The 144,179-nt window shown below is 35.9% G+C and overlaps 2 protein-coding genes across 3 annotated transcripts; one reads left to right on the top strand and one right to left on the bottom strand.

Annotated features, from left to right (window-relative positions):
• Window positions 1-48,295: 48,295 nt before the first annotated feature.
• On the bottom strand, window positions 48,296-116,940 carry LIPI (lipase I). Its single transcript, XM_061192970.1, is given in 10 exon segments — window positions 48,296-48,383; window positions 70,865-71,041; window positions 81,140-81,251; window positions 87,211-87,315; window positions 89,026-89,193; window positions 90,159-90,248; window positions 100,400-100,501; window positions 102,357-102,465; window positions 104,991-105,376; window positions 116,835-116,940. Coding segments are annotated over 10 exon segments (1,443 nt in total).
• A 6,805-nt stretch (window positions 116,941-123,745) lies between these two features.
• Window positions 123,746-135,667, top strand: RBM11 (RNA binding motif protein 11). Of its 2 annotated transcripts, none has more exons than XM_061192969.1 (5): window positions 123,746-123,881; window positions 127,356-127,528; window positions 128,817-128,889; window positions 132,920-133,016; window positions 135,383-135,667. In XM_061192969.1, exons 1-5 carry the CDS (start codon window positions 123,796-123,798, stop codon window positions 135,665-135,667), a joined length of 714 nt encoding a protein of 237 aa, XP_061048952.1. In that variant the 5' UTR covers window positions 123,746-123,795. The 2 variants fall into 2 exon arrangements, with proteins under 2 accessions (XP_061048952.1, XP_061048951.1); XM_061192968.1 differs by having other exon boundaries at window positions 135,356-135,667.
• Window positions 135,668-144,179: the final 8,512 nt, after the last annotated feature.

Genomic DNA, 144,179 nt, shown 5'->3' with positions numbered 1-144,179 from the left:
TAGCTATAAAGAAACACAGCTATGCCAGAATGAGGTTAGGGAGGAAGAGCAGGGGGATAAATATCCCAGGCTGCCTCCTGTCCAGTCCTCTGTTCTCCTGCTCTGGCCTCCTATTTGCTGAACTTAAGAGAAAGCCAGAAGGCAAAGGAGCCAGGTGACTAAATCACAAAGTGCAGCCTACAGAGCAGGGAAGGGAGAAAAATGTAATGTACTGGGGAAAGGAGTGGGGGAGCGCATTCAGCACAGGAGTGTGAAGAAGAATCAGAGGCTACTGTGGCTGCAGCTCAGGGAGCGAGGGGAGTCCTCTTGGGAAGGAGCCAAAGTAGAGCCTTACCATCTTGATGGGAAATCACTGGAATGTTTCATTTTAAAAGATAACTTTGCCATGGTGTCAAGAAAGAACTGCAGAAGGACAAGGTTCTGAAAGCAGACAGACCAGTTAGGAGTCTATGGCAGACTACAGGGAGCAGGGGAGGTGGTTAAGAGGTGGGTTGGGGCTTCCCTGGTGGCGCAGTGGTTGAGAATCTGCCCGCCAATGCAGGGGACATGGGTTCGAGCCCTGGTCTGGGAAGATCCCACATGCCGCGGAGCAACTAGGCCCGTGAGCCACAGCTACTGAGCCTGCGCGTCTGGAGCCTGTGCTCCGCAACAAGAGAGGCCCGCGCACCGCGATGAAGAGTGACCCCCCGCTTGCCGCAACTAGAGAAAGCCCTCTCACAGAAACGAAGACCCAACACAGCTAAAAATAAATTAAAAATTTATTAAAAAAAAGAGGTGGGTTGGACTTTACTTTGACATCATCCAACCCTCAGTAAGATCAGATACAGAATTCTATTTTGTATAATACCTTAAAATCGGCTTAAAAATCTTTTAATGAGTATCTATTCTGTTCCAGGCAACAGGATACAATGAGGACCTCCGAGCAGAATAAAACAGAAACACTGTTCCTTTCTTAAAAAGGAGCTCACAGCCCAGTGGAAGAGAGAGATAAAATGTAACAAATACAATAAAGTATACATGCTTCAATATTGAAAAATAGAAGTCAAGGGCATTCTATAGCCTCATGTGGAGGTGTGTTAATGACACTGACTTTTCACTGTTTTAAATACAGCTGAAAAGCAGATTACTGAAGAAGAGGGAGAAGAAGTGGGAAGATAACTGAGAAGAAAGGGTGTGTTGGCCAAGAATCAAGTGTGAAAAGTCACAGGGGCCTGAGTAAGTGGAGGAGGAGCATTCAGGCCCCTATGTAAAGGGCGGGGCGGGGGGGTGGGGGGGGGAGCGGTGAGAAAGGTGAAAAAGGACCGAATCAGAGGTGCTCCACTCTTTCTGCCCATTTGGATCTCTCGGGTGTTTTAGAAATACTGGTGCACAGACCCTACCCCAAATCAATTAAGTCAGAATCTCAGGAAGAGTGGCCTGGGAGCCTGTGTGACTAAAAAATTTCTCAAGTGTTTTGGATGCAAAGCCAAGGCTGCTAGCTGACAGCTCCAAAGCCTAAAAAGCCTGCATTTCCGAATAAGAGCCTTGGTTTTATTACCACGATTTGAGACACGTTGTAGAAAAAGGCAGATTGTAGAGGAGTAAAAATGGAAAAAGGAATCAGATCAGTTAAAAGAGTATATGACACGATCCAGGTGAGAGGCAATGAGGGATATGCCAATAGCAGGGGAAAAGAGGACAGACGGGGTGAAAGATCTCAGAGGTAAAATCAAGAGTATTTGGTGGCTCACTGAATGCAAATGAGGCAGGGCTTGAGATGAACGAGAGGAGGTGATCTTGAAGCTGGAGTGTCTCGTGTTGATGACCAGGTGTGTGGTCTCAATAACCAGCACGTGGAAAGGAGGAAGGGAAGTGGGCTGGAACAGAGGTGTGGCAGTGGGACAGAGGCAGAGATGAGGAGTTCAGTATTGGCATGTTGAGTTTGACAGCAGCCTGGGACTTCCCACTGGAGAGATCCAGAAGCGAGTCACACCTGGGTATCTACCTGAGAAGAGATGTTGAAAACACAGGTACAGATTCTAGAGTCTTAAAATTGCAGGTGTTTCTGAAGCATGATTGTAAATAAAATCTCAAAGGGAGTACATATGATAAAAGTAGAGAATGGAGGGCCAACTCTGGGTGGTGCGTGGGTAGGAGGGCGGGGGGAGGGAGGTTCAGGGCATCACAATTTAAGAGTAGATGAGGGAAGAGAAGACTAGAAAGAAGAATGATGTGTGGCTTTAGAGGCATACAGAAGCCAAGCCAAGGTGGCATCACAGAAGCTTAAAAGTGAATTTAAATGAGCGGCCAACATCCATTTATTTACTTACAAAACAGAAATTTGAGTTTGTAAACAAATGAAGCCAGGGATCAGGTTTGGCTAACATTTCAGGCTGGCATTAGGCATCCTGGGAGGGACAATATTCATATCAGTTGAAACTGTCTTCTGATTTACCAGGAATTCAGCTACGGGGCACATAAGATCAACTTCAAGCAAACTAAGGTCAATGATTTTTGAATTACTCTGTTTTCCTTCCTATCCCCTCAATATATACCAGAACACCTGACGTACGGTGAGTGATTAATACATCTCTATAACTTCTATTTTTCAGTGGCAGAGTGAAATGGCCAAAGGAATAGATCCAAAGTGTTAGCCCTGTGAGCAGTTATTTCTCATTCTTCCGTCCTGAGAAACATTTTTGGAAATTTCAGCTAGGGAATCATGTATTCCTGATCTTAGGAATCTGAAGTTATAGTAAATAAGAAGACTGACTTGCCTAGAAAGTGAAGTGCCTGTGCATGTTTCATGTGGCAGAGGGAATAAGGAGAATTTTCTAATTAGAATTTGAATAAGCATAATGCTCATATTTTTATACAGAAGAAACTGCTCTAAGACTTCTTGGTAAGAATTTAACTCTGATTTCTTGAGCCCACTATAGTGAATGAGGAGGACAATTCTTTCATACCAGTCATAGGAATGACCCTTGTAGAAGGAGTTCTCTTGAAATCCTACCATCCAGTATGCTTTCAGAGAAATTTAGCATTCATTAAAATGCCATGCTAAGTCTTCTATTTGTTAACAATGATAAATGTATTTGTCACATATTTCAGCTTTTTAGCAGCCCCCTGCCCCCGAAATGTTTGTTTCAATCCGTTCTGGTCCTCAAGATATTAAGAATTTTAAGGCATGTTTATGGGTTTCTTTTTGACCAATTAACCATATTTTTTTAGTTTTTTAAACTTATTTGTCCATGTATAGTTACTATTTGTATTTTTAAACTGGAAAAAAAAAGAATTGTGAATTATACATGTAAAGACTCATTAATCCATATAAATTGATGAGTTCAGAATATCAAAATCAAAATATGGATTAATATTTAGAATATTAATCCATATAAATTGATGAGTTTAGAATAGTTTAGAGTTTATAACTCAAAGTTATAAATGTAAGAAATAAAGTGATAATTTATCTGCTGAATCTCTTTTCCAAAAACAGAGCAATAAATTCTATACTATTGTGAAATAAATGAGCTGGAAAATGCTTCATGTGCCTTGAATAAAATGCTGCTTAAAATTCAAGGTATAGTCTATAACAAAATACTTTTTCCAGATTCAGTTTTATGGCAGGATGCATTCTCACTCATTTATATATTCTCTGCATTTTCTGACTCGAGATATTTCACAATTCTAAAGGAGAACCAAAATAGAATAATTACAAAATAAAACAAAAAGAAATTGAGGACAATAATTGAGCAACTTACTCTCAGCAACTAGATTTTTAAGAAGCAAAAATGCACTGAAAATGCTGTCTACTTATTTAAAGTAGGCTAAGATCTGAGTGTATGCCATGTGTGTGTCATAGAGAAAAAGAAAATTACCTTTGGGGGAAGAGAGTGGTTAAATTTCTAAGATTTACTGTTTAACCTCAGGAAGACTTTCAGTAACTTTGTATAAAACGTATATGTTTAATGGAAGGCATGCTATGCTTCTTATAAGAATTTGTTCCAAGTCTTTGTGTATAATTAAAGGCTTGCCTACATATTTTTTCAATAAAACTATCCATGCAGAATTTTAAGTAGGTATTTTCAATACGAGAATGAATGTGTCTTTGTGAGGATACCATTTATCTACCATAACATCCAAAGCATAATGAGGAAACTTTGATACACTACCGATTTAGAAATGACTTGGAAATAATTTCAAGATACTGTCCTGTCAGCAAAAAGTAAATAAATTCATCACAGTAAGTTGAGATCTAAATTCTCAAACTTAGCAGCAATGAAATTAAAGTGATTTTTTTTATAAGTTTCTTGACTCCAGATTATATGGTTAATGAGAATTTACTTTCTAATCAATTAACTGATGCATGTAAAACTTGAAATGGAGAGTTTTGCCTTTTAATTAGATACACTTTAAGCAAAGAATCATTAAAAAAAAAAAAAAAAAGAATCATTGAAGCAGCATTTGAGAATTACCTTATTCTTTTTTGGCTATTCTTTACATGGAAGACATCTAGAATTTATTTTTATAACAGTAGAGCAGAAAATTTCAAATCTTCAGTTAATTTAACTTATAATTTTGTACTTTGACAAAATTGTCAAAATATGAAAAGAAAAATCTGCTTTTTCAATACACCAGCAAGCAAAAGTTGCTCTTTTATTCACATTATCTGATAGAAATAATAGAGTCAAAAAGAGTCCCAAAATTGGAAGTACAAAAATCATACATAATCTGTGAAAGAAAACTAATATTTTACATGGTGAGCTTCAGGAAGAAGAGGAATATACTATTTGGAGATGAAGCCCCCTTTCTTTCGACAGTTCCTTAGTTCCTCTGAGAAAGTACAGTTGTTAATGCTGCAGTTAAATATCCGGCTCCCAAAATATGAAAGCCAAACTGCTGAGATTAAATAGTAAATTATCATTTGTAAGTCATAATGCTTAAAACCTTTAAATTACAAGGACACACAGAAAGGGGACTCTTATACAGGGATTCATCAGTAGAACGGCAAAGTTTTGTCAAAATCTGTTTACAAGCATTTTTTATTGTTTGAGGGTCCCAGACTCAATATATGTTCAAAGATATCCATGCCCTAGTAAAAGTTAATAACTGTTTTCTGCTTTGTGCTAGCGCTGGCTTGTGCTGGCCTGTACTCACTTGTGTCAGCTGATAATTAAATTTTCAGGAATTTTGTGAGCTGGTTGTTAAACTACCAGTAGCTTGAAATTGGGCGTGGTGATAGTATCCACAGCATAGAAATGGACTAGCTCTGTGAACGAGGGCTTCCCTCCTCTCCTAGCCAGTTTGCCAGCACACCACTGATTGCTCTTCATTTTCAGAAGAGAAAAAAAGTCTAATATGAATAAAGTTAAAATATATACTTTTTTGTTTCATGCTTTTCCACATCCACTTAAGTTTAATGGCATTTTAATAATATCTAACTGAATACATTCACATTTAGATGCAACTAATAACAACACATCTTTGCTAGTTATTTCCCGAGTGGGAGAATAAAAATATTGCACCAATGGCTGCACTGAATAATAAAAGAATGTCAGACAACTCCCCAGAGATTTAATTTTTTTTTTTTTTTTAGGAATTTGTACACAGGGTTTTAACCTATAAGCAAATATCTCACAAAAAGTAAAGGTTTTTTGAAATTATAAATAAACTATTCCACTCACCAAGCTGCTGAGACATTTTACATTCTGGTATTTTAAAATGAAAACAAAACACAAGAACATGTCAATGAAGCAAGTGAAAATCAAAAGGGTACAGACTTTTGCAAGTTTCATGAGCTAAAAATAAAATGAAAAAGTTTGAAGTCTTAAAAACAAATCTGTAAGGGAACTAAAAGCCTAGGCAGATACAACCACAGTAATTATGAAAAGCTAGGGAAAAAAAGGAAGTGACAAACAATAAAGTGAAAATCGCTGATAAAGCCAAAAAAATTTGGATGACAGTCAAAAAAATGGAAGGAAAAAAATAAACCTTATAACAAGGCAGAACTATGGAAATGCATCCTCTGGAGAAATATAATAGAGTTGTGAATTAGTGGAGGTGGATGGGCAATGCTGGGTGACTCAAGGCTGTTAACATAATTAAAAGAATGGGGGAATTCTGCAGCTGAAGATGAAAAGCCTGAAATATATTATGATATTGTAAAATGAATGTCATTTCAAGTATATGCATCTATTTTAAAGGTTGAAAACACAAAGTAAAAAGTTAGTGCATAATGTTAAAATTTTCCATTTGTCAACCAATTTATTTTTATAAGTATTTTATAGTAATTAAAGAGCCACCAAAACAGAGCAGACATTCAGAGTGTCCAATTTGCATTACTGTACATAAATCTAGATAGTTTTTCAGGGTATAACCAAAGTCAGAGCCTATGTAATATTTTAAGAAACTAGAGAAGATTTATTTTTAAAGATTAGACTACGTATATATTGATCTCTGAGATACTTATTCTGAAATTCAGTTCAGAAGTTGGGTTTTAACTAGATTTATCATTATATGACAAAATGAAATAAAACCAAAACCGCCAGCCACCAGTGGCACTGTTGTCATGGAGCATGTACATTTGCATAAAGTTATTTATATGTAGAGTTATCTGACAATATTTGACAGTTTTTGCATTTTAAGGATGTGTTTTAAAGATTTTGATAGATAAATTTCTCAGAAACAAAACTTTAAGCTGTTTAAAAAGAGCATATACATTAAATTATTGTTGAACACATTGACAGATATGAATGACAAAGTTATCTTCACACAATCAGTTGTTCTTGCATGGAATCAACATTTTCTCAAAAAGATAACACTTTTCAGGTTTATTTTCTATGTCCTCAAGCTTCCCTTTCTGAGCCCTTTTCTTCCATGGATATAAAATTTTCCCTAACTTCAGGCATCTGGGAAAGTTCTGGGTTCCCTCCCCACCCTTCCCACTGTTATAGATTGGAAATGATCAGGTAGCAGACAGTTATTAAAACTGCATTTGACCAAAGAAGTATGTCTTATTTTTTTTCTGTAATGTTAACTCAGTCTCTTTTTATATAAAAATATGTGTTATGTTCCCATCATAACATAGACAATTACATCTGTGCTTTAAAAAAAAGTTGGTCACTCAAGGCTATTAGGATATTTTTTAAGGATTTTAGATTACCAGAATGTACAGATATAACTCCATGTAAACTGTAGCCAAAGGGATTTAAATGTCCTTAAGATAATGTGCCTGTTAAGCGTTTTATCTCTACTTTCTGAGTGAGGGTATTTGTTCATTGAGCTTAGAAATCTCAAACCCTTGTCAGCTCTCTGGAGTGACTGAATTTGGTCCAGATGAGAATGCCGAAGGTCTATTTCAAGGGGCTCATAGAAATAAGTGTTTTCTCAGTCAGCAGATTCATCCAGCATTTTTCCAGCACTGGTTTTCTAATAGGTCCTCCCCTTCCAAATGCACTGATTTTGAGCCCCAGAAAGAGACTCCATGGGTTTGAATCTAAGCTATGTTATGAGAAAATAACTTTAACTCTATTCTCATTACCTTCATCTGTAAAATAAGGATCATAAGAGAAGTACAGATAGGGGCCAGGTAGTTCATGTGTAACAATGGAGAGAAGGCAATCTATATGGGTACAGATATAGTAAAGTTGGTATAAGTGGTTTTAGGAGTCTATGAAAGTTCTCTTCTGCTTGATTCAATGTTCTCAGGGAAGTAGGAACCAAAAAGAATGGTTTCTGGGGAGGTGTTGAAAATGTAAGAGACAGGAAAAGATGCAAAACTATTACCTAGGTGAATTAGACAGTGAATGGATTGGGGCATATCTAGATGATTGACTGATAGGCAGCTCTGAGGTTCTCAGTTATAAATTTACATGGAAGATGACAGCATGCTTTACTGCATACATCCATTTTCTCAGGAATAAAGGAAAGTTAGATGGAAATTTGGATCTAACTAGGACTGATAATTTTCCAAGCTGGTTCAAAAAAGTGAAAGAGAAACAAGGAAGTTGAAGGTATATGCAAGGGAATGATTGACTATGGAATTCAGGCAGGAGAAGAAGAGAGGACATCAAAGGAGTAAGGGTCATGTTGATGTGTTAAGAGAGTAATTTGGAGGTCCCAGAGAGACTGAAAGATTGTAAAGTAAGTACTACAAGAAATGATTAAAGGAAGAGCTCTGAGACTGGGTTACACATAACTGTGAGCACGGGGAGTTACTGTTGAGGCAACGTCTCAGCCAGTCATTCTGAAAAGCGTGGCCTCTGACATGCAGCATCAGCATCACCTGGGGACTTGTTAGAACTGCATATTCTCAGGCTCCCCCCGAGATCTACTGACCCAGAGACTCCAAGGACAGGGTCCAGGAGTCTCTATTTTAACACAACTTCAGGGACACACACACACAGTAATTAGAACCACAGATCTAGGGTAGGTCCTGTAAGAGAGAGTGAACAAGATAGGGTGGTGTGATATTGTGATACAGTAAGAAATATAAGTTGGTTTCTGTCCCTAGATCCTAGCACAGAGATCCTAAAACCTTGTAGTTTTCTGAGTGATAGGGGTAAGAAGAGTATTTCAACTGTAGGTGAGGTTATTCTAAGTTTACAGCTAATGAGATGACTAGTATAGATGGGAGGCCTCTAGACAGCTTCAGGATGAGTGCTGGTCACCAGAAAGACCAAGGCACAATTAGAGAGTGTTGGAATTTTCATCCCTGCCCCCTGAACTCTGGAGAGGTCATCATTACCTTGGCCACTGATTTAATCAACCATACCTATGTAATGAAAACTATAAAAAACCCCTAAACAATGGGGTTTGGAGAGCTTCTGGGTTAGTGAACACATCAAGGTGCTGGTAGGGTAATACACCAAGACTAGGCATTATCAAACCTGTGGAGGGAGTTGTAGGAACCCCTGATTTATAGCTGGTGTGTCGGAAGTACAGAAGCTCTAAACTTGCCATTGGTGTCTGAAATGGAGGGCAGTCTTGTGGGACTGTCCTTAACTTGTGGGGCTGACACTAACTGCAAGTAAATAGTTTAAAAGTTGTATTGAATTGTAGGACACCCAGTTGATCTCTGGAGAGTGGAGAATTGGCTGTTGTGAGGGAAAAAACCCATACAGCTGGTATCAGAAGTGTTGTGAGTAGTAGAAACATTGTCATTGGAGTAGAGGAATTCAAGGAACTAAGACAGAGATTCAGTACATGCAAAGGGTCATCCCTGACAATACCATATTGACATAAACTAGAATTAAGACAGGAGTGTGTGGGACAGAGTTACATTGAGCCAGGATTAAAAACTGTTAATATATGAGGGAGAGATGATTGGATTTATCAATTAGGATTTAGTGATTTTAGGATTTGGATTTTTTTTTAATTTCTTAAAAATTACTTCCATTTTGACTTTAAATTTTATATTGAAAAATTGCTATTTTATCTAAATCATCCTCATTCTAGATCTCTCCAGAAGTGGAAACTGGAAGAGAATGGCAAAAAGCTTTGACAGAAAATCTGCCATTTTAATTCCCAAGAGGAAGTATGGCCAACTACATTGCGCACACAGTTAAAAGACATTTTGTAATTTTTTCAGTTGTCATATTTTATAACATTGAGCAAGATGAATTATTAACCAGATTGCCTGGAGAATAGAGTTCTCTGTTTAATATATTTTTCTTATTATTTAGACAAGATCTTTGTTGTTGACAATCTTAACCTTCCTTTGATAATTCAGTTTTCAGAGCCTGATAATTAATGATTCATGTAACTCTCATTAAATGCAGCTGTACATACGATTTGGGAACCATGAGGGAGATTTTTGGCTAGGTATGCACAGCAACCTTACATTGCTGTGTCACTAGACATATGTCCTAGATACTCATGTCACTACTTTTAAATTTAGTCATGAGTTGAGACTTTGCTACCTATTTTATCTTCAAAGTTTAAAGATAATTCATTTTTCTGATTGAAAATTTTGGTTCTCTGCTTGCACAAAATTTTGGTTCTCTGTTCAGTACAAAGATATGAAAGCATGTGACTTGTTGAGCCTGACAAACCTGAGTTCCACAAACCTGACTTCCACTGTGGTTTCTTCCTCTTGTGAGCTATGAAATCTACAGCCAGTTAGTGAACCTTTCAAAGCATGGAAACAATAACACTAATTGGAAAAATGAGTATGATAATTAAAAGAAATAGTATCAATACAATTTTTGGAACATATGTCAGTCCTTATAAAGGAAAAAAGCTAACATTCATGTTTCAACATCTAAGGATTCTGCACCCAATCCCAAAGTGTGAGTTTTTCCCCACACCAAGCAATTCTGACACCAGCCAGGCGTCCTACAATTCAACTCAAATCTGATACTACTTACCCAGAGATAGCATCAGAGCCCACCAGCTAAGGCCTCAGTCTCACAAAACTGCCCCCTAACTTCAGATGCCAATTGCAAGTCCACATTGTCACCCATGTTTCTGACCAACTGGCTATAAATCAAAGGTTCTCATGACCCCCTCCCTTGGTTTCGACTAATTTGCCAGAAAAGCTCACATAACTCAGGAAACCAATTTACTCACTAGGCTGTGAGTTTATTACAAAGAATATCAAAGGATAGGAATCAACAGCCAGATGAAGAGATGCAGAGAGTAAGGTATGGAAAAAAGCTTCCATGCTCTCCAAGTGCACTACTCTCCCCAAATCCCCACGTGTTCACCAACCCAGAAGCTCTCTGAACCCCATCCTTTATTGATTTTTTTATTTAGGCTTCATTACATACTCATTCTAATAGCCATTAGTGACTGAATCAACCTCCCAGAAATCGGGATATGGGACTGAAAGTTCCAATCCTCTGTTCCTGGTAAGTCCCCCCGGCAACCACGGTCATCTTTAAGGGGATTCCCAGAAGTCACTTCATTAACCTAAACTCAGGTGTGCTTGAAAGGTTCTTGTTTTGAATAACATGACACCCATTTCACCTTTATCGCTCTGAAGCAATTTCAGGAACTGAGGACAAGAGACCAAATATAAAAGATGCTCTTACTGGTCAGGAAATTCCTAAGGTTTGGGTAGCTGTAAGCCAGGAACCATGGACAAAGACCAAAATATATATTTATTATAAATCACAATATCACAACATCTAAATAGAAGCCAGCTGGCAATTGCAAGACAGTATGAAGATAAAAGTTTGTTGACTGACTTTCAACCACTGAGACCTTACTTTACAGGAAGCACAATTAACAAACATTTTCTCCTCACAGCCACACAAACTCTAAGGAGACAGAGAGGCAGTGTTCCCACCAGAATGGAGACAGTATTCTTCTGTGTACTCATAAGGAGAAGATTATGAGAGAAGAATGGTTTTATTATCAGGTACTCTCCTTTTACTGGCAATAACAACTGAAGAACTTAAGGGCATATGAAATAGACCTTAAATGGACTTAAGTGTTGGGAAATTTTCATAAGGGTGTTTTATTTCTTCTGTGGTAAATCTGAGAACCAATAAAATTGCTTGGATAATTCATTCAGTATGTTCTTCGTCCAAGTGAAACTATTTACATTCTAAATTTTATGCTATGTTTTTACATTAATAATTATAATGTACCTCATTCGTGAATACATGAAAACTAGCTATATAACAAGGGAAATGTAATTTAGAGACAACTTCAAGGAGGACTGCATAATGTAACAAATAGTTATGAATTCCTGTCGCTACTGTAAAAGTATATACATATCCTGAATATGACTGAAGTAAATGATCCCCTTAAGGAACCTGTGAAATATGTTTTTATTTCCATACAAACTGTAGTTGTGTTGTACTATGATTAAAAAGAAGTCACTTAAAAGTGAGAATAAAGATGTAGCTTATTAACACCTTGTTTTGTGGATTGGACGTGCAAAATTAAAGCTTTCTTCCAGGGACAAATTGAAGTTGGTTGTGTATATGGGGTGTAAATGAATAGTGTCCATCTAATTAATTATTTAAAGAGAAATATGTAATTTTCTTTTCAAAATCCCATTCCAAATTAGCTGTGTCCTAAGCGGTTATTCAGAAGCATTAACATTATCATTAATTATCAAATAGGCCCTTGGCTCATTATAATGAGATATTCCTATGATCCAAAGTTGAAACATAAAGACAGATCTAGGATCTTCAATCTTTGGAAAATCAGCAGTTCTAAATAATTAGAGCAATACTTGCAGAATACTATTTCTACTCAAGCATATTTTCATTTACAATGCACTTTTAAATGTTAACCACACACGTGTCTGACTAGTAGGAACAGCCGTTACAGTTATGTACAATTATTCAAAAATAAACAATGTAGATTGAAAAAACTTTCAAGGGTCACAAGAATAAAATTCATATCAAGCATTTCTTGATCTAGTGATATATTTGAGTATCATTTTTCTGAAAATTAAAAAAAACATGAATAGCTTGATAGCTAGTTATGTTATCAAAGGAAAAGATATTCAAAAGCATGACTATTTTAATAAATGAGGCATATGTGTGAATCAAGAGCGGGAAACCTGTACATTTAAAGTTCACTTAAAAAAAAAAGGAATCAGGGCTTCCCTGGTGGCGCAGTGGTTGAGAATCTGCCCGCCAATGCAGGGGACACGGGTTCGAGCCCTGGTGTGGGAAGATCCCACATGCCGCGGAGCAGCTGGGCCCGTGAGCCACAATTACTGAGCCTGCGCGTCTGGAGCCTGTGCTCTGCAACAAGAGAGGCCACGATAGTGAGAGGCCCGCGCACCGCGAAGAAGAGTGGCCCCCGCTTGCCGCAACTGGAGAAAGCCCCCGCACAGAAACGAAGACCCAACACAGCCGTAAATAAATAAATAAATAAATAAATAAATAAAATTTAAAGAAGAAAAAAAAAAAAAAAAAGAATCAAAATAGACAAGTGTGCAAGTTATGGGTACTATTATAAGACTACCCCGATCATCTAATAACAAAAGGATCTTTCATACTAAAAAGTCTAATTAGCCACTTGCCCCATGACGGCCATCATTGCTGCCATCATGTTTTATTCACACAGGCAGGTAGCAGAGATAGAGACTGATGTGGAATACCATGTGTATTTAAACCAGAGATTTACCAATTAGCCCTTAAAGCCAACTTAGAAGACACCATCTAGAGATTGAAAGATTTGTCCTTCTTCTGGAGAAGCTTCCTTTGAGACAGGCAGTTCTAAGGCCACCCTGGAGACTCAATTTACTATTTTGGGTTTTAAGGTAGTTCACTCTTAAATCTCTTGGAAATGATACACATTCTTGAGAGAGCAGAAATTATCCAACTATCCTTGAACTATTCTAGGTTTTATAGTAATACATTCAAATGCCAAGTAGTTTATCATTATAGATGCACACGTACCAAATTAGCTCTTGTTCCAACCTAAAATCTGGGATAACTCCTGGCAGGTGAAGAAACGTTCCATGGTTAGGGATATGAATTCAAGGTTGATGATTGGCACTTTCTAGTAAACTATAGATGATGGCATATGCCCTCTCACTGCCTAAATTCACTTTATAAAACACTGTTAAATAAAAGTCAGAGCTGAGTGACTTTAATGACAAACTATTACACTGAAAAAGTAATGTATCCATTATGAACACCTGAAAAAAATATACCACCTCTCACTATATGATTCTGGTTTTAAACACAATTTTTAAATTATTACTTCTCTTTTATTTTCAAAAAGCCACAGGAGGACTCTGAGAAAGCATCTAGATAATTTGATAAATAGGAAAATAAATTTAGGCATGCTGAATTAAGTTAGTAATCCAACTAGTAGATGGTAACTTACAAGTTTTAAAGTCATATAAACTGAAATGAAAGGAATATTTTCCTGAAAATGTTAAAATGCATGAAAATTACCTGGACTATCCTAAAACCTACACAGCCTGGTATATTCTATAGCTGTAATTTAAAAAGATAGCTTTATATACCATCTGGAATTTATCCTTACACTGAATTTAAGTAAGAAATGTACCACTTGTTATTGGAGGATAATAAACTCTTACCAGAACTTACATGAATGCCTATTAAAATATCACTGATGTAGAAATTAAATAATTTTTCAGCTCCAGATGTGTGAAAGAGACAATTTTCAAAGGAGTTTGGCTACTAACTTCCTTCTCCCAAAGGTCTTTGAGTCAAGACAACTTTAGCCATTACTTATCCTCAAGTCTCATGTTCCAAACTACATGCTATTGCAGCTTTAAGTTAACCAGACATTTAAAAATGAACAAATATTTAGGTAGATAGTAATGGTGAGGGAGGTCCATCTCCAAGTGGGCTGGCCATGCCAGGGGGAGGGAGTGAGCCAAATGACAGCAGGTTACACGAACAAGGGGAGAGATCAGCAGGGGAGTCCCAGTTATAATTAGAGCCCAGGTATATGACATGGGATCCCTATTTCTCTCAGCAGCTAGCATTTTATTACCCTATGAGGCAGAGAGTGTGCCCTTCATTTTTTAAAAATTTAATTCCCTGCATGGTTTAGGACTCTGAACTTAATATCTATTTGTTGAATAAATGAATAATTAATGATGACTAAAATCTGTCCACAGGTCATGTGTAGTTCTGAGGAGGGACTTCAGCTATTAAAGGATCTATTAGAAGTCTTACTTTCTAAAAAGCCTCTAATTAATTATTGATATATATTGCTGACCATTTCACTCTCACATGGTAGAGAAAGCAGTGAGGTTCTCTTGGCCCTCTTCCTCTGCCTTCCACAGCCCTCTCCCCTGGTCCACAAGGGGACAGTTTTATGGCTCTCAGTACATTTGCACTTCTGCTAGAACCTCCTTCCATTCTCCAGTGTAGCCACCTTCTCTTGTACCCAACATTCACTCGGGGAGGGGGGTGCGGGGAGCAAGAAGAAATCACCGTCTAGATGTCAAAGGCAAGAGAAGCATCATTTGGGCCACCATGACTGTCTCCTAAGCTCCAAGAAATATTTCTACTGGATCTCAATGCTGTTTTCCATTGAGCCCAATCCCAAATTGGCCCCGAGTTACACAGAGGAATAAAGACTGGTTAACTATTTACCCAAACTTCCCTAACCTAACTACCAAGATGAAAAAAGTAAATGCTCAACTCACCGTCCTTTTTTCTCCATCTCATGGCGGTGCCTCCTGGTGTCGGAAACCTGACTGATAACAACCCATAGCTCAAAAGCGTTGGTAATTTTGCCGAAGCTTCTCACCTTGTCCAGTTACACCTCCAGGCAACCCCTCAGCCGGTCAGTTTAAAGCCCAGATGAACAATCATGCATCTTGGCTGAACTCTCATCACAGCCAACTTTAATTATGACCAATCAAGACTGTTCCAGAAGCTGGAATTCCTGACTACCTGATTTGCTGCCATCAGGAGGGCTAAAAATAAGAATTTGACATCTAGAAAAAGCTGATATGTAGGCAATGCCCAATGGGGACCTTTTTTTTTTTAAGTTTCAAATGTATAATATCATCAGGTCCACACACCTGGGATAAAACCAGCTTACATTTAAAGAGGCTAAAATTTTTTGACGGCAACAATGGTAACTAATTTTACACAGGAACTTTTTTTTTAACACGTTGGTCTCCTTGTGAAACCGTGGGTTAAATCCGTTTCACCTGCCTTCACTAATCAAGGTCATTGTAAGACTTGCACGCACTCCGAGCTGCAGGTAGCTTAAACAATAAGATGTTTGCCCGAGTTACTTTTCAGGAACTTGGAGTCAGCTGCGTCTGGTTCCAGTGGAGCTGGTTAAAACCAGATAGGACCACCAACCCTTCTAGTGGGCATGCGCGGGTGTCCGCTCATTAACCTTTTGACGTCAGAGGGCCGAAAACTTGATGCTTAGAACGTGCGGAGGCCTGTAGCCTCGTTACGCATGCGTAGAGAGCGGTTACCGCACCTTTTTCCAATCACGTTTTCCGCGCTTCCCAAGGGTCGGGGTGCCCTGCTTCATTAGCGTTATCCCCTGAATACTCGGAACCCCTTGCCTTCAGGGAGGCAGATTTGAAATTTGTTTTCCTGGTTCCTCGCTTGGCTACTTTGCGAATAATCACTATCTTTGCTGCAATCTTCGGCTGCTCAACATCTTGTCTTCCTGTGAGTCAGGCAGAAGGAACCTGGTTCAGGTAGGTAACACTTGTGTCTTAAATTTTGTGAGTTGCTAATATGATGCTATCTTTTTTAATGAAGTGTCCTTTTTTAAATAAAAAGGGAGTGGAAAATATACTATAATGTTTACATTATCAAAGCTGTAGGAAGGCTATGTATATATTCCATAAGTCCCCATCATCCACCTGGTGGCCATTTACACAAGTCGAAATTCAAATACCAAAAAAGGTAAATAAAATTTGTGTTTTCCTGGCCTTACTGGCTTCTGAGCCCAAATCTATAAAATGAGGAGAAACTTCCTAATTACTCACACTTTGCTCTGTGGAATCAAAACAGATGGATTATAAAGATGATTCCATGGTAAACAACTAAATGTCACTACCTTCTGTGCTTTCTTGGTTCATGTTTTTATTGTTTTGGTTTTTTTTTTTTTCCTTTATAAGCAGATAATACTTTTCCATAGCAATGTAAAATTTGCAGCTGCATTAGAAATGTCAATTTATTTTTTTCTTTAGGTGTCTTTTTCAAAAGGTATACAAAACAAACGGGAAAGTCTGGTGTTGGAAAGGATAAAGAAGAACAAAGCTTGAAAAGGAAGGAAAATTAGTTATTTGAAACAAAAGTTCTTGAGATAAGGGAGCTAGTTACTTAGATTAAGGTTCTGTTCTAGTTTTTACTGTTTGTTCCTCTCTTAGAAGACAATATTGATTGCAGATAAGAAAGAAGGGTTTAAAAAGAAAATACCAAGGTGTATTGAGATTGACAATTTCATGAAGATGTTACAGAAGGTGTCCCTTTTCCAGCATTAGCCAACATGGTGTTATATATGTGTGCAATGTGGAGAAGAGTTCACACACATTGTTGGGTGGGTGATCAAATCGTGATTCCCAGAATAGAATCAGACACTGATTCATTTTCCTCTTGAGATTCCATAATCTTAGTATCAAAAGCTGAAGATTCAGAGGAGGTTGAATATATATATAATCTTTGTAAAATTAAAAATCAGTAGGAGCCTATTACAGATAAATGTGCTTTGCTTCACAATCAATACTTAAGAACATTATAGATTTAAACAATATATACATGGTTAAAATAATATAGTCTAATATTGGATGTGTATTGTAACATTGTTCAAAATGCTTTTTAAACATGCAAATTGATCGTTAAAGCGATTATCATGGTAATTTTGGAGGTAAATGGCATTGTGGGTTATGGCAAAATGTCTCTGTTCAAATTACATGATTCTTTGTTTTTTTGGCCAGACCATGCGGTATGTGGGATCCCCAATCAGGGATCGAACCCTCGCCCCCTGCAGTGGAAACGCAGAGTCTTAACCACTGGACCCCCAGGAAAGTCTGAATTACATGATTCTTAACAAAATAATTATCTCAAAGAAATATCTGTATCCCATGAGTACAAAAAAAAGAGCATTCTCAAATTAAGATAACTTAAATCTTTATTTAAAAAGAGGCTACTTACAAAAGTGTGGGGAGATAGGAGTAGAGGCACCACAGTAAGTAGTAGAGTAACTCTGGCTTAGTAGCGGCAGAGAATCCTGGGGAAGAAGCCACCTTGAGACAGGAAAGGAACATGACCTTCTTAAGAGGCAGATTGGCCAAGGAGACCTAGTAGGAAGGGGCCTTGTGGAATAACCCCTGACCCCTCTCTTCCTCCTCACTAATCTCTTGAACACAGACGGAAGCCAAAGAGTAAGGGAGCCCACTGTTATATTCAATACAGGTCATTCTACTTGGATAGAAGTGGGGTAAAGTGTGGAGTACAACTCGGAATAAGGAGCAAACAGAACATTTCACATGTGCCAGTCTAGATCAATCATGTCAACAATGGGGATTTTCAGTATTTGAGTTCTCCAATGGAACTCACATGCATCACTGTATTGTTTTGCATTTGCAGTGATTCCAGATATGGGTGCAGACATGAAACTTTTATTACCTTCATTGTGCTTAAATATGCAAAGGCTTTGGCACGACAACACACAATTTATCATATAAAATGTTTTGTTATAAATTGATTTCAAATTATTTCTTTATATTAATTGGGACATCACATTTTTTAATGACTTGAATACATATGTTATGTCTTCACTAACATTTTAGAGTAGTGAAGAGGCCATTTAAGAACTTGTTATGAAGTGGAGATATTGGATCAGATAGAGCTGAGAACCATTGACTTAGATTTATCACTATTCATTCTAGGGCCAAGGAGGGCCCACTGAAGTTCATGGTGTCCAATTCCTACATAAAATAAGAGTTCTATTAACCAGAGGAATAAAGAATGTTTCTTATGAAAGTAAAAAGTATATCCTCTATGGCTTATAACCTATGCACTGTCTAATAATCAAATAATTAAAAGTTAAAGCCTCATAATTTGAAAGACATTTGATAAGTACTTTGAAACAAAAAATATGGTCCCTGTTTTCAACTAGTTGGCAGTCTGATTGCTGAAGCAAAATAACAGGTCTTTTGAAGAACATTAAATGGAAGAGAATGTAAGAACATCTTCTCTGTGTGTCTGCAGCGTGAGCTTTTTTTTGCTTCCTGTTAAGGGCACATTCATATGATTTAATAACTGAGCATAGAGCAGCCTAAAGGATAGTTTATTATTTTATTTATTTGCCAACCAACCAATTTCTAGATCAAAAATCAGCCATCCTTTCCTTAGGAATCAGCCCTAGGAGAAGCTGTGGGCAAAGGCAAAGGGCAATTGTAGCCCCGCAGTAACTTTACTCTGGAAATATCCAGGCTGTCAATGTCTAAAGCCTACTTGTTTCTATCAGTCAGGTAACGATGTAATTGAGGTAAGCTTGGCATGACTCGCTCTCAGTGAATCTCTGCTGCCAGCGTTTTATCCTAAGTGCTCTCAAAACACCTATTTAATGGACCTTCCTGAAATTGTGCTCACAGTCAATATGAAGCTCATTGATATAGTATTTTTGGAATTCACCATTTGCTTCTTTATTAAACCTGGAATACTTACCTATCTTCAGGATTCTAATATCCCAAACCCTCTCCTCGAGTTTCTCAAAATCACCAACATTTTTTTCCACTAGGATTCCTAGAAGACTTCTTGACAGTGTATTTTTCTGACACTTAAATTATTTTATAGCAAGGAGAATATAACATTATCTTTCCTGAACCTAAACTCAACAATTACACGTCTTGAATCATCATTGAGGACCTTATCCTTAATACCAGAGATCTCTTCTTTTATAAATTTTAGTCTTGGAAATAATTTCTAACTTCTCTATGAATTTAACCAACATTCTTGTATTCTGCTATTAAGAGAATTACATAATATATTGAAGACTAAAACCTGCCCAATTTTCTGATGGGAATGGGAAGGGTTTTTTTTTTCTCCTAACTAGGCAAAGATCCTGATGTTTCATGCCAAAATATAGGCAAACTCAAGCATTCAGGCTCTGAGATTCTAAGAAACTTGACACAAGTTGGCTTTGGGTAGTTCTAGTTTCTAAATTATAACATGGGCATGTAAACATAAAGGGGAAAATCAACTATTACTATGTAAACTAAATGATATTCAAAGGAAACTATGTATCCATGTGTTTGGGCTTACAGAGCAAGAAGTTTAGCTTGCTTGGATGTCACTAATGAAGACTTTTATTACTATTCATAGAATTCTAATACATTTAAGCCATCTCCAGAGTAGCACCTGTGGGGAAAAGAACATATGGCAAACTAATTGTTTTTTGATTTGGCATTCCTCTGGATTAAATTTAGCACTTTCTTTTTAAACTCTCTCCCTTTGCAGGTCATATGTAATAAACTTTCTAGCTGTACAAGAGCTACTTGCGTAGGAAAGGATGGAGAGCACTACACCCAACAGGGATTCTTTGCTTGATACAGCCAAGCTAGAGCAGCTTCTAAATGTGTGTCTAAACAATGTTCTTCTGGATTCATATTATTCACCCAAGTATGCCCTGAAAATCCTATCTGTTTATGCCATTTATAAAGCTAAACTAAGAGGTCACAAGTGTAGCATTCACAGACTTCAGATTCTGACAAAAATTAATAATTCTGTGCAGTTCAAAGGATTTTTTTCTTATTTGTTTTATCCTTCTGCACACAGTCATAATGCTATTTTGCTGACTGCCCTATGGGAGCAAAGTCATACCAACCACAAATACATACCTTAAAGAGAGATGTTTATTACTCTGCTATGGATTCCATCTCCTATTATGCTTTAAGGATGCTACAAACTTGAACCATTACTATGTAGATGACATTTCCAGCAAGCCTCCAAGTAACATTTTATGAGATTTCAAATGCTAAGATTATGAAGCAGTAAAAGATTTAAGGAAATAAAGGAAAGAACAATATATGTATAGATGGTATTAAAACACAAATTTGCAATTATGAAAGCATATAATAAGTAGCAAGCTTTATTTTAAACACCAGTTAAGTCAGAACCACCACACAGGGAATAAAAGTGAATATTAAACGATTGTACCAACAATAACAAAAGTTTCTCTTGCATGATAGAATTTAGTATTTACTAAGGAAAGTATAAAATAAGATGCCGTTAAGAATTCATCTACCAGACACAGTGTGGAGAAAAGGGAACCCTCTTGCACTGTTGGTGGGAATGTAAATTGATACAGCCACTATGGAGAACAGTATGGAGGTTCCTTAAAAAACTAAAAATAGAACTACCATACGACCCAGCAATCCCACTACTGGGCATATACCCTGAGAAAATCATTCAAAATTCAAAAAAGAGTCATGCACCACAATGTTCATTGCAGCTCTATTTACAATAGCCAGGACATGACAGCAACCTAAGTGTCCATTGACAGATGAATGGATAAAGAAGATGTGGCACATATATACAATGGAATATTACTCAGCCATAGAAAGAAACGAAATTGAGTTATTTGTAGTGAGGTGGATGGACCTAGAGTCTGTCATACAGAGTGAAGTCAGTCAGAAAGAGAAAAACAAATACCGTGTGCTAACACATATATATGGAATCTAAAAAAAAAAAAGAAATGGTTCTGAAGAACCTAGGGGCAGGACAGGAATAAAGACGCAGACGTGGAGAATGGACTTGAGGACACGGGGAGGGGGAAGGGTAAGCTGGGATGAAGTGAGAGAGTGGCATGGACATATATACACTACCAAATGTAAAATAGATAGCTAGTGGGAAGCAGCCGCATAGCACGGGGAGATCAGCTCTGTACTTCGTGACCACCTAGAGGGGTGGGATAGGGAGGGTGGGAGGGAGATGCAAGAGGGAGGGGATATGGGGATATATGTATATGTATAGCTGATTCACTCTGTTATAGAGCAGAAACTAACACACCATTGTAAAGCAATTATACTCCAATAAAGATGTGGGGAAAAAAAAATTTGTCTACCAAACTTAAGAAGTGCATTAACATTTCATTCTTTGAGCCAAAACATACTTAACATCCACCACACACAGCACTGATATACTATTGAGGAAATAAAAACTTACCATCTTCCAGTTCCTTCTAAAGCCTTTATTTGTTATTTCATGCAATAATTACAATAAATCTATGAGGTATACACTGACTTTATCATTTTACAGAGAAGGGAATTGAGTTATACAGAGTAAGTTTTAATGACATCCATATAATCAGTGGCATAGTTGAGACCTGAAGTCATCAACTAGTAGAGTTTAATTTATGAAAGAAGTACAAATGATGGTTAAAAGCATGGGCTCTGGATTCAAATTCTAGCTCATACCCCTTAGCAGCCGTGTGATTTGGGGGAAAGTTCCCTTACCTCTCTATGTCTTGTTAGTTTTACCTATGCATCAATTTGTGCCTCTTTTGTGAGCTGGTGAGTATTATACTAGTTGATGCTTATAGAACGCTTAGTGCCTGGCTCTTGATAAAGATTAGCCATCTTGTACCATTTTCTTTACCTTGAATAGTTCATGACCTCATAGAAATCAATGTCAATATGGATAAATGCTTATAAAGGCAACAGGAAGAAATATAAAACCATATAAACAACTCCATTTTACTGGAAAGCATATTTGAAATCTATGTTAAATTGAGAAGGGGAAGGGAAAGAAAGCCTCTAAGGATGAGCTCATAATGGGGGATCAGTGACTGGAAACTGATGAGGCTTGTCTAGAACATTCTCTTGGAGACCCTGAGACTTAAAAGTTTTGACAAAGGAGAAAAGATGATTGAATAGTGTTGGGAAAAGACATTTCTGAAGCCAGCAGATATGATAATTCAATAACAAGAAAGACAAATGCAGTAAAGGGAAACAATATAACGTTATTTAATAAGTAATAACGTTATCAGGTATCAGTAATGTCTGTCCACAGCTGATCGGACCCTTACAGCTTGGATGAAATTGATTGTCTTTAAATGCAACTTTTAAGATTTAAAAATCTATTGTCAGTGAGTAAAGTGGGGATTACCGTCAACACCTTTACCTCTAGTGGGTTCTCAGATCACATTACAATGTAACTCTCTTTTATCACATTCCAGACATTCCTTCTTCCTCCTGAAAACATCTTCTTTGAAGATTGTGGCATCTCTACACCTTTTATGTCTGTCATCCATAGACCATCAGCCTCTTGCTTAGTCTTCCATTTAATCCTGAATTCTGTTTATCCTATGTCACATGCCCTCTCCCCCAATGCAGGTTCTTGACTGTATTCTTAGCACTGACTGTGGTTACTTGGCTCTGTTACCCACTCCATTCCCCGAGCTACATCTTCAAGTATTTCTCTCTGAACTTCACCTCTAAGCACCTAGGATCAATTTCTTGCTTTCCAACTATACTTTCCCAGTGCTCCAAGTATCCCCTATGACCTCTTCTACTCTTGCTTTTCATTACACAGATGCCAAATTCATTGATCCCTCCAATTTATCACATTTTTTTGCTTATTCCAAGCCTTTATGTGTCCCTGCAATCTGTATATTTCCTCAGGAATTATGGCCCCACGGTGTATTTATGACAGTAGACCCTATGTTAGGCACTGTAAAAATAAGAAGAAATCCTGGCCCCTGCCTGTAAGAAGCTAGTTTCCAGCCTAAAATACTAACAAGAAAGTAAAATGCAGAATGGTAAGTCTCCAGAAGCTGATGAGCACATACCCAATTCAGATTGGGAATGTCAAGGAAAACTTCTTGAAAGTGCTGATAATGTGCTGTGACCAGAAGAACAAACAAAAAAATTAGAAATAAATAGAAATAGAGGATTATATGGATATGAGTGTAGAGAAAGGACGTCCCTGTAGGCCAAGGAAGCTTGGAGATGAGAGAAGGCATGAGAACATATAGGAAAGTTCATTAGCTCAATATGGTTGGAGAAAACGGTATGAAAGGAAAAGCAGGAGAGAAAGCTATAAAGAGAATTATATTTTATCACAATAGGGTTTATATAAAATGCTAAGCTATTTGGACTTCCTTATGGCTACAGGAAGACCTAGAAGAACTTGATGTAAAAGAATGGCACGCTTAGATGTGTGTCTTAGAGCACTCACACAGCAGTGTGGAAGACTTAGAGAGGAGACAAAACTTCCAACGACATGAGATTCTGAAATCAGGTACCATCAGCGGAGATAGAAGGAAAGGGTTATAGAGGTTAAAGAGTCGAAGAGATGGGCTATGGAGGACAAGTGTGCATTGGAGTAGAGGAAAAGATGCTGAGTATGACCCATGGCTAGAGGTGGATGACCCAGTGGCTGGTGGTAGCTTTCACAAAAGATTGAGAAGTAATAACCAGAGAAGTAAGGAGAAAATTATTGGAGTGTTATATTTCCTTCTTAGTAGAAACCTAAGTAAAACTTATAATCAAATACTTGATCTTTCAACTGATCTCTACTTATATTGCTCCTGAATTAACATACATTTCAGTCTGAAAAACTGCTCAACACTTTTGGCTGGCAGGTTTGCTATTATACCCAGGTATTTTTGCTAACACCAGCTGAGGTATAGGTTTACCAAGGGTGCCTAACCTGTTCTCTACCACATATACCATATTTTATCATTGTACATACAAGATTATTTAAATATTATGAGCATCAATAACATGAGTATGAATTTAGTTATAAATACTGTGAAGATTAAATTGATGCTTTTTCAATGATGCTTAGATGCTGAGTTTGCAGTATGTGTTTCTAATAAACAGAATAATTAAAGTATCTGATTCATGATTGTCTATAGGGGGGAGACTTTAATATTGCCCTGAAACTTAGAAAGCAAAGGACCATCAGAGGAGTGAATGGTGATCCAGAGTCTGTACAACTTTAGCATAAAACACAGTTCACCTGAGTCAAACATTATTGCTTTAGGGAATTACACTTTTTAGTCAATATCCAAAATTTATAATTTCAAAAATAAGGCATTGGCCTGGGAAAATTACCATTGCATATATGAAAAAATGGAGAAATCTTCCCAAGTGTAGAAATTCTAATGATTTCCTTCATCAACTGTTTCCAAATGCAAGCCCATGGAAAGCATACGTTAGGGTTATTTGGAAGAACATGCAAAAGTAATATATATCCTCAGCTCCCCAACCCAAAAATCTAGGAGAAAGGCTAAAATCCTGCCCAATCATAGATAGATATCTCTATGTTATAGTGTTGTCAGTAAAGGCTTCTAACAATGCCTCATGGTTACACCAGATTTGATAATTAAAATGACTGGAAGACTCTCATAAATAGTTCTTATTATTCACATGACATATTAAAATAATATTTCCCAAACTAAATATTGTCTTTCATGAAAAATAGCCAGAAAATCATGACCCAAGCTTAGTCCATAATAACTGCAGAAGCATTCAAGGCATACCAATGCCTCCTGTGTTGAGAGATTAACAAGAAATTACATGTTGTTATAATGTAAAATTTTATCTCATTTGATAACAGGTGATCTTCATTATACAGCAATAGAGAATTCTAGGATTTATGAGATTCCAGTTTCTCAGGAAGCTGACATTTCAAGAAGAAGCCATAAGGGAAGGAAGAACATCAACCCTCATTTCAGGTAATCAGAATTTAGCAAATATCCTTCCTTTGTTGAAGTCGTAACGGGCACTTCAATGCTATCATTAATTCTTTCGTTATTAGATAATACTATGGGAACTTCATGGGAAATAGGCACTATAGCTCCATCACAAATAGAAACAAGGTCTTTTTTATGATAAGAATCCCCATAAAAGCACAGTTGCAAGATCACAACTCCTAGATAATTTACTTATTACCTCTACAGATCATGAATTGTCTGATCAGCTTTCCTGTATCTTCACTTGTTCACATTTGATTCCATCATTCTATCAGTTGTTACAGAAGCATCTTACATTAACTTCCCAACTACTGTTTCGTATAATGTTGCCTTGCCATCTTGAGCAACAAAATATAGGGCTCACCCAATGAGGTGATGTAGACTCTGGCCTGTGCAGTCTTGCTTATATATGGCACCATTTTCTACCAACACCAAGGGCAGCCATACCTACAACCATCTAGAGAACACTGAAATGGGAGAGTCCATAGATCAAAAGGCAATAATAAAGGGTTAGTGTAGGATAAAAAGGCTACCTAGACTCCTGCTTAATCCAAATCTGAATAGATTCAAAGTGCTTGTGCTATTCATGCCTCTTCAACAGTTGCAAATCTATTGATTTTTCTGGGCTACACCTTCCACTGCTAAAGTTACTAAATGTATAGAAAATACTACTGAATGTTGATAACCTTGTTTTGTGCCTTTAAGTGCCCTTATCTATAGTTGTGTGTTTCAGTGATCTAACTTGGGTTTAGACCCTAAACTTTACTTGCCTTGATAAGGTAAAGTTGTTAAGATTCTGCTTATTTCTTGATTCTTATTATATCAACACTTGATTTACTGAATTCAACAGTGAGAATAACAAATAAATACATCCTGTAACCTGGACACATCTTAACCAGGCATGTTCCTTGGTCGTGCTACGTACAAAAGTGTGTGGAGATAGATGACCTGCAATGCTGCATTTGTTGCCTGTGAAACCAATGGGAAATGCAGGCTACTGAGGTTTACTTATGCAAGGCATATTTCCCACCAGCAGTTTTGGGAAGCTTTACCCACAGCCCATATATCTTTTGATATGTGGGTTACCTCTAAGGGAGAAAAACTGAACACAAGCATCAACTTTACATAGAGCTGGACCTGTCCCAGAGCTTTTGCATAAATTTGCTTATTAAGCAACTGTTGTACATTGGCACATTCACACTATCAAACTTCAAAACAAGAGACCAAATTGTATATTTGGTGTTCTGTAAAATTTGATTAAAATATTTTTAAGCTTATACCCTTACAAATGCTGTTATTAGATTTTTATGGCATATTAGGATATGCCAATTAGGAGATTACTTTCAATTTAATTCAACCAGCCCCCTGCAGGTGGGCTAATTAGTTATACATCACAATTATATTGGTGGCCATGGGTCTCACAAGAAGGTCCCAAGACTGTTATTTCACCTACAAGGGCATGAATGAAGAGACTTAATGAAAATCAATCATTACAAAGGAAGAACTGTGGTAGCCTAGCTTTTCACTTGTAAAATCCAATTAATTTTACCATTTAATATTTTAACCTGGCAGGCATTCCTCTTATAAACATGTAAGAACAGTAAAACTTGAAACTTGCTAAAAATCCAACTATAAATGTCCTATACACTTTGACGGAGGTAGCTGTTTGGAGTTGAGCTTTTGCCAACTAGACACCCTTAGAAAATCTGGGGGGGGGGAATTTTCAGGAAGTCATCACACCCCCTAAACATCAAGGTTATTGCTTTTAACATAAATATAAATAATTTATCCACTATCAATCACTTTCAAGAGTCCAGTAAGTAGTCTGTATTGCTCATTGCACTGGCATGATATACATAAACAGATGATCCATATTCTGTGGTACATTCAGAAAGTTCTACCTGGTAAAGTCAAGTTTTGAAGTTAGCTTCCATCTGATATTTTTCTTCTAAAAATTTGTCCACTTAAAGGCCTTATTTTTTTCTCATTTTCACCTCCACCCCATCGTTTGTCTCCTGCCTGTACCTCATGATCAGTGCCCTGTAGCATTAAATATTTCTGGAAATGCTTCAACATAAAGTTATTAGATATAGAAAAAAAGCACTTTACCAAACTTTGTTTTATTCATGGATATCTTTACCTACTCATCTATAGATAACTATTTATAGGTTCCATATGCTATTTATATGCAGTTTAGAAGAATTTTCTTCAAAATCAGAAGTTTTACATAATTTAAATTATATGCTATTGTAACTATACAGTGCTTCCACTTGTATTTCAAAATTTAGAAATTGAAGGAATCAATGTCCAGGTGCATAGGATTTATGATACAAGAACAAAGGTTGCTACAGAAAGCTGTCTGCCTTATATATGTGTCTAATGACTGTTTATATGATTTTTGTATATACCAGTAACTCTGGAGACCTGGACTGGTCAATAATTATATTAAACAAAAGAAAAATGTTGCTCAAATTTCAACAACCAGCCAAACTGAGTAGGTTAACCCTTTGAATTAAACAGACACTAGACAGCCTTTACAAATTAAACATTTTCACTGTTTTAAAAAATTATATAACCATCAGAGTAAGAGGGAAAAAAATGAAATAATCTACTTTAACTTTTTAAATTGTATTAACCAGAGTGCTTATATCCTAACTTCATTAGTGTCCTTTGGGTTTAAAAAGAAATCTTTCTTTGAAAATTCACACAAATAAACTAATGTTGGTATTTATTTGAGGTACTCTTTAACCTTTCGGACAACATTTTGAGAACTCATTAGCCACATATCACCATAATACAGACCAGTAATACACGGAAATAATGAGTTCATTGTAAAGTTTAAATCAGTGATAGCGTGATCAGGAATTTTCGTTAACCTAAAATGCATAATTAGCTCTAGAGGTGGAATGAAAGACAAAAATCACTTCACATATTAGTAAAAAACGAATTAGAACATAACTTTATAAACCACTACTGTTCCTTGGCTATTAAGAATCAGTGAAATCTATAATTAGGGAACATTAAGGAAAGGTTAAAGATGAGAATACTTGCAATCTATCTATAGGAAACCTTAACTGTTTAGGTTAATGAAATGTCTACTAATTAGCAAGTTCACAGGAACCTAACTTTTATTTTACAAATGCCATAATATAAAGTATTAGCGCTCCATGCACACACCTGTGTCCCAACTAGATTACTGCACAGTGCTACCTCTTTCAAACTTCTATTCATTCCGCCCCCCACCCCACCCCGCAATGATCTGGATGCTATTAAGTATCACACATTTCTGGAAATTCTTCATGAAGTAGAAATTTCATTTAATGATATGGATTTGAAGATGTTGAGAAACAGTAGAAACTTCCTATTTTTTAGAAAAAAGGATTGTTGAATTTTCAACGTTTCATTAACATAATGTTATAAGATGCGATATTTCCTTATTTTCCTTTGTCATTTCTAATGTTGACCAAAACTATTCCTTTCATTCAAAGATGAGAATTTTACCCATAAAAATCCAGTTTAAACTGGAAAACAGAAGGCTAGAATCAAATCGTATATGAGGGATTGATTGTATAATAAGTAGCAGGGCCAGAAACAAAGACAAAACCAGAATATTATCAGAATCAATCATTACCACAACACCAGTTCCGCTTCTATACCATGAAGTTAACCACTTATCCACAGAAAAACAATCACTGAAAGCAGATTTTTTTGGTCAAAGTTGATTATTGTTGTCCTTGCCTGCATCAACTAAAATGATACCTGCAAATAATACCTTTTATCACTGTTCTTACTTTCAAATGTATGGGTATATCTGATTAGCTGAGCCTAAATTTTATATGCACATCTGCCTACATGGGCTATTGGAACTTCAAGCCTTGATTCTGTTTACAGAGGGATTTACAACTTGGAAATTTCTTTAAATATAGAGAGGTCTTTTCAAAATATGATGTACAAAAGTTTAAATTACAACGATGTGGTAGTAGCTCATATCTGACTAACTCAAATGCAGAGGAAAAAATATAAACTCAGATCAAAACATTTGAAAGACATTTGATATCATAGAATGAAAAAGTAAATAGGTAGAGATATCAGAGTATGAAAGAAGATGACAGCATTAGTTAAGTTTGCATTAATTCAATTTTATATCTGATGATACTGTGCAGTCTCTGAAGAACTGGATGACTATATGAAGCGGTAAAGTTTTTCTAACTTGAGGAATAAGTAATAAGTACTGAGTTCCAGGCTAAAAGAAAAGAAGTGCTGGGAAATTGAGTGGGGTGGGAGAGAATCCCATACAATTAAAAGTCACAGAGGAGAATGTCACAGATAGTGAAGATCTGAACTATGCATATAAACACCATTCAGATTATGGGTGACCCCTAAATTACACACCCATAGGGGAAACTCCATTAGACCCCAGCAGAAAGCAATAGCTGGGGAATTAGAGCAGAGATTTTAGTTACTACCCACCACAAAGGAATGAAAATTTGATGTTTGAGTACAGATAGATGCATAATACTAGAAGAAGGTCACTCTTCAAAGGAAAATAACAGAACCCAGAGTCTCTACAATGTATCAACCACAAAATCTAGTATATAATTAAAAATAGCTAGACATAAAAGGAAACAGGAAAATATGTCACATTAAAAAAAGCAGACAATGGAAAGAGATGTTGAGATGGAGTACATGTTGGAATTTGAAGACAAGGACTTTAAATTAGCTATTATAAGTATGTTCAAGATTAAAGGAACGGGTGGTCATACATATGAATATATGGGGAATTTCAGGTGAGAAATAAAAACGGAGAAATGAGGAAATAGAAATTCTAAAACTGAGAAAGACAATATCTGATATGAAAATTTTACTTGATAGGCTTACCAGAGATGGCAGAAGAAAATATCAGTAAACTTGAAGACAGGTCAAGAGAAATTTTCCAATATGAAGAATACAGAGGAAAAAATACCAATTAAATTCTGCAATGGAATGTAATTTCTCTAAATTGACTGGAATGTTCATTGTCACATCATATGCCTTTTTCATCACTTTAATCCAGTGATTTTCAGACCACAGTAGATTTGCTTAAAATTTTTAAAATATCTATAAGAGCTGAATTAGTGTCTTAAGGAGTAACACCCAGGCTTCTAATTTTTTTTGTTGTCAACTCCCCAGTGATTCCACTGTGCAATCTGGCTCTGCCTTATTCAACCACATGTACTTCATTAATTTTCTCCAAACTCAATTTTCTTTTATATGTGAAAGCCAGTTTTGACTACAAACATGACCACTTAGTTACGTTGCAACTACAGTATATCCATTTATTTAACCAACATTTATTGACAACTGACTATATTTTCAGTTGCATGCTAGACTCAGGAATGTAGCTGAAAATTACCCAGGTAATTTTGCTGTTTGTTTGAAGACAGAAAGAGAAGTACACTCAGTCTAGAATCAAAAATGAATGTAAAGTTCCAACAACAGAACTACATTATTCTATGAAATTCCCAACTGCTTTTATAATTTAGGCTGAAATTCTGCTAATACACAGGAAATTACTATACCATGTCATATAGAAATGGTTTAATTTTTAGGTTAATAATCTTCAAGTGTTAAAAATGTACTATGACTTTTTAAAATATTTAATTTATAAGTACTTCTCTTGGAGTTTGCTTGTCTAAAAATCCTTCAATCATAAATTGATAAATAAGTTTATCTAATTACATTCAATTCATAAAATGCTGATTAATGGGGCACAAGGCTTTGAATTATAAAATAGAGATAAATTTTAAAAAGTTAGCCAAGTTCATAACATACATAATATATATATTTTAAATTATTGTCATTAATAATTCTCTTCATCTTTAATCAGATTTGTTCTAATAGTTTGAGACTAAAGTGGACTGTAGTGATTAGATTAAATGCTTTATTATGTACAGATGAAAATTTTTCAATGCAATTTTACATGATATTTTGCTGATATACTATCCAAGTTCCCACATAATTTATATTTTAAGGTTTCGCTTTTAGTTTTTCCAAAGAATTTAATGAGCTTCTTCCCTGATATAAAGTAAGTTTAATGAAGCTCAAAATGCATTGAAATATTTATATTTTAGATTGAAAATTGATGAGTTACTATGATTTTTATCATCAGGAGGTAAAAGGTAGATTTTTAAATCTTACTAGTTTAAATAAATTCCACTCTATCTCGCATAAAGATTAGCAGTGTATATGGTATCAGTATTCAGGGGTAAAGAACATAGTTGCTCTGTGTTTACATCTGGCTTGACAGGTGTGTAATGTTTCCCATCATTTTTTAAATTTATGAACGCAAGTGTCACTTTATACTAGAAAGTTATTTTCTGCTGGTGACAAGGCTGAGAATTGCTGTAAATTGCCACCAAATGGATGACAGTGGCTGATGCATGTACATGTCATGTGCACAGCCACTAGACGGCAAAATTTAATTGTCAGCTCACATTCCCCTTCATCTTCTCCCCAGAATTGCATCTAGATTCCAAGGACCACGGAGGGGTTTTCTATATTGTTGAGATTTTACAGTGGGTGGGAAGTAGCACCAAAGTTAACCATCAAGATAGACTTACTCTTATTGGGTCTTTAGTCATTAGTCCATGAAGATCACTGCTGCATCCACTTTGTTCCAAGGACAACCATAAGACCTCTTCAGATCTGCCAGGTCTGTGGAACGCATATTTCTGATATCAGGTCCACAGGCTCATGATGAAGCTCCCTTGTCATTCCACCTACTGCACAAAGTGCACTAATTTGACTGAGCGCCTCACTTTTCTCTTGAGAGCCATGTCCAGGATAGGGTCACAGAGAGGCTTCTCAGGCCGATCTGATTCCACCACATGGCAGACATTTCTCCTGCTCCTACAGGAGCTGGTACAGGGGAACTTTAGGATCTTGTTTTTAACCACTCTTCTTGGATTCTCCAAATCCATTTCCAACAGTCACCCCCCAATACCAGTTTCAATCTGAAGTGAGGAGAGGTTCTCACCATCAATTTCTAAGCTATCTTAGAAATTGCTATCTGCGCTGCTTCTCCTCTGTCTTTTCTCTTCCCTACCCACAACCTAACCTAGGGGATCAAGGGGAAGACAACTGCTCTACATCTGTGATCCCAAAACGTTTGGGTCCTGACCTAGGCTTTAAAACCCAAGAGCCTGACAAAAAGTTGACTGGTTTGTTTTTTTGCCCTATGCAGTGTCATCCATATTCAAATAAAAAACATATAAATTTATAATTATACCACATCACCCGACAACTGGTCTTTGTAGTTTATTCTGTCTCTTATTTTATGATTTTTTTTTAAAATACATAGTTAAACAAATTTTAAAAGGGTATAAATAGTGACATAATTTAGCTTCCTCTCAATGAACGGATGTTTTATCTGGAGTCCTAGAGCAATACCCAGACTCTTTCAAGAGTGCTTAGTTGGTATCAGATTCTTTTTAATTAATTAATTAATTAATTTTTTAATCTGTTTTGTTTTTGGCTTGTGTTGGGTCTTTATTGCTACGCACTGGGTTTCTTTAGTTGCGGCGAGCGGGGGCTACTCTTCATTGCGGTGCGCAGGCTTCTCATTGCGGTGACTTCTCTTGTTGTGGAGCACAGGATCTAGGCACACAGGCTTCAGTAGTTGTGGCGCGCAGGCCCTAGAGAGCATGGGCTTCAGTAGTTGCAGCGCGCGGGCTCAGTAGTTGTGGCACACGGGCTTAGTTGCTCCACAACATGTGGGATCTTCCCGGACCAGGGCTCGAACCCATGTCCCCTGCATTGGCAGGCAGATTCCTAACCACTGTGCCACCAGGAAAGCCCCTGGTATTAAATTCTAAAGACCATCTACAATGTCCACTTGCAACCCAAAAAAAGGCAAATTAAGGGGAAGAATAGTTCTTCACTAATTAAAAAAGAAATTTTCATATATGTATACATAAAGCTGATTCACTTTGCTGTACAGTACAAACTAACACAACACTGTAAAACAACTATACTCCAATAAAAATTAATTAGAAAAACAAAAGAAACTTTCAAAACTCACAAACCAGTGAGTATAGTTGAACAATTAAAGATCTATCAGGAAAGAAAAAACAATTCTTTCCTGCCCCTTTACACTTTAATTCCGTATGTAAGCCAGGCTTATTTCACAGTTTGTATTAACCCCAGGAACTGTGCTGACTCATGAGTGTTATCTTGGAAATTTGCGGGGCAAATGTAGTTACTGGGAACCAAGCTGGGTAAAGAGGGAAGGGCCTAGCTCTGACATAAAGTCCACACAAGGAGTGGGTCACATACTATTAGACAGACACCCCCAGCCCCCTTCAGGGTTTGGTAAAGAAGGTCCTCGCTACTGGGAGATAATACAGATTAAACTATTTCAATTACATTCAAGGTAAATGGATTGGCAATGGTGTCTAAGATGAAAGAGTATATTACCCACAAAAGGACACTTAGAATAGTCAGTACTTGAAATTCAGAAAGAGATTAGGCCTTTAGGTTGAGTGAAACTTGCAAGAAAAGCGGAGATCCAGTTTTAGAATAAAATTAGGCCCTAGGAAGGTTTATAATTGGAAAATTTAGAACAGGCCAAAGCAGAAGGCTGTCTGCTGGGGCTTTCAGGCAGTGAGAGTGACTGGACTACTAAGCCAATTACCAAAACAGGAGCTCAGGAATATGGATTCTTAGGGGCCAGAAACTTACTTGCCAGATTATTGAGGTAATTATGAGGTAGACAGTGGTAGAGAGAAAGAACATGAGTCTGGAAATAAATGGGGTAACCTAAGGTCTTAATTGGAAAACTCCATAACTGTCAGAGGTGATGCAGAAATAAAACTTTAAATGTGAGCTCTTTTAATCCCCAGGATTGATTCTAGAGACAAGGAGAGGGATATAGGCTACAGATAAGTGTGTGTTAGTGGCAGGGGATGAGATTGTGGATAGGAGAGGGGTATTGGGTTGGCCAAAAAGTTCGTTTGGTTAATGAATATGTTGTTCAATAAAGTTCTTGGTGAAAATGAAAAATATGTCTTTTATTTTTACTTCACACCAAATGAACTTTTTGGCCAACCCAATGTTAAGGCTGAAAACTGGATGCAGTCTTTAAACTTCACAGGGGGATTTGGCCTTTGCTGCTCCCTGCCAGCAGCTGCCAGTAGTTCTCAATCATAATCACCTGGAGGGCTTGTGAAACCACAATTGGCTGGGAGAGTTTCCAAATTGGAGCAAGAGGGGGTAAGGTGGACATTTATAACACTGTGGGCTGCTCCTGGAAAGAACATTGACTTTGAGAGAGGTAACTATTCAGCTTAGGACAGGGGCAGACAGACAGGGAGAGATGCTGACGCAGATGATCTGAGCCATACACCAAGATATCTTACAATTTACTCTTTATCAATATATCCAAATGGCATTGTGTCTTTAGACACTTTAAGAGGTTAAAAATTAGAAACATACATCCAATGACATTCATTTGCCCTTGGGTAATATATCAGTCTGGATGCTTCCAGCTTGCCCTTGCTTGGTTAGAATTTTGGGTAGCTCAGAGGAGAATTTCACCTTTGATCACATGAAATTTTAATGCATTCAACTCAGCCACTGACCTACTGTTGACATTTAAAAGATACAACCTATATAAACCCATCTTTCTACATGAAACAATTCAGCTCTTGTTTTCCTTGTGGATTTTAAATATTTTTCATAGTAGTAATGCAAAACAACATGCATAACGCAAAAAGCTGCTTGAATGCTTTGTATTGTTTTATCATTATTTAGTTATGTGGATTAAAGTAACCTTAAAATTTCAAGGATTGACTATAGATTGAGGAACAATTCATGTTAAAAGGCTGCCCTCTTGTGACAATGTGTTGTGTGTTTTAATGGTAAAACGACCTTATACCCTTTAGAATCCAACTCATAATAGTATTAAAAAGAAATAAAACCTGAACGTATCTTGAGATATTTTAATAATATTTTGCATATATGGAAATTTTGGATAATGGATAGTTCTGATTAGATAGATGTTCCAGGGAGATGAAGGTTTAAACTTCTCTCATTATTTAATTTACTTAATGGATATATTTCTAACATTTATAAACCACTTTTCTGTTTCTTTTTAAAAAATTAGTTAAATTTCACTATAGATCAAGGTGTCAGTGGCACATATCATAGAACTTAACGGCTTAAGTTGTCATCTATGTTACTGTAACTATGAATATCACCTCCAGATTGAAGAATCAGTTAATCAGTAAACATCAATAATGGAATGATGACTAGTACATATCTTCTGGCTTTCAAATGCTCTTGGTCTAATGTAGGAGAGAGATGATATAAATAAACAATTGCAAAGAAAGACTGTAATGTTTTGTGATATCAATTTTGGGGGTTCTTTTTTATTTCCAGTATTTTCTGAGGTCTTCTTCCCCAGTTCTAGGAGCAAAGCTATTCTGGTCTCACTGATTTAGAGAAATAGCAAAGAAGAAGGAAGAATTTCATGGAAAGGAATAAAAACCTGCAATTCTTTCTGTCTTTTGACTTCTAGAAGCCTGAGCCTTAGGGACAATTTAGAAGCATCATGGAACCGGTGGAGAGAAGTATTTTGCTGAGTGAGAAAGACTTGTATACATGTGAAAGGAGAAAGCTTGTCCCCAGATTAGGAAAAAATCCACTGTCCATACCTCTACACTCTCTCCCCATGGTTGAGATGAGGGGAAAGGAGGGGCCCCTTGATGAACAGTAGAGATCTAGGAGCAGTTCTCTAGAAATATCCCAGGAGATGTAAAGGTCCCAGAAAGAAAACAACAACAAGGGTGTCTAGGCGGAAGGGGCCAAGGGGAGACTCATGGAGGATTTTTGCACTCCAAGTACGATAAAGCAGCAGAAGTGAGCTTGTTGTCCTAAATGTGTCATGCAGGAATGGACAAAGGAGAGGCCAGCAGCAGACTGTGTGGACAGATGGCCAAACACTAAATGCCTAACCACCTCCATCCCCCATGCTCTGGCTCTGCTCACCAAGGCTATGCTCTGCCTCCCTGATGCCATCTTCAGGACTACGGCATCATTCTTCTAGCTCCTGGGAGTGTTGACAGCTGACTCCTTGCAATAATGCAGATGAATATGCAGATGAATAAAATGATCTCATCCAAGTTCACAGCCCCTTTTCAGGGACAGTCCGTATCCAAGGACTGGTCATGTGGACATAAAAGGCGTGGCTTCTTTACCCTGATTTAGAAGAATTTTTAGACCCCTCAGAGTCAAAAGAGGAGTAAAATAATTTTATTGAAGACTTAATAATCAATCCTAATAGTGTAACATCAAAATTGCAATTAAACATGGCACTTCATGATTACTTAAAATGAATAGTTTAACTCCAGGTACAAGATATCTGGGATATACAAGAAATTGGTAGTAGTTTTGTCTCTAGAGCAGGGAACTCTGGATCTGTGTCCTTTTAGTGCATTTTTATTCTGTATCATATTGAGAGAGAAACCCTTAAACAAGCAATAGGAAATTCCCTGTAACACTATATACAGATTCCAAAAGTTCTGTAACTCAGACAACTTAGACAGGAAAACTATGGCCTATAAAACCCTGTAAGATAACTTTAAAGAGGGCTTATTTGATTAAAAAAAAGATTTATGTAAAAAAATGCATGTGAAGAGTTTGGGTAAATTGTTTCATGAAAAGTGAGAATTTCTATATCAGCATATCATCTTACATAATATGTATAATTAATAAATTTTATAAGTAGATGTTTGACTTTTATCCACAGCATAACTTCTATATTCAATTTATACATTCAAGTTTGCTCACATGAAAAACTGGATCTTCTCAATGGGAAAATTTGGGAGATCTCTAATACCCTCCCTTTCCCCACCCAGGGACATAAGTAGATACATACAGTTATTAGTCAGTGACTTTCTTCCTAGGAAGAAAGAGAAAATAAAAATAACATTTAAGACGCTTATCATGATCTCTTAAAAAAAAAAAAACTGAGCAAACAAAAAATACCCTTATTCTGGAGAAGGAATTGCCGAGATGTGATGCAATTTGGGCCTAGAGAGTATTGATCTAACTCATTGGGGACCTCTATGTTTGGCAGGCATGGATTTTCAAACCATCACTACTAGTAGTCCTTCAAATAGCAGGTCCCATTCAGATTTTATCTCTATTATGTAGATCAACTAAATCTGCCATGTTCTTCAAGTCCCTGCTATTGCCAGAAAGAAAGACTATAATATGGTCTTTCAAAATAAAACCCATACAGTTTTCAGGTGGATGGTATATAGCAATCCTTAATTGTTTCTCTTATGTTTTTACTCACTCCATTTGAGGACATTTAACAGAACTCCCACTGGGTTTTCCCTTTGGAACTCAAAAGGAGTCGCAGCATGTATTAGAGAAGGGATGAAGAAAATTACGTCACGTTAGAGGGCCACATCTACACAACACATGAACTTTTCCTTTGCTCTTTCCAGGCTGTTGTGACAAAACTCCAATGTATCACTGTGCTGAATCCCTCCATCTTTTATTTCCCTTGCTTACCTAACATCTCCTTTTATTATCCTACCTCAGTATGTTCAGGGCTCCAGCAGAGGGGTTGGTAACATCCTCTCCAATAAGGCATATGAGAGATATGTCTTTTTAATAACACAAGTATGCTCATGTCCTATTGTTACCTGATAATCTTAACTCCTGACTAGAATAACTCCTTTTCTATGATATACAAAACTTCGTATAATCTGACCCAGCTGTATAACATCTGTTCTCCCTTCTTGCCTCATACTCTACAACTGTACCAAGCTACATTCTCCTCTGTAGGTCTCTCTTTGCATGAGCTAATCCCTGAACATCCATCAGGAACCAGCTTAATCATCTCTATCATCAGTCAAGCCTTCCCTAACCTCCACTGCAGCTGATACTCAGCGTCTGCTCCACACCAGCCCTCGGAGTAATCATTATTTCCGCAATAATCACAGGGTATGACAACATATGTTTAACCAGGTCGCTTTTCTAATAGAATATAACTTCCTTGAGTCTAGGAATTCAAATTTCTCCCTTTTTATATTCCAAATACCTAGCATACTTGAGGAAGGCTCCTTGTTAAGTACACAGTAACCTCACTCCTTTCAAGGAGCTGCATGAGGAACTCTTGAATGTTTACAAATATTTTAAAGCTGCAAAAGTAAGTCTTCAGAGATACACTCTCTAAAAAATGTTTCAGGAGATAGCTAGCACAAAATTGAAGGAGATGAACAAAGTTGGAGGACTGACATTACCCAACTGTAAGACTTACTCTAAAGCTACAGTAATCAAGATGGTGCAGCAAAAGGATAGCCAACTAGATTGATGGAACAGAACAGACAGCCCAGAAACAGACCCACATAAATATAGGACAAAGGAGCAAAGGCAGGGCTACCCTGGTGGCGCAGTGGTTGAGAATCTGCCTGCCAATGCAGGGGACGCGGGTTCGAGCCCTGGTCTGGGAAGATCCCACATGCCGCGGAGCAACTAGGCCCGTGAGCCACAACTACTGAGCCTGCGCGTCTGGAGCCTGTGCTCCGCAACAAGAGAGGCCGCGATAGTGAGAGGCCCGCGCACCGCGATGAAGAGTGGCCCCCACTTGCCGCAACTAGAGAAAGCCCTCGCACAGAAACGAAGACCCAACACAGCCATAAATAAATAAATAAATAAAATTAAAAAAAAAAAAAAAAGCAAAGGCAGTACAGGGAGCAAAGGTCACTTTTTCAACAACAGTGCTGGAACAATTGGACATCAATATACAAAAGAATGAATTTAGACAAAGACCCTACCCTTCACAAAAATTAACTCAAAATAGATCATGGACCTAAATGTAAAATGCAAAGCTATTAAACCCCTAGAAGATAATGTAGAAGAAAACCTAGATGACCTTTATCATGGCCATTGCTTTTCAGATAAGACAACTCCAAAGGTATGATGCATGAAAACAGTAATTGATAAGCTGGACTTCATTAAAATTAAAAACTCTGCTCTTCAACAGACAATGCCAAGAGAATGAGAAAATAAACCACAGACTGGGAGAAACACATCTGATAAAGGACTTATACAAAATATACAAAGAACTCTTAAAACTCAACAATAAGAAAATAAACAACCCTATTGAAAAATGGGAAAAAAACCCAAACCTTAACAGACACCTCACCAAAGAAGATATAAGGATGACGAATAAGCATGTTAAAAAATGCTCAACCTCATATGTCATCAGGGAAATGTAAATCAAAACAAAAGTTAGATCCTACTATGCATCTACTAGAATGGGCCACATCCAGGACACTGATAGCACCAAATGCTGGTGAGGATGTGTAGCCACAGGAACTCTCATTCGTTGCTGGTAGCAATGCAAATTGGTACAGCACTTTGGAAGACAGTCTGATGGTTTCTTATAAAGCTAAACACACTCTTACCAAATGATCTGACAATTCTGCTCCTTGATATTTACTCAAAGGAACTGAAAACTTATGTCTACACAAAAACCTACACGTGGATGTTTATAACAGTTTTATTCATAATCGCCAAAACTTGGAAGCAACCAAGATGTCCTTCAGTAGGTGAATGGATAAATAAACTGTGATCTATCCAGATAATGGAATATTTTTTCAGCACTGAAAAGAAATGAGTTACCAAGCTATGAAAACACATGGAGGAAACTTAAATGCATATTACTAAGTGAAAAAGCCAATCTGAAAAGACTACATACTGTATGATTCCAACTATATGGCATTCTGTAAAAGTACAACTATGGCATTTATCCAAACCCATAGAATATACAATGCTAAGAATGAACCATAATGTAAGCTACAGGCTTTGGGTGATTATGATGTGTCAGTGTAGATTCATCAACTACAATGTAGATTCAGCACATGTTCCACCTGTGGGGAATGTTGGTAATATGGGTGGCTCTGTTAGTATGTGAGCAGAGGGCATATGGGAAATCTCTGTACCTTCCTCTCAACTTTGCTGTGAAACTTAAACTGCTCTTTTAAAAAGTCTTAATAAAATAAAATTTTCAAGCAGTATTCAAATTGAGACCCTCTGGCTCACAAGCAAGCCAAATGGGCAGCTTCCAATGACGTCAGAGCACAGTCTTACTCTGACATATGTTGCCCATGCATCATGGCTGCTCTGTAACTCCTGAAGTAGCTGACACCAATGACCAATGTCCTGCTTCTGGTCTCTACCATACATAAAGATAACAGTTATAATAATTACTATATCTCTGTGAATTCGGTCATCATGTTCTAGACATTATAATTATTTAATCCACACACCAACCCTGTGAAGAAAGTATAACTAATACCACTGCTTCTCAGCTAAGGAAATGGAGACACGGGTGCTTAAGTAGTCAGGTGAAAAGCACCCAGATGGGAAGTGGAAGATCCAAGATTTGAACTCAGGAAGACTATCGCCCAGGCTTGGATTCGAAACCACTCTCCAGCACCACATCCTCCAGCAGAGTCAGAAGCCCAGACACTCTGATTCTGTGAAATGCATTCAGAAATGCTTAAGACATGAAGTCCTGAGGGATGACCAATTTCCTTCTGTAGCTTATTTTGCAAGATGAGATTTCAGGGAGAAAATATAGTGACAGTGATAGAGACATTGTATTGTTTTCCCCTATACATGTATTCATCACAATGTTTTATGCCCAAACACGTAGTTTGCATGTTCATTCCACACTTAAAAATAGATGCACTCAATCTGGTAAAACCCAGAGGAAGTGGGCAGAGTATACTTACAATCTTGATAAAATGTTTCAAAAATAACCCCATTCCCAGGCTCTTTTGGATCAGATGCAGAGCCACCCATGGACTAGATGCCTTAGCTTTAGCTTGGTAGCCTTGAATGTGGGTGTTCCATGTTGAGTTTAACTTTGATTGCTCCTAAACCATAGCAGTTGGTACATACAGGACTCTACAGAGTTCTCACTGATTTAGGTGTTCTGATATTCTGGCAGTTCTCACCATGAAGGGATGGTGCTTCATGGGCATTTCTGTTGAGATTCTCTTTTTTTTTTAATCAGAAACCAATTCCTCTTGCCCCACCTACATTTGAAAATTTACCATTGAATTCATTTATTCTAATCTCTTTTTCTTTTTTGTCTATCAATTTTACAGCAGAAAATAATCGCTACACTATTACAACTAGAAATGATGACTGGCGTTATTTGTACGTCGCCTCACAATATATTGTTATTTTTTTCTTAATACTATAAAGTTAATATCTCATAGTTATTACAATTCTTACTATTTAGAGTGGTACTAAATAAAATTAAATTCATATTAATCTTCTAGACTCAGAAATTAATTTTTAATACCATTTCAGAATATGATAGCACATTAAAGGCATAGTGTTATGTATTTTAAAAGCTTGTTTTTCTTTTTTTAAAAAACAGGATTTTGTAGGCGGTTGTGGGAGGAAGGTAGATACAATTTTGGGGTCTCTTTCGTTTCTGCACAGTTTGCAGGCACTGACCTCCTAGTTCTTGACTGTCTTTGAGGATGTCTATAAAGAAAACAGCCTTAGAATATAAACCATGTCTCCTTCTGGAGCAAAGGAAAGATTTGTTTACTATACAGTATAATACAGATAATGTCTCCCTCTGGGGAAAAGTTCTGCAAGTGAAGTGCATCAGCGTCCCTAAGCTTGGGTTGCTCTCCTGCACTGCAGTATTCACGCATCACTTGGCCCACTTTGTGTTGCCCTGTGAGAGCTGGAGCTGTCAGAGTTGGATACTCTGCCTATGCTATTGCGAGGTTATTTTTTTCTCTGAGTCAGAAATCATATATCTTCAGCCAGCATCCATAAAACTATAGCAGAGAAATTTGTTAGCTTGCAAGTAAGGAAATGTCTCAGGAATTTCTAAGTTACTGACAAATATGATCTAAAAAATCTTTCAGTGTACCCTTTTATACAGAGATACATGTTTGGAGTCAATCAGTGAAGTGGGGAGAGAGAAAGAGAAATTAAGAAAAATGCTCACAGGAATAAGATTTTATGATTTTAAATTTTACTTTTACTTATTTTTCCATTTTCCTATAATTGATAGGTTTATAAACATAAAAATCAATGTTTTATAAAAAATAATAAACTAGGTATACTATATTGCAAATGTGAAGTAGATCTCCTTTATAATTGTATTTTCAATGTTTTGTAGCTAATAATATAGGGAAGTTATTAATTTCTGCATATTCTTTTCTATCCTACCACTCTACTACATTCTTATTTGTTATGAGGGTAGTTTACTCTATTGTGTTTTGTTTGTAGACAGCATTATCATCTAATAACTTTGGAAAGGAGAACTCACAACATTGTTTGCAGATGGTGGTAATATATTTTATTGTAATATGTTATACTAAAGTATCCTATATAACATTCTTCTATAAGATACATATTATATTTTGTTTGTTGTCTAACAATTATATATATAAAATACACAGTTTTTCTTGCTGTCATCCATGCTCTACCTATTTCAAGTTTCAGAAAGTATATTGCTTAACTTTTGCTGTATAACAAACTGTCCCAAAACAGTGTCTTAAAACAACCACCGCTTTATTTAGAGTTCATGACTTCGTGGGTTGGTTGTGTGTTTCTTCAGGTCTGGGCCAGCTCTGCCAGTCTCTGTGTCTGTGGTCAGTCCTTTCGATGGCAGTTGTCGGCTGGGGTGTTTCAGTTCTTCTCCATTTGGTGTCTCATCCTTCCAGGAGACTAGCTTGGGCATTTCCACTGAGGTCTCTGTGATCCAATGGTATCAGGTACTTTTCAGGACTCAGCTTGCGTCACATTTCGTTATTGTACCAGTGTCCAAATTAAGACATATGTTCAAGCCTACAGTGAGGGTTTGAGGGGCTTATCTACAGGAATGGTTACAGGGAGATTGTAACAAATTGAACAAATTGTGGGCCATTACTGAAAAAAAAACTTTACCACAGGTGGCAAACCATCATTGCCTGTCTATATTTGTTTCCAACAGCATAATTTTCCTGGACTTGTGGGCTCCTGATGACTGGAGAGTGAAATAATGGAGGAGAGTGTGAAAATTTTCTTGCTCTGAGAAAGTAATTACTTCCCAGTAGATAAACGACCATATACCTCTAGTAGGAAGGTGAAATGGAATCACAGAGCAGTGGGTCAACCTCTTCCTCCTTATTCTCAGCTCAACTATCTGCCTCAATGTCCTATTTGGCTTTGATTATTATAATTTTCTCCTGAAGTTTGGAAGATTGTGAACAGTTTTCCTAGACTGCAGAGATTTTCAAACCTAGATTCTGTGTATTTCCTTGACTCATTCAATGGGCAGGGAGATAAGGGTGAATCCAGCACTGTTGGTTGCCAGCACCCTAACACTGGGGTGTCTTTCAAATAATTTTTATTTACCATATGTGAAAGACTGTGCCTATATTCAAATCTATAAATATTGATCAAGTGTTTTTTGGTACAGGCTGTGGGAAAATAAGGTTGAAATAAGATAGTCCCTATGTTCAGTAACTCATTATTTAACAGAAACCGTATCTTGGCATTTAGAAGGAGAGTTTCTTGTGGGAAGTGACCCAGGTCACATGGTTCTGAGAATACATTTACTTTAATCATTAAAATAATATGTACTCTTAATAAATTCAGAGTCTCTTTGTCACTCTCTCTCTTTCTCATCCCATATCCCCCACTTAGAGAGTATTCTGCTAGGAGTAAACCCACTTTCTAGTTCTTCACTCTTCATTCATTTTGACAACGCTTATCTTGAAAAAGCTTTTTCCATAGATATTTTCCTAATTAAACATCCCTCCTACCAAGTGTTAAAGAGAAACACAACACTAATAAATATTAGAGAGTAAAAAATCCTTTGAAAACTTAGGACAGGTTCCACTGACAAAGTTCCAATGATTTCAGGATCTATGCCTGCAGTAGACTTTTTTTTTAACCCTCAGATTGTTTCTTTTCCCAGAGAGTTATTAAGGAAAAACCTAAAATTTATAATTCATCTGTGTTTAGAATGTTACTATTTTAGTACTTTAACAATATATGTAAAAGAACTTTTAAATTTAATTCTAAATGCAAATTATTCTTAAATACTATAATTGTCTTGACTAACATCGACTAATATTAAAATCAAATCTGGTTTTACTACATTCTTAGAAAAGAATGTTAAGACAAAGATAATCTTAAATAATCTTTGTGAGGGCTCTCTGATCTCTAACCAGAACCACTTGAAACATTTTGTTCTTCTAAGTAGCCAGCAATCATTGGTATCTGCCCACTCTTACCCAGCTAAGCCAAAAAGAAACTTACTGCTTCATTTATTTAATTTTGCATTTATCATTCAACAGATGTTTATGGAGCCCCTGAAACAAACCAGGCATTCATCTAGACCCTGAAAATACAAAAATGTATACATAACACAAAAGTCCTTACTCTCAGGAAGATCCCATTCTAGTGATGGATATGAACAAGTAAGCAAAGAGTTATAATACCCTATGCCATAACAGAGACATGAAATAGCATCTTTGGGAAACAGAGGAGGAGGCAAAAGCAAAGGAAGGAGTGAGTTTGGGAGAGATAACAAGTTAACCATGGAAAAGGCCAAGAAAGGGCCCAAGTGTGAAGGGAGGTGCGAGGGTAAACCTGAGTTAAGAGCTGGAAGGTGCTGATGGGGATCAATAGGAAATCTGGAAGAGTTTTCAAAGGGTCCTAGTGAATCTGGGTGAATGATCTGTTGCTTTGAATCTTCAAACACTTTCTGCAATATTATGTTCCATTTAAAGCACTTTAATCATGACTGCTAGCCTACATGCAAACATTCTTCCATGTCCCTGTGAGATATATAATCCTACCCCCAGCCAAGAGCCTCACATTCCAGAAACTCAAGCCATGGTACAGAAATCCAAATTCAACTCATCAACACCATCTGCATAACCAGCTGTTCACCTCCCATATATCCTTCTTTTTTCATGTACCACATGTTCATAGGAAAAATGAAATTACGAATGAAAATGCTATCTGTGCACTGAAGTCCTACATTTCATAACTCCAATGTCATCCCCTAATGTCCTCTGACGATTTTCTTTATGCCACTTGGAGAGGCAGGTTTTATTATCTTGGGGAAGGATTCAGGTATTTGGTAACTTTTAGCAGCGTCTTCATCCTAAGATCCTGAAAGCACAGACCAGAAAACCAGCACATGTGTCTGATGACTTGCTGGGATGTTCCCATGCAGCAAGCTTCATGGCTATTGGCAGGCACTCACTGGCCACGTCACAGTTTCTCAGGTCCAGGCCTCCGCCTTTGTCCTGTGCTTTTTATCCAGAGGATTTGACTTCCTGTTCACCCATTCACAAACATTTACAGGATGCCTAATAAATACCCAATAGGTAACTATCAAAACACAACAAATATATCTTTCAAGTATTGAAAGTAATAGTCTGAAGGATTTTTTTTTTCTATTTCTCCCCTTAGTCACTGAAGGTGATAAAATAACATACCTGATAGGGCATTTGTAAGGACTAAATGAAATATTGCAAATCAAAGACTTAAAACACAGACTGGCATATAGTAATTACTCATTATGTACTTACTATTATTATTATTAGAAAAAACAGGATTAATGCATAGACCATAAATGTTATGACTCGCAACAACACTTTTATGATTACGGCTGATTGTAAGCTTACATAATTGTGCCTTGTCAATAATGGGGGCACACACACAATTAAACAATTATCCAGTAAATTGGATTGGTATTGCAACTTACCTGAATGATGCAATTTTTAAAAATTGTAGTTTGTTAAAACAAACAAAATCTAGTTGCCCTTTGATTATGTCCACTTATCATTTCAGTCAACTATTGTGTGTAACAAAGTATGATTTGTTGCTTTGTTGGTGATTTATTTTTTTAATAAGATGTTTATTATTCAATGGAAACACAAAGAGGGCACATCAGTAAAATATGGAACATGTTATTTAGGTAAATCCTCAAATTAACTTAAAAATACACTATAGGTTGTTGAGAGGACTTTGAACGACAATGTTGAGTTCGAGTCTATGACCCATGCCAAGTAGGCATCCTGAAGGATAAAGAACTTAAACAATTCATCTCTCTGTAGCTTTCTGTATCTGATCCAGAGCAGCGTGTCTTCAAAGCAGCCTGGTATAACGCATTTTGTGCATAATGGCTGTCTGTTCCTTCTGTTGTCCTAGATAATTGCTATAAAAATACCTGTGTTTCATCACAGTCCTTCGAACAGTTAACTTTTTTCCTCTTACTACTATTTTTGATCTATGATTTCTACAAATTTGGAAAAAAACAAAAATGATTAAAAATATTGCTTGAAGACTTGTGGATCAGAGGAGTTTACTTCCCTCACCCTCAAGACAGGCTCCAAAGGTTTCTTTTCATTGTTCATCTTAAAAAAAGTAGAGGGAATTAGGACACTGGTGAAGATAATACAATATGAAAACCTATAAACATTTCATAAGTTTATATCTTCAACTTATCCGTGAAAGATTCCATCACTTATGACAAGGAAGTTTTCTTACGATGGTTACGGGGCTGTAATTTAATATGCTGTGGGACAAGTTGGGTACTGTTTCTCTGCTACCCAGAGGCCCTAAGCAGTCACAAATACTGGAGCAGGATTTCTGCCCTTAGGAACATATCTCTAATGCATTTTATTTAATTTTAAATGTCACAAACTGAGATTCAAAATTTCTGGGGATATCTGACAAACTACTTGAGGGGGATTGGAAAAGTGAAATTACATAAGCGTTCGTGGTTTTGTTTAAGAATGTGGGAAGTTTGTGAGCAAATGCCTAAGTGACAGAGAGGAGCGAGAAGGTATCTATTGCTTGGAGTCAGAGGCCTGTAGAGTGAAGGGCTGAGGCAGAAACTCAAGGAGCTATTTTCAAGAAGGACTGACAGACAGTAGAGGTGCAGGCAGCACTGCTTAAATCCCTAAGCAAAATGTGAAGAGCCTTCTACTTGTTTCTGCCTGGAACACACATATAATACATCAAGGGTCTTACACATCAGTGTTTTCCAGGTAGGCACCAATAATGGTCCCAATTCACCTTCAAATGTCATTATACAAAGGTCATCATTGTGGAGCTAATGAGTGATAGAAGGTATTATGAGATGAACTTTTTCCCCCCAAAATTCATATGCTAAATCCCTAACTCCCAGTACCTCAGAATGTGAATATATTTAGAGACAGGGTCTTTAAAGAGGTGATTAAATTAAAATGAGTCCGTTAGAGTGGGCCATAATCGTATAAGGACACAACTACCCAATCCTGGGTAAATTAGTTAACATTTCTGTGCCTCTATTTCTTCATCAGTGGAGATAACAAGGCCAATCTCATAGGGCTTTTGTAGGGATTAAATGAATTGATGTATATAAAGTATCAAACTATGCCAAGAATACAGTGATGTATGTAAGCGTTAGCTGTTATTATTTTTATTATTATTATCACTATGGGCAGACACTAGTCAAAGTGTTGAATCAATCTTCACAAAAATTCTTAGGTAACTGCAACATGGTGAGGTAAATTTTGTTACTCAAGATCACACCATTGGTAAATGGCAGACCCTAGATCTGACATTAAGGATTTCAGGCCCATAGATTATTGTGCTCCACAGAAACAAAGCCTTTATTTACAAAGCATTACAAAATGCCAAATAGCTCACTAAACAGAAGGTGTATTTATGTTTACAAGATTTACATTAATCCAAGTGAATTCTCAAAATGATAAATTTACAAATTTTTTAAAAATTCATTTATTACTGCATTCTGAGTAGAGAATGATACTATTTAGACAGTGTGTTGAAGCAATAAGCTTCTCTCTTTTTCTAAAGACATATTATCTATTAATACTAAGTAATTAATGGAAACATTCAATGAGAAACATTTGATTAAGGTAAACAGAAATAAATAGCTTTTAAAATATATTCAGAATGCTTTAGCATATGCATTTAAAAATATTCTATATTTTTGATTCTTAAAAATTTATTCAAGAAGTAGAAATATCTGAATTTCAGATTGAACAATGCATTCTGAAAGAAATACTAATTGCGTTGTTTCCATTTACAAGTTCTTTAATTCACAAACAAGTTGTTATATTTGATAGAAGAAGGCATTTTATATTTCATTTGGTGCGCATGTATTTGGACTGAGAAATATTTCCTCACTTTCTTTAAGTACAAAATTGTAAGTGCATAGTGGTGGTCTGTGAAAGAGAAAAAGAGAGAGAAAAAATAACTATTAGTAAAACAGCAAATTTATTTTCTTCTCATAAATATTGGAATACCCTATGCCTGTAACTAACTAGTTCTCTAAATGCAGGAAGTTGAAATAAATCTCTGGGAACATTTCTACTCCATCTCATTTGTCTACATAGGGATGAATAGACACAGTATTTGTGAGAAAGAAAAAATTCTCTGTGCTTCAACATCTTCTCTCCTTGCTGCTTCACTGGAATACTTAACATTGAATGGGAAGTATTTTTGGATACTGAAATAGCTGAAAACTGAACTCAACTCTTAGTGGCTGGGCCACTTCTTCTACCGTGATAGCCACCATGGAAGAGTTGGGCTGAATTGCACAGACAATTTTGCCAAATGTTTTAATCAATCCTCTGCCACCTGCTAAAATGGAAATAATAACATTTAAAGTATTCTATATCTTGGAGAAATAGTGTATTTAGTATTTGAAGGTTTCTGAGAAGTCATGTCACTGTGGTGAATCAGGCGTCTTGTCTCGTAATTTATCTTCCTGTTAATGTCTTGAAAACTTCAAAAAAGCAATCAACTAGAATAAGCAAAGATTGGTCAAAATTCAGAAAAGGAGCTAAAGGAAAAAATGGTGTAATAAATGGAAATTTCCTATATCAGCCATACTAACTTAGTCAAGGAAAAGGGAGCAATTCAGCTGCACAGGTGCTGGTAGTTCCCCTTTATTTGACATATGCACTGCTCTAGTTCAAGAGATATATTGCTCTCTGTCTCCTTCTAGCTTGATTAAGACATCATTGAGCATGTTTTTAAAATATAAACAGTATTGTTAGGCTAAATTCTTCCATTTTAAATCAATTTCCTATATTTGCTAATATTTGAAAAGTAATAAAATATGAACATATTCATCTTTAATTCTAAAAGCTGATATAGAGTACTACAATATTTTCCACTTGAAATAGTAAATGTATCTAGGAATTTTAATTTTAATAGTATAGAAGTAAATATGAAATGACAGTACCTCAATTTGATAAGATTTTGATTCTTAGATATTAGCAAAAGTAGCTTTTTGTTAAATTGTCAGAGTTCAGAACATAATCGAAAAATCAGGTATAATCCTTTCTCCATTATTAAGAAATAAGTGGAAGAATGACTTTACCACTTCCCCTAACAAATACATATATACTTATGTCAATTTCTAATCTAGCCTGCTACAGCCTTTATTCAATGAGTGAGCCTTCAATGTTCTGGATATCCCTGATCCACCTAATTTTTAAGTTGTCATCGTAGGACAAGGGTGTTATTAGACTTATTAATAAATTACCTCAGTCATTAAGTAATTGTTCTATTCACATATTCATAATACAGTATTATGACAAGTGCTCTTATTTATTTTCTACAAAGAAATAAAAGCTCATAACCCTGTTACCATTGAAATATGTTCAATATAGTAAATGTATATTTTTATTAAATATTCCATATTTTACAAAGCCTCTGCAAGCATTACGAAACAGTTTAGTCAGGTTCATTACGCCTACCAAAGTTAAATTTTACCAAAACGTATGAGAAAAATTAATTTTCTTTGTTTTTACATTGTGAAAAGCCTATCTAGTTCTACTGCCAGGACTCTGATTTTGAGATCATGTATCCTATGTTATTAATAGTTCCTTCTCCCCGAATCAAAATTTTTAAACTCTATAATTTAGAAAAAACTATGTGATATATGTTGAACTATCATAGGAAGAAGACTATTTAGTGGATTTTTTTAATTTAAAAAAGCACTGAAAATTGCATTTCTAATGCTTTGTTTACCACAAGTTAGCAGAAATGAGCACAGTACATTGATAAAGTATAAACTTTAATAAAAAATAATAGAAGAAATCCAAGGGTTAAAAAATCTCTCTAAAATTCAAATATAATTAGCTTTTAATTTTAATCCATATATATTCTACCAAATTACAGGGAATAGACATGCTTCTTTATTTGAAAAAGCTCCCTAGGGCTTTTGTATAACATATCACCACATCTATGCATCTAGTATTCTTTTTAAAACTTACTTAGGATAAGGTTCCCAGCACTAACAAAGGTGTCTGTTCCTACCTGCCAGATGATCAGGTAAAAAGAATATAATGGTCTTGCCTCAGTAGTGGGGGTAATTGACCCTAAACTTAGCACTACTCCAGTCCTGCCTAAAACACCTTGAAGGCAGGACCTGAAAGAATCAACCTGTTTAAAAGTAACTTAACAGCATCTTGAGAATAAACCTGAAGAATATTTATAAGAATACAAAAATATGGAGCACCTAACATGATAAAATACACAATGGTGTCTAATCAAGAATTACCAAGCATGCAAAGAAGCAGGAAAATGGAACCATATGAGGGTCAACCAATTGAAACTACCCGAGAACTAGCATAGATGTGAGAATCAGCAGACAAAGATATTCAAAGAGTTATTATAACTGTATTTCATATGTTCAAATAGCTAGGTAGAGACATAAGAGATATTAAGAGAGTCAAATCAAACTTCCATAGGTGAAAACTATAATATCTGAGTTGAAAAATACCCTGGATAGGATAAATATCAACTTAGACATTGCAGAAGAAAAGAATAGTGAACTTGAAGACACAGCAACAGAAACTATTCAAAATGAAATGTAGGGAGTAAATGAAACTTAAAACTTCACGGAGTATCAGTGAACTGTGGGACAACTTCAAGCAGCCTAATAAACTTGAAATTAGAGTCCCCAAAGGGAGAGGAGAGAGTAGGGGCATAGAAAAAGATATTTCAAAAGAAGTTAAAAATTTAGATAAAATCTGATGAAATCCATAAACCCATGGATCCAATAAGGTCAACAAACACTAAACACAAGAGATATGAAAAAAAATTCCAAAAAGCCACATCGAATCAAACTGCTTAAAATCAGTGATAAGGAGAAAATCTTAACCAGCCAGAGAAAAGAGGCTTATTTTCCTCATAGGAACAAAGGAAGGATAGTAATATATTTCTCATTAAGATCAATGCATGGTCTAAGACAGTACAGCAACATTCTTAACGAACTGGAAGTAAAACAACAACAACAACCGCCAAACTAGAATTCTATACCCAGAGAATTTATCTTTCAAAATAAAGACATCATAAAGACTTTTTCAGACACACAAAAGTTGAAAGAATTCGCAACCATCAGATCCTACAAAAAAATCTTAAAGGAACTCCTTTTGTTATAAGGTAAATTATACCAGATGGAAATACGCATCTACATAAGGGTTAGAAGTGCACCAGAAATGGTAACGATATGGAGAAAATATATGACTTTTCCTAATGATTTATGTATCCTTAATGGACATATCTCTTTGAAGAAAAGTGATGCACTGTATTATAGAGATCTTAGCATATGTATCATTAAAATGTATGCCAACAACGGCACAAGAGAGAAATAGAAGTATACTACTGTAAGGCTCTCATGTTATATGTAAAGTAGTAAAATTCACTTGAAGGTACACTGTGATAAAATAAAGATTATAATATAAACCCCAAAGAAACCACTAAAATAATCAAACAGTTATAGATAATAAACCCACAAAGAAGATCAAATGTAATCATAAGACTCCTCAATTTACCAAAAGAAGGCAGACAATGAGAAATTGGGAACAAAGAACAGATGGGACAAACAGAAAACAAAAATAGCAAGATGATAGATTTAAACCCAAATATATCTACAATTACATTAAATTTAAAGATGCAGATGCCCTCAATTAAATGGCAGAGGTCATCAACATCATTTGTCATTTGAGACATGCAAATTAAAAACAGTGAACTACCTCTACACAAGTATTAGAATAGCAAAAATAAAAAACAAACAACAAAAGAAACTGTTGAAGGTGCAGTTTTTGGTGTAAGAGAGCCGTAGAACTCTGATAAGTGCCAGTGGGAATACAAAATGTACAGTCACCTTGGAAAACAGTCCGGCAGTTTCTTATAAAGTTAAACATACACTCACAACATGACCCCACAATCTCTCTTCTAGGTGTTTATCTAAGAGAAATGAAAACTTATGTTCACACCAAAACCTGCAGGCAAATATTTATGTTGGCTTTGGTCATGGACAGATATCAAAAATTGTGAACAAATTATATTTCCTCCAACTGGTGAATGGATAAAGGAACTGTGGTATATCCATACAATAAAATACTATTCATCAATAACATTCCACTGATAGAGGCAACAACATGGATGAATTTTAAATGTCTAAAGCTAAGTGAAAGAAGCCATACTTATAGGGCGACATACTATATGATTCCATTTATATAATGTTCTGGAAAGGGCAAATCTAGGTGCAGAGGTTGTCAGAGAGTGGGCATGGGGAGTTGAAAATAAAGGAGCAGCACAAGGCAGTTTTTATGATTGATGGAAGTGTTCTGTATCTTAATTGTGGTGGTGGTGATATGACTCTATGCACTTATTAAAACTCACAGAACTGTATACCAAAAAGAGTACATTTTACTTATTAAGTAAAGTTTTTAAAAGTAGATTTAGTTCAGCTTTTCTCAGGCAGTCATCCAGGTACCTCCACTTGAATATCCCTCTCAGTCCCTAAGTTTGAAAGCCTAGTCCGCTGGAAAAGCTCAGAAGAACTATGTTGTTGGTGTAGTCTCTATCACAGTTTGTTACAGATAGCTAATTACTGATTGAGTAGACACACAGTTTAGTCTGGACCGTAAGGCATCATATTTTTATAACTCACATTCCTAATGATTTGGCAGTGCTAATTCTCATTAATTGCACATTATCTGTATGGACAGATCTAAATGGGAAAAGCAACTAAATGGTTACTGCAATTATCTAGGTAATTAAACTTAAGGCACACATTTCATCCAAGCATCTGTTAGCATCCACAGCCAACAGGGAATGTTAAGAGTTTTGTTAACCACCCACAAAATGTATTTTAGGTTTTTTTTTCCCCCTGAGTAGAAGTAATTGCATCTAAATTTTGTAAATTTAGTCAATTTTCTTTTTTTTTTTTTAAACATCTTTATTGAAGTATAATTGCTTTACAATGGTGTGTTACTTTCTGCTTTATAACAAAATGAATCAGTTATACATATACATATGTTCCCATATCTCTTCCCTCTTGCATCTCCCTCCCTCCCACCCTCCCTATCCCACCCCTCTAGGTGGTCACAAAGCACCAAGCTGATCTCCCTGTGCTATGCGGCTGCTTCCCACTAGCTAGCTATTTTACATTTGGTAGTGTATATATGTCCATGACACTCTCTCACCCTGTCACATCTCACTCCTCCCCCTCCCCATATCCTCAAGTCCATTCTCTAGTAGGTCTGTGTCTTTATTCCCGTCTTGCCACTAGGTTCTTCATGACCTAGTCAATTTTCATAGTCTATCCACTGTTTAGATTTTACATAAAAATTAAAATGACACACATGCTTATTTTTTTCTCTGTGGCATATCCCAATGACTTTACCGCATTTCTTACTTAACCAATGAAGGAGTTGTATATAACATTTGTCTGTGTAAAACACGATTAAGGAGACAGTGAATCAAATATAATAGTGGACATACCTGTCTGCCTTTACACTTTCTTTTCCTCTTACAAGTGACTTGAAAAAGAGAAATAAATGGAGCAACCTATGACTGTCGGTAGGGTCACTGACATTCTGGGTCAAGGTGTGAACATCATGTGGTGAGGTAAAAGATTTGAAAATGTTCTTTCTATGAATATAAAAAAGGCACTTGTTTAAAGTGCAGATAGTTGTCTATGCATGGATAGTGTTTATGAAAAACAAAACTTGGGGAAAAAGTATTCAACATAAAGTAAAATCTAAGTTGAATATTCTATAAAAGATGAAATATATTGAGTCATTAACTTACAGTTAAAAAGAGAAAAACTGCTTATAACCAGGTACATGATGTTGCACAGCTCCAAGTCCAATGTGGTCACATTATTATCTATGTGAACAGTGACCCTTGAAGCTATTATTGCAGTGAATAAGCTGCATGATTCTACACAAAAAGCCTGCTTATAATTCAGTGTAAATAATTAAATTCATGATTCAACTGTAGCATGTGTGATTATAAGTATGACAAAATATTAACAGTGTTATCTCTTAGTTGTAGGATTATATATGAATTAAATTTTCCAAATGTTCCACAATGGGAATAATTGACTATATTAATTAGTGAAAAACTGTTTATTCCTATAAAAAGAGCAGCAACTAAAAACAAAGAAAACAACAAATGAAAAAAGCCAAGAAAAGTTTGGCTTCGAGTCATTGCGAAGGCACTTCTCAGCTGAGAAACCTTAGACATGTTATAAAACCTCTGAGTTTCTGTTCCCTTACTAGTAAAACAAAGAAAATACTTAACTCATGGAGTTGTTGCAAAAATTGTAAAAATAGCATTTGGGATGTAGTAGATGCTAAATAAATTTAACCACTATAATTCATCTTGAAAGCAGTTCACTAATATTAAAACAAAACCAAACTTCTCTGGGATATCCTTTTAATGCCTAAATCTTCAAAGAAGTCATCAATCCTTTGTACACAAAAATGTTTCCTTAAATCACATGCATCATCCAAAACATGCATCTTGGAAGAAAACTAAAACTCCTCCTTCTTATATACTAGTTCCCTAAAGGAGAAGGTTAAATTGAGTTTAGGGCAAATAACTCACAAGATAAATTCCACTTTATGAGATAAATTTGCAATCAATGCAGATTTCTTTTTCTGAAGTTCTTAATTCTGCTGAGAGTCTTCCTATATCCCCCAAAACTCTGATGGGTGAGGATTCTTTTTTTTTTTTTTTTTTTTTTCTTTTTTTTTTTTTCTTTTTTTTTGGGTGAGGATTCTGATCACTACATTATAAGAGTGGGAAGTGTGGTAGAAGTGAATAGAGAGTTTGGATAAGAAGTTTACAAAGTATTAATGAATGAAACTTTTACAAAAAGGTAGGGTTGTTTTTATGGTAGGAGAATGTGACATAGTTTCACAGAATTATTGGGAATAAAGCATTTTATTGATGAATTACTTCAGCAAAACAGGCTGATATTTTTCATATAATTATGGGCTTGGCCAGTCTATTGCTTGAGCTGTGTATTTATAGATAAAAGGAGGTATAAGAAGAGTTAAATTGGGGACCAACAAGAGAAGGGAATAAAAATGAAACGAAAGGATTGCTACTAACTGAGCATCTGCTATGAGCCGAATGTATACTTCTCATATATAATGTCACTGAAAACATATGGAACATATTGCAAGACAAATATAGAAAGAAAAGCAACTATTTTGTGAACACGGGTTGATTGTAAAATGCATTTATATTTATATATTTATTTATGTAATGTACTTTTAATCAAATTTTGTTAAGATTTGTGTCAATTATTGGGTATTTATATAATAACTATAATTGTATCTTACAGCATAGTTAGTGAAAATATATGTGCTGTAGTTTTTAGGATTATAACCTGAAATTTCTTGCTTACATTGTCCAATTATACAATTACCATTTAAAATTATGTCATAACTTTAGGCAAATTAAAAAGATAATCACTTATCTTAATTATCAAATATTTTTTTAAAATTTATTTAACTGCAACAAATTTTAATCTAAGATAAATAATTTTAGAAGTAGAATATGAATAAAGTATCTTGTCCCTAAATATAGTAAATAAAATATTGAATTTCTAAAAATATTTAGGTATAGTAACCTTTTGTTCAATACTCTAATGGTATACAAAAGAAGCTCATTTCCAGTCATCCTAAAACCTTATTCTTGTATGAGACATAGTTTACATTACATATAGAAACACGCAGTGGCTATTCACACTGTTGACATTGTTTGGAGTTCTTTATCTGTGTCACCTCTCAACATTACACAGACCTAGAGCACCATTTGAGGACCCCCGAGAAAATGGGCTGTGGATAGTGAAGATGCGGGACAGGCTTCAGAATGAGTGAACAAACTTTGTAAAAATGTAAAACAGTTTTGCCAAAATTGTTACCTTTAAACGCCCTTCACAATTCTAGCGTTCCAATCCCCACATTCTCCCAAAGTACCCTTGGCCTTTTAACCGGGCAGTTTAAAAGACAAAAAATGAAGTGTTAATGACTTCAGCACGAATAGTATAACTGTAAATTGGTTTTCTGAGGTTACTCTCTAAAGACAGTTCTTTGGCTGTTCTTAACCAAATACCCTCATTAAATCTAAGCTTCATGTATAATGTTTTCAAAAGAATCTTGAAACTATTTAATGAAATGAAATACTAAATTAATGAGAGAAGTTACCATGAAGTAAGTAATGCATAGAGGCCAAAGCTACAAAATTATAGATTTAAATGTTTAATTAATTTGAAAAAGGACAAACGTCTAAATTTATACATAAACCCTCATGATACTGGAGTAAATTATTTGAGGAGTTACTTCAATGTTTAATCTCACATTGTCTTGTCAGTCAAAATATTACATTATAGTCATGCAGAACTATAAACATACTTATTCTAAAAACCTAACTTACCCCCAAATTGTTTGAAGTATCCAGACCCTGAAAGATCTGAATTTGAGTGCTCTAGCTTAGCTATTCATTTATTGCTTTCATTCACAAGTTAATTGTGTCAGCCAGTCAGAATTATATTTTTTAGTTAAATCAATATTTAACTTTAGTAAGATATATTACAAGCCAGACAGTCAATGTTTAATTAATGTTTTGCTGACTTATCAAAATATTTTCAGTCTCTCTGTAGTGGTCTGTTCTTTTTGCCACCAAGCATCTATCCCTTTCGGGTAATATTACCATCATCATTCTTTACCCCACTCTCAATCTATAAACTTTGGATGAACTTGATCCCATCTTGTCTCAGAGTTAAGCATAAAACACTGAAAGAACTTATTTCCCTGGCCAATCAGAAGAATATAATTCCCCAAGCACAGTGTGAGGTTCAAAGATAGGTACTTGCCCAATCAAAATCAGTGAGATGGGACCTTAATGGGATGGGATCAGTGGGACCTTAAAACTTTTTTTTTCCCCCTGAGGGGTGTGAACTTGGAATCAGGTAGGTATGATAGTTACCTATCATGGTACCTATTACCATCATAGTGTTAGCTAACACATGCATCACCTCACATCACATCACATAATTACCATTTAGTTTGTGGTGAGAACATTTAACATCTACTGTATTAGCAACTTTCAAGTATATAATACAATATCTGTTAACTATAATCACTCTGCTGTACATTAGTTCCCCAGAACTTATTCATCTTATAACTGGAAGCTTGTACTCTTTGACCAACATCTCTTTTCCTCCACCTCCCAGGCTCTAGTTAACCACCATTCTAGTCTCTGGGTCTATAAGTTCAGCTTTTTTAGCTTCCACATGTGATATCATACAGTATTTCTCTTTCTCTGTCTGACTTATATCACTTAGCATAGTGTGCCCAAGATTCATCCATGTTGTCACAAACTGCTGGATGTCTTCTTTCCTGTGGCTGAATAATATTCCATCACACACACACACACATACACACACACACACCCCCCTTCCACATCTTTTTTTTTTTAATATGTTTATTGGAGTATAATTGCTTTACAATGGTGTTGTTAGTTTCTGCTTTATAACAAAGTGAATCAGCTATACATATACATATATCCCCATATCTCTTCCCTCTTGTGACTCCCTCCCTCCCACCCTCCCTATCCCACCACTCTAGGTGGTCACAAAGCACCGAGCTGATCTTCCTGTGCTATGCAGCTGCTTCCCACTAGCTATAGGTTTTACATTTGGTAGTGTATATATGTCCATGCCACTCTCTCACTTCGTCCCAGCTTACCCATCCTCCTCCCTGTGTCCTCAAGTCCATTCTCTATGTCTGCGTCTTTATTCCTGTCCTGCCCCTAGGATATTCAGAACTATTTTTTCTTTTTGTTTTAGATTCCACATATATGTGTTAGCATACGGTATTTGTTTTTCTCTTTCTGACTTACTTCACTCTGTATGACAGACTCTAGGTCCATCCACCTCACTACAAATAACTCAATTTCGTTTCTTTTTATGGCTGAGTATTCCACTGTATATATGTGCCACATCTTCTTTATCCATTCATCTTGTGGTGGACACTTAGGTTGCTTCCATGTCCTGGCTATTGTAAATAGAGCTGCAATGAACATTGTGGTACATGACTCTTTTTGAATTATGGTTTTCTCAGGGTATATGCCCAGTAGTGGAATTGCTGGGTCATATGGTAGTTCTATTTTTAGTTTTATGGAACCTCCATACTGTTCTCCATAGTGGCTGTATCAATTTACATTCCCACCAACAGTGCAATAGGGTTCCCTTTTCTCCACACCCTCTCCAGCATTTATTGCTTGTAGATTTTTTGATGATGGCCATTCTGACTGGTGTGAGATGATATCTCATTGTAGTTTTGATTTGATTAATCAAATCAAATGATTAATGATGTTGAGCATTCTTTCATGTGTTTGTTGGCAATCTGTATATCTTCTTTGGAGAAATGTCTTTGGAGAAGTTTAGGTCTTCTGCCCATTTTGGGATTGGGTTTTTTTTTGATATTGAGCTGCATGAGCTGCTTGTAAATTTTGGAGATTAATCCTTTGTCAGTTGCTTCATTTGCAAATATTTTCTCCCATTCTGAGGGTTGTCTTTTCGTCTTGTTTATGGTTTCCTTTGCTATGAAAAAGCTTTTAAGTTTCATTAGGTCCCATTTGTTTATTTTTGTTTTTATTTCATTTCTCTAGGAGGTGGGTCAAAAAGGATCTTGCTGTGATTTATGTCATAGAGTGTTCTGCCTATGTTTTCCTCTAAGAGTTTTATAGTGTCTGGACTTACATTTAGGTCTTTAATCCATTTTGAGTTTATTTTTGTGTATGGTGTTAGGGAGTGTTCTAATTTCATTCTTTCACATGTAGCTGTCCAGTTTTTGCAGCACACCTTATTGAAGACGCTGCCTTTTCTCCATTGTATATTCTTGCCTTCTTTATCAAACATAAGGTGACCATATGTGCGTGGGTTTATCTCTGGGCTTTCTATCCTGTTCCATTGATCTATATTTCTGTTTCTGTGCCAGTACCATACTGTCTTGATTACTGTAACTGTGTAGTATAGTCTGAAGTCAGGGAGCCTGATTCCTCCAGCTCCGTTTCTCTTTCTCAAGATTGCTTTGGCTATTCGGGGTCTTTTCTGTTTCCATACAAATTGTGAAATTTTTTGTACTACTTCTGTGAAAAATGCCAGTGGTAGTTTGATAGGGATTGCATTGAATCTGTAGATTGCTTTGGGTAGTACAGTCATTTTCACAATGTTGATTCTTCCAATCCAAGAACACTGTATATCTCTCCATCTGTTTGTATCATCTTTAATTTCTTTCATCAGTGTCTTATAGTTTTCTGCATATAGGTCTTTTGTCTCCTTAGGTAGGTTTATTCCTAGGTATTTTATTCTTTTTGTTGCAATGGTAAATGGGAGTGTTTCCTTAATTTCACTTTCAGATTTTTCATCATTAGTGTATAGGAATGCAAGAGATTTTTGTGCATTCATTTTGTATCCTGCTACTTTACCAAATTCATTGATTAGCTCTAGTAGTTTTTTGGTAGCATCTTTACGATTCTCTATGTATAGTATCATGTCATCTGCAAAGAATGATGGCTTTACTTCTTCTTTTCCGATTTGGATTCTTGTTATTTCTTTTTCTTCTCTGATTGCTGTGGCTAAAACTTCCAAAACAATGCTGAATAATAGTGGTGAGAGTGGGCAACCTTGTCTTGTTCCTGATCTCAGTGGAAATGGTTTCAGTTTTTCACCATTGAGGATGATGTTGGCTGTGGGTTTGTCATATATGGCCTTTATTATGTTGAGTTAAGTTCCCTCTACGCCTACTTTCTGGAGGGTTTTTATCATAAATGGGTGTTGAATTTTGTCAAAAGCTTTTTCTGCATCTATTGAGATGATTATATGGTTTTTCTCCTTCAATTTGTTAATATGGTATATCACATTGATTGATTTGCATATAATGAAGAATCCTTGCATTTCTGGGATAAACCCACTTGATCATGGTGTATGATCCTTTTAATATGCTGTTGGATTCTGTTTGCTAGTATTTTGTTGAGGATTTCTGCATCTATGTTCATCAGTGATATTGGCCTGTAGTTTTCTTTCTTTGTGACATCTTTGTCTGCTTTTGGTATCAGGGTGATGGTGGCCTCATAGAATGCGTTTGGGAGTGTTCCTCCCTCTGCTATATTTTGGAAGAGTTTGAGAAGGATAGGTGTTAGCTCTTCTCTAAATGTTTGATAGAATTTGCCTGTGAAGCCATCTGGTCCTGGGCTTTTGTTTGTTGGAAGATTTTTAATCACAGTTTCAATTTCAGTGCTTGTGATTGGTCTGTTTATATTTTCTATTTCTTCCTGGTTCAGTCTCAGAAGGTTGTGCTTTTCTAAGAATTTGTCCATTTCTTCCAGATTGTCCATTTTATTGGCATAGAGTTGCTTGAAGTGATCTCTCATGATCCTTTGTATTTCTGCAGTGTCAGTTGTTACTTCTCCTTTTTCATTTCTAATTCTATTGATTTGAGTCTTCTCCCTTTTTTCTTGATGAGTCTGGCTAATGGTTTATCAATTTTGTTTATCTTCTCAAAAAACCAGCTTTAATTTTTATTGATCTTTGCTATTGTTTCCTTCATTTCTTTTTCATTTATTTCTGATCTCATCTTTATGATTTCTTTCCTTCTGCTAACTTTGGAGTTTTTTGGTTCTTGTTTCTCTAATTGCTTTAGGTGTAAGTTTAGGTTGTTTATTTGAGATGTTTCTTGTTTTTTAAGGTATGATTGTATTGCTATAAACTTCCCTCTTAGAACTGCTTTTGCTGCATCCCATAGGTTTTGGGTTGTCGTGTTTTCATTGTCATTTTTTTCTAGGTATATTTTGATTTCCTCTTTGTTTTCTTCAGTGATCTCTTGGTTACTAAGTAGTGTATTGTTTAGCCTCCATGTGTTTGTATGTTTTACAGATTTTTCCTGTAATTGATACCTAGTCTCATAGTGTTGTGGTCAGAAAAGATAGCTGATACGATTTCAATTTTCTTAAATTTACCAAGGCTTGATTTGTGACCCAAGATATGATCTATCCTGGAGAATGTTCCATGAGCACTTGAGAAGAAAGTGTATTCTGTTGTTTTTGGATGGAATGTCCTATAAATATCAATTAACTTATCTTGTTTAATGTATCATTTAACACTTGTTTCCTTATTTATTTTCATTTTGGATGATCTGTCCATTGGTGAAAGTGGGGTGTTAAAGTCCCCTACTATGATTGTGTTACTGTCAATTTCCCCTTTTATGGCTGTTAGCATTTGCCTTATGTATTGAGGTACTCATATGTTGGGTGCATAGATATTTACAATTGTTATATCTTCTTCTTGGGTTGATCCCTGATCATTATGTAGTGTCCTTCTTAGTCTCTTGTAATAGTGTTTATTTTGAAGTCTGTTTTGTCTGACATGAGAATTGCTACTCCAGCTTTCTTCTGATTTCCATTTGCATGGAATATCTTTTTCCATCCTCTCACTTTCAGTCTGTATGTGTCCCTAGGTCTGAAGTGGGTCTCTTGTAGACAGCATATATACGGGTCTTGTTTTTGTATCCATTCAGCCAGTCTATGTCTTTTGGTTGGAGCATTTAATCCATTTCCATTTAAGGTAATTATCGATATGTATGTTCCTATTACCATTTTCTTAATTGTTTTGGGTTTGTTATTGTAGGTCTTTTCCTTCTCTTGTGTTTCCTCCCTAGAGAAGTTCCTTTAGCATTTGTTGTAAAGCTGGTTTGGTGGTGCTGAATTTTCTTAGCTTTTGCTTGTCTGTAAAGTTTTTAATTTCTCCGTCGAATCTGAATGAGATCCTTGCTGGGTAGAGTAATCTTGGTTGTAGGTTTTTCCCTTTCATCACTTTAAATATGTCCTGCCACTCCCTTCTGGCTTGCAAAGTTTCTGCTGAAAGATCAGCTGTTAACCTTATGGGGATTCCCTTGTATGTTACTTGTTGCTTTTCCCTTGCTGCTTTTAATGTTTTTTCTGTGTGTTTAATTTTTGGTAGTTTGATTAATATGTGCCTTGGCGTGGTTCTCTTTGGATTTATCCTGTATGGGACTCTCTGCACTTCCTGGACTTGATTGACTATTTCCTTTCCCATATTAGGTAAGTTCTCAACTATAATCTTTCTAATATTTTCTCAGGACCTTTCTTTTTCTCTTCTTCTTCTGGGACCCCTATAATTCAAATGTTGGTGAGTTTAATGTTGTCCCAGAGGTCTCTGAGACTGTCCTCAATTCTTTTCATTCTTTTTTCTTTATTCTGCTCTGCAGTAGTTATTTCCACTATTTTATCTTCCAGGTCACTTATCCGTTCCTCTGCCTCAGTTATTCTGCTACTGATTTCTTCTAGAGAATTTTAAATTTCATTTATTGTGTTGTTCATCACTGTTTGTTTGCTCTTTATTACTTCTATGTCCTTGTTAAACGTTTCTTGTATTTTCTCCATTCTATTTCCAAGATTTGGGATCATCTTTACTATCATTATTTTGAATTCTTTTTCAGGTAGACTGCATGATTCCTCTTCATTTGTTTGGTCTGCTGGGTTTTTACCTTGTTCCTTCATCTGCTGTGTGTTTCTCTGTCTTCTCATTTTGCTTAACTTACTGTGTTTGGGGTCTCCTTTTCACAGGCTGCTAGTTGGTAGTTCCCATTGTTTTTGGTGTGTGCCCCCAGTGGCTAAGGTTGGTTCAGTGAGTTGTGTAGGCTTCCTGGTGGAGGGGACTAGTGCCTGTGTTCTGGTGGATGAGGCTGGATCTTGTCTTTCTGGTGGGCACGTCCACGTCTGGTGGTGTGTTTTGGGGTGTCTGTGACCTTATTATGATTTTAGGCCGCCTCTCTGCTAATGGGTGGGGTTGTGTTCCTGTCTTGCTAGTTGTTTGGCATAGGGTGTCTGGCACTGTAGCTTGCTGGTCATTGAGTGGAGCTGGGTCTTGGCGTTGAGATGGAGATCTCTGGGAGATTTTCACCGTTTGATATTACGTGGGGATGGGAGGTCTGTGGTGGACCAGTGTCCTGAACTCAGCTCTCCCACCTCAGAGGCCCAGGCCTGACGCCCGGCCAGAGCACCAAGACCCTGTCATCCACATGGCTCAGAATAAAAGGGAGAAAAAAAGAAAGTAAGAAAAAATAAATAAATAAATAAAGTTATTATAATAAAAAATAATTATTAAAAATAAAAAAAAATTTTAAAGTAATAAAAAAAAGGAAAGAAGAGAGCAACCAAACCAAAAAACAAATCCACCAATGATAACCAGCACTAAAAACCATACTAAAAAAAAAAAAAAAAAACAGACAGACAGAACCCTAGGACAAATGGTAAAAGCAAAGCTATTCAGACAAAATCACACACAGAAGCATACACATACACACTCACAAAAAGAGAAAAAGGAAAAAAATATATATATCGTTGCTCCCAAAGTTCACTGCCTCAATTTGGGATGATTCGTTGTCTATTCAGGTATTCCACAGATGCAGGGTACATCAAGCTGATTGTGGAGATTTAATCCGCTGCTCCTGAGGCTGCACGGAGAAATTTCCCTTTCTCTTCTTTGTTCGCACAGCTCCTGGGGCTCAGCTTTGGATTTGGCCCCGCCTCTTCGTGTAGGTCGCCTGAGAGCGTCTGTTCTTTGCTCAGACAGGACGGGGTTAAAGGAGCAGCTGATTAGGGGGCTCTGGCTCACTCAGGCCGGGGGGAGGAAGGGGTACGGATGTGGGGCGAGCCTGCGGCGGCAGAGGCCAGCGTGACGCTGCCACAGCCTGAGGCGCGCCGTGCGTTCTCCCGGGGAAGTTGTCCCCGGATCACAGAACCCTGGCAGTGGCGGGCTGCACAGGCTCCTGGGAGGGGAGGTGTGGAGAGTGACCTGTGCTTGCACACAGGCTTCTTGGTGGCGGCAGCAGCAGCCTTAGCGTCTCACGCCCGTCTCTGGGGTCTGCGCTGATAGCCGCGGCTCACGCCCGTCTCTGGAGCTCTTTTAGGTGGTGCTCTGAATCCACTCTTCTCGCGCACCCCAAAATAATGGTCTCTTGCCTCTTAGGCAGGTCCAGGCTTTTTCCCGGACTCCCTCCCAGCTAGCTGTGGTGCACTAGCCCCCTGCAGGCTGTGTTCACGCCGCCAACCCCAGTCCTCTCCCTGCGATCCGACTGAAGCCCGAGCCTCAGCTCACAGCCCCCGCCCGCCCCAGCGGGTGAGCAGACAAGCCTCTCGGGCTGATGAGTGCTGGTCGGCACTGATCCTCTGTGCGGGAATCTCTCCGCTTTGCCCTCCGCACCCCTGTGGCTGCGCTCTCCTCCGTGGCTCCGAAGCTTCCCCCCTCCGCCACCCGCAGTCTCCACCCGCGAAATGGCTTCCTAGTAGTGTGTGGAAACCTTTCCTCCTTCACAGCTCCCTCCCACTGGTGCAGGTCCCGTCCCTATTCTTTGTCTCTGTTTTTTCTTTTTTCTTTTGCCCTACCCAGGTACGTGGGGAGTTTCTTGCCTTTTGGGAGGTCTGAGTTCTTCTGCCAGCGTTCAGTAGGTGTTCTGTAGGGGTTGTTCCACATGTAGATGTATTTCTGATGTATTTGTGGGGAGGAAGGTGATCTACACTTCTTACTCTTCCACCACCTTGAAGCTCCTCCACATCTTCTTGATCCATTCATCCTTTGATGGATACTTAGGTGGTTTCCATATCCTGGCTATTGTGAATAATGCTGCAGTAAATATGGGAGTACAGATATCTCTTCAATCTTCAGTATCCTGTTCTCATTTCCTTTGGATATATACCCAGAACATAGAGTTGCTGAATCATATGGTAGTTCTATTTTTAATTTTTTGAGGAACCTCCATACTGTTTTCCATAGTGGCTGCAACAATTTACATTCCTACCAATGGTTCATAAATGGTTTCCTTTCCTCCACATCCTAGCCAACACTTATCTCTTGTCTCTTTGATGTTAGCCATTCTAATAGGTGTGAAGTGGTTTTGACTTACATTCTTCTGATGATTACTGATATCTGTTTTATTCCTCAACTGGCATACAATGAAGAAAACCCAAATGGCAATATTTAATCTATTTTTTTATTAATTTATTTATTTTTATTTATTTTTTTGGCTGCGTTGCATCTTCGTTGCTGTGCGCGGGCTTTCTCCAGTTGCAGCAATGGGGGGGCTACTCTTCATTGCAGTGTGCAGGCTTCTCATTGCAGTGGCTTCTCTTGTTGTGGAGCATGGGCTCTAGGCATGCGGGCTTCAGTAGTTGTGGCATGTGGGCTCAGTAGTTGTGGTTCTTGGGCTGTAGAGCACAGGCTCAGTAGTTATGGTGCATGGGCTTAGTTGCTCCATGGCATGTGGGATCTTCCTGGACCAAGGATTGAACCTATGGCCCCTGCATTGGCAGGCGGATTCTTAACCACTGCGCCACCAGGGAAGTCACTATCTATTCTTTTTTGAGCTATAAATCAGATAACTACTTATTGAAGATAAAATATAAAATCCTCAGTGATTTTTTGGAGGATCCAAAGATCTCAATTCTAATAACTACCACAAACTATTATTTGCCTCTTTGTTTTTAAGGAGTCTATAATTTTTAAAAATTCAAGAGGTAGATATGGAAATAATTTTAAAATCACATCATCAACTTCAAAATCCAAAAACAATTTCTTGTTTAAATATTAAAATATTCAACAATTTCACTTTTTGTAAACACTACAGTTTTTAGTATATGCTAATTTTTCTACATAGTAACCAAGAAGAGCAATAATTGTTAAAGTATACAGCAAATTACAACTTCTTAAGAAAGTCCTTCACTTAGTATCAGTATAAATTTGATTTATCAAGATGCCTTTATAAGAGAAAATAATTTCATTAAGTTTTTTCTAATTATGGCATACATACATTTTTGTTATATTAAAAATGAGTCATTAACCATTATGTTATGGTAATTCTGCCATTTTAATGATTGCCTAACATTTCATATTGTGAATATTCCATAATAAATTTATCAAGTGCCTCATTGTTGAGCAGTTAATTTATTTCTAATTTTAAGCATTATAAATCAGACTGTGAAAAGAGTTCTCTTCTATACAAATATTTATGTGCATTTCTGATATTGTATCTATTTCACAAACATTTGTGTAACCCTTATTCTATGTCAGACAATATTTTATATCCTTTATAAATGTTACAATATTTAACCTTAGTAGTGAAGTTGATTATCACTACGCTCATTTTACAGATTAAAAAACTGAGACACAGAAGGATTAATCAATTTGACAAGGTCACAGAACTAGCAAGGAACTGAACTAAAGTGAAAACTCAGGCACTCTGAACATTACCCTATGCTACCTAGTCTCTGAAGTATAAGTTCTAGAAGAAGAAATAACGGGCTAGAAGTATTAACATTTGAGGATTCTTGACATATTTTGCTAAATTCTTTCCAGAATGTGCTTATAAGTTTACACACCTACCGGCAGTGAAACACAATGGAAATTTCTGTATAACTTCAGCAACAACAGATTTTTTCTTTTTCCAACTTGGGAAGAGATATATCTCATTGCCTTAATTTTAATTTATTTGAATACTATTGGGGTTACAAATTTTAAAATATGACTATTAGCCATTTATTCCTTTAATTTTTTAAACTGCTCTTTGTCAATTTGTTTATTTCTGTGGTTCTTCATTCAACTATTCACTTCGTGTCTATTTTGTACCAGGCACAGTTGAGGTACTTGTGTGAACAAAATGGATAAAATCAATGTCCTCAAGGAACTTAAATTCTACATGGAGAGAGACAACCAATAAACAACAAACATAATAAATAAGTATGTAGTATACTACCTACAGGTCCTATGAGGAAAAAACAAAACAAACAAAACTTGAGCAAGGTCAGGGAGATCAGGAGTGGTAGGATTGCTATATTGAAAAAATGACATCTGAGCAAAATCTTGAAAATAAAGTTAGCCTTCTAGGGAAGGAAATTTTCTGGCGGAGGAAACAGCCAGTGCAAAGGTTCTAAGAAAGATCCTGCCTGGTATGTTCAAGGAACAGCAAGGAGGCCTGCAATGCTGGATCTAAAGAGCCAGTTCAGTGAAGGAAGAGCTGAGGTCAAAGAGGTATGGGAGAGTGGAGGTGTAGCCCCCGAGTCAGGTGGGGTTTGTAAACCATTGTGAGGGCTTTGGCTTTTATTGAGACTGTGGTTGAATACTGGATATGTTTAGAAGGTAAGGTCAAAAGTTTTTATGATTGGATGTGGAGTGTGACAGAAAAAGACGTCTATGCTGAACCCAGGTTTTTTGACGAAGGCAACTAAAAAGATGTTTCTCTATGTTTTAACTGAGATGTGTCTTTCTGTATTTTTGTAAAATGTATTCATACATAAATAATTGAAAGCCATTCTATATCCCATACATTATAAAAGTTTTCTTATTTTGTTTTTGTTAATAATGTTTGTGACATACAGGTTTTATTTTTTTAATTTGTATGGAGGCAAATTGATTAATATTTTCCATTTAGTTTCTCTGTCTTGGCTTTCATTATTCTGCATACATAAACATTTGCCTATGTTTTCTCCTTACTGTTTTATATTTAATATGTTACTATATCTATAACTAATTTTGAATATGTTATAATTAAGACATTAAACTCTTTTTCAGTTGTCATTTATTCTTGTGTCATTACTTGAAAGGTTATTCACATCATCTACAAAATTACGTTTTGGAGTTTTCCTTTTACTCCCTTAAATGCATATATATTCTTCTGCCCGTATCAAACTTTTAAAATTATTGCTGTTTTGGAATTTGCTTTTCTGTTTCATAGTTAAAGTTATAAACACGACTCTCATTATTCAAATTTTCTTGGCTCATCTCAATAATTTTTTATTCCAAGTTAAGTAGGAAGAGCTAAGCCATCTCTTCTGGAGATTTTGATGGGAGTCATGTTAAACTTATAGGCGAGTTTAATAAGAATTGCCATTGCTACAGCATTAAATCTTCCATTCCATGAAAAAGTCTTTGAATACTTGCAGAATTCTATACTTATCACTCAATCTTAAAAATAAAATATATGAGTGGCTCTAAATGTTGCTGTCTTTTAGTTTCCTGGTTCTTAGTTCATTCTATCAATTTGAGATCTGTATCTTCTTCAATTGAGGAGAGATTCCTTTCATCATATCTGTAGTTACTTCTTCTGTTGTGTCTCCTCTTCAGCAATACTAGGTATCTACATTTTTGCGTTTTAATTATTTTCCCAAAAAATTATTCCTCAATCTTCTCTATTATATTACCTTATTCTGTAGGTTATTAAAAATGAGTTTTCTACATTATAATTCTACTCTTTCTTGTTTCTAATGTTGACACTAAATTTGATGTTGACCTTAGTTTCTTAACTCTGTCAGTTCCATTTAATCACGGTCAGTTGCTTGATCATCTTGCTCTTCACTTGTTCCTTCACGGATTACTGTTTCCTTAAATATTATTGAGAACACCAAGCAATTCTTTGTGAAATTTCCTGTAATAAATCTTTTAAAAAGTCAGCCTTATTTCTAAATCTTGATTGTTGGATCTTTCTTATGTTGCTGATGCTGAATTAGGCACCATTTTGTTGCTGTGTTTTTCCTGTTCACCTCTGCTTGAACAATGAGAGATGAGTATCTAGCTCTGGCACTTGCCCATATATACATTATCCTTGGTTCCTTTTACTGTACAGACGTATGGAACTAAATTTCTCTTTCTCATAGCGAGCTCATGTGCTATTTTATGTACAAAGATTGTAGCTAATGCCTGGCCAAGACTTACAGCATATGCTTCTTCTAGACTGAGGAAGAAACTCTTTTGTTTCTCTTTCCAGTTATGATATACAGGCAGAAGACTATATTCCAGAACAATATAAATCCTTTACATTTAAGTGCCAGAAACAGAGCATGTAAAACTATAACAACTACACTTCTTTATTCATACTCAGCATCCTGAGGCTCAGAGAGGTATTAATGGAGGAGACTAGGGGACTATGATAGTGCAACAACCATGACCTCTTTAAAATCTATTTTTTGAGGACTACAAATTTCTATTTGTAGGACTACAGTTTCTCTTCTTATATTTAGCATAGGTTTTCATTGTTAAAATAATAGATACACAGACCAGTTGAAGATTAAAAATCTTGCAGCTCTAGTCCTTTAAACATGACCCCCCCCCCCAAACTTTCTCTTTCTCTGATATACTTTGGTAAGGAATGGTTTTGCTAATGTTCCTAACTGAAAATGTCCATATATTTTGGTATTTTTGTAAGTATTTCAGTCAAAGGCAAAAGTAAAATTACCCCTTGTTATCTGTCCATTACAATGACATTTCACTCATTGACTTTTTTTAATAAATTTATTTATTTTTTTATTTTTTGGCTGTGCTGGATCTTCGTTGCTGTGTGCCGGCTTTCTCTAGTTGTGGCGAGCTGGGGCTACTCTTCGTTGTGGTGCGCGGGCTTCTCACTGTGGTGGCTTCTCTTGTGGCGGAGCACGGGCTCTAGGCCTGCGGGCTTCAGTAGTTGCGGTGCTCAGGCTCAGTAGTTGTGGCGAGCTGGGGCTACTCTTCGTTGTGGTGTGCGGGCTTCTCATTGCGGTGGCTTTTCTCTTGTTGTGGAGCACGGGCTCTAGGCCCGCGGGCTTCAGTAGTTGCGGTGCTCGGGCTCAGTAGTTGTGGCTCACGGGCTTAGTTGCTCCGTGGCACGTGGGATCCTCCCGGACCGGGCTTGAACCCTGTGTCCCCTGCATTGGCAGGCGGACTCTTAACCACTGTGCCACCAGGGAAGTCCCCACTCATTGACTTTTGAATGACTAAATATTCTCATACCAAAAGTTTACAAAGTAACATACTTCAAAGAATTTTCCCAGTTCTCCTTTGTGAGATAGACCTCATCTAAATGCATACGCTTACCACTAATTTTTTTTTTTTTTTTTTCTCCAGAAATTCTTATTTACTGTGTTCGACATTCACAAAAAGGTAATTGGGAAATCAAGTGTATAAATACAGGAACATAAACAGAGATAAAGAGAAAGTGTTGCAGTCAACCAAAGAAGAGAGATTTCTAGCAATCCAGAAACCCATTGAAATGACTGATAAAGTTCTAAGGCAGACATTTGTCTCACTTTTTTCATGTTTATTGTGTCTCATGAAATGATTGTATGTGTTTTTTCTTTGCTTGGGTAATGTGATTCCAAAATGAATCTCATCTAAGCCAAAAAAAAATTTGTATCTTTTAGATATTCCACTATTTATATAAAATACAATCTAAAATACACAATAAACAGATATTCGAGTACATGAATTTTTAAACCACTCCTTAGCAAAGCAATATTTTCAAGTTTAAGAGATAACATTGAAATCAAAATTTAGTTTTCTTACCTTTCTGGATATGTAAGTGATTTTAACTTGAGACGTTGAATAGTGTATTTGCATGTGGAACATTGCTGATTTGAGCTCTGAAAATATGCCAAACTAATGCTTGAAATATTTATAACATCATTTAAAAACTGAGCAAGAATCTTGAATTCTTGATGTTTATAAAATAATCTGTTCTTCCTAAACAGAAAATTTAATATCTCATCATATTGGTAATTCAAAATGTAATACAACTTCAAAATCAATATAATCTTATAAACATTAGATAGAAACACCAATATTATAGGGAAAAGGCCAAACAATAAAACATGTGGTAAAGTATTTATTAAAATAATTTAAACAGTAATTAAAAACAAAATAAAACAATAATAATATATATATCCCCACACTCAAATATTTTGGGAAAACTTTTTTGAGAAAAAGTGGGACATCTTGTCTTTCCGACTTGGTATCTAGATTGTACATATTACTAAGATTAGAGAAGTCACATTTTGCTTCTTTTTATAGGCCCCTGAACAACTATCTCCGTTCTTTGAATAGACTGGGCCCTCAAATAGTGATCCTTTGTTGTTCTGTGCCACTTTATCATTTCATGGGTCTGCCTGACTCCAAAGGAAACAGCAAAGGAGTATGAGGAGGAGGAGAAAGGTAAGAAAGAGAAGGAGGAGGAAAGAAAGGGAAGGGGGAAGGGAGGGAGGGTGAGTGGAAGATACAAAGGAAAGAAGGAAGGAAGGGGATGAAGGAAGGAGAGAAGAGAAGGAAAGGGAAAGAAAAGAGGAAAGGAAACTGAAAAAAATCTGTTGAAATAATTTCTTCCTTTGAGGCAACAGTGACTTACTTGAGCAAAGGCAACTATCACACATAGAATAGCTGAAAAGCAACCAGCGGGACACCCAGCACTTCTGCCATCTTATATTTGTCCCTGCTCTCTTCTCCTTTTGATTCTCCCACAGTATCTAGATCCAAAAAAGGTTGTTATCACTCCCCTCAAAACCCATCCCTACTCCCCTGTGGCAGAGTGACTACCTCCTCTTTCACAGAATATAATGTCATTGGTCATATCTCTAATTTCTGTCCAAGAGCTTATCTAGATTTCTCAGAGATACTTCAGAGTCAACATAGCCAGATGGAAACATGTTGTCTTCCCCCCAAAACTCACATCTACTCCACTGGTTCCAAATACCAACTGTGTGCTCCACCAAGCCTCTGCCCCCAGCTGAGCCCTGTCTGATGAGACCCAGACACATATACCCGCTGTTATTCACCATGTCTACTTGGATATCTCAAGGATGCCTAAAGCTCACTAAGTTCAAATTTAATGACATCTTCCCCAACACTCACCTCTCACCAAAAAAGAAAAAAAAAAGAAAAAAGAAAAACAAAAATCCTACAACAGGGGTCACCAACCCCCGGGCTGCAGACCAGTACTGGTCCATGACTGTTAGGAACCGGACCGCACAGCAGGAGGTGAGTGGCAGCCGAGTGAGCGAAGCTTCATCTGCCGCTCCCCATCGCTCGCATTACCACCTGAACCATCACTAGCATTACCGGCTGAACTCCCCCTGCGCCCCCACAGTCCTTGGAAAAAGTGTCTTCCACAAAACCGGTCCCTGGTGCCAAAAAGGTTGGACACTGCTGCCCTAAAACTTAGAAATTTTCTTATAATTTTAAGTAGCACCACTATCTATTGCCCAAGCCAGACAACTAGGCTTTGCCCTTGAGATCATCCTCTCTTTTTTATTTTTTAATTAAAAAAAAAATTTTTAGCATCTTTATTGTAGTATAGTTGCTTTACAATGTTGTGTTAGTTTCTGCTGTGTAACTAAGTGAATCAGCCATATGCATACATATATCCCCATATCCCCTCCATCTTGCGTCTCCCTCCCACCCTCCTTATACCACCACTCTAGGTGGTCACAGAGCACCGAGCTGATCTCCCTGTGCTATGCAGGTGCTTCCCACTAGCTATCTATTTTACATTTGGTAGTGTATATATGTCAATGCTACTCTCTCACTTCATCCCAGCTTATCGTTCCCCCTTCCTGTGTCCTCAAGTCCATTCTCTACATCTGCGTTTTTATTCCTAACCTGCACCTAGGTTCATCAGAACCTTTTTTGTTTGTTTTGTTTTGTTTTTTTTAGATTCCATATATATGTGTTAGCATACGGTATTTGTTTTTCTCTTTCTGACTTACTTCACTCTGTATGACAGATTCTAGGTCCATCCACCTCACTACAAATAACTCAATTTCGTTTCTTTTTATGGCTGAGTAATATTCCATTGTATATATGTGCCACATCTTCTTTATCCATTCATCTGTCGATGGACACTTAGGTTGCTTCCGTGTCCTGGCTATTATAAATAGTGCTGCAATGAATATTGTGGTACATGACTCTTTTTGACTTATGGTTTTCTCAGGGTATATGCCCAGTAGTGGGATTGCTGGGTCATATGGTAGTTCTATTTTTAGTTTTTAAAGGAACCTCCATACTGTTCTCCATAGTGGCTGTATCAATTTACATTCCCACCAACAATGCAAGAGGATTCCCTTTTCTCCACACCATCTCCAGCATTTATTATTTGTAGATTTTTTTATAATGGCTATTCTGACCGGTGTGAGGTGATACCTCATTGTAGTTTTGATTTGCATTTCTCTAATGATTAGTGATGTTGAGCATCCTTTCATGTGTTTGTTGGCAATCTGTATATCTTCTTTGGAGAAATGCCCATTTAGGTCTTCTGCCCATTTTTGGATTGGGTTATTTGGTTTTTTGATATTGAGCTGAATGAGCTGCTTGTATACTTTGGAGATGAATCCTTTGTCAGTTGCTTCATTTGCAAATATTTTCTCCCATTCTGAGGGTAGTCTTTTCGTCTTGTTTATGGTTTCCTTTGCTGTGCAAAAGCTTTTAAGTTTCATTAGGACCCATTTGTTTATTTTTGTTTTTATTTCCATTTCTCTAGGAGGTGGGTCAAAAAGGATCTTGCTGTGATTTATGTCATAGAGTGTTCTGCCTATGATTTCCTCTAAGAGTTTTATAGTGTCTGGACTTACATTTAGGTCTTTAATCCATTTTGAGTTTATTTTTGTGTATGGTGTTAGGGAGTGTTCTAATTTCATTCTTTTAAGCTGTCCAGTTTTCCAAGCACCACCCATTGAAGAGGCTGTCTTTTCTCCATTGTATATTCTTTCCTCCTTTATCAAAGATAAGGTGACCATATGTGCGTGGGCTTATCTCTGAGCTTTCTATCCTGTTCCATTGATCTATATTTCTGTTTTTTGTGCCAGTACCATACTGACTTGTTTACTGTAGCTTCGTAGTTTAGTCTGAAGTCAGGGAGCCTGCTTCCTCCAGCTCCGTTTTTCTTTCTCAAGATAGCTTTGGCTATTCAGGGTCTTTTGTGTCTCCATACAAATTTTAAGATTTTTTGTTCTAGTTCTGTGAAAAATGCCATTGGTAGTTTGATAGGGATTGCATTGCATCTGTAGATTGCTTTGGGTAGTATAGTCATTTTCACAGTGTTGATTCTTCTAATCCAAGAACATGGTATATCTCTCCATCTATTTGTATTGTCTTTAATTTCTTTCATTAGTGTCTTATAGTTTTCTGCATACAGGTCTTTTGTCTCCTTAGATAGGTTTATCTCTAGGTATTTTATTCTTTTTGTTGCAGTGGTAAATGGGAGTGTTTCCTTAACTTCTCTTTCAGATTTTTTGTCATTAGTGTAAGGAATGCAAGAGATATCTGTGCACTGATTTTGTATCATGCTACTTTACCAAATTCATTGATTAGCTGTAGTAGTTTTCTGGTAGCATCTTTAGGATTCTCTATGTATAGTATCATGTAATTTGCAAACAGTGACAGTTTTACTTCTTTTCTGATTTGGATTCCTTTTATTTCTTTTTCTTCTCTGATTGCTGTGGCTAAAACTTCCAAAACTATGTTGAATAATAGTAGTGACAGTGGGCAACTTGTCTTGTTCCTGATCTTAGTGGAAATGGTTTCAGTTTTTCACCATTGAGAACGATGTTGGCTGTGGGTTTGTCATATATGGCCTTTCTTATGTTGAGGTCGGTTCCCTCTATGCCTACTTTCTGGAGAGTTTTTATCATAAATGGGTGTTGAATTTTGTCAGAGGCTTTTTCTGTGTCTATTGAGAATGATTTTTATCCTTCAATTAGTTAATATGGTATATCACAATGATTGATTTGCATATATTGAAGAATCCTTGCATTTCTGGGGTAAATCCTACTTGATCATGGTGTATTATCCTTTTAATGTGCTGTTGGATTCTGTTTGCTAGTATTTTGTTGAGGATTTTTGCATCTATGTTCATCAGTGATATTGGCCTGTAGTTTTCTTTTTTTGTGACATCTTTGTCTGGTTTTGGTATCAGGGTGATGTTGGCCTCATAGAACGAGTTTGAGAGATTTCCTCCCTCTGCTATATTTTGGAAGAGTTTGAGAATGATAGATGTTAGCTCTTTTCTAAATGTTTGATAGAATTCGCCTGTGAAGCCATCTTGTCCTGGGCTTTTGTTTGTTGGAAGATTTTTAATCACAGTTTCAATTTCAGTGCTTGTGATTGGTCTGTTTATATTTTCTATTTCTTCCTGGTTCAGTCTCAGAAGGTTGTGCTTTTCTAAGAATTTGTCCATTTCTTCCAGGTTGTCCATTTTATTGGCATATAGTTGCTTGTAGTAATCTCTCATGATCCTTTGTATTTCTGCAGTGTCAGTTGTTACTTCTCCTTTTTCATTTCTAATTCTGTTGATTTGAGTCTTCTCCCTTTTTTTCTTGATGAGTCTGGCTAATGGTTTATCAATTTTGTTTATCTTCTCAAAGAACCAGCTTTTAGTTTTATTGATCTTTTGTACTGTTTCCTTCATTTCTTTTTCATTTATTTCTGATCCCATCTTTATGATTTCTTTCCTTCTGCTAACTTTGGGGTTTTTTGGTTCTTGTTTCTCTAATTGCTTTAGGTCTAAGTTTAGGTTGTTTATTTGAGATGTTTCTTGTTTCTTGAGGTAGGATTGTATTGCTATAAACTTCCCTCTTAGAACTGCTTTTGCTGCATCCCATAGGTTTTGGGTCGTTGTGTTTTGTCATTTGTTTCTAGGTATTTTTTGATTCCTCTTTGATTTCTTCAGTGATCTCTTGGCTGTTTAGTATAGCGTATTGTTTAACCTCCATGTGTTTGTATTTTTTACATTTTTTTTTCCTGTAATTGATATCTAGTCTCATAGCATTGTGGTTGGAAAAGATACTTGATACGATTTCAATTTTCTTAAATTTACCAAGGCTTGATTTGTGATCCAAGATATGATCTATTCTGAAGAATGTTCCATGAGCACTTGAGAAGAATGTGTATTCTGTTGTTTTTGGATGGAATGTCCTATAAATATCAATTAAATCCATCTTGTCTAATGTGTCATTTAAAGCTTGTGTTTCCTTATTTATTTTCATTTTGCATGGTCTGTCCATTGGTGAAAGTGGGGTGTTAAAGTCCCGTACTATTATTGTGTTACCATCGATTTCCCCTTTTATGGCTGTTAGCATTTGCCTTATGTATTGAGGTCCTCCTATGTTGGGTGCATAAATATTTACAATTGTTTTATCTTCTTCTTGGGTTGATCCCTTGATCGTTATGTAGTGTCCTTCTTTGTCTCTTGTAATAGTGTTTATTTTAAAGTCTATTTTGTCTGATATGAGAATTGCTACTCCAGCTTTCTTCTGATTTCCATTTGCATGGGATATCTTTTTCCACCCCCTCAGTTTCAGTCTGTATGTGTTCCTAGGTCTGAAGTGGGTCTCTTGTAGACAGCATATATACAGGTCTTGTTTTTGTATCCATTCAGCCACTCTATGTCTTTTGGTTGGAGCATTTAATCCATTTCCATTTAAGGTAATTATTGATATGTATGTTCCTATTACCATTTTCTTAATTGTTTTGGGTTTGTTATTGTAGGTCTTTTCTTTCTCTTGTGTTTCCTGCCTAGAGAAGTTCCTTTAGCATTTGTTGTAAAGCTGGTTTGGTGGTGCTGAACTCTCTCAGCTTTTGCTTGTCTGTAAAGGTTTTACTTTCTCCGTCGAATCTGAATGAGATCCTGGCTGGGTAGAGTAATCTTGGTTGTAGGTTTTTCCCTTTCATCACTTTAAATATGTCCTGCCACTCCTTTCTGTCTGCTGAAAGATCAGCTGTTAACCTTATGGGGATTCCCTTGTATGTTATTTGTTGCTTTCCCCTTGCTGCTTTTAATATTTTTTCTTTATATTTAATTTTTTATAGTTTGATTAATATGTGCCTTGGCGTGTTTCTCCTTGGATTTATCCTGTATGGGACTCTCTGCACTTCCTGGACTTGATTGACTATTTCCTTTCCCATGTTAGGGAAATTTTCAACTATAATCTCTTCAAATATTTTCTCAGACCCTTTCTTTTTCTCTTCTTTTCTGGGACCCCTGTAATTAGAATGTTGGTGCGTTTAATGTTGTCCCAGAGGTCTCTGAGACTGTCCTCAATTCTTTTCATTCTTTTTTCTTTATTCTGCTCTGCAGTAGTTATTTCCACTATTTTATCTTCCAGGTCACTTATCCGTTCCTCTGCCTCAGTTATTCTGCTACTGATTCCTTCTAGAGAATTTTTAATTTCATTTATTGTGCTGTTCATCATTGTTTGTTTGCTCTTTCATTCTTCTAGGTCCTTGTTTAACATTTTTTGTATTTTCTCCATTCTATTTCCAAGATTTTGGATCATCTTTCCTATCATTACTCTGAATTCTTTTTCAGGTAGACCGCCTACTTCCTCTTCATTTGTTTGGTCTGGTGGGTTTTTACCTTGCTCCTTCATCTGCTGCGTAGTTCTCTGCCTTCTCATTTTGTTTAACTTACTGTGTTTGGGGTCTCCTTTTTGCAGGCTGCATGTTTGTAGTTCCCATTGTTTTTGGTGTCTGCCCCCAGTGGGTGAGGTTGGTTCCGTGGCTTGTGTAGGCTTCCTGGTAGCGGGGACTGCTTGTGTTCTGGTGGGTGAGGCTGGATCTTGTCTTTCTAGTGAGCAGGGCCGTGTCTGGTGGTGTGTTTTGGGGTGTCTCTGAACTTAGTATGATTTTAGGCAGGCTCCCTGCTAATGGGTGGGGTTGTGTCCTTGTCTTGCTAGCTGTTTGGCATGGGGCCTCCAGCACTGCAGCTTGCTGGCCATTGGGTGGAGCTGGATCTTAGCATTGAGTCAGAGATCTCTGGGAGAGGTCTCGCCAATTGATATTACGTGGGGCCAGGAGGTCTCTGGTGGTCCAGTGTCCTGAGCTCGGCTCTCCCACCTCAGAGGCTCAGGTCTGACACCAGGCTGGAGCACCAAGACCCTGTCAGCCACATGGCCAGGTACATGGGCCCTGTCAGCCACATGGCCAGGTACGTGGGGATTTTCTTGCCTTTTGGCAAGTCTGAGGTCTTCTGCCAGTGTTCAGTAGGTGTTCTGTAGGAGTTGTTCCACATGTAGATGTATTTTTGATGTATTTGTGGGGAGGCAGGTGATCTCCACGTCTTACTCCTCTGCCATCTTGCAGGTCCCCCCCCATCCTCTCTTTGACTCCTACATCTAATCTATCCCATGTGCCTGCTGACTGTCTATGAAATATCCTGAATCTGCTTTGAATCCATCCTCATCCTCATTTTTCCATTTCCACTGTAAACACTTTATCTCAGGGCACCATTGTTCCTGGTCTTTATTCTTGCAACAGCATCCTGTCTTTTCCCTCTCCAATCCACTGTGGTTAAATTGTTTTTCCAAAATAATAATCCAGTCCTGGCTCCAACCAGACTGCCCCAGCGCAAACACTTCATTGGTTTTCTCTTGCCCAGTGAATAAAATAGAAATCCTTGAACATGTCCTACAAGTTCTAATTCCTCCAAAATCTAAGTGTTTTCTACCTCTCTCATCATTCCCTTCCTTTCCCTGCCTCTATTCTCAGACATAATAAACTTCCTTCAGCTCCCAAAATGGACTATACTTTCTCCTGCTTCAGGAGTTTTGCCTTTGTTGGCCCCTCTGCCCAGAATGCAGCAGAGCAACTAGCTCCTGCTCCTCATTTTGGTCTCAACTAATATAAAAAGGCCTTAGAGAAAGTTTTAGTGACCCCACTAACTATTTCACATTCCCTATTTTATGTTCCCATACATACTATAATTTTCCTCAAGACATTTTTCACAGACAGATTTTTATTTACATATTTTTATAATTATCTATTTTATATCCCTCATTAGACTGTAAATTTAATGAGGGTAGGATCATGTCTGTTTTTCTCATCATAGTATGTTCAGCACCTAGTACAGTGCCTAGCTCAATATAGATATTCATTAAAAATTGTTTGAAAACAGGAATGATGAACATCATCATTTTATTTGTATTATGTATTTGCAAACTGCTCACTAGACAAAAATTATGAAAGGACAGAAATCTAATTTTCCCTAAATTTTGTCCTTAATTTCTAGTACAGTTCAAGAAATTTTATTGAATCATTAAATTGGCTCCTCTCCATGTATCTCCTAGCTCAGTAAATGGCACCGTAATTCAAATAGTCGCCAAGCTTAAAACTCAGAGTCACTCCAGATTGGTTTTTTCCCCTTCACTTTCACATGTTTAATTAATCACAAAAACAAATCTACGGTAAATCCTAAAAACCCACTTCCACTGACTCGATCCAAGCCTCCATTATCTTTCATATAAATTATTACAATAGCAACCACTCTGGACTTGTTCCACACTAATCTCCCCATTACTCATCCATCTGGGGAGTCATTCTACCCTGAATACACAATATTGACACTCTCTGTTTAAAATCCTATATTGGCATATTAATATATTTGGCATCATATTATGATGTGTAAGTGATTTTTAGTGACACAGAAAAAATGATCACACTATCGCATTCAGTATAAAAATCAGAATGCAGAACACATTTGCAAAATGATCCTAATTTTGCTAAGTAAAAAAATAATGCAGGCATGTGCAGGGGCATGTAGAAGAAGAAGAAAGAGGAGGAAAAGGAAGAGATGAAGGTGGAAGAGGAGGAGAAGGAAGAGGAGGGGGAGGAAGAAGAAGAGGAATGTTTATAAACCAAATAGTAATGTGAATATCCCTGGACAATGTAATTATAGATTATTCTCACTTTCTACTGTATAATATAATACATTTTCTACAGCAAAAAAAATTCCTATTCTAATTTTGAAAAGGGAAATAAAAGATCATTTAAAAGTCTCTGACTTCCCTGGCATCTAAAAGGGTTAAAATCCTAAAGCATGATTAAATTTATTAGCAAAGAATTATTAATAGAAACACAAGAAAGCCATTGGCCAGGCTTAGATGGGTAGATTTACCATGCGTATGGGTTTTATATTTTACATTGTTCATGAAAAATGCACTAATCAAGTGTTTGAATAAAAATGCATCGGTATTTCATGGTGTTCTGCATAGAACATGATTCTTGTAAAGGAAAGCAAGACTCACAATTTGTTTGCCTTCTGAACAAGTTTGAAACAACTGCTCTAGGACTGCAATCTGTGCTATTAATGAACTCACGTACTTTCCTATCCATGCCTTTGAAAGCACCATCTCCCATTCCCTGACTGCAATACCACCCTTTCAAATGCTTCCTTGCTTCTTCCTCTGTACTCCCATAGCATATAAGTGTTCTGCTACTATAAAACTTATTACTCAGAGCTGTAATTATGCATTAGTCTCCTCCAGGATTCTGTGACCTCCTTGAGCATGGTAACATTGCTATTTTAGTTTGGATCCCCATCATTTGGTGAAATGTCTGAATACGTTTGGTTGGTTCTGAATAACACTCGTTGAATACGTGAATTCAAAAGCTAACAAAGCATGTGTCTGATAAGAATAAGTGATGAATCATACGTATATGTGTGCATGGGTATATACATATATACACAATTCTAAGCAATTTAAAATAATAAACTGTTACGGGGTGATATTATTAGTTATTACAACACATTCTATCAGTGTTCAAAATTAGGTGGAAAGTTTCTTCTCTTCTTCTAACTCTTGTAGTAGCTAGATGTATCACATGAACAAGTTATTTATTTTCTTTCATATTCGGCATCTCCCTCCATAGAATGAATGAATTAGAATATGACACCAGAGATCCATTTAATATTTAACAGTTTAAGACTCACTGCATAGAAAATTTATACTATTTAGATTATCCTCCAAAAGCTCGAGAAAACATATTTTACAAAACAAAAAGGTACTAAATTATACTTACTTATAGAGCCTTGGCTCTTCAACCATTCCAAGTTGGTTTAATAATTTAAATGTAATATAGCCATCCTTCATCGTTTTATCCATAACAGTTATACTGAGAACAAAATAATAGGCTACAAAACAAAAATATGGAATGCAATTCATGTTATTTTTTAACTTTGTTTTGGTGCAGATATGCATGTAAATATATATTTATGTAATCTAGGCATATATAATATCTGCAAATAATATTGAGAGGCACTCATTTGGTACATAAGTAATATATTTTACCTCTTGTTAATATTTTTTTAATATTTATTCGGCTGTGCTGGGTCTTGGTTGTGGCACGTGGCCTGCGGGATCTTTAGTTGTGGTTTGCGAACTCTTAGTTGCGAACTCTTAGTTCCTTGACCAGGGATCGAACCAGGCCCCCTGCATTGGGAGCACGTAGTCTTAGCCACTGGACTATCAGGGAAATTCCCTCTTGTTAATTTTTAACTAGTCTTGAAAATGAATAAAAGCTTGCCAGACAGTCATGGGTATGGTGAAAAGTTGGTCAAATAATTAGTAAATACTAACTTGTCTGCAAATCGAAAAATATCAGAATTTAGGTCAATTAAACAATTTTTCTCTATCAATAGCACATCTAAGGTAAATATGATAAGGTTCCTTAATTATCTGATTAATAGTCCTAGCTAAATTTGCTTGACAAATATAATTCCCAATTTCACTGGTTGTTTTGGAATGACTGTAAAATTAGACAGTCCTATATAGAGTGAGCTCATAGTAGTTCTTTTTCAAAATGTCCATACAAAAAAATTGATATATCTTTCAGAGGCAAAGATGCTGAACTCATCCCTATACCCGATATTGTCTGGGCTACACAGAAAGTTCTTACTCTCCGTGAATTTTCCCAATATTGTGCAAAACTCTTGGAAGACAATGTATATAAACAGAACATGGGATAGATGAACTTTTCTTGTGAAATACACATGTACTAAAATTGTGCATGCTAGCCGTTAAATGTTGCTACTAAACAGCCCAGAGTAACTTCCTGCCTATGCCAGATGCTTAGTACTACCTCAAATAAGTTAATGGATTTATAATTGACCCTCATCAACTGCTAACACAAAAGACATAAAGGAACACTTCTTACTTTGAAGTGACTGCCCAGCTTTAGATAAAATACTTTGGTCCCCTCACCCAAAAAAGTGGGTGCTCATACTTGCTCAGATGATTCCTGGCAGTATGATATATTGAGATGTTACATAATAAGCCTGCCTCCTGCTACAAATGTATAGAAATTATGGGTGTAAATCAAAAACACGACCAAGCTCAGATGAAGGAAGAGAAAATATCAGGAGACAGCAATAAAGAGAAATTAAAGGCAAGGCTTAAGAAGAACTGAAGCCCTGGATCTGCACAGGACTTGAGAACTGGGTGTAGCATGGAGACAAAGGATGAAGTGTCAATTTCCATGCTACAGCAGGAGACAACACTAAGTGATGGAGCTACAGTGAAAAACCTTGCACAGTCAGGGACCTTAGCTCTCTGCTTTGTCATTGAAAGAGAAACTTGAAAAATTCTTCCTACTGGTTGTGTATGGGTCTTAAGTGGAAAAATAAATTCCTTAAGACTAAATAAAACTCCAGGTAACACAGAATTTAAATTTACAAGTCCCCATTGGTTAAGGACCTCCAAAAATTTACATGAAAAATCCTCCAGTATTATGGTACCTAAATTCTGGAAAAAACAAAATCCAACTTGTTCTGAAGGGAGAATTTTGAAGAAGAGCAGACTGATGAGAGTTTTCTGTTAAAATGTGACATGAATCTTTATTTTGAAATAACACAAATATTTTTTCTTTAATAGAGATTTGAACTGACCACTGAGACTAGAAAATAACAACAAATCATGCATAAATTAATAGATGGATAAATAAATACATATATACATACATAAGTTTAACCAGAAGAAAGATATAGATTATCTGCAGGGAACAATTAGACTGCTAATAAATGAAAAAAAAATTATCTTAAAATGAGAGAATTAATATCTTCAAAGTACTCAATGAAAAAACTCTCAATGTAGAATTCTATTCTGGACTAAATTTACATTCCAGAGTAAGAAAAAGATAAGGACATTTTCAAGGAAACAAACAAACTGAGAGACATTACTTAGTGAAAAGTCATTAAGGATCTATTTTAGCAAGATAGAAATTAAATCCCAAAGGAAGGAGTTGGGAAGGGAGGAAAGGACAAGATAAAATGTAGAAAACTGAAATTGGTAAATATAAGTGAGCATTTGATTAATGATAATATTCATAATAATTGTTTATTGTTAAATAAGTGAAATAAAATACTACTGAATATAATATTGAGGATAGAAAAGAAGACACAAGATTCGAAGGCTCTATGAGACAAATTGTTGTTGTGACAAAATCTGATAAAATAGTCTGTGAGGCAAAAAGTAATGCATTTTTATTTATGAAGCAAAAAAAAAGGAGCAAAGGAAAGCAAATCACCAGGAAAATATGATAATCCTGAAGCTTTATGTAGCTAAAACTCACAGCCTCAATATACATAAAGCCAAAACCGAAACAATGTAACTCCTGCTAAAATAGAAGATTTAAACAGGACTCAAATTGTCACATAGAGAAAATGTCCAAGATGTGATTGAAAATTACCCATTATACCAAGAACAAAGAAAATCACAACTCTGGTGAGAAAAGACAATCCACTAATGCCAGCACTGAAATGAATCAGAGGCTGGGATTATCTGACAAGGACTTTAAAGGAACTGTCATAAAAATGCTTCAAAGTCAGAGTCTCTTGAAAAAAAATGAAGGAATAGAAAAATCTCAGCCAAGAAATATAAGCTATAAAAGAAAATAAAGTAGACATTACATAAATGACAAATACCATAATGGATACAGGACTCACTGGATAGTCTCAATAGCAGAGTGGAAATGAAAGAGCATAGAAATCAGTGAACTGGAGAACAGATCGATCTGCCTGAAACTCAACCTGAAAACAGAGAAAACAGACTGAGAAAAAAAATGGACAGAACCTCAGGGACCTGTGGGAGTATAACAAAAGAATTATAATTAAACTTCAGAAAACTAGAAACAAAGAAAAATATCTTGAAAGCAGCCAAAGAGAAATGATGTGTTATCTACAGGAGAACACCAAATTGAGTTACAATGGATTTCTCATCTGAAACCACAGAAGCCAAAAGGAAGTGACACAGCATTTTTCAAGTGCTAAAAGAAGGAACTCAGCTCTAAATCTTATACCCAGAAAAACTATCCTTTGAGAATAAAGGAGAAATAAAAGACATTCTCAGACAAAGAAAAACTTAAAGGATTTCTCTTTAACAGACCCATTCTTAAATATTGTAAGAAGGAACACAGAGGAATTGATGAAATAAATAATCTTGGAGTATCAGAAACAAAAAGGTAATAATAGGAAGAGAAGAAATATGGGTACGTACAATAAATTATCCTTATCCTTGTGAATTTATACATCATATTTGATACTTGAAATAAAAATTATCACATGATCCGATACTCAAGACAATGATATATAGAAGTGGAGAATGTAAAATAACCTAAATGGAAGTGAAGTTCCCACATTTCACTTGACGTGGTAAATGTTGATACCAGTAAACTGTGAAAAATCACATATGCATATTATAATTGTGGTAGACCTCCCCAAATATGTCCGTTCCTAATCTCTGGAACCTGTGAATATGTTACCTGAAATGGCAAAGGATAATTAAGATCTCAAATGGAATTAAGGTTGCTAATCAGCTGCCCTTAAAATAGAGAGATTATCTTGAATTGTCCAAGTGGGCCCAATGCAGTCCCAAAGATTGTAATCACAAACCCTTAAAGGTAGAAGAGGAAGACAGAGGAAGAGAATCAGAAAAAGAGATGTGATATAGAAGAAAGGTCAAATTGATTATTTCTTCTTTATTCGTCTTGGCAATGATTATTTTAGATATTCTAGGGTATGTACTTTTCAATATAAATTTAAAACAAGGTTGTCTATGTTTAAAGGAACACACAGAACTATAAAACTGTTAGAAAAAAATTTGGGGTGAAAATCTTCAGGACCTAGGACTCAGCAAAGAGTTCTTAGATACCGAAAGCATAGTCCATGAAAGGAAAACATGATAAATTAGACCTCATCAAAAGTAAACACTTTTGCCCTTGTGAAAGCCCTTGTGAAGAAGATGAAAAGACAGTCAAGTTTCAGACTGGGAAAAAATAATTGCAAACCAAATCTTCATCAAGGAAACAAGGACTACTATCAAAAATATATAAAGAATCCTCAAAACTCAATAGTTAAAAAAAATCCAATTGGAAAATGAGCAAAAGACACAAACACACATTTCACCAAAGAGGATATACAGAGAAGATACACAATCTCATAAGCCATTAGGGCAACAAAGATTAATACCTCAACAAGGCATCACTATATACATATCAGGAAGGATAATTTTTTAAAATAATGACAACACCAAATGCTAGTAAGAAATCACTCATTAGATCACTCATACTTTGCTGCAGGTAATGTAAAATGGTCAGCCACACTGAAAAACACTTTCTCAATTTCTTATAAGGTTAAATGTACAATTAACTTCTGACCTAGCATTTGTATTCCTGGGCCTTTCTAACAGAGAAATGATAACTTAAATTCACACAAAAACTTTTATACAAATATCCATAGCAGCTTTAATCATAATAGCCAAATCTAAACACGTGCCTAATGTCCTACAAGAGATGAGTGATTAAACAAACTTCAGTACATACATACTGTGGACTACTACTCAGCAATAAAATGGAATGAATTATTGATACATGCTGGATGAACCTCCAGAGAATCATGCTGACTTTAAAAAGGCCAATTAAAAGGTCACAGAGTGAACAATTCCCTTTATATAACATTTTCAAAATGACAAAATTTTAGGAGTATATTAATGGATGTCAGGGATTAGAAACAGCAGGACAAGAAGCTGGTATATGTGGCTATAAAAGTGCCACCCAAGGGGTCTGGTAGTGATGGAACTGTCCAATATCTTCACTGTGGTGATAGATACAAAGCCCTATATGATGATTAAGTTGTACAGAGCTAAACACACACACACACACCAGTGAGGAAATACAAATAAAATGGATGGATTGTAGCAATATCAATATCATGTGGTAATGATATTACATTTATTCTATAGTGCTACAAAATTTTACCACTGAAGAAAACTGAATAAATTGTACACAGGATCCCTCTGCATTATTTCTTATATCTGCATGTGAATCTAAATTTAATCCAATAAAAATTTTAGATTAAAAAATGGATGAGCCCAATTCTGAATGACAGGGCACATCACAAATGTTTAAAGAGTATCTTAAAAATTGATAATAACTTTGACTGCAAAACATCTGCAATAACTGACCTAAAATATTTTAAAATAATAAGTCTATTTTAAATATTTATTCCCCAGTAACCAAGATCAATGGCAGTGACTGGAAACTTATTTCATAAGATTCTTCATATAATAGGATTTGCTTTTATTTATAAAGCACTTTAAGATCTTGCTCTCCAAATAGAATAATTTTACTTTTTTAAATAGCTCCTCATAAAACTAATTAGTTAATACATTTCTGAGAGTCTCTTCTGTTCTTCAAATTTTTTCCTCTTGTCTAACTCTAAATATATTGGGAAGATTATTATTTACTTGCATATTTTTGTATTTATATAATTTAGTTTCAGTTTCTGAAAGGGTTGTAATAGTGTAGATAGATGTCTTAAACTCTGTAAGCTGTTATATGCTGACATAACTCTAAACGTGGGAAGGATAATCATGGAAATTGGGGGTAAAAAAAAAAGATCTTGATTTTTTTGGAAGAATATTACCCAAAGCATATGCTCATTTTATTCAAAAATTAAGTCCTTATTTGAATTTGTATAACTGGCTCTAACAAAATTTAAAGTTCCTTGAAAGTACATTATGAGATTTGAATTTTGAATAAAAATATGAATTAGTATATAAAACTAATCATTGGTTCATTTGTTAAAAATGTTAACTTACTACAGAATGGATTTGTGCCAACAGTATCCAAAAACACAGTGGTCCTGAGAGTTCTGTTCTCTATTCTCTCCTTTAAAACATCTTTCCATAGCTCAGTTTGATAACCTGAGATTTGAGAAATAGAATATTAGTAATTGGAGTTTCATCAAATAGCATACAAAAATATCAAATCACTAAAAGAACTAAAGGATCAATGTATTATAATAATTATAATTTATGAATTTTTATAATTTAAAAATCATTTTTCAAATAATTTCACATTCTATTTATTTCAACTACAATAACAACTCTTAAATTCAAGATTCACAAATAAATCTACTCCCTGGAAACCTTATCAGAGCTTTGCATACGCCGTATAGTTAAAGTCCATTTGTATAAGTTTTTACTATTACAAATGCAGAATTTTACTTGAAACTCTTTTCAGTGAATTCAGCAGAATAAATTGATTAGATAAAACTTGAACACAGAATTTAGCTCCATGAGCACAGCCTTCAATTATCCTATATACACATTCATACAGATACAGTACGCATATGTATACATTATATATACAATGTATATATTATAGATAGCATCTATGTACACTATATATTGTATGTATAATATATATTTCAGATACAAACAATATTTGTACATACAGAATATATAACATATACACACACACACACATATTTAATATGCTTCCTACTTCATGTATGTGTCTATTTCCACACTGCTACCTCCGAATTTGAAATTTGAATGCAGTAGAAAGAATACTGAATTGAAAATTCAGAGATTTAACTCCAGTTTTCACTTGTGCCCTTCAGATATCCACATGTTCACAAGCGGTCACAATTTCCTCATTTACATGGAAAAGCAATGGGACCAGAAAAGCAATCCCCAACATGAGGCCTGAAGAAAACTAATCCCACAAGATATTTTGTGGACAGAAGGGGTCTATGAGGAAATAAGTCATGCAAAGCCTGCATATTGCCTGCCTCTTCTAGCAATTCTCTAGTATGTTAGTATAAACCTCCTGTGAAAGAAAACCGCAGGAGGCTGTTTAATTCAGCCTTTGTAATTGCTACCTATCTCATTGAGGTTACTTGGCTTTAGCAACATTTCTGGTAGAGCCTATCATGATACTGATCAGATGTCTACATGCCCATGACACGCTTGGGGTCTGGTATTGTCTTTGGCAAACCCTGAACAAACAGCCTCTGAGATTCTTTCCAGCTCTAACATTCTATTTTTTATATGGATTCTTTTTTTCTCTATAATTTCCCACTGGCAGGCTTTAGTTATCAAAAGTTGCAACACTTAACTGCTCTTAAGTTTATTGATTTCACATGCATGGTGTGAACCATGCATGATTCATATGTACTTGCTAATAGCAAATGAAAAGCTAACCATGGTTCACACCTCTTCATAAAAATACAAACTAACAAACAAACAAAACCCTCAGTACCACTAAGAATGCACAAGTTTCTTTCTTTAGTGGAAATATAGATGGATGCTAAATAGTGAGATCCTTTTGTGAATCAAGAACAAGGATCATAAAAAAAAAAAAAAAAAAAAACAAGGATCATCATGAGACCACCAAATGCGCCCACTACGTGGAGCACAGAAAGGAGGTTGACCAAGTTCCTCTCACTAAGAATCTGAAAAATATTTAGTAGGAAATAAATTATTTTCTCTGTTCCGCAGAAAATTTTTCCATAAAATGTTAATAGCATATTCACAAGTAAGTATGAAAGCTTCCAGCAGAAAATACTAACACAATTACATTGTTCATTTTCCACAAAGAAGTATAGTAATTATGACAATCTCTCTTACCTAGTTTAGGACATGATTTTTCCTTAAAGTCGGCACAATCCACACATGAACCAGTCTTGTAATCTTTGTATGAATGACAAGGAAATGAAATAAAATTGCAGCTTGTTTCCAAAGCTGCCATGAATAAGTAAACTGCTCTCTGGTGGTCGCATTTAATAAATTCAAGTCCTTAAGTGTTCAAAGTCAAGCAGTTAGATGTATTAAGCCAAGTTCAAGTAAGTTTGAAAAAAAATTAAATATTAAGTTCTACCTAATGCTGTGCACTGTAGGAATATCAAAGTGCTGACTACAATGCAGTTTTATCCCAGGCAACTAAACAAATGTTACCATTTAAAACTTAAATGTAATATGCCTTTTACATGAGATTTATTAGAAATTTTTCTAAAGTAATAACACAGCAAAATTGTTTAATTTCAATTATTCAACAAACTCTACACACAGTGCTACCATATTTAATAACTAGTGTACACATATCTCCCTTCTAAACTCCCACGCCTAACATTTCTATTCAGTGTCGGAGATGTCTATGAAACAAGGTGACATTAAAACTTTATAATTTCTCTTTCCTTTCCTAACTTCTCACATCCCTATCCCTTTAACCAAACTTCTCTAGTTGCAGTGGCCTTTAATGATGTGGTAGTTGACTGGTTGCCACTGTAGACCTCAGAACATTTTTTTGCCATAGCTCTGAAGTGAGCCAAATTCCACACCTGGAGCTGTTGCTCAGCTATTTATGTACAGAATAACCAAGTGCAGAAGTTCATAAATCTGTGTTTGTACAATACTATGGTAATGGTAAAAATTAAATCCTGAAGCCAAACTTGTGTTATATAATTTTGCTATACATGCTTCTTCATTGACTTATAACTTCTCCTAATGTTTAAAATGATAAACTAAAACTGTTGAGACTATAATGTAATAGGTTTCACCCATAACCAAATGGGATGTCTACTGGTAACATTTATGAACTGAGAAGGATCACATTAAACCATTTTCCACCAATAACTCCTGAATCATGAGCAATGGTGATAAAAAAAAATCTTGCCCCCAGATTAATAAGGGAAAAAAGTAAACTGATTTTCTTTCATAATTTTGACTCATGCACAATTTATTCTAAAATACTATTGGTATACCTGAAAAAATTGATTTAGGACAGCCAGGTTGCTTTTTCCCTCCATTTGGATAGAAATCTATATGTCCCAAGGGTTCTTTAATGCCTAAACCTGAGAAGAAAAGCACCCAAGAACCACAAAGTAAATATAATCAGGTCAGCAACACTTACGTAAAACAAAATCTCCTATAAAATCCTTTGAAAGTGACTCAAAATTTGAATTGAATATAAGATAAATGCTATTTTTTAAAAGATGAGTTTTTCTGGTATTAATTCCTCATGCAAATTATGTTTCATTAATTTAACACATTTACATGTGATCAGTTTATTATGGGTCCATCACAGTTCTTTGTGCTATGAATATATAAGTGAAAAAGGAAAATAGAGCAAAAATCCTTATCATAGTGGAAATTACATCCTAGTGGGAGAAAGACATAATAAACAAGTAAAAATACAGCATGTCAGATAATAATAAGTGCTGTAGAGAAAAATTAAGTAGAATAAGGAACAGTGAATGCCTAGTGAGTGTGGTAGGTTGCACTTTTAAGTAGTTTGGTTGGGGAATTTCCCACTGAGGAGGTGAGAATTGAGCAAAGATGTGAAGAATGTGAGCAAGGCAGTGAGTCAAGAACGTACCTGTGTGCACATGGAGTATTCAAAGAATCCAGGTTAGCTGGTGTAATGCGTGAGAAAGAGCGTTGGAGGAAATGAAGCCAAGTCATTTAGGACCTTTTAGGTGAGTGTGATCATTCGCTCTCATTCTGGATAATAATGTGTAGGATTTGGTGCTAGACTCACTAACTGGAAAAATCGAATGCTGCTTCTGCTGGAACAAGTTGGGCCAGAGTAACACGAAACATGTAGCTATGATTTAAGAGTTTCTGTATACACTTGTACATTGGTATCCATGGGGTATTGGTTCCAGGACTGCCCCCCCAATCTCCTGCCCTCCCACACGGACACCAAAATCTGAGGATTCTCAAGTCCCATATATAAAATGGCGCAGCACAGTCGTCCCTCTGTGCCCAAGAGTTCCACATCCGCAGATACGGACGGCCAACTGTATCTGTAGAGCCTTGGGGCACCAGGGAAGGTGCAAGTTCTGGGTGCATTACCACTATGGGGTCTATAACCCAGGGGAGCCATAGGAAGGAAAGAGGTTAGCAAGTTCAGAATATTCAGGACTGCGGTTAGATATAAAATCTTGCTGCCAAGTAAGATTGCAATGCTTTGGCTTGGGGTACAAGAAATTTCCTACAACATAATGAACTCTTGAGAGAGATCAGCAATAGGTTCAGTACAATGAAGATAAATACTTGGGTCTGACGGTAGGGATTAAGATGCAGATACTTGATTTAGTTCTAGTATGTATCAGAACACGATAACAGCTAGTGAGGCATTAGCAGGGCATGAGGACACTGGGCATGAATATTACAGGGGAGGGGATACAGCATATAAGGAAAGACAAAGGACAACTTAAATGACTTCCTTAGAACTCCCTGGAATCCAGGGAAGCATATGTATGATTTGATTGTGACAGTGGTGAGGGTATGCTAACCAATTCCTCTACATTCCATTATCCACTTAGCTTGTGGAATTTTAGTAAGGAAGGACAGTCTTCTAAATATAACCCAAAAAAAGTCCAGTAATTTTGGAGATCTTCACAATTTCCTCCAATCTGAACTCAACATAGAGTTCCAAGACTAGGGTGTTTCAGGTTTACAGCCATCATTTTCTCCAATCTGCTTCTGAAGTAGAATCAAACCAAGAAGGCTGCTCAGAAATCAGGAAGAAGCAAAAGATATTTATTATTACAAGCAGCCCTTGATTCAGGCATGTCATTTCCCTTTTATCAGATGGAAGGGGCAGGGCAGCTTGGTCTGCTTAGGCCATTCATTCTTTTGGTTTCAAGAAGGGTGGGGAGAGCAGGTATGGCTTTCTAATTTTCTTTTTATTGTAAAATATAAAACCTACATGCAGAAAAGAATATAAAACATAAAACTAAAGATTAATTAATGAATATAAAGCAAATAGCCACTTAGCTACCACACCCATGTCAGGAAATAGAACCTAGAAACTCCCAGTGTGCCTGTAACCCAGTAACTAGCTTCTTACTTTTCTATAAAACTAAGAACCATGTTTACTTTTGTTTTTTCTTTTTTGCTATTGCTATTCTTTACCTTCTACGGATGCCTCTAAAACAATATATTTTAGATCAGCTCATTTTGGAAATATATATAAATTGACTCATATTTGTATCTGGCTTCTTTCAATTATCAGTATATTTGTGATATTAAACCACATTGTCAGGTGTAAATGTAGTCATTCATTTGTAACCATTCATTGCTATATAGCATTTTATTGAATGAACATACTGCAACTTATTTATCCATTCTCCTGTTGGTGGTGGACATATGTTGTTTCAAATTTGGGGTTAATATGAGTTAATACTATGAACATTCTTGAACACACACATCAATGCATATGTGAAGGAATATCTGTTGGTTTTATACCTAGCAGTAGAATTGCTGTGTTATAGAATATGAATATCTTCAATTTTAATAAATAATCCTAAATAATTTGCCAAAGAGGTTGTACCAATTTACCCCCTACCAACAACATGTGAATATTTCTGTTATTCTACATCCTCTCCAATAAATGGTCTTGTAAGGCTTTCTAATTTTAGTCATTCTGGTAGGCATGTGCTATTTCATTGGGGTTTTAATTTACATGTTTCTGCTCAATGAAGATTTTAAGAACTTTCCATTGCCTAGTTGGAATTTCTCTTTTGAAAAATGTCTGTTCAAGTCTTGATTTTTTTAAATTAAGTTGTATGTCTCTTTATTACTGATGTATAGTGCTTATCTCTTTTCCTGTTTTGCCTTGCTGTTAGCTTTCATAAAGTGTTCTTTAATGAAGTTCTCAATTTTAATATAATCAGACATCTTAATGTTTCAATTTGGGTTATGGTTTTTCATGCACACTGAAGAAAAATGTTATGTTATGAAGATTTTTTAAATAATATCTTGTAATATGTTTATTGCTTTTCCTTTCACATTTATACACACCATAGGAAAAGAATTTTTGTGTTTTATGGGAGTTAGAGACCTTTTTATTTCATTTTGAGTTTTCAGTTGACTGACACAGAACCACTTATCAGAAAGTCTACAAATAACAAATGTTAAGAAAAGGGAACCCTCGTACATTGTTGGTGGGAATGTAAATTTGTGCAGACACTATGGAAAACAGTATGGAGGGTCCTCAAAAAACTAAAAATAGAACTACCATATGATCCAGCAATTCCACTCCTGGGTGTATATCTGGAATAAATGAAAACACCAATTTGAAAAATTACATGCTCCCCAGTGTGCATAGCAGTACTATGTACAATAGCCATGACATGGAAGCGACCCAAGTGCCCATCAACAGACAACTGGATTAAGAAGATGTGAATGGAATATTATTTAGCCATAAAAAAATGAAATATTGCCATTTGCAGCAACATGGATGGATCTAGAGAATATTATGCATAGTGAAATAAGTCAAAGAAAAACAAATACTATACGATATCACTTATATGTGGAATCTAAAATATAATACAAATAAATGTATATACAAAACAGAAACAGACACACAGACATAGAAAACAAATTTACGGTTACCAAAGGGGAGAGAGCAGGGGGAGGGACAAATTAGGAGTATGGGATTAATACATCAAACAGATAAGCAACAGGGGTTTACTGTATAGCACAGGGAATATACCCAATATCTTGTAATAACTTATAGTGGAATATAATCCGTAAAACAAAAACAAAAAACCTGAAACACTATCCTGTATACCTGAAACTAACACAATATTGTAAATCAACTATTCTCCAATTAAAAAAATGAAACCCAGAAAAAAAAAAGAATCATTTTCACACTGTCCAGCAGTACCAAAATCATAATAAATCTAATAAGTTCCATAACTGTTTTTTTTTTTAACTGACTTTTTTGTCACCCTTACACTAATGACACTGTCTTCACTACTACCATTTCATAAGACTTGATATCTGGAAGCACATGTCTTTGAACTTTTTTCTTCTTCAAGAATACTTTAACAGGGGCTTCCCTGGTGGCGCAGTGGTTAAGAATCCGCCTGCCAATGCAGGGTATATGGGTTCGAGCCCTGGTCCGGGAAGACCCCCCCATGCTGCGGATCCGCTAAGCCCGTGCGCCAGAACTACTGAGCCTGCGCTCTAAAGCCCGCTAGCCACAACGACTGAAGCCTGTGTGCCTAGAGCCCGTGCTCCGCAACAAGAGAAGCCCCCACTCGCCACAAGTAGAGGAAGCCCGCCCGCAGCAACAGAGACCCAACGCAGCCAAAAATGAACAAATTAATTAAAAAAAATATATATTTGACCCTTTGCATTTCCATATTAATTTTATAATTATCTTGTGAGGTTATTTTTAAAATATTGGCTTTTGACAAAGATTGCATTGAATCTGTAGGTCAACTTGCAAAATATTGACATGTATACGATACTCACATTCATATGTGTGGTTTATTTCCTTTTTATTTTAGTCTGCAATGTTGTGTGGTTTTCTGCATAGAGCACTTGCACAATTTTCTTAAGAGTTATTTCTAGGTATGTTATATTTTATCTTATTAAAATGGTATAATCCTAAAATTTTATTTGCTAACTCTCATTTCTGGTTTCTAGAAAGAATTGAATTTTGTATATATAGCTTATATTCAACAACCTTGCTAAATTTTCCTGTGAATTCTAGTTAATTATCTGGAGATTCTCTGGGGTTATCTATGTATGCAAACATATCATCTGAAAATGATTTTATATTTTTATATCTTTTAATACTTTTCTCCCCTTACTGCACTTAAGACATCCAGTAAAATGTTGCCTCAGATTGACTAGAATAGGCATCCTTGTCCAGTTCCCAGTCTCAAAAAGGAAGTCTTCCAAATTCCATCATCAACGTGACATTTTCTACAGATTTTTGAATAGATATATTTTACCAGATTGTGGAATTTTACTTCTTTTCCCAATTTTCCACTTTTTGCCATACATAAATTCTCCCTAAAGCTTTTTCTGCATTTGATTGAGATTATTAAATGAATTTTCTCCCTTATTCTTTTGCTGAGATGAATTAAGAAGTTGATTTTTGAATGTTAAACTAAATTTGCTTTTTGATAATAAATCCAAATGGATGTGATTGAATACCAATTTTATATGTTGCTGGCTTACTAATGTGATATTTTATGCAGAATTTTTGCATCTATGATTATTACAGAGAATGTCCAGCAAACTGTCTTTTCTGCAATGTCTTTCTCAACTTTTGACATTAAGTTTGTGATGGCTTTCTAAAAAGGTTGCAAACCATTTCCTATTTATTTGTTATTGTCTGAAGGTGTTTGTGAAACAGTGGTCTTATTTATCACTTAATTGTTTGGTAGAGAACAAAAATTTGCCTGGGAATTTACTCTGATGGAAGGCTTTAAATTACAGTTTCTATTTTATCAATAGTTAAAAAACTCTTCAAATTTTCCCTTTTCATTTGTCAGTTTGGTAAATGCTTTTGCTTTTCATAAGAATTTTTATATTTCATATATCATACCATATGGTCATATATTTTCATATTTATTTGAAAAATATTGTTCATTACATTGCTTTGTGATGATTTTAATACCTATAGTATCTGTAACACTATCTCCTTTATTATTATTGATATTAGTTGTGTTTTCTCTTCTTGTCCTTTCTGTTTTTTCTCTCCAAGGACTCATTAATCTGGAGGGTGATATATAAAGTTCAAGCATTCTATGTTCCTTTCATTTTATTGAAAGAAGGTAAAAATGACACAAAGTTTTAAATAATTAATGTTGTCTTTTTAAAGTGCAAATTTTTGGCTTTTTAAATCACTTCTAATTGATATTTTTATTCCATTTTTGTATGTTTATCATCAGCTTCTTTCTTAATATCTATGGGTATGTTTTATGTTTAATTCTTAATTTCCCAAGATAGATGCTTAGATTATTGATTTTCAGCCTTTTAAAATATCTGTAACTGGACATTTACTTCTAGCCATGGCTTTTGCTGACTCCAACAAATTTTAATATGTAGTAACTTTAATACTATTGAATTAAAATATTTTATATTTCCATTATTATTTATGCTTCCCTCATTAGTTATCTAAAAATATGTTTCTTCTAAAAATATATGGATTTTCTACTTATATTTTTCTTATTTATTTATAGTTTAATTGCTTTGAATATAGAGAATATTACCTTTTATGCTTCCCCCTCTATGAAATTTTTGAGAATATTTTTAAGGCCCAGTGTATAATGTTTCTCTAAAATATCCATGGTGCTTTAGAAGAATGTATATTCTCCAGTTGTTGGATATAATGTTTTATAAATGTCCCTTAGATCAATTTTTCTAATTAAAATCTCCCACTATGATTGTGCAGTTGCTTTTCGTTCTGCAATGTGATAGTGTAAAGTTTGCTTTATGTAATTTGAAGCCATGTTATTAGGTATATACAAACTATCTTCCTGGTGAGTTGAAAGTTTTATAATTTTAAGCCTTTCTATGTTTCTTCTAATTTTGAGATAAAATTATTTTCATCTAAGTTAATGTATGTAGATTCACCACCTTTTGGTGAATAATATTTGCATATCATATTTGCACCAGCATATTTTGGTGGATAATATTTGCATATCAATGTTCTACTTTCAAATATTCTGCTTCCTTACTGTTATATATGTCTTTAATAAATAACACATAATTGAATTTTTGTCTTTTTAACTAAGTGTGACACCATATTTTAATTGAATCTAATAGCCTAAATTTAATTTAGGCTATTTACATTTAATGGTATAGCTGGGTTTAATTTTACCACCATATTATTTACTTCTATTTACTTTGTCTGCTCTTTATGATTCTTTCTCTCCTTTCTTGCCTTCTTTTGGACTTAAAAAAAATTATTCCCTTTTGTCCTCCATTGGTTTGGAAGTTATATACTCTTTTACTCTTTTCTTTTTGGATACCTAGAGATTTAACAGAAAGCCTTGATTTATAAATACCAACTGTTGACAATTACTTTTAACCTTTCTTCCATACAATTAAAGGAACAAAAAATGCTTGAACTTCATTTAACAGCCCCCAAAATATGCTATTTTTGTAATGTATTTTAATTCTCTCTACATAGCCCAACTTCCATAAAACAATAACAATGTTTTATGCCATCAACATCCATTTAGATTGAACTGTATTTTACCATTTTCAATACTCTTCCTTCCTGAATAGCCATCAAAGGATAATTTTCCTTCTTTTGATGACAATTTCTCTCAGTGTATACTTGTCTGAAACTATATAGTTTCCATTTTTTTTCCTGAAACAGATTGGGATACTAGGCAGCTATTTTCTTTCACCATATTGGAAATATAACTCTATTCTTTCCTAGCTTCCACTGTTTCTGTTAAGAAACTAGTTGTAATTTGGGTCATTTTTTATTCATTTAATTTTATGCTGTATGCTTTGATGTGGTCATTTCTGTAACTTTACTATCATGTGTCTCAATGAGGATGTCTATTTATTCACATTGGAATTAACTGCATTCCAATTTTTTTATTGATTATAATTCCTCAGTTTTTAGAAATTCTGAGATATTATCTTTAGATATCATTTCTGTTCCATTTTTCTCTCCTTTTATTTTGAATTTGAATGAAACATGATTGACCTTCTCACTATTTATCCTATGTACCTCTTACCTCTCTGTATTGTCTTCTCTCTTTGATTTTTGCTCCGTATTGCACCCTTTTACTTTATTCTAGAAATAGACTTCTCACCTATTTTCCAAGTCACTCGCTTTCTCTTTTTACCTGATTCAAAATTTCTGTTAAACCCATTCAATAATTGTCAATTATTTTATTTTTTAAGTTAAAAATTTTATTATTTTTATCAAACATAATAGGTCATATTTATATTTAAATGTCATTCTCTGCTGATATTTGCAATCTTATCTTTTATCTCTTTGAAAATATTAAGCACGTTTTAGCCAGTGTATAATAATTCCAATAGTTGGAGGCCTATGGGTCTGTTTCTATTGATTATTGTTTCTGTTGGTTCTCATGCATGTTTCTTGTTTCAAGTGTACCTGGCTATCTTTAATTGGATGCTGGACATTTAAAAATATATTTATAAAAATAATTTGAGACCAAAGATGATGTGATCTTCCTACAAAAAATGACTATTATTGGCTTCTATCAGGCACCTAGCAGGTCTAACAATCCAAGAGCTCCTTAAACAAAACACAATAAATGAGATTTTTCTGGCAACTTCAGATTATTAAAAGCTTTGCTAGAGATTATAAAAAGGCTGGTTTATTTCAAGTTTACCTTTATTCCTATAGTGCTACCCTTTGGGGTCCCAAAAAGTAGTATAAGATGTTTTACAAGCCTCATATGAGGGTTTCAAAAACATTTCCCATATTCTCTGCACCAGAGAAAAGTGACTCCAAATTACCAGTTCACCTCCCTGGAATTTTTCTGTCTTCTGGATATTAGACTGGTAATTTTTTCCTGATATCCCAGCAGGAATGTTTGTTCAAATTACCTAATCAACAATTATGAAAGGCAACATAGCTTCCTTAACATATACAACTGAAAAAGGACAAGAATTGCAAGTAGAAAATGCACTCATAGGTTAGTATTTAAGGAAAGGGCAGTATCTCATTCAGAGATTCCTTGAGACAGGTGAATATGCAGTATCAAAAATCTGTGTTCCTCATTTGTGATAGTCATAAAAAGATCAGTTAAAGGTGCCAACTATGTGGCATCTAGTGGCAAGTCAGATTGGATAAGCTGAGTCATCAAAAGATATTAAGAATATAAGATAATCCAAACAGTTTATTAGGAAAAGTCAAAAATGCAAACAAAAACAATAAAAAGTATGAAGAGCTAATTCAAAAGGCCATAAGCAGAATTGAAGCTGGAATTTCAAAAAGAAGAATTCAAAATTGCAGAGTAATTGGCACTAGGTGTGCTGTGTGTGGGAATGTTAAGCTGATATACAGGACTAGAGATAAAGAAAACGTGAAAGGTTGAGGGTATCAGAACTATGAGACTTTAGGCACTGACTCTCTGTATGATGTAGATGAACTTAGATTCCAAATAAAGAGCATAATTGTTCTGATTATAGGCTCAGCCCATTGGCATATAGACATAGAATTTGAAAAATTGTCATCTATGGCATTAATGGTATTTATATATCTCACAAAATCATTGGTATGGATCACCACAGGGTAAATTCAGAATAATATGGGAGCAAATAAATTACCTGGACCAAAGAGAAAATAAACCTGAGGAAATTGGGAATTGGGAGCAGTCTTTGGGTCACTTCCTCCTGTCTCTGCCTTAGCACTATATCCTCCCCATGCACCCCAACCACAGCACATGTAAATTACCAGTTAATTTGAGCAGCATACTGGTGAAGTGCAGATTTTGGAATCAGAAGATTCTATTTCAAATTCTGACTCTGCCTCCTACTGGCCTTGTCACCTTGACCTGAGCCTCTTCTCCATTTGTAAAAGGGGGATGATAACGTTTACTTACTCATGGGGACTTAGGAGAATTCCATAATTAATTCACATAAAGAACTTGAAGTGCCTGGTATATAGGAAGTACTCAATAAATATTAGTACCATCAGTTTCAATTCAGGAAGGGGATCTGGGCCATCTAAAATATTACCTGAAAGTGTCTGTCCAATGCACTCTGGCCAAAACGATCAATAGTCGGTTAGACATTTTGAGGAAAATAATTAAAAATCTTTAGGGAAAAGTACTCTCTCTGTGCTGGAAGATCTGTGCTCAGTTTGAGTTGATATACAACAAAGTGATAAAATGAGAAGAGAGAATGGTAATCTAAATGCATCAGGAACATTAAGCATGAGGGAAGTTGTAATCAAATCAATAAAATTGTTAATAGCATGAAAAGGATGAAGTATTTTTTTAATCAAATTTCAGGTTTTTTAGGATGACATGATGGTTCTTGAAACCTGAAGGAGGAAAGCTGAAGGCAAAGAGTTCCATTGGACACTACAGGTTATCACTAACTCCAAGAAATGTTGCTTGTGGGAAATATAATCATTATATAATTACAGTCTTATCACTTCATCCACTACTCTCTCTTATTAAGTTTTCCTCTTCCCCAGTGTCTACATCTCCTTTTCCATTTTCAAATAATTCAGCAATAAATCCTACATTGTTACCATTGGTATCAGTGTGTATGACATCCACAATATTTGCATCAGTGTAATCTAATTTGCTCTTTGATGGTTTTCCAGAGAATTGTGGTCCAGCAGGGTCAAGACCTGAAATTCAAGAAAGAAGCTTTTAATCTATTAATCAAGTCATACTACAGAGTTCAGTAGATCATACGCTTGCATTATTATTACATTATAAACATAATGAGCCAATACAGTTTTAGCTTAAACCTGTCCAAAAACAAATCTAACAATAAATGAAATTAGATGAATAGCAAGTATCTTCTTTATTTGAATAATCTTTTTTCCAGGCTTCAGAGTTCATCAATGATGTAGTGTTAAGCCACACTACAGATGCCTAGACAAAATATTGTGGGTTTTTTTAGCATTTTCACTTAAGAAGTAATTAGGAATATACTGATAGTAAATCTCTATTTAATAGAAAGTAACTACTACTACTGCTGAGGAGGGGAAATAATAAATACTATCCTGGTCCTGTCTTGAGCCTCATTCTGCACCAGCGCATCCTGGATCTCTCTATAGGTCTAAAATGTTAAGTGCAATTTGAGCTTGGAATAAAACATATTTATTATTAGCTTATCATTCATTTCTCACAAAAGTTTCCCGCATACACATAAGAAAAATATATTAAAAGTTTCATAAAATATAGATATTATTTCTGATGTACTTGAAATTCTAAATAAAAATTTGAAGCTCATGACCTACTGCAGTGTGTCAAAAAAGGTAGGGAGGACATGAAATGCAATGCTTTGAGAACATCTATGCATTAGGGCAACAATCATCTTAAAAAGTAAAATATAATATTGCTTTATCTCAGTACCTTCTGTTATCCCTAGTTTATTTGGCCCACATGACTGAATGAGGCAGAAACTTCTCTCTTCCTATAAATTGTTCTGATGTAGAACCACTGCATTTGCTGGCTTTTTAAACCCTGATGATTGCTTGGCATGTGGAACCATTCAAACTAGACTAATATGTGAATCAACACACCTTAAAATAAAGTAGGATTACCAGCAGATCAAACTGAGCTAGTATGGTGGTTGAATGAGAATGGACTTTGGATGCTAGAGACCTTTGTATAAATCCTGGCTTGGCTGTTACTAACTTTTTGACCCTCTTGCATTCATTCAGTTAACCTCAACTTTCACATCCATATAATGAGAATCAAGTTAAAACTGATCAAAGTAAGTAAGGTATACTTAAGGTTTGTAAAGATCCTAAATATCTAAACAAGTTATTCACCTCTACCCTCCCCCTTTGTTGACTTAAGACTCTAGTATTAACATTTGAAATTATTATAAATCATCTATGGGAATAGATCTCAATAATTCTAAAAAGCTAAATTAACTGGGGAGGGATACTATCCTTCTAGTTTTAAAATCACCACCATTCCTAAAGGGAAGCCTGAACGTCCATGTCAGCATTATTTGGTTACTAAGCTTTGTGGATGCAGTAACCTTGTTAAGGAAATACAAGGAGAGCTGGAGTCCGGAATCCCTCAGGCATGGATATCAACTCCTGATTCTCCCTTCTAGTGTTCAAGTAAAATTGTTAAAAGAATTAAAATACATTAAAGTTTCTAAAATTTAAGTACATGGTAATAGGTTATCTGCTTAGTTAATACATGAAAAAAGTTTTACATTTAATGGGCCAAACTTTCCTTAGGATTGTCACAATAATGTGTCCTTAAAATTCATATGGGACTGCAGAAATTAATCATTTTCCTCCCATTTCTATATGGGTAACTTAAGTTTGGTTAAGAAATAAGTAAGACTTAAGAGTCTAACCAAACAAAGACCAGCATTTGAATATAATATAGAAAAAAAAATTTGTGCAGCATTTCCTTTCCTTAAATATTGTCCCTGTTAAATGTTAAATAAAGTAATAACTTCTGATGCTTAAAAGTATACTAAAAATATTAATTTTGTCAAAAATATTTTACCTGTTATTCTTCCAACTTGACCATGAAATATCTTTCCAACAAATCCACTAATATGAGCCCCTAAGCTCACACCTATGAAATGAAAATTATCAAGAGATGCTCCATGCTTCTGCAATTCAAAATACAATGTTACAATTTTCATTTCAGAAAATCACAAATTATGCCTGTTGCATCAATATTCTAAAATTCATTATTTTTTCTGGTTTAATCCATTTCTGGGAGACAGGGAATGGGATTTTATAATTTCAAATAACTATATCTTTGTTCAACTTTTTCCATAAAATATCTGATTTTTCTGTACACAGTTTTAATACCATTAAATTTTTATTTAAAAATTTAGAAAACGTTGTCATTTTTATCTAGAATAGCATATGCAAAATAATACATTTAATTAATAAAGCATTTTGTAATAATAATAACATAACTTACTTTGTGCTAGCTACCTTGGTATGTGTTTTTTAAATCTCATATGTAATATTCACAATAGTCCTATGAGTTACATATTTTTATCCTATTGCCTAAAACTTTCCCCAGCACCTATTAAATGCTGAATAAATACGGTTTGATAATGAGTTGCCCAAAGTCTCATATACTTATTACTATAAGGGAAAAAGACTTGAAATCCAGGTCTGTTCAACTCCAAAATATAAACTAATCTACCTCCCTTTTTTATCTGTAGATTGTGTCAAAAACTTTAGGAAGACCAAACCGTGTGAAAAATCATCCTTACTCTGGAGATGATAAAATGAGACTCAGATTTTAAGTGATTTCCCCCAACACAAGCTGGAGAGTAATGGAGTCTGATCTTCCAAACCCAAGTTTTTTTTTTGTTTGTTTTTGTTTTTTAAAGATTGATTGATTGATTGCTATGTTGGGTCTTCGTTTCTGTGCTAGGGCTTTCTCTAGTTGCGGCAAGCAGGGGCCACTCTTCATCGCGGTGCGCGGGCCTCTCACTGTCGCGGCCTCTCTTGTTGCGGAGCACAGGCTCCAGACGCGCAGGCTCAGTAGTTGTGGCTCACGAGCCTAGTTGCTCCGCGGCATGTGGGATCTTCCCAGACCAGGGCTCGAACCCGTGTCCCCTGCATTAGCAGGCAGATTCTCAACCACTGTGCCACCAGGGAAGCCCGAAGCCCAAGTTTTGAACACCTTCTAGAGTCTCAGCCCAGGAGAGGGGGATGGGGGCATTAGGAGCTTAAATGAGGAAGAATTTCTTCCACCACACTCTCAGGAAGCAGGTCATGGTCCATTCTACACAGTGACACATCCAATGGCTTACAGAAAGATGTGGAACATTTACTCTAATGAGAAACTAGATTCAGGTTTTCCAGGCACAGAATGATAATTTTCTTCGAATTTCTCAGACCAATGCCTGGAACCTCCAGGGAGTATCACTCTCAACTTCAGTGCTACTGAACTTTTCATCCCTTCTCCTTAATATGGAGACTTTGCAAGCAAAAGCACTGTTAGAAATATAATACTACAATTTTCCTAAATTTCTCTATTTAACATTCACATGTTCCATACTTTGAGGTACATATTTATTAATTAGAGAAAAGACCACTGCTAAAAGGAAAAATCAATTATGCTATTTATAGACTATCAGTAAGAACAGGTGAATCAATTACTTCTTCTGTCTCCAGAGGCATGGTTTGGTTTTGCCCAAATTTGAGGATGTAAAAATAATAATGATAGCTGATTTTATTCAATGGTTATTATATGCCAAGTGCTGGTTAAGAATTAATTTCATTTAATACTTAAATAAAATATTGTTAGAAAGTTTTGTTATCCCAAATGTATAGACATGGAAATGAGGCAGAATAGTTAAGCAACTGCTCCAACTCACACAGATGATATGGATTTGGTGGTCTTTGAACCCCTCCAGTCTGACTCCTAACCACTATGTGCAACTGCTTCTTGGATCTATGACGCTTGCTCGATTTCAGCAGAGGCTTGGAAGTTCAGCACAACACAACTCAAAGTCGAGTTCAAGCTCAAGAATGTCCCCAAATCATATATCACCCTTCTTTCTCTCGAGTGCCACCACTACCACCTCCCTCTAGAACAGACATGGATCTTCATATGTATTGACTTAGCAGTCAAAGATCAATCAAACCATAGATGACCTAGAACTGGCCTGAATTTATTTGACTCGTCCCAACCCTGGACCTAAATGCTGGATAAACCTAAATGGAACTGAGACCTGCCTCCACTGTTGGCAAAAGTATGCTACTTTTCAAGCTGTTTTCCCCTCACTTTTACCAACGCACACTTGATTAATTTGAAACATTTTAGACATACCTTAGAAAATATATCTAAAAAATCTAATGATTATATAGTTTATCCCCTCTGTGCACATAGAATCACTACATTATCCTGAAGTATAAAAAAACAAAAATCTTAAAAGATTTTAAGATAAAACACAATAATTGAGTCCTTAAGATAATTTTTTAAAAATAAGGTCACGTCTAGGTATAGAATTATCCTTACACAAAGAAAAGATGGCTGCATACGTTAGCATATCAATGCAGTAATTCTAAATGCTACCGGAAAATGGTATTTTATTACCACTTTGCAGTATTACATAACATACTGTATATTGTATAACATATATAACACATAAAATTCCAGACTTACCAAAAGATTCTGAATGTACCTACTCAAACTCACAGCAACTTTTCTGGTATTTTTAACCGCTCTACTGTAAAAAAAAGTTGCAGCACCTCGGTTCCAGTCTACTACAATTATATTTATATCGTCTTGGTCCAACAAAATTCTCACAAAGTTCTGAAGCCATGGTGGAGTGGAGCCCATTGGTCTGTATCCATGAATAAGCCAGACTGTTTTCTTTCTTGGGTTGAAATTAACATTAAGTGAGTTATCCTGCTCAAACAGTGACTCAGCACAGCTCGGGTTGTTCCTTGTATACAATATCAAAAATATCTCCATTTTGGGATTAAACAGATCTCTGAAGGAATCCTTTAAACTTAGCCGAGAGAATTTAAGGCATGGTCCTTTATTCTCTGAAATAAAAAAAAGAAGTCAGTCAAGCTGAGTATTGGGATAGTATTTGATTCAATTCCTGTTGCTGTTGCAAAGAAAAAAAATTGAACTTGGAGGGTGGGGAGGTTTTCACTTTATTAGCATTTCAACATAATTTTCTGAGCAACTACAATGTTTTAAGTAATTCGTTGATTACTTAAATAGACTTTTTGAACTAGATGTATTCAAAATTTACAATGAAATATAGAAATAAATGTGGTTGGCTAAAAATTAAGAATTAATTTTTATCTGTACAAAATAGCAACCGTGTGATTAAAATCGTTAATATTGTTAATAAGGAAATTGTTATACACACCAATAAAGTCCATAAATTGACTACGAACTTCAACAGAAATTTTACAGGGACTTCCCTGGTGGCGCAGTGGTTAAGAATCCACCTGCCAATGCAGAGGACATGGGTTTGAGCCCTGGTCCGGGAAGATCCCACATGCCAGGGAGCAGCTAAGCCCGTGCACCACAACTACTGAGCCTGCGCTCTAGAGCCCTCGAGCCACAACTACTGAAGCTCACATGCGTAGAGCCCATGCTCCACAGCAAGAGAAGCCACTGCAATGAGAAAGGCATGCACCGCAACGTAGAGTAGCCCCTGCTCGCCGCAACTAGAGAAAGCCCATGCACGGCAACGAAGACTCATCACAGCCAAAAATTTTAAAAAATTAAAAAATAAATTTACAGAAGAATATTTAGGTATGGATAATAAGCATTAGAAAAAATATATTTTACCTGACTAGTAATCAACTAAAAACAATCAAAACAAAAAATATATCATTTTCTTCCTATCAAATTAAACAAAATGATAAAATCCTTTAAATACATAATACTTACAAGGGTAAATTTGTAACAAATATTCATATACGTGGATGCTGAGAGCCTAAGTTGACACATCCTTTTGAAATTTTATATGTGTCTAAGTGTATACTACACAGACATAATCTTAAAAATATTTACTCTTCCTGATTTTCTTTCTAGGATTTACATTAATGAAATAAATAATTTGTATTAAATATAAAGACATTAAATCAACTATCTTCCAATACAAAAAAAAAACTCTAAAAAATATAAAGACATTAATTAGAGGGTTATGCATAATCACACAAAAATTTAAAACACCTTAATTATCATCATATAGAATTTCATCAGTGTGTGCATCCTATTTGTCTATACCTACATACCTACATATCTATCCATCCATCCATCCCAGAAAGAAGTAGAGCAGAAAATGAAATAACTAAGCCAAACCAACAGCAATAGTCATTACTAGGCAGTGAAACATGGCTGCTTTTTATTTTCTTTTCATAGTTTTTAAGAATTGTATTTTTTTTCCCAAAATAAGCATATAATCTCAAAAAAATTTTTAATGAGAACATATGCTCGTACTGCTTCTGGAAATTTAACTTGGTAAGAAGATTTGGGAAAACAATTTGTCAATATATATCAAAAATGCACAAAAATGTTAGTAATGTTTATGCCAGTAATTACACTTCTAAGAATTTATCCCAAGAAAATAGTCTGAACACATGTAAAAAATGAATATACATTATTTTAATACAGGAGAAATAGAAGTGATTTAAATGCCCATAAATAATGATGTGCTTAAGCCACTACATATATAGGTACTTGATACATTTAAATGTTTATTTTAACATATATAAATATATATTTAAAACTGCACATATATATTTTATATGTAGATATATTTGGTAAATCCATAATAATATGCACTAGTTGCCATCAATCTAGTTTGGAAATTATATATGTGACATTGTCACAATTATTTAGAAGAAGATAAAGGACGAAGGCAGTGAAGAAGAAGCAAGACCTGCATTCAATTCTCAGATTAACAGCTGAGAGACTTGGACAAGTGAAAAACTTTGATACTTCATTTGTTCTAAGTACAAAGGAATGAGGAAGTGGAGAGGAGAAATAAACCTCAGTGCAATATCAGTGCTTACTACACAGTACAAATTGTGTAGGGAATTGTGCTTATCCACCTTCCTACCAGCTGGAACTCTGAGAAGTCTAAATGCAATTGATACGTCCAAACTGCTGGTCCACTCCAAGCCAAGGTAGATTTTACCTGGCCCTGGAATGAGTAATGAGGAATAAACAATGGAATCTCTGTGATAAAGTAAGGGAAAGAAATCACTTAAAACAGTCAACAGAAAAGTCTATGGCCTATTACCAGGATCCAGAAGTAATAGCAGAAAACTCTTTAGCACCCTCATTAGAATGCAAGAAAAACCACATCTCAAAAACAGGAGGCCACTAAGAGAAAATTTATTGAGGTAAAAAACAATAGGTTAAGTTTAAAATGGAATAACGAGGAAATTCCCTGGCAGTCCAGTGGTTAGGACTCTGCGTTCTGCTGCAGGGGTCACAGGTTTGATCCCTGGTCAGGGAACTAAAATCCCGCGTGTGGCGCAGCCAAAAAAAAATTGATAAAATGGAATAACAAGATTCTCCACTTCAGGAAAAGTAAAAATGCAACTGCAGACTAAAAATTCACTTTATAGATGCTAAAACCTGGAAATCTCACCTTATAGTAAGAAAATGAAGGAAGAAAGATATTTAAATTATGAAGGTAAACACAGATATGGGATAGGAAATAATGAATCAAATTAAAAATCATCAATGTTCCCCTGGCAGGTGGGGGAGGAATTGGGGAGAAAGAGGGTAGCGGTTAAAACAACTAAGGAAATAATTGCATACCAGGGTGTGCAAACTGAAAAAGGCTCAGCATGACCTAGAGAAAATCAGTTCATCAGACTCACCAAGAGACCTCCTAGAACCCAGTTTTGGTTTCAATGAAAGAAAAAATATCCTAAAAATATCAAAGCAGAAAATCCAGGTACAAATAGAAGAATGAAGTTATGGTGACTTCAGATTTGTCTTCCAAAACAATACATCAGACAGATAAAAGTGTAATAAATGAAGATTGTAAGTGCAAAAGTTTGTGGCCTAATAATTTTACATTCTTCCTAAAGTATACCACCCATAATTGACTAAGTACAGTTCCTGACATCATCACTGTTAAATAAATGATAGATTTATTGAAGACAAGATCCATAAAAATTCAGTGTAAAAAGAATGAAAGTGAGCATAGAAACAAGTTAGACACCAATATAAGTGTAAACAGCATAAAACTGAGTAAAAAAAAAATGCAATATCAGAAGTTATTCTTGTTCAAATGTTTAATAAGAATATTTAGTATAAGTCAATATGCTAATAAAATGGGAATGTAGGTTAAAAGGGGTATAGAGAAAGTAAGTGCGGTACAAAAATTCCTTAACTGGGGGATTCAAAATATGTCAATTTAAAAAAATTTAATAAATAGATAAGTATGGGTTTTAAAAAATATTGAAAACTTAACTGTTAACCATTACACTATATAAAACAGTACACATAAATTTCTACACACTAAATAATATAAAAGTATAGCAACAGTGTATATATACAAAAGACACAAAGAAAATGAAAAATATAGAAAGTAGAAAGCATAAAACAAAATGATAAAATTACACAAGAGAAAAAGATATATATGATATATAAACAGTTATGTAACTGTAATAAAGCCTTCCTATTAAAAACCAAAAAAAAAAATCAGCTTTCATAAAAAAAGAAACTTATCTATAAATTATTTAAAGAAGTACATGGGAAATTTTAATGGAGAGGTAGGTATATTCTACACAAATAAAATAAAAGGAAACTAGGTTGATACACTAGATTGCAATGATGGCTCCGATTCATCACTCTTTCCTGAGTCCATGCCATTTGTCTTGTAACTTTGAGGTATTCCCATGATAAGCGGGGTGATTTGCGCCACTTCCTGATATGGGTGCAAATAGTAGAGCTTGCCCTGGAAAATGGACATTGGTAGATGTAATGCAAGCAGATGCTGAACTGGGCTTGCACGTTAGGGCTGGGCCTCCCACACTTCTGCCATCACCGTGAAAATACCCCAGGTCTGGCCTGCTAGAAAAGGAAGGACAGGTGTAAAAGAGCTAAGTTGTGTTAGTCTCCCCAGCTGATTGACAGCCAGTCAACAGCCAAACCTGCCAGCAAACCCAACAAAGAAAAGCAGTGCCGACCCAATTCCCACCTGACTCCATAAATGTGAGTAATAACTGCATTACCTCAAATGCCACTGAGGGTCTGGGTTTTTATTTTGTTTTGTTTTGTTTAGCTTTACTGTGACATCATATAATCAATTTCATCAGCAATATTAATATTAGGTAAAGAAAATAAAAACAAAACTTTTCCAATGATACAAAAAAGTTAAACTAGTGTACTGTAAAACTCTTAAAGAACATCGAACTGACTCAACTCGGGTAGATTATAGGAACAGAAAGAAAAATAATGTTCTAGGCATCAGATACTTACAGGAATCCCCAATAAGATTATCAGTGGATTTCTCAGCAGAAACTTTGCAAGCCAGAAGCAGTAAGATAATAATTTAGAGTGGTTAAAGAGGAAAACTTTCAACCTAGAATTCTATATCCAGCAAAACTGTTCTTCAAAAATGAGAGAGAAATAAAGACATCCCCAGACAAACAAGAGCTGAGGAGTTCATTATCACTATAACTGCTCTATATGAAATGCTAATGGGAGCCCTCAAGTTGAAAAGAAAGAGTGTTAGACAATAACTTGAAGTCATATGAAAATATAAAGTTCTCTGGTAAAGGCGAATTATGAACAAATATAAAAATCAATATTACTGAAATTTTGATTTGTAACTCTACTTTTTATTTTCCACAGGATTTAAAAGACAAATGCATAGAAATAATTATAAATCTATGTTAATGGGTATGCAATATATAAAGATATAACTGTGTCATCAGTAACATAAAGTGAGGGAAGCAGAGCTTAAAGGAGTAGAGTATTGTTGGGAAAACTAGTAAAGTAGTCTTGTTCAGGCTTCAGAGGCAGAAGCAGGCCTCTGCCGGACCTGTGACCCTTCCTGGGCTGCGCGCCTGCTTGCACACTTAACAATTGCTGCTAGCAAGTCAAAAGGCACTTACGATAAGAAAGGGAGCGGGTCTTGGAATTTCTTGAGCCCTGGGGACCTGGCCAGTCCCCCAGGGTCTGGAAAATCTTGCGACACACATGGTGAAACCAACAGCATTGTTAAAGTGAATCCAGAGCTGCATTTTTGCACACAAACTGATGATATCAGTTTGCGGCCTGGAATTATAAACAGAAGCCCCCAGAACTCCAATCTGAAGTCTCACCCATGGGGTGGATGCACCGCCCTGGACCCTTCCCAACTGGGGCTCCAGATTGCTGTCACTCGGGACTTCGCAGCTGCTGTTTGGATCTGGAAGTAGGTGTTGGCCCAATTCGGTGATGTATACCCTGTTATGTTTCTGTGATATTCTTATTCCTTTCCTTCTAATGATTGCATATTAAAATTAAGTTAAATCACCTTTCATTAAAGAGTTGATTAAAGCTGTTTATTTGTGTGAAACGAGTGGTTATTTTGCCAATGAATCCAACGAACCTTAAAACCGAAAGCAGGCTTTCGGCAAAACAAGTATTTTATGTGAAAGTTAAGTTTTTACTGAAGTCTTTATTGTCTTAATTGGAGTTAAGTTAGTATCAATTTAAGATAAATTGTCATAACTTTAGATGTTATATGTAATCCCCATGGTAAACACAAACAAAATAATCTATAGAATATACACAAAAGAAAATGAGATGGAGATCAAAATGTGTCAGAACAAAAAATCGATTAAAAACAATGAAGAAAAGAGGTAACACTCACTTCAAACCCATTAGGATGGCTACTATTAAAAACAAACAAACAAAAAAAAAAAACCAGGAAACAACTCTTGGCAAGAATGTGGAGAAATAGAACCCTTGTGCATTGCTGAAACGTTTCAGCTACTGTGGAAATGTTATGGTGGTGCCTCAAACAATTAAAAATAGAATTACTACATAATCCAGAAACTCCACTTCTGGGTATATATCCAAAAGAACTGAAAGCAAAGACTCAAAGAGATTTTTATACACGCATGCTCATAGCAACATTATTCACAATAGCCAAAAGGTAGAAGCAACCCAAATATCCATCAAAGGATGGATGGATAAACAAAACCTGGTATATACATCCAATGGAATATTATTCAGCCTTTAAAAGGAAGGAAATTCTTACACATGTTACAACATGGAATAAGTTTGAATATGTTATATTAAGTGAAATAAGCCAGTCACAAAAATACAAATGCTGTATGATTCCACTTAAATGAGGTACCTAAAGAAGTCAAATGTATAAAAACATAATGTAGAACAGTGGTTGCCAAGGGCTGGGGAAAAGTGGAAAATGGGGAGTTCAAGGGGTACAGATTTTCAGTTTGGGAAGCTGAAAATGTTCTGGAGATGGGTGGTGGTGATGGGGGCACAACAGTGTGAATGTACTTAATGCCACTGAACTGTACACTTAAAAATGGTTAAAATGGTCATTTTTAATATATGTTTTACCACAATTAAAACAAAACAAACAAACAAACAAAAAATCTTACAGAATCCAATTCCTGTCCTTATAGATACTATTCCAGACATGCTTTTCTTCTGTAAACAACTAGAACACTCGATAAAATATATGAAAAAAAAAAGTTTAGACACTGCACAACAAGAAGCACAGGACTATAATAGCTAAAAAAAAGGTAAACAAACGATTTGAACCATATACCTAATACCTTTCTACCTGGAGGCAGTTTCCAGGCTTCAGTGCAAGAAGGTTGAACCCAACAAAGCATGGCAGTTTTGCCAAGTTTAGGAGAAAGACGGGAGTTTGAAGAAGTTGAAGCAACTAGGATTTGTATCACAGTGTGCCACAAAGGAGGGAGCCATGCAGAGGCAGAGCTGCAAACCCTGCAGAGGCGTCCTCTTGAATCTGTTGCTGGAGACAAACCTATGCCTGCATAGGGTGAAACGCCACAAAGAGCTGTAAGCTCAACAATTCCAAAGGTCACATCAGGCTAGGAGACATTGAAGTTCTGACCAGCCAGAGTAGAAAAACCTTAATGAACATCAGGGACATTCAGTGGGGACCCCAGAAGGGTCAGACTTAGTTACAATGGAGCTAAACTAGTTCTAGAGTAAAAGAGAACTTAGACCCATTCTTTCTCCTTCTCATTCTCTCAGCTCTGCTTGCTTTGATTTGGCTTCATTCTCTGGCAGGCAACAGGCCTTGTGTGTCAAATACTGAGAGAAAATATTAACAATCTTGAGGTAAGCAAAGATTTTTCAGATACAATAGAGTAAGCATGAAACATGAAAGTGATAAATTGGAAATTATCATAGTGAAGGATGTCTGCTCCTAAAAGGACACTGTTGAAAATGTGAATATGCAGGCTTGCAAAATATACACCTGAAAAAGTACCTGTATCCAGAATATATGTGAATATATGTGTGTTATGTTGTATGTGTGTGTATACACACACATATATGTAAAATAGGAAAACGTGATTTTTAAAAAATGACAAAAGAATTGAAGATACTTCACAAGAGATGGTCTAATGGCCACTAGGCTCAAAAATGATGTTCAACATCATCAGTTATCAAGAAAATGTAAATTAAACCAAAACAATGTACCGCTACACAATCACTAGAATGGCTACAATTTAAAGACTGACAAAACCAATTATCTGGGAGGATATAGAGCAACTTGAAGCATCCTACAGTGCTGAGGAAAATGACAAAATGATACAATACTTTGCAAAACAGTTGGTAGATTTTTTCTAATGTTAAATATACACTTACATGATCCCAAACATTCACTTCTAGGTGTTTACACATAAGAAATGAAAACATTTGTCCACAACATGTATAACAAGTTCATAGTAGTTCTTTTTCATAAAAACCCCAAATTGGAAAAAAGCTACATGTCAATCAAGAGGAATCCAGATAAACAAATTATGGATTACCTACATGATGTAATACTACCCAGCAATAAAAAGAATAAGCTGATTACACATGCCACAACTTTGATGAATCTCAAAAACATCACCCTGAGCAAAAGACTCCAGAAACAAAAAAGGACATATTCCCTCTTGCACTGTTGGTGGGAATATAAATTGATACAGCCACTATGGAGAACAGCATGGAGGTTCCCTAAAGAACTAAAAATAAAATTACCACATGACCCAGCAATCCCACTACTGGGCATATATGCAGAGAAAACCATAATTCAAAAAGTCACATGCACCCCAGTGTTCATTGCAGCACTATTTACAATAGCCAGGACATGGAAGTAACCTAAATGCCCATCGACAGACGAATGGATAAAGAAGATGTGGTACATATATACAATGGAATATTACTCAGCCATAAAAAGGAACGAAATTGGGTCATTGGTAGAGACATGGATGAATCTACAGACTGTCATACAGAGTGAAGTGAATCTAGACACTGTCATACAGAGTGAAGTAAGTCAGAAAGAGAAAAACAAATATCGTATATTAACGCATATATGTGGAACCTAGAAAAATGGTACAGATGAACCGGTTTGCAGGGCAGAAATAGAGACACAGATGTAGAGAACAAACATATGGACACCAAGGGGGGAAAGCGGGCGGCGGGGGGTGGGATGAATTGGGAGATTGGGATTGACATATATACATTAATATGTATAAAATAGATAACTAATAAGAACCTGCTGTATAGCACAGGGAACTCCACTTCACTTCGCTGTACAGTAGAAACTAACACAACATTGTAAAACAACTATACCCCAATAAAAAAAATAAATTAAATAAATAAATAAATAATAAAATAACAGAAAAAGGACATATTGTTTAATTCCATGTATACGAAATTCTAGAAAAGGGATACCTAATCTAGAGTGTCAGAAAGTAGATCAGGGTTGTACGGAGCCAGAGGTAGGGAGCAGATTAACTGCTAGAAGCTACATTTTTGGACGCAAGAAATGTTTTGTATCTTGATTGATGAGATGTCTTGGGGAAGGGGAAAATTGCACAAGAAAAATGAATGAACTTTACAGATAATAAGGTGGCATGATTAAAATTATATTTATATTATAAGTCAAGTAAAAAGAGGCCTATGAAACTGAATCAAGAAGTGACAGATAGATTAATGAAAAAGAATGAAACACCCAGAAATACACTCTATTATCCATGATACCTAAGGATACCTATTTTAAAATAAATAATGGCTGTGATAATTATTTGATTCTAGTTATATAAAAAGCATTCCATGTAAAAGTAAAATTATGTGAACTAGAAGAAGAATACAGTTAGTATGTACATGATCTCAGATTAAGGAATGACTTTTTAGCATAAAAACCAAGGAAGAAACCATAAAGTATGACCAATAGATTTCACAGCACATGAATTTAAAACTTCTGTAACATAAACACTATAAACTAGCCAAATGACAAAAAAAAAAAACTTAGGGAAATATTTTCAGTGTAAAGTAGAAAAGGAATTTATATATATAAAGAACTATTAATGAAGAAAAAGAACACCCCAATTGAACACCAAGTGAAGAATATAAACATACATTTTACAAAATTAAATATTCAAGCAGCTCATGAATGTATCAAAATGTGTTCAATCTTCTTAAAATCTAATAAAAATTAATTAAAATAATGACATATCATTTTTACCATTATACCCATGACCATTAACACCAATGTATATCACAGAATTTTTAAAAGTAGTTATTTAGGAAATCAACTAAATATATGGCAATGCAAGTCTATAAAAATAAATTATGATGTATCCATGATAATGCAGGAATTAAGAAATCTATATAGTCCATAAATATACACATATAGTCCTAATTTTAGCTGTAATATATAATGTATATACAGGGTACTCTAAATGCACATTTGTGCACATACAAACATATTTATTATAATAGAGCTGGTAGGAAATAAACCAATACCTTAATTGTAGTTTGTGATGATGGTAATATTGGAGCCAATTTTTTATCTGTTTTTCTATATTTTTCTGTGTGTTTTCTCTCTCCTGTATTTTAATCTTTTCTGAGTATTCTAGATCTAACATACTCTTTGTTAGTGTTATAAGGAATAATGGTTTAAATAGACTTCAGTTAATTAAAAACTGGTAACAAGTAATGTTACCAGCAAAAAGATAAAGATATTCAGAACAGAAAAATAAGCACTGATTTTGTTTGAAAATTTAACAAATTCAGGTTCTGGGGACTAGACTAAGTAATGCTACTGTGATTAGAAATTCAGTAGCAGGGGCACAGTATTGGATTTCATTGCCAAATATGTAGAAAGATGATGACTCTAGCAGTAATCTCAACAGAGCAGTACACAGAAAGAATTCTGAAAATCTTCTTAGGTTTCAAATTATAGAAGCAATAAAATTTTTTAAAATATCAAAGACATATGAAGTTAGGATTAATGATTCTAGGTTGTTCAGCTCTGTCTCTGAAATATATTTCCATTATAGTTGCAATGGCTGTGACGAGGAGGACAAGGAGATCAAATGGACAGAGTCCAGAGGTGTGGACAGCACCTTGGACGTGGACAGCTGAGACCCAGGTGACTCTAGCTTCTCTCAAACTTCCCTTGTGACTCTGAGCAAATTTTTTTCTCCTCTCACTTCTGAGCCTCAGTTTCTTTAAATGGAAGGAGTTGAAACAAATGGTCCCCTATGACTTGTGTTATTCTAATATCTTTGATTTCAAACACATTTGTGCACTTGGTTAGCTGCTGAGACAAGTTAGTCTGTCTTGCAACTTTCAGCATTGACCAAATGAATAACAGAGGGGCCTCAAAACCCAGTCATAAAAAGTTACCAATCCTAAAACATCCTGGAAAGATTTAACCCTTCTTCCTTCCTCTGAAAATCCTCTGAAACCCACATTTATCCCCAAAAGCCTGCATGAAAACCTCCTTCCTTCTCTTTCTCCATTTCTGAAAACGAAATGTATTTGTTAACAGCAATAACAATAACATCCATAATGTTAATAATTGCTTATGTTTATTTAGGAATCACTCCATGTAGGAACTGTACTGTTTTATATTTGCTATCCTTTCCCTCATTTTATGTATGAAGAAAGTGAAATTTAAAAAGATTAAATGGGGCTCCCCTCGTGGCGCAGTGGTTAAGAATCCACCTGCTAATGCTTGGGACACGGGTTCAAGCCCTGGTTCCGGGAAGATCCCACATGCTGCGGAGCAACGTGTGCCACAACTACTGAGCCTGTGCTCTAGAGCCCACAAGCCACAACTACTGAAGCCTGCGTGCCTAGAGCCCGTGCTCCGCAATAAGAGAAGCCACCACAATGAGAAGCCCACGCACCACAATGAAGAGTAGCCCCCGCTCGCCACAACTAGAGGAAGCCCACGCGCAGTAACGAAGACCCAATGCAGCCAAAAATAAATGAATAAAATAAATAAATAAATAAATAAAATTAAATGACCTGTGGAAGGTCACACAGTTAGAAGCAACAGAATATTTGTGGGTGAGATCTGAAAAGCATGAGCTTATTTATGGCACAAGTTATTATGCAAACAGTTGAGCAACATAAATAAGACTCTATCAGAAGTTCACTAACTCGATTATTTATTCATGTGTAATAAGAAGAATGAAGACCTTCTGGGGCCAGCAGAATTCCAGATAACAAATGGCTGACTGATTTGATACTATAAGACAATTAACTGAATTGAAGGCAGAGGTTTGCATGGCCATAGAGCCAGTTGAGACACAAAACTGTAGGTAGAAGTTTAAAATCCCTGAAGGCTTGTGACAGAAAGTGATACAGTACGTTTAATTTTCTGATTCTGAAGCAATCAAAGCACATTTTGAAAACATACATTTATTTAACATGTCACAAGAAATCAAGATATTCAATCAGTAACTTTTTCAACTATGCAAATGTTTGGAAAGCTGTTGAAAATGAAGGTGACTACACAAGCAAAATAAAGTAGGTGACTGATAAGTCTTTGGACCAGGAATTCCCAAGCATGGGTTTAAAAATGGGTGTAAAAAATGACCGGGAAAGTTTATTCAAATGTATTGTTAGTTTTCTGGGCCATCCCCAGAGATTCTGATTTGGTAGGTACACCTACATTTTTAAATGCATAACTCAGGGAATTCTGATATACATAGTCCATACAGGTCTAACATAACTGTAGATACAGCGTGAAGCCCTACACCTGGAAATTACTCTGAGAGAATTACAGAGAAAATGCATGTGGAAGAAAACACAGTGGATTATTCTAACCTAATTTATATTGCTTTATAATTGACCAAACCACTCATTTATGTTATCTCTTTTGAGCTTTACAATGCACTGAGATAGTATTATAAATTTTACTTCCATTTAAAAATGAGTGAACTGATGTTCAAGGAGGTTAAGTGATTTGGCCTAGGAGAACAAGCCACCAGAACTAGCCACCACTACTATACATTACAAAAACATAAAATGCCTATCAAGAGAATTCCAAGTGAGTAAAATATAAATAATAAAATGTATATTATTACCATTTAGATTCTGTATTTGAATGTAAAACCCAAACATTTCCAGAATGCACTTTTAGCTCACATATACAACTGAAAAGAAATAAGGAATAATTTGAATTTCTAGCTGACATTTTAAGGTTAGTCAAGTATGCATTCAAGAATTTTTTTAAAAGAAATTTAAAATGAAGGAAATGGCCTGCTTTTGCAAAATCTCTACAAAAAACTATTCATTGTGAATTGTAAATTTGCTACTTTTCTTATTATCATAAAGTAGAACAAGCAGTCCTACTTTATTACCATAAAGTAGTAAATGATATTACTAAAATTAGTAAACTTTATTACCATAAGCCAGTAAACCAGGACAATAAAGTTCTACTTTATTACTGTAAACTTGTTTTGGTTTAGTGTAATAGGACAAAAAAAAAGTTGTAGAGTATGTTTATACTGTTTATTTTAAAATTGACAATTTACCCATGTAAAAATTTTCCTCAAAAGTAGGGTTATTTGAACAAATGAAATTGAAACAAGATGTTTATTAAGTCATGATTTCCAAATACTGAATTAATTTCTCTATTACTAAATTATTCTAAATTTCTCTTGAATATTTGTATTTGTTCTCTATTTATAACTCCTTGTAAAAGATTTTCTAGTTACTAATTATTTAGAAAGTAAAATAAAATACAGAACATACAATTTACCAAGCACACATACATGCACACACACACACAAACTTTCTTCATAATAATCTGTTTGATATAATTAGTATCATAATCATAGTATATTTTTATACCATAATGTCATATCATTCTTTATTCCAGAATACAGACCATACTGATTATTTTATACATAATTTTTAAAGATAAATCAAAGCATTAGTTCTTACCAGATCTTGCCCAGCACATCAAACAGAGAAAAATGTATACTCTCATTTGGAATCTGATAAAAGTAAAAGAAGCACTCAGGTTCACCAAAAAAGAAATTCTGAAATTCATTAAGGCTTCTCTGGTAGGATTGTCACAGTCTGGTAGGTTTTAATGTAAAATACCCCTGGCTTTTGCTCCTCCCTGTTTGCTGAAAAGGTGAGGCAGTTTGTTTTCTCTAATTTAGCTTGTACTTGTGAGAAGGATTTTTAAGTTAAAGACTGTAATAAGTCACAAACATTCAGCTACACAAGTTGAATTTAAGGGAAAGAAAAAGCTAAAAATATCTTTCTTTATTCCTCTTAACCTCAGGATTTCAGAAGTGGTTGGGAAGAATATGTTTCTTGAAAGCCTAAAGCAAATGCATGTTAGAAAATGCTAGAAATGAAAAGAGTCAGAAAAAGTTGTGGTTTATGTTCATTTTGATTACAAACTAAGTTGTCTTTATACACCATAAAATCAATAATAAAATCCATATCCACCAAGCTGCCAAGTATAAAATGTGGCCCTTTTATATTTATGTCATTTTGCAACCCAAACTCAGTGGCTATTTTAAAATTCAAAATGCTAGCCTGTCTCTTGAGACCTACTATTTGAAAATTTAAAAAAAATTTCTGTTTTCAATATAACAAACATTTAAAAATTATTACAGGATTTCTTTTCACATGTTTACTTAATTTTCCCCTTATTTTCCTTCTTAGAAATGGACTTTAGTAGGCAAGGAAAATAGAGAATTGCTATTCTCTATGTACATGCCTTATAAGTTCAAAAATTAAATTTGTGTTTTGGAAATTCAAATCTCTGTAAATTTCCAAAAATACTTTAAGAACAGACCTGTTTAATTTACCTCAATCAGTAGAAACTATGCTGAGGTCTGGGGAGGTGTTTCAGAGGAACCACAAACAAAATGAGGCATTCATTTAAAAATCATGAAAAATGTAACCACTGATGAGATGTCATCATTATTTTGGCCTGCTTGATCTCTTGGAATTTTATGTGAGACTTCAGTTTTAAAAGGGTGCCACCGCGATAATTTGACTGGAGACCAACAAATAACCTAGGTCCTTCCACACCATTTAGCTGTAACAAGTACGCTTTTCTAACAAAGATATAAGTAAACTACATCTTTTCAGAATGTGGGAAGAAAGATAATATGTCATTCATCTTAAGAGAAATTCTTAATAAGTTTATAATCAAATTAATAGATAAGTCTTTCCTATTTAACATATTTTTCTTTTGCTCTGTGCTTTTGATGTGACACTGTAATATGAATCTTGCAAATTATTTTCATCTTAGCCATTCTAAGGTGCTCATTGAAAATATCAAGTTGGCATTTAAGACAATACATGGCAGAGTTTCAAAATATAAAATTACATTTCATTTTCATATTTTTCACTTACTGTCAATACTGAGAAAGTTGGGATTGTTCATGGCCATTGCATTAAATAGCAAAATATTGAGGAATGATGAAATATTATATAAAAGGCCTATAGTTTAGTAAGACAATATATATGTACTATTTAGTCTCCTTGGATATAAAAAAAATTATTTTAAGAATCTTGCAGACATGCATACAATATAAATCATACTATAAGACTGAAAATGAGAATGATGATGATGAAGATATAAAATTGATGGAGCCCTATGCATCAGGCAAGCTTCTAGGCATTCTATAGCTAATTACAGTAGGTAGTTGAGTCGTATTTATTGAGATGAGGAAGTCATTTTTTGTCAGAATATATTGTGGCACAAAAAGTTGAATAATTTAGCAACATGTGTCAAAATGCTTAATGATCTTACCATTTGGTTCCGTAATTAAATATCCAAGATACTTTCCCACAGAAATACTAACACATGTGCACAAAGATATATGAGCAAGGAAGTTCATCTCAGCATTTTTATAATAGCCAAAAAATGGAAACAATATAAACGTCTAACAGTGGGGGATTAGTCTAATTATATACATACTGTGAATTAAAATTAATGATGTAGAGAAATCAGTATTTATTGGTGTAGAAAGCCTTCATTACATGGTTTTGGGGTTATAAAAGGCAAGCTAAAAAACAGTATGTATAGTAAGGTTTATTTTCCTAAAATATGCTTCATGTATATATGTATAGATCAAAGTTAGGAGGATTTTCCTCCAAAATGTTTATATCTGCATGGTAGACTCAATGATTTTCACTCTCTTAGTTATCTCTTTAAATATTATGAACACGTCTTTACAATAAACATCTTATGTAAGTAAAGCAACACAATGTTATATTTACTTGGGACAAATATGGTTAAGAAAATCAGAAAAAAGACAAAAAGACAGTAAGAAGAAAACAAAGAAGACAAAATTGGGGTCAATTTTTAAAAGGCATCCACTGCACTCCCTTAACATTAATTTCCCAAGTTTCTCCATTCATTCATTCATGTGTTCACTCATTTATGCAACTTTTATTAAGTATCTATTAATTTCCAGGCTTAACTTAGCTGCTGGACATACAAAGTAGAGACATTCATTTAGTCAAACTGTATTATTTCAACAACTATTTATGATACATCTACAGAGGTGTCAGGGATTGTTCTAGGTACCGAAATATATTTATCCTATAGTACTTAACAGTGAGGAGGGCTTGGAAAAGGTATATCTAGGAAACTATGGAACCACACAGGTGGAACAGCCAGCTAATCTACAGTGCAGAACGGGAAGCCTTGCAGGAAATGCTGTCTACAAAAGAGACAAAAGAGCTGAACTACAAAAGAGAATAAGTCACCTGGGCAAAAAAGGGGAGAAAGGAACTCTAGAGCTCTAGACATATCTATATCTATATCTATCTATGTATACACACACACATACGTTTTCATTTTTGATGTCTTCATGCAGTTAGGGGTATAAGACATCCTGATATGAGTGAAGAAAGGCTAATTCTTTATTCATTCATTTAACCCATTAAACCTTATACGTGACTAATGGCCCAGGAAATTCTGAGAATAAAGTGGATTCTTTTTTACCTACCACTAGGTTTATCACCATGCATTCACTCAATTTCAATTAGGAAATACAGTAAGCTTACATTAGAAAAACTCTCTCTGTCTCTCTCTCTATATATATATAGAGAGAGGTCAAATTCTGAGCAAACAGCTAACTGCATTGAGCTGGCCTTCAGAGCTTAAAACATTAAATAATTACTCTAGAAGTACATGGGCCATAAACTTATGTACTGCCAAAAGAAAAGAGGATGTGATAAGAACACCAAAATCATACACACTGTAGACAAAGAATGATGCAAATTTCAATCCAGCAAGAAAATATGATCATGACCTATATGCACTACATATTTTACAATGAAACCTGAAGTTACAGCTCCCAGATAAGCAGTGCCTGAGGGGAAGTTAAAGAGAAAATATCTTGGTTTGGATAAAATTTATGGGGTAAATGAATTTTAAAAATAAATAGGTCTACACATAATAGAGACCTGCAAGTATCCACTCATTTGATCAACATATATTTGTTACATGCCTACAACGTGCAAGTTTTCTCAACCCCCTCCTACCCTACTACAACAATATTGATGATAGAAGAAAGAAAGAAAAATGAAGACAGGACTTATAGATTCGTAATATATCAACCGAAGGTAACTACTGAAAGTTACTGACACATGATTTTATATTTATATGTTCAAGAAGTCTGTTTCTCCCATTATGCTGTACGGTTTAGGAGGGCAGATCTTTATACTCACCTTTGTTTCCCAAGGATTAAAAACAGTGCCTGGCATGTAGTGAGCACTCAGAAAATATCTATTAAATGAGGTAATTATATTAGTCCAATCCATTCCTTGAGAAACAGAACTTGAATTCCAAAAAGTGAAATTACTTGCTTAAAGTCATAAAATTAAGTATTGTCAGAGTTCAGTTAGAAATCAGGATTCCAAAGGTGTGTCCTTTTTCATTAGAAAAGATGATTTTTTTGGTCCAGTAACCATGTAAAAGAATACCTTTTCAATTAAAAATGAATTATCACCACACCTAAGTAAAGGTCAAATAGTGTCCTGATTACTTGCATGATATTTACAGGATGATTTCAGGGTCCTATGTAGACATATCGTATCAGAAAGGAAGCCAAGTTAACAGTTGACAGTTAATTTATCAAAGCACTGAGATTCTGAGTAAGTTTTCTTCCTCCTTTCTTTTAATTATCTTTATTGTTTTTAGGATTTTTTTTTCAATCCTCAAGTAAGAATTAATTCTTCACCCTGGTCCCACAGCTTACAAAGTACAGCCCTGATACAAAATACAAACATTGGATCCTACTACAATCACCCAGCAGCCATCCTCAAGAATTCTGTCTTCAGTAACAAAACTTGCTATATTCTTTCCAGTATTCCTTGGTATAGTCTGTTTTCTCAAGTTCAAATGCCTTCTGCAGTCCACCTAAAACCTGTGTCCATTTTCAAAGACTTCACTAGGGAGCGCTTCCTAGGTAAATAAACTAATTCTAGTACTCTACTGTATCCACATCCATGCATGCATGCATGCATGCACTCACTCTTTCAAAAAGTATTTTATGAAGAATACAAATTTCAAATCCCAATGATTTATTCATTTACTCTTTGGAAGCAAAGAAATTAGTCTTCCCCCATTAGCCTGGGAGCTTCTGTAATGAAGTTAGTATGTTTTAAATCACCTCTATAGTCATTTTATTTAAAATGTTTGTTGAATAAATCCAAAATCAATTCATAATGTCGTGCCCTGGGAAATGAAGGAACCTCCATAAGCAAGAGGTCAGGGCCCCTTGCACACTAATCTTACTTAGTCTCACTCACTCTCCCAAGGTCCCAGCCGGATCCGGGGCGTGGCGAAGGCGCGCTGGGCGGTTACCACGGGGTGCTGGGGGCGTGGCACCGCAGCCTCGCTCCGCCCCTTGCGCGCTTACTCTCGTAGCTGGCTCCGCTGGTGGGGAGAGGGGGTGTGGTCTCGAGGCCTCCTCCGTTCTTGGGCCGAGGCGAAGGCATGTTCCCTGCTCAGGAGGAAGCCGACAGGACGGTGTTTGTGGGAAATTTAGAGGCCCGAGTGCGGGAAGAGATTCTTTACGAGCTGTTCCTTCAGGTACTGTCGGCGGGGAAGGGGTGGCTGAGGGGCGGGGCGCGTCGAGCCGGAAGCGCAGCCAGAGGGGCGGGCCGCACCTGAACCATCCGGAGCCCGGCCCTCTTCCCGCCCCATCCTGTGCCTTGGTTTTAATTTAGTTCCGCTTTGGCGCACCTGTCTCCAGGTGAGCAACTGGGTAGTGAAGTGACAGAGTGTGCCCCTTCCCCATCCCTTCCGCATCCCATCCCCACTGCAGAGTCCTGGGGTGAGCAGTGACTGGGCCCCCTTCAACCCCCAGCCCTGAGTAAGGGCTTTTCAGAGGCTGCCTGGGCCTTGGGTGTGTTCAGGCAAAACACAAAACAGCCCTGTCGCTGTCTTGCTTCAGGTAATAAGCACCTCACCCCTTACATCCCGCGAAATGAGAGGAATACATTTTAACATGTTTCCATATACATTACTTATTCCCCCCAAGCCCTTTTACACGGCAAGTATTTTTACTCCAGAATGATAAATGAGATTTGAAATGATTTGGCCAGCCAAATCATGACTGTGACCAATTGATTCCCTGGCTGGTTCCCTTTATTTCATACCAAGAGGATCTTATGAAAACTCTTCCAGACCTGGTACCTCCAGGATTAAAACTCCTGTCTCCTGTAAACACTCACCTACTGTATACACATAGGTCTCACTTGCTAAAGAGATGTCTTCATTCAGCCATTCATTTAACCATTTAATGATCCACAATTATGTGACAAACAGTAAGTAAGGTGCTGGACATACAAATTTAAGAGACAGCCCTTGGTCTTCCTAAAAGGAGAAATTTCAAATTAATTACCATGATTTAAGATAATCTGCAAAAAAGAGGGACACATAGTATAGAAAAGTTGTTTAGAGTGTGAATTCTGATGTCAGCAATGTGACTTTGGCCAAGTAAATGAATAGCTCAGTGCCCAGTTTCCTCAAATGTCAACGGGAGTAATAGTATCCACCATATGATGTGGTGTGAAGATTGAATAAACTAATCCAGATAAAACAAAACTGAACCTGGCCCTTACTAAGTGTTTGCTGCTGCTGCCACTACTAATATCACTACTATTACTATCAGTAATACTACTGATACTAACATCAAGAGAAATCAAGAGTGACTTCCTCCTATCAGAATAAGGGCAAGTTCAAAGGGAACAATAGCAAAACTAAATATCAAAGGCTAAGTATGAGTACCAGAGGTGAAAGGGGTTCTTTATGTAGTTTCTGAAAGGCTCTACCTTCATCTCTGAACTAAAGCACCCCTCTGTTAATCACAGATACACACAATTTGATAGAATTTCCTCCAGGAACTCAGTTTCCTTTCCTGGACATAAAACATTTTTATTATTTGAAAAATATTGTTGATTTTAAGGCTTTTATTCTTATTCTTCTAACTTGCCATCTTTTTTAAACTCGTCCTTTTTAATCTACTCTAATACTTGTCTTTTCCTATGGTTATTTTTTCTCCCAGTATTACTTGAAACTTATCATTCTAACTTAAAAAAAAAGGGGGGGGGGAAGGAAGGTAGGGAGAGAGGGAGGAAGGGAGGGAAGGAGGGGGAGAGAGAGAGAGAGAAAGAAAGAAAACTTACAGTTCTTTTTCTCCAGGAGGCTTCTTTCATGTTGAGCCAACAAAAAAGGAGCAGAGGGGACTGATGAGGGGAATGAGATAGGCATGAAGGCCCCCATGCACATATATTATTTCTAGTCAGTAGGGACTGGATCTATATCAGTTGTGTGTGGATCTACAAGATAGGTAGATCTCATTGTTTATAATTTCTCCCTAAACAAAATGTTCATCTCTTTTAACAGTTCAGACGACCAAGCATACATTTTTATTTTTGCCTAAGCCCTTCTGTATTCTAGAAGAATTTGCTAAAGTGAGGTATCTTTTAGGAAGGCTTCAACCCAGCAAAACTTAGCAGATCTTGACAACTGGCCACACTTTATGTGTTTCATTCTGTTTTAAAGAGACTAAAAAGTTTTGATGTGATTGTTGCTACTAGCAAGCCTTCTTGTTGGACTTTATCTTTAAAAATGCCGGTCATAGTTTTGAATTTGTGAAACTTAAAGCATGTAAGCACATTCTGTCCATTTGCGATTTCATATATTTAATATCAGCAGTGGAAAAGTACTGATTAAAATTGATTTATTTTATTACTATATATAGTTATCCTTTTTACTGGTTTCTTTCAAATTTCTGCTTATCCTTGGAAGAGTGGAAATCAGTTTCAATATCTTTGTACTTTTAACCAAGAAATACTGAAGTAGAGATTTCAAGGGGAAAGATAATGAATTCAGTTTCAAATATGTTGAGTTTGAAACACAATCACATGGAGGTCTCTAGGAGACTGTCTCCATGAATGAGGCATGAGTGGGAAAAATAGATTTGTTGATGCGGTGGCTCTTGAAGACAGAAGCGAGGGTGAGCTACTCTCTGGGAAAGCAGAGAATAAAAAAAGAAAGATTGAATCTTAAAATACAGCATCATTTTGAAGACGATAATTAACATTTTTCTTTAGACTAAAAACAATTTCTTAATATACTTATCCAACTCAACAGAGATCAGTAATCAATAATTAAAGTACAATGGAAAACTATGAGCCCTTCACCATTAACTCTTAGCTATTGTGAGTCTTGGTGAGCACTTCCTCAAATCACTATCATGGTGGAGAGGTAACATTCTTTTGGTTGTAATTAACACATTTTGCAATAGTTGGCTCTGCTTTTTTACTCTGTATTGCTAATTATAGGTTTTATTATCAATAAAATCTGAATATTTTCAATTTATTTTATTTTATTCTATTTTAATAATACACCATGGAGTAATATTTTCCTGTTGTTGGATTTAGAACCTTCCTCATTTTTCATTCTTATAAATAATGCACCTACCTAAAAGTGTTAAACATATTAAAACATTTTTCCCTTTGAGAATATTTACCAAATGGGATTACCAGATCAAAATACAGTTTCTATACAGATCAAAAATTTAGTTTCTCCTGTGAAAATGTTTAATCTTGTCAGAAAAAATTAGACTTTGATGTAATGTTACCAGTTTCTTTATGATAAGTCAAAGAACATTGGGTTTGTCATTTCAATTATTTTTGAGTTATACACTGTTAATATGTGTGGAGACATAGTAGTATTTTAACCTTAGATTTAAATGCACTCTAAATTGTTTTTTTAGGCCTAACATAAGGGTAACGTATCTTTCCTTTTAAGATTTGAAACTATTACCTAAAATTTCCTGATCTTAACGCCATAAATGTTTTTTGATGAGACAGAAAAATGCCAAGAAAGTGTGATGAAGTATGATATTTATTGTTAGGAAAATACATTATTAACAGAGCTACATAAAGCTGTTATTGCTAACAGATTTTTTTTTAGTCTAAAGTTGAATATACTTGATTTTCTCGGTGTAAAAAAATCTTTAGATTTATGAGAAAATAATTTTTAAGTTTCTTACAGGCTGGGCCATTAACCAAAGTGACTATATGCAAAGACAGAGAAGGAAAGCCGAAGTCTTTTGGGTTTGTCTGCTTTAAACACCCAGAATCGGTGTCTTATGCCATAGCTTTGCTGAATGGAATTCGTTTATATGGAAGACCAATTAATGTGCAGTATCGATTTGGTAGGTTTTGTCACTGATGAATCTTCCAAGTGTGTTTTGTTGGTGGTGCTGTTCCCAGAGGTGTAAACATTTTTGTTTTCTATATTATAGCCTAAGACCAAAAGAGTGCCCCTGTAGTCTCTTAAAATTTCTCAGAACATTTTCATAATGTTATGCAATTAGTTAGTATTACCAATTAGGTTGCCAACTCTATAGCATCTTTTCTGTATTAAAATTTTAAATGTTCTATTTTAATGTCAGCCAGCAAATAGCTATGATAGTTGCTACTGGCTGTTAAAAATTAAATCTAAATGAACTGGGGACACACAACTCTAGATTCTATATAGCAAGGCTATTTGCTGATCTTCTTGTCAATGGTATCAAATATCTACTATTTGGAAGACAGGGTGGGTGCCTAGTCCTTCTCCTGGTGTTACCATGCTATACATATCACCCTGGATCTGAGTCCCTGTAAAAGCAGCTGGCCAAAGGCTGACCCTTAATGGAAGAAAGCTTCCTGACATGAACGGCCTCAAACGCCTTCTCCTGCTACATGTCAAGAACTGATCATCTTTGATTAGATGCCCAGAGAACATTGTACTATTGCTCTAGCCCTTTCATAGTTTGAGGGACTGATAGAGGCAATGCTTATGCTTTTGCAGCAGTGTTTGCAATGCTTATGTTGCCTTTCTCCCTTAATGATTCAGGTTTATTGATGTATCTCTTGTTTGTTTGGTTTTTATTCTTCTTGCTATACTAAAAAAAATAAATAAGAATAAGAAAACAATGGCTTGTTGCAAAGGAAAAGCATAACTTTGCATCTCGTTTTGTTTTATTTAGTCTTTGCAAAGATAATTAATTGGTTGCATCATGCTCTCACGTACTGTCCCGTTAACTCATACTGACTGGTAAAACGGGCCAGGCCATATCGTGTTCTGACACATCCCCAGCCAGCTGCTCATTTTAGAGAACTCATGCCTTCTACACAGGAGGCAAATAACACTGATTATTTGCCATTTTTAGTTTCCAGATGTGTATTTGCCATTTTTAGTTTCCAGGTGTGTAGAACCAAATAGCATCACTTGTCTTATATGGCCCCATGTCAACATAATTCTTTTCTACACCCATTGCTTTGGACAAAGCTTGGTTATAATTCAGTCATTTATAGTGATATAAACAACCTATAAATATTACTTGGGAGATCAAAGATATATTCATGTATCTTATATGGAATTTTTTTTAATGGTTTAATGTGAGAACTCCAAAAACTTGTACCATGAAGTAATCTGTTATTCTGTTTCTTTTAAAGGGAGCTCTCGCTCTTGTGATCCAGCTAATCAAAGTTTTGAGAGCTGTGTTAAGATAAATTCACACAGCTACAGGTAATTAAAAACATTTTTTTCATAAAGGTAAAGCAAATAAATATGGTCTCACGCCAGGAAGGGTTTTTATATATTCTGGACTACTGTAAAACCTTACTATTTAGACATAGGATAATATTAAGGAATTCATTTTTCCTGAAAACATGAAAGGCGACAGAAAATATTTTCATTTAAAGTTCAGTCAATATTTTCTGCAGTAGGTGGGAGAGATATATATTTGTGGCATTCTTTATAGGTTACTGCGTACTTTTCATAACTGTTAAATCACTTAAGCATCCAAAGTCTCATTGCGATGGATCACAGAGACTCTATTATCCATATTTTATACTTGAATAAACATAGAGATACAAAAGTTAACTAATTGCTAAGGGCACAAAGATGAAAAAGTGATAGTTGCTAGGCTTAAAATTAAGCCTTCTGACATTAAGCCACTCTACTGTTTATTTTACTATTTTTAAAAACTTCTCTATGGTAATTTTCAAAATATTCTCAAGTTTTCTGTAGGCTGATTTCTCGATGCAATGGTAGCCTGCAAGGACACTCTCAGTTCAGCTATCCCAAAGGTCATGGAACAGAAAGTCTCCCAAACCAAATTAAGATGCTCAAATAACACCATTTAGTAAAACAATTTAAAAGATACAGTCAAAAGCAAAAGGAAAGATACTGGATAGTGAAAAGCAAAAGGAAAGATAGTGGATAGTTAGCATAAATGGGCGGAAGGAGCATACTAGCTGAGTTCTGATTACACTAATATTCATATGCCCTGTTTCTCTCTCTGCTGCATCAACCTTCCCCACTGATAGTGTGGTCATGAACCCTAGAGTTGAGGTTTGAGTAAGGAATTCCATTCAGATAGAAAGTTCCTGGAGCTAGTCTCACTCACTTGCTCTCTCAAAAAGACATAGAGGCAAATACACCTGGCTACAGAAGGAGCTAGATGCTCACAGGTTCTATCTGAGTTTCTTAGGCAGAACAAAAACAAGAAGAGCAGAATAACTGTTAGCCCATAGGTGCCATGATAAGGACTAGGTATTTCCTTCCCTTTCTTTCTATGAGTAACAATCTTATTTGTTCCATCATATTTTCTATCCAATCTATCTGTGGCATCTCTTAAAACATACTAACTTATTTATTATGCATATTTAATATATATTATGAATTCTGCCTGTGTCTCCCAAGTCACTTGCTTATTCTGTTTCTAACACAGTTTCATTGCTATCTCATAAACTCATATTAGCTGAGTTCTGGCTACACTAATATTCGTAGACCCTGTTTCTCTCTCTGCTGCATCAGCTTCATCAGTGTAGCTTACTTAAAGGCTACCCTAAGCATTTCTTGTGAGTTTCATCCATCCCTGTTGTTTTCTTGCTTTCTGTAGCAGAACTGAGTATTCTCCAGTAGGCTAACAACAGCTGAACCTCCCATGCCTGCTAATTATATCAGCCCTCCTAGGCATGGAAGAGTGGCCTCTTAGAACTGACAATTTCCCTGTCTTATCTTTAGGAGAAGTACTGCACTCCAAGTATAACACAGTGTGCTCCACGTCTTCATTCTCCCCCACATTTCTGTATCAGTGAAATAGAGACAAAATAGGTACTGAAACCAGACTGCCTGAATTTGAATCCTGCCTCTGTCACTTTATTAACCTTGGACAAATTATCACCCTGTACCCCGTCTCTAAAATGAGGATAATACCTCAGAAGGTTATTGTGAGTATCAAATTTTATAATAAATTCAAGGTATTTAAAATACTGAGCACATAGCAAGTATCCAGTAAATACTTTCAGCGAATGTTAGCAAAAAGGGGTAGTGATTCACTTCCTTCATATGAGAGGAACTATGGACTCATGAATTGAGCCATGTATGTAATATAAAAGCTTCCCCTCTTCTTCTAGTGGGAAAAGATACCTCTTTTTTCTCAGGAGTTTGGAAAAAAACAAGCTATTGCTAGGTTTGGGGCAGAAGAAGAAAGACTAGATAAACAACTAGGAGATGGCAGTAACTCGCATTCTCTACTTATGTTTGATGTACTTTTAATCATCACAAATTCTAGGGTAGAAGATCAGAAATATGTGTATATTCCATAATACTCCACTTCACTGGTTGTACCTTATTCTTCTAGTATGTGCTACATTATAAAGGAAGAATGGGAAAAGGTTATCATGTTCTAGAAGTGTTGTGCAGAGAAAAATGGTGCACTTGTTATACCCTATAGTCTTTCTTGGAAATGGGTTTTTGTGCCTGTTATTGCCTCTTAGGCAATAAATAGTTCTGTTTTTAATAAACAGTTCCTGTATTAGCGTGCTAAGGCTACCATAAAAAGTACTGCAAACAGAGTGCTTAAACACAGAAATGAATTGTCTCACAGTTCTGAAGCCTCAAAGTCCAAGATCAAGGTGTCTGCTAGATTTCTTTATGAGGGCTGTGAGAAAGAATCTGTCCTGTGCCTCTCTCATAGCTTCTCCCGGTTTGTTGGCAATCTTTGATATTCCTTGGCTTGTACAAGCATCACCCGGCTCTCTGCCTTCATCTTCATATGGTGTTCTCCCTGTGTGCATCCGTCTCCAAATTTCCCCTTTTGATTATAATAAGTAAGGGTACCTGTTTAGCCCATCCTACTCCAGTATGACCTCCTCTTAGCTAATTACATCTGCAACAACGCTATTTCCAAATAAGGTCACATTCTGAACTATTGGGGGTTAGGACTTCAACATATAAATTTTGAGTTGACATGGTTCAACTCACAGCTCCTCCCAATTTACATGTGATTCCTCTGTGGAGACAACTATGCATGCCCTGAGATTCACATAGGAAAGATAGTGGTTTTAGAAAGTCTGCAGCTGTTTTCATAACGGTGCTAATCTCACCACCTCTGTTACTGGGTTGTATCTTCCCCACTCTATAACTTCATTGCACTTTTTATCTTGTTTCTTTTCCATCACTTACCCCACACACATGTTCCAATCTCCTTGAACTCTACCTCCAAACCATGCTGTTACATTTTTTCCCCTTCCTCTCACTGAAAAATTATCCTTCGCATCCTTACCTCCTGTTCACTTCTTAACCCCATTGTTATGTGGAAGTTGTTCTTTTAAAGGTTATCAGGAACCTTCTGATCAACAATTGAGTGGCTTTGGTGCTTACCCAGTTTACTGTTCTGTAACACCCGACACTAAGTATTTCCTTAATGAAATGCATCTTCCACTGGCTTCTGTGATACTACTCTCACCACTTACCAATGCCTATCAATCTGACTGCTTCCTGTTGTTCTCCTGCCCTTGCCTTTGCCTCCACCTGCCTGTATTAATTTCACCCTTCCCCACAGTAAACTTCCTGTCCTAAGATTAGTAGTATTAGCATTAAAATTGTGGAATACAATGGAGCAAGTAGACTAATGACTAGCTGTAGAGTCTAGTCAGTATGCGTACCATTGGAATTTATTAGACATCTCCATAGAAGCAAATATTACATGTATAAATAAAACTTTAGGACACTACTGCTTTTAAATTAGGGATTGGTATTGTTTTAAATAGTGTGTGGAAGAAATCAGCAAATATGTGTTCATGTCAACATAAGAAGACCATTTAGGAAAGAACATAATTTTTGTAGTTAAACAGTGAAGATTCCTTCAAAAATAAATTGAGAAAATTTCTACCTTTCTTTCGCTTTTTTTTTTTTGTAGAAGATTGAATGCACCCTTGGTGATTATTAATGACTGGCTTTGCTTTCTTCATATCTAAGTGTTCTTTGTCTTTATACAACTATAACATTGATTAACATTTTCCTATCAGAAAGCCAAATGTGACTCTAAATACTGAGATTTCAATATGTAGCAATTAGTAAGACTTGCGGTACTGCTGTGTCACTACATTATCAGTGTAATAATGATCGTGTGTTTAAAGTTATCCTAATTGAGTTCTTTTAGAGAAGCCCTTTTTTTTAAATTATGAAGACCTATCTTATTTTAAGAATAAAGGACATTTATGCATAGGAATTTTAACTTTGTGTTACTTCTTTTACGTCCCCCAAGAAATGAAGAAGTCGTGGGCAGAACTTCCTTTCCCATGCAGTTCTCTCCAATTAATAATGCAGCTTTACCTCAGGAATATCTTTTCTTTCCGAAGATGGTAAGTTTGATATGCCTTTGGTTCAATATATAGCATGATACAAACTATAAAGAACATGAAAACTACTTGGAACTTAAGCTGCTCAAATCTAAACCTAGAATGAAGGTAGCAGCTGCCCTGAGTTCTATGCCCCAATGGCAGTCTGCTCTAATGCAATCATCTGAAATCCTACACATAGTACGTAAGCAAACAGCCAGTGTGTCAACAGAAAAGGAGCAGGTGCTAGTGATGATACACTGTGGTACAAGTAAAATTTGACTATAGAGTTCTCATTTAAATTGATACAGCCACTGTATAAAACAGTATGGAGATTCCTTAAAAAACTAAAAAATAGAACTACCATATGACCCAGAAATCCCACTATATGGGCATATACCCATAACCCATGTACCCCAATGTTCATTGCAGCACTATTTACAATAGCCAGGACATGGAAACAACCTAAATGTCCATCTACAGATGAATGGATAAAGAAGATGTGGCACATATATAGAATGGAATATTACTCAGCCATAAAAGGAAATGAAATTGGGTCATTTGTAGAGATGTGGATGGACCTAGAGTCTGTCATACAGAGTGAAGTAAGTCAGAAAGAGAAAAACAAATGTATATTAACGCATATATGTGGAATCTAGAAAAATGGTACAGATAGACCTATTTGCAGGGCAGGAATAGAAATGCAAACGTAGAGAATGGACACATGGACACAGAGGGGGAAAGAGAGGGTGGGATCAATTGGGAGATTAGGTTTGACATAAATACACTACCATGTGTAAAATAGATAGCTAGTGGGAACCTGCTGTGTAGCACAGGGAGCTCAGCTCAGTGCTCTGTGATGACCTAGATGGGTGGGATGGAGGGGAAGGAAGGTCCAAGAGGGAGGGGATGTATGTATACATATAGCTGATTCACTTCATTGTACAGCAGAAACTAACACAGCATTGTAAAGCAATTATACTCCAATAAAAAAAAATGTGGAAAAAATGACTATTTTAGAAGATATGTTTTTAGAATCAAATAATTTCATTTAGTAAAACATTTTGGTAGAATGTAATCATCAATCACAAATATATTGCTTTTGGACATGGATATTTTTAAAAATAAATTTCTTCTTTTAACTAAAGGCAAAGATTCTCAACTGGTCGAGTAAACTACATTATTTCCAAAGACTCTCAAAAATATGGTTCTGGCCTAGAAATCATAATGATGGTCTATATTGTTAAAGGGGAACTTATGAAATTTTTTTCTTCTAACTCCTCATTTTATACATAATAAAATTGAGGTTCAGCGGTATTAATCAACAAGCCCAAGATTATACAACTTGTTAATAAAAGATGTGGGACTATAACACAGGTATTCTGATTCACAGAATGTGATTTCTTGCAAACATCCAACATACATGTGAGCTTCAGATTTTTCAAATAGCCATTTTCACTTGGCAAACATAAGGAAAATTGATAATTTAACTTTTAGAAAAAACTTTTCATAGTTATAGTGAGATATTAATAAACAGCCAGTTCTTATCTAAGACTGTCAATATCTTCTTTCTGGCATTTTTTTTTATCTTTGATGAGATAAGAAACACACACACACACACAAGATCATGTTATCTCTATTAATCTTTAATCTACTTCAAGTTAAAAACTAGTTTAAAAACAAGAAAGTGTCTATCTTAACAATTGAAAACTGCTGTACAATATGGTGGCCATCAGCCATCCATAAGGAGCTGAGTTTTAAATTTTTTTTAATTTTAATTAATTTAAATTTAAAAACAGAGACTTGATTCAGTTATTGAAAAACTTTTAAGTATGTTTGAAAGAACTTGGGTAGTATATCTACTTTTTCAACTAAATTTTATGTAATCTAAATTCAGATGAAGTATTTTCAATGAAAATTTACCATCCAAATTAAATATGCTATAAAAGGCACACCAAATTTCAAAGACTTAGTATGAAAAAAGTAAAATATCTCATTAACAATTTTTATATTGGTTACTTGTTGAAATGATAATATTTTGGATATTTGGGGATAAATAAATTACATTATTTAATTGCACCTGTTTCATTTTTATTTTCATATGATGGCTACTAGAAGATTTAAAACTACATACGTGGCTTACATTATATTTCGATAGGACAGCACTAATCTGTATCGCAGTAAGCTCTACACTACCTTGAATCTTTATGTTAACCATTTAAGGAAACTCCCATATCCCTAGTATGAAAAGTCACTGTCCTTCTTATACCAACACATGGTTTGGTTTGCTTGTAGTTATTTGTGTAATGAATGTAAACTGTTAACTTTTTTTTTTTTTTAACTTTGTGGGCTTGTTTTGGTAGATGAATGTTTGTGGGTTTTTTCCACAGCAGTGGCATGCATATAATCCAGCACTGCAGCTTCCTTACTATGAGATGACAGCACCACTTCCTAATAGCACTTCTGTGTCTTCCTCACTGAATTGTGTTCCAGATCTAGAGGCTGGACCCAGCTCTTATGAATGGGCTCACCAACAACCAAGTGACTCTGACCTTTATCAGATGAATAAACGCAAGAGGCAAAAACAAACCAGTGATAGTGATAGTAGCACAGAAAACAGTAGAGGAAATGAATATAGCCAAAATTTCCGAAAGTGTAAGAAAAAAAGATACTAGTATTTACATTCTAATGAAATGTATCTACACTGGTCTTCATTCTCTTAAAAGAAAAGAAAAATCTGTATTCCACTAAATGACCAATTCCATGGCTTTCTTGTCTTCTTTGAAATATATAATAATATGACATCTGATTTGCTATTCAATTTTTGTCTTGAATGACAAAAACTTAAAAATAATATAGTGTGCTTTTTGTATTTGTAATGGTGTTGTTAACAAGAAATGCACTTTGAGTTATTATATTTTAGTATTATAATGAACTTGCACTAAACTATTAATCAAAAGTCACTTACTGAGCACTTATGGATAAGGCACCATGCTCTTCTAGACTGTCGCCTGTAACCCTCGGCTGTAAATAGGCTGAGATGAGAAGTGGAGTGGTCAATTTTCTGAATGAAACTAGTGCAAATATTTGAGTTGCATGTTTTACCTAAGAAGACAGAATAAGCAGAGTTTAGCTTCCTCTATTACTAATATTTAATTTTTTATGTCTAAATATGTTGTCTCTGAGCCTTATTCTCATACACGTTTATTTAATAAAATGAGGATGTATCACAGTGATACCAAAGGAAAGATGATTATCACATGGCTAGTTTTTGGTCCTTTCCTTTTCATATGATTGTGTATAAATAGGAATACCTGCCTTTAGTTGGCTATGTCATTATTTATTATCCACCTCTTTTGCCAGCTGGGTTTGAGAGGGTGTATTCGACACATTTAAATCTTGGTAATGAATAATAAATGGAATGATATTTCATTAATGTATGATATTTAATGTTTATCATCAAATCAAGTTTCCTATTTCTGAATCATTTATTTGCAGAAGGTAATTAGACTACATGTAAAATTAATGATTTATTTGGACGAGTTTGTTAACTTTGTAGCTCATCATAAACTAGAATGATGAAAATATTTATTTATTAAAGCTAATTGAAAGGATCTCACAACTTCATTGGGGGTTAACCACCCAATTCAATAGGAAAAGCCATTCTTTGATATTTCTTTTGCATGTTGCATAGCACTTTATAGGTATTTATTATTTAAAATAATAAAAATATTTTTAACAAAATGAGTAACTGAATTTAACTTTTGTTTATAAATATACAATGCAGTAGTGTTTTAAATGTAAATATTAGTCTATTTCCCTCTGATCAACATGAAAAACTAAATTCTGCTTAATGTAGCTTGACCTATATAACTTCATGTTCCTGAATATTCAAACTAAAAAAGATGACCTTTTTTTTTTTAAATTCACACTTTTGCAATTTAGAATCATACCAAAGGAAAAATATCTTTCTATGTAAATAGGAAATAATATATATTTAAACACATTAACTTCACCTCAGCCTTTCCTTCAACTCTTAAACCTTACAGTTTCCCTAAGGCCCAAATTATTTCATTGTGACTGACATTATAGGGAATATATATATATAAGAAATATCTTAGCAAGTAAGGGTGGCATATTTTTTAAAAAAATTATCTTGAAATATTGTTACATGAACTAAAATCTTAGTTGCAAGTAATTCTTGCAACTTCTTCCATCACAGGCAGGAATTATCTGGATATCAGCTCTGCCAAGTCAACCAATTTGAACCAAGCAGAAGGCAAATTCACCTATCTACATTGGTGTATTTTGTTATTAGAAAATATAAAACTTTCCTTAAAAAGGTTAATATCATCTACAATCCTGTGTGATTTTAAATTTTCTATTTTCCCAGTGTTATATCTTTGAGTTAAAAATTATTTAAAGTATTTTCCTTCAGTATTTAAATTATCTTTCCAATTTTAATTCTCCACTCTCAAAATCTATTTATTTAAGTATATATGTACACCTTCTACTTCAAATGCTAGAAGCTTGGAATTTGTGAACAATCATGTTTTTATTCTCATTCACTACTTTATTTTGTAAATGAGTTTCTGTAATATTGAAAAACAAGGCAGTTGAAGAACAAGACGGAAATTACATTTAAAGTTGGTCAAAAAGATGAATGCAGAACACACCCTTGAAATCTTTGCTGAAATGACACGTCCTGAGGTATGGTTTCAAATGTATTGCTGTTAAAACGAGTATATCACCTTTGAAATATTAGCATTAAATGCAGCTATAATAAGATAATAACTAATTTATTGTAACATGATTATTATAAAATTCTGATGTAATAATGTTTTTGGTAACAATTTAATGAAAGAAACAGCGTTAAGAATTATTACCGTTCTTTTAGCACCGTCCAGGTGCTGGGGCATTGTACACTGACGTGTAGTCAACCCCTTCCTTTGTATGGCTAAAATAATAACTGATGGGTGATTAAAGAGTGAGATCTCTCCCTCTTGCCAGTACTTCCAAAGCGGCATCCCCAGACCTTTTTCTCCTGTGCCTACAGAGCATACCTGGGTGTCTCATTAGCACTGCAATTCAACACTTTCAATTTTACCCTAATTTTTTTCTCTCCAGATATTTTCTTCTTTGACCAACTTGGGCCAATATTCTACTATGGACCAGTTGCTGGAGGGTTTCAACAATTGTTGACCTTGTTTCAGTGACTTAACAGAGAGCTGTTCCGTCCCTCTTAGCCCACTTGCATGCTTCAATGGTAAGGAAGCACTCTTGATGTCAGGCACTTAGAGAAATGAAAATAGGCCCATTTATCAGGATGGTGAACAAAATGAAAAGATAGATGTGACACTGGTTGTTCAGCTTCATCTCAATTTAAACATATTTAAGAGCTGGGTGTATTCTCCCTCAGGGTGGATGTGGCCTGTGGCAGATGTGATTTCAGTAGCTATTCCCGGAGGAAGACTTGGCTGTTTGGTTCCCAGTCTTCCCTCTCTCTAGGAAGGGGTGGAAGGCTGGAGGAGTAGAGTTACCTCCTATAATATCATCCTAAAGAACCGATGGCACACCAACTGCAGCCACTCTGGTCTGTGTTGAAAGCTCAGGAGCTTTAGAGTGTCCATATCCTACCACTATTTTCTATTTCTGTACATCCCAGTAAAGCTAATTAAATCAGAATTGAGTTTGTCTCTCATTAATTTACTTACCATCAAGAAAAGTAAATTGATAGCATGAATGTGATGTTGGTGAAAAATGAGCACTAATATATAAATCTCTATAGAAATCACATTTAACTTCAGAAAGCTCAGAAAAACCTCTTTTTAACAAAGGTGATATCTACATCTAAACCTCAAGCCCACAAAAGTTCAGTGAGCACAGCCTCTCCAGTCTGCACTAAGCAATATTTGCTGAGGTGGTTAGTGATGATGTTTTTCTGCCCAATCAGGATGAGATCTATGAGGTCACATGTCCCCCCAGCTAACTGTGGGCTAAGTCTCTTTATTCCCAATCATGCCCAACCTGCAAAAATTACTTCATGTACATGCAGAGACTACCTTAGCAAGTGAGACAAGTGATCTGTTATCTGGTTCCTGGTAAAACTTACTTTTGAGCTTCCAGTACTACCTTGTTACATTATCAACAGGTTATATATTGATTAAGAAACACACAAGCTACTTGCATTGTAATTAGAGAACATAACCAGTAGGTAAGGATACTAATATATTTCCTGTGTTATAAAGTCTGGGAAGGATTGAGCCAAAAAAGCCTGTATAGTATCTACTGCAAGGAACCTGGATCTAACAATAATTGGCACAGCTACTTGACCTTGCTTGAGGAGCTTAATAAATGACAACATTTTTAGATGCATACTGTTGATCAATCCAGCACACTAGTTGAATCCTAATAATTAATGTCTTTGCTTCTATTTTTAAATGAGAAAAATGGTAATATCCTGGATAGAAAAATAGCCCTCATCTCAGCCACCTGTCCCAGCCTGAAAGTATGTTCATTATTTTATTCCACCTCCAAGTCAATCACAAGTGAAACATTGCAGACTCTCCTGCATGCCAATCAAAACCCTGCGAGTTACTCTAGACAATTTCCTTCACTTTGTTTCTAAGTGGTTATTAGCTCCTCATTGTGAATTTGTCCAGGTTCTGTTCATTTCCTGCTGGGAGTTTTCATTAAGCAAACCAATCAACAATGAATGAATATCATTCTAAACAGAGATTTTGGTGCTGAGGTTACATCACTGAAAGAGTGTGGTCCCAACATTCCAGGAGCATGTGGTCTACTAGCATAGCTTGACAGGTAATTTCAGGATAACATTATAATATATATATATAACATGTAAACACACACTGCAGTGGGAGTGCATGAGAGTCTCCATTCCTCAAGAAAATAAATCACGGGAGGACGGAGACTTGCCTGCTCATCCAACTACATTATTTTAGACGTGCTTCTTTATATCAGAGAGATTTTCAATTAAGACATAAATTCAAAGATTTCTATCTTCTGAGGCCTCTGGATTTAGGGCAGTTGTGTCTTTGGAATATCTGTGTACTGCATTCCACAAAGGCTTTAGAATACTCTCCTTCCTTCCGAGCGCCTAGTTCTACTTTAGCCCACTTAGCTTTTGAAGGGAGGTCTTCTCTGGCTCCTATCAAGTCCTAAATATCAGCCAAGAAATGGCTCCAATTGGGCCATTTCTTGATCATTTGGAGGAGGGCCTGGGAGGGGGTCTGGCTGATTATATACTCAGTGAAGAGGATTTTCTCCAAGGGGTCACCTGGCTTGTCATATGACTCTAAGATAATCAGAGGTGGGAAGGACACTCTTTGGTAGCCCTATGAGTGGGATTGTGGATGGCCACCCATCTTTCTATTGCTAGTTCTTCTCTGGATGTAGTAGGATCTCCAGAAAGTGGGGGTGAAAAGAGTTCTGTAATTTAGAAAGCCAGCTGCTGTACAGGGTTCGTGAATTCTTTGTGGTGGGGATACAGGGAACCTGCATAATGGGGATTTCATAGGAAGGCTTGAGGCTGGTTGGGCCTGATTGTTTTAGGCCTGATTACAGAGTCACCGAAAGTAGGTGGAATCAAAAGGGATGGTAAAATGAGCCTTGCTGTGCACCTCTGGGGCTTAAGCTAGAGCTACTTCTTGGTTGACAGTAGTCACATGAATGACTTGACTGCCTCATGTTTTGAGGTCAGTTTTAAAAGCCTCCTATAATTGTTGTAAGGAAAGAGAGGTTAAAGCAGGTGGTTAGGTGGTCAAGAGATTTTCTGGGGAAGCCAGAGAAGTTTGGGGGATTAAAAGAATTGGTTGAAGAAGTGGGGCTGGGTTTGGAAGCAGGTAGATTTGGGACAGGGGTCCAGAGATCTAAAAGATCTTCTGGGGGGGTCAGGAACAGGGAACTGGGGCTAAAGGTGAGTATAGGAGGGAGGCAGCGGAGAATTTATGGTGAGCTTAAATTTTTGTCCTAAGTCTGACTTCTGCTGTTTGATTTTGTTAAGGGAATCTTTTAAGCCAGCCGTAATACTTTTTTGTGACCTGCTTTCAATTTGATCCTCCCAGAGGTACCGAGAGGGTATTTGTTTAGGCTGAGAGGTCTCTATAAATACCCTTAAATATGAAAGTTTTATAAATCATAGGACCCATTGTCTGGCCACTGACACTTTGGATCTGCATAAGTTACATTCAAATGTAACACAAACCAATAAGTCTCTTTTTGGGAAGACCTGGAGGTAACCTTCCAGGCTTAGAATATGATTTAACTATGTACACGAGAGGTGTCCCTGAAGAGGGCACAGAAAATGCAGCCTCCATAATCCAAAGCCACTCCCAAATATAGCTGGAAAGAAGGAGAACAAGTTGCTACCGGCAGTAAGAATGGTACTCCAGTCTCCCACAAAAGTGAGACACCTCTAATCAGGAACCATCTAATCCATGATTCCGGATGGGCAATACTGAGGAAGGAATCTCAACACTACAAAGGCAGTGAGATAGGAAAGGTTTTAGATTAGACAATCCCCTGAGAGCTGATAATGGTACCTCGTGTCTCAGAACCCTGACCTGACAGTCAGCCTCATCCAGGCACAGACCCTATAATCTGCACCTCCAGCAGGCAGAAAATTAGAGAGAATGCTCTTTTCTGGAGCTAGGCCAAGCTCTCAGAACACAAAATCAAGATGGAAGGAGAGCCTCATCCAGTTTCATAGGTGACTCACAGAAAAGTTTGTCCAAGTGAACAGCAGTCCAGTGAGAATCGCAAACTCACTGGCCTATGAGGCCAGCTCAAACAACAGATTTATAAAACCTATGCCTGTATTCTACCCTATGATTCTCATTCTTATGAAAAACACTTTTAGACGGCACAATACAAAACAGTAACACAAAAGACAATGACAAATGGACACAATGATTATCCCTGGGAAAGACTAATCCAAACCAAGAATCACAATACCCAGAGAACTAGTTCTAGCCAAGAAGTTCTTTTCTTGTAAATCTAAATTATGGATATTTCCCTTTTTAAAAGCCAAGGGAAAGTTCTTATTGCCCTCACTTAGTTGGACACTTAGCAGAGACCCAAGAGTCTGACTGGTAAGAAAGCTTACTTTCTCTGGCTTGGTTGGAGGTTTCAAAATCTCAACTGCAGGGACTTCCCTGGTGGTCCAGTGATTAAGACTTTGCCTTCCAATGCAGAGGGTGTGGGTTCGATCCCTGGCCAGGGAGCTAAGATCCCACATGCCTCGTGGCCAAAAAACCAAAACATAAAACAGAAGCAATATTGTAACAAATTCAATAAAGACTTCAAAAGTGGTCCATCGAAATGGAGCTAGAGACTGTCATACAGAGTGAAGTAAGTCAGAAGGAGAAAAACAAATATCGTATATTAACGCATATATGTGGAATCTAGTACAGATGGTACAGATGAACCTGTTTGCAAGGCAGAAATAGAGACACAGACATAGAGAACAAATGTATGGACACCAAGTGGGGAAAGGGGGAGAGGGATGAATGGGGAGATTGGGATTGACACATATACACAAATATGTATAAAACAGATAACTAATGAGAACCTGCTGTATAGCACAGGGAACTCTACATAGTGCTCTGTGGTGACCTAAGTGGGAAGGAAATCCAAAAAAAAGAGGGGATATATGTATACATATGGCTGATTCACTTCGCTGTACAGTAGGAACTAACACAACATTGTAAAACAACTATACCCCAATTTAAAAAAAACAAAAAAACAAAATCTCAACTTTAGCCTCCAGAGTGAGTGGGGAGCCTGGAATACCCCGTCCTCATTATCAGAACTGTTGGGAGAAAACAGTTCCTCTATCAACTTATGTCCAAGTGGGTGGGGACCTGTGAATTAATTAACAACATACAGATCAACAAGATGTACTGGAGTTCTCTAGAGAAACAGAACCAATAGGATTGGGTGGTTGATTGATGATTGATTGTAAGGAATTGTCTCACATGATATGGAGGCTGACAAGATCTGCGGTAGGCAAGCTGGAGGTTCAGGGGAGCCAGTGAAGTCGTTCCAGTCCAACTCAATGCCTGAGAGTCAGGAGAGCCAATGGTGTGCTTCCAGTCTGAAGGACATTAAAAAACCAATGTCCCAGCTTCAAAGCTGCCAGGCAGGAAGAATTCCCGCTTATTCAGGGAGAAGTCAACCTTCTGTTCTACTCAGGACTGTACCAGATTGGATGAGGACAACCTACATGAGGGAGAGCAATCTGCTTTACTCAATCAATTTAAATATTAGACTCATCCAAAAACACCCTCCCAGAAATACCCAGAATAATGTTTGACAAAATATCTGGGCACCCTGTGGCCCAGTCAAGTTGATACATAAAATTAACCATCACATAGGAGGAAAGTTTGATCCACATGCATGTGGGAACACTCTAAGGAGGGGCTCCCCAAATTGCCAAAGGTCATGGTTTATACACCAGTTTAACAAAAGGGGAGGGGTGGTTTAGAGCTTCAGTGGGAAAGTATAGAAGTTTCTATCAGGCTTGTTTACACAATTTTTCATCCAGGTGCTGGGGGCAGTCTCCTTCTGGGCTGGAAGCTCCCCCAAAGCGGAGTTTATGGCAGTTGAACTCTCACATTCCAGTGCTAAGGATCAGTCTTCTCCCAAACAGGAAACTCCTTCAGAGAAGGCATTATGGCTCTGCTCAAGTCAGTAAGGGGAAGTTTAGATAAGGTTTCTTTCTGAGGCTGCTGTTTGTTCAGATGTTTTTAGTTTAAAGTAATCCTTATACCATTCTGGTGGGTGGTTGGTCCCTTTATTAGCAAATTCACTTGTCTGTTTATATTTATGTAAGGAACCTGATACTACATTTTGAAAAAAATTAGTCTTAAGTGGCAAAATTCAGTAACCCTTAAATTCTGTTTATTATGATCTAAGGCGTTTTGGGCTCAACTAACACATGCCTCTGTATGCATGGCCAGACATTTTTTAATTGTTCAAATGTCTGTACAACATTTGGTCTGAAAAATTGTCGTCTTTTTTTAACCAGAGATTCTTAAATGATTATATTGCTTTAAAATTGAATAAAATCGCCTGGGCTTAAAACATTATCCCTAGGTAGTAGCAAAGCTCAGGGCCATACAACCAGATTTTGGATGGCAGATCAGACCAGCCATTTGCCCCAACTTG

The sequence above is a fragment of the Eubalaena glacialis genome, chromosome 6 (genome assembly GCF_028564815.1).
Source record: "Eubalaena glacialis isolate mEubGla1 chromosome 6, mEubGla1.1.hap2.+ XY, whole genome shotgun sequence".
NCBI lineage: Eukaryota > Metazoa > Chordata > Mammalia > Artiodactyla > Balaenidae > Eubalaena > Eubalaena glacialis.
This window is presented reverse-complemented; position numbering and strand designations above follow the sequence as displayed.

What these genes read in the sequence shown, in the direction of transcription:
- RBM11 (XM_061192968.1), top strand. Translation starts at nt 123,796, where the DNA reads ATGTTCCCTGCTCAGGAGGAAGCCGACAGGACGGTGTTTGTGGGAAAT. An exon ending in GAAGAGATTCTTTACGAGCT is followed by an intron (nt 123,882 to 127,355) that starts GTTCCTTCAGGT and finishes ATAATTTTTAAG; the next exon opens with TTTCTTACAGGCTGGGCCAT. An exon ending in ATCTTTTCTTTCCGAAGATG is followed by an intron (nt 133,017 to 135,355) that starts GTAAGTTTGATA and finishes TTGTTTTGGTAG; the next exon opens with ATGAATGTTTGTGGGTTTTT.